Below are 129,701 nucleotides of genomic sequence, written 5' to 3'. Positions count from 1 at the left end.
CCACAGGTGAGGGGGGTGTTCTTGCAGAGGGGGTAAGGGAGGGGGGGGGGGGGGGGGGGCGGCTGGAGACGCCAAATTTGATGACTTATTATTGGGCAGCAAACATCGCAATGGTGAGGAAATGGGTGGTGCAGTAGGGGTCAGTGTGGGGGCGGTGACGTGTAGGGGGCGAGTTTGAGGGCACTGTGGTTGGCACCCCTTCCGTTGTCGCCGGTCAGGTACCCCATGAGGCCAGTAGTGGCTTTGGCGTTACGAGAGTGAAGCCAATGTAGGCAGCATTTCGGGTCGGAGGGCATGTCGTTGTGGGCGCCGTTATGTGATAATCAGAGGTTTGTGCCTGCATGGCTGGATGTGAGGTTCTGGGGTTGGTGGCTGGTGGGGTAGAGTACTTCAGGAACTTGTTTGTGGGAGAGTTGATCAGGCTTGGCTGGTGACAAACATTCTGATAGTAGCTCAGAGTGGGTCTTCCTCTTCAACAATTGGTCCTAAGTTGTCACTCCAGAGGTTACAACGAACAAAGAAAGGTACAGCACAGGTACAGGCCCTTCGGCCCTCCAAGCCTGCCCATCTAACCAAAACCTTCTACACTTCCGGGGTGCGTATCCCTCTATTCCCATCCTATTCATGTATTTGTCAAGAAGCCCCTTAGACGTCACTATCGTCCCTGCTTCCACCACCTCCTCCGGCAGCGAGTTCCAGGCACCCACTACCCTCTGTGTAAAAAAACTTCCCTCGCACATGTCCTCTAAACTTTGCCCTTTGCACCTGAACCCTATGCCCCCTAGTAATTGACTCCTTTACCCTGGGAAAAAGCTTCTGACTATCCCTCTGCCCATGCCCCTCGTAATTGTATAGACTTCTATCAGGTCACCCCTCAACCTCTGTCATTCCAGTGAGAACAAATCGAGTTTATCCAACCTCCCCTCATAGCTAATGTCCTCCATACCAGGCAACATCCTTGTAAACCTCTTCTGCACCCTTTCCAAAGTCTCCACATCATCTGGTAGTGTGGTGACCAAAATTAAACACTATATTGCAAGTGTGGCCTAACTAAGGTCCTATACAGCTGCATCATGGCTTGCCAATTTTTATACCCAATGCCCAAGTCCGATGAAGGCAAGCATGCCGTATGCCTTCTTGGGGGCAGCACGGTAGCATTGTGGATAGCACAATTGCTTCACAGCTCCAGGGTCCCAGGTTCGATTCCAGCTTGGGTCACTGTCTGTGCGGAGTCTGCACATCCTCCCCGTGTGTGCGTCGGTTTCCTCCGGGTGCTCCGGTTTCCTCCCACAATCCAAAAGATGTGCGGGTTAGGTGGATTGGCCATGATAAATTGCCCTTAGTGTCCAAAATTGCCCTTAATGTTGGGTTACTGGGTTATGGGGATAGGGTGGAAGTGTTGAGCTTGGGTAGGGTGCTCTTTCCAAGAGCTGGTGCAGACCCGATGGGCCGAATGGCCTCCTTCTGCACTGTAAATTTTATGATTGACTACCTTCTCCACCTGCGTTGCGCCTTTCAGTGACCTGTACACCTAGATCCCTTTGCCTCTCAATACTCTTAAGAGTTCTGCCATGAACTATATTCCCTACCTGCATTAGACCTTCCAAAATGCATTACCTGACATTTGTCTGAATTAAACTCTATCTGCCATTTCTCCGCCCAAGTTTCCAACCGATCTATATCCTGCTGTATCCTCTGACAGTCCTCATCACTATCTGCAATTCCACCAACCTTTGTGTCATCCGTAAACTTACTAATCAGACCAGTTATATTTACCTCCAAATCATTTATATATACTATGCTCACAATATCCCTCATTTTCCAAGGTTACGAACCTCTTCCCTTCTTGTATAGGAGTTCGTCCATTTTCAGAATGTTCTCAGTTACTGTTGCTCAAGACCCTCATGACTTGGGGCTTGACATTGTTAATTCAGTGAGCATCATAAGGAGGACACGGTTGCTCAATTGTTGTTCTTATCAGGTCTTTGATTAAGTAATCTGGCTGATTACATCTGTTCCACATTAAGTAACTGGTCATAAGGTGTTTTGCTCCTCTCGGATGATCCTGCAACACTGCAGGCACAGCCCTTCGAAGGTCAATCCTCAAGTCAGCTGCAGAATTGTCCATTCTCCCAAGAGGCTGTGGGACTGAGAGCTTAGTACTAGGGCGTACCGCTACGCTATCTCCATTTAAAAAATATTCAGTCTTCCACCACCTTCTGAGGGAGAGTTCCAAACTTGCCCAAGTCGCAAAAAGGAAATACTTCTCATCTCGGTCCTATAAGGGTGACCCCTAATTTTAAAGCAAGCCTCCCCGCCCCGCCATCCTGGACTCACCCACAAGAGGAAAACATCCTTCCTACGTCCACCTATAGAATTTACAGTGCCATTCGGCCCAAAGAGTCTGCACTGGCCCTTGGAAAGAGTACCTTACTTAGGCCCATGCCTCCACCCTATCCCCGTAACCCAATCTACCCTTTTGGGCACTAAGGGGTCATTTATCGTGGCCAGTCCACCTAACCTGCACATCTTTGGACTGTGGGAGGAAACCGGAGCACCCGGAGGAAACCCACGCAGACACGGGGAGAACGTGCAAACTCCACACAGTCACCCAAGACCGGAATTGAACCTTGGTGCTGTGAGGCAGCAGTGCTAACCACTGTGCCAACGTGCCGCCCACCTTGTCAAGACCGTTCAGGATCTCACATACTTCAAATTATCCCTCACTTTTTCCAATTCCCGTGGCAACGAGACCAACCAGTCAGTCCAACCTTCCATCCGGAGACAACCCACTCATTCCAGGTTGTCTGGTAAATCTAGTAAACCTCCCCTGAACCGTCCCCATTGAATTTGCACCCTTCCTTAAATAAGGAGACCAAAACAGTGCTGAAGATGTGGCCTCACCAATACCCCATATAACTGAAGCATAAAATCCTTTCTTTTATGTTCAATTTCTCAGGTAATAAGGACAGCATTCCATTAGCCTTAATGACTTGTATCTGCTCACTAACTTTGTGACTTACGCACTACAACACCTCGGTCCCTCATGACATCCTGGTGCTCAAGAATCCTACTGAAGTTCATGGCAGTGTTTGTACAAACTATTGCTGAGACTTGGGGAAGAACATATGAAGAGAGGGGATCTTTTATTATTTTGCCGGAGGGATTACAGTGACACAGTGGTTAGTACTGCTGCCTCACAGCGCCAGGGACCAGAGTTAGATCCCGAACTCGGGTGACTGTCTGTGTGGAGTTTGCACTTTCTCTCCCGTGTCCGCGTGGGATTCCTCCCACAGTCCACAGATGTGTAGGTTAGGTGGATTGGCCACTCTTTTGAGGTCCACCAACAAAATAGAAGAAACAACAAACTTAGGGACAAAGCAAGAAAGGGCCACTCCTGTTAGGGACACTGCCCGGACGTAACAAAGCTCAACAGAAACTTAAAAAACATCAGAGTGCAATTAAAGGGGTCAATAAAGCACCCCAACCCCTGCGGTGCCCACTGGGCATGGAAGGCTAGGTGGATTGGCCATACTAAACTGCCCCTTAATGTCCAAAGGTTAGGCTGAGTTGCCAGGATAGGGCTGGGGAGTGGGCCTGCGTAGGGTGCTCTTTCAGAGTGTCCATGAAAACTCAACGGGCCGAATGGCCTCCTTCTGCACCGTGGGAATTTTATGGTTCTATGGAAATGATGGTCACTTTGTTGAATGAACTGGAAAGTGGAATGAGCATGTTGGGCTGGAGGGTGAGTTTCTGCATGGCGAATACTGTATCCAGTACACACTGTACCCGAAAATACTCAGTCCCCAACACCGAGGAGCCAAAAAATAAACACATTGGAGATAGACACTGGTCCTAATTTTATTTTCCATGATTCAACTCAAACAACTCGTTTCTTTAAGATTCCATAATTACAGTGAGCAGAACGATCTGGAATTCAGCAGCAGTTCAGTGATACTTCCTCCAACGCTGGTGCTCTGTGGGGGTGGGGGCAGGAAGAGAAAGACAAAATGATCAAAGGAAAGTTGGCAACAGCCGACTACTATTAGCTACCAACCGATATGAAGTGTGCATCAGTTCCTCATCCTGCAAAAGCGTTTCAATGGCAACTTTCACAACGCAGGGAATCATTTCAAAATATTTTACAGCCAATTCAGTACTTCTCATTTGAAGCTAGATGTTGGGAATTTGAACTCAAGCTCCGAACAACAGCACTGATAACAACCAGATCATGTTTTTATTGATGATAGTGAAGGAGGGATAAATATTGACCCACACTCTGGGAGAACTCCCCCCGCAAACTTGCCATAAACAGGTCCAGGCAACAGGCGACCCGAGGGGGGTCCAACACGACTGTCTGTCCCTTTGCTGCGGCTATATTCGCAGCCGGGTGTCCCTCGAGTGGGAGCACAGTCTGTGTGGAGTCTGCATGTTCTCCCCGTGTCTGCATGGGTTTCCTTCGGCTGCTCCGGTTTCCTCCCACAAGTCCCGAAAGACATGCTGTTAGGTGAATTGGACATTCTGAATTCCCCCTCTGTGCACCCAACAGGCGCCGGAATGTGGCGACGAGGTTTTTTTCCACAATAACTTCATTGCAGTGTTTATGTCAGCCTACTTGTGACAATAAAGATTATGATGATTACAACTCCTGGGCACCTTAGGCTGGCGGCCCATGTGAATGGGAGTGAATTCAGATTAACTCGGGGTCCTTCGCAAGGTGGATCTCAGATCACCAGTCACCACTGTGACTTTCGCAAGTCTTATAATATTCACCTCGCCAAAAGAGGGGGAGCTGCTCCAAGGATGTCGGTAAGGAAACATTCCCCAGCTCCGACGGCCAGAGTTGTGGGAGTGGGGTCTTCAGTGAGCCCGTGATGGTGCCTAATCCAATGCTGGAGTTCGCGCTTCACCGCGGCAAGGCCAGAATCTATTTGCCAGTTCGTCAGTCGCCCCCTTGAGAAAGTGGTGACGAGCCATCTCCTTGCGCCACTGCAGCCCCGGGGGTAACTGACCCATTGCCCTGTCATGGTGAAGGTGCTCCCTCCCGGTGTAGTTTTACTGGACAATGATTTTCTGAACGTTTCTCAGGCGGCGATCGACAAGGAAATACTTTTTCAGAATGTGGACATCATTGGCAAGACAATTAATTGCTCATTCCCTAGTTGCCTGGATAACCACCTGGTGAGCCATTCAAGCCAACAATCTGAATTAATACCACGCCCCACTACCGGCAGACTCCACTTACTTAGATGATCGTACTCCCAGATGTAACTGATAAGAACGTAACCAGCCAGCATCATAGCAACACCACCGATCCCACCTCGCCTCACGTTGATGTACTTGTTGTAATACCGGTTATGGCCTACAGAGGGAACGGGGGGAGGCAAGGTAAAACAGCATGGGCACAAGTTAAAATGCAGTCATTACCAACTCGTCCATAGAGGAGCCTGGCTTTACACAATTTAAATCAGTGAAAATCCCAGGGCTGTTACGCATTATTTGAGTCGGTGAAAAGCTGCACCTAGCAATTAAATTCTCATACAAGTAGCTTCTAACACACCCCATCTTTCTCCCAAAGACTCGTCATTCCGGGGATAACTGACCCATTCTCCTCTCGAGTGTCTATTCAACCTTGAGAGGCATCAAAATGAACCAGAGCCACATGGGCGCTTCCTTTTTTTAAAATTAAGTTTAGAGTACCCAATTCTTTTTACCAATTAAGTGGCAATTTAGCGTGCCCAATCCACCTAGCCTGCACATCTTTGGGTTGTGGGGGCGAAATCCACGCAAACACGGGGAGCATGTATAAACTCCTCACGGACAGTGACCCAGGGCTGAGATCGAACCTGGGACCTCGGTGCCGTGAGGCAGCAGCGCTAACCACTGCGCCACCGTGCTGAACATGGGCGCTTTCATTTCGGGGTCAGTGGACAATGAAGGGCAGAAATATTTACTGTTTTGCATAGCTCCCCATACGTTTACTTCACCCTCCTTAATCCAGGACCACTGACTCCACCCCCACCCCCACCCCCACCCCCCCATCCCCACCCCCACCCCCCCATCCTCCTATAGCTTGCCTTCAGCACAGGCCATTGACACACGAGCACACCTACACAGGCACATGCATTCACTGGAGAAGCATCTTGTTCGTGCCTCCAACAATCTGCACTCTGAATGAGTTAAAATTAGTACTAAAAGTGAGTTAGAATCGACCCCCATTTTGTTGCGATGTTCTACATTTCCTTTGTGATTCCATTTGCATTGATGCAGCGCCCCTTTAAGGGGCGGCCTTTGAATTTATCCCTCAATTTGTTGATTTTAGTTCAATATTTGGTTAACCAAAAGAATCACAACTGGCCCCAATTCAATCACGTGGACGAGTCAAACAATGTGCTGTCCAGGGAAAAGGGGCAAGGGACACAAAGAAAGCAACAAGAATGCCTGTTTCCCCACGACAATTTGGGGCACAATTGTCCGCGGGGAGGGGGTTATCACACTTACCTCGGCGTAAAGACGCTAGAATGCCGTTGGGAGTGAAATCTCGCCCAGTGATCCATCGGGACAGCTCCCCCAGCTTCACGTCCATTAGACGCTTCTCCACGATTGGAACTGCGGCCATGGAAACAAAAGGTCAAACGGGGTCAACGGGGGGGGGGGGGGAGAAAGAGAGATCATCAGACAATAATTGGTTACAGTAGGCGAAATGCAAAGATCAGCCTGGTTCGGTTGGGTGGCCGGATCATGAAGATTTCTGGGTATAAGTCCGGCTCCACAGACCGCAGCAGATGTAAGGTACTTTTTAAAATTTACCCCGTCCACAACCACACACAAACCCCTTCCATAACCAGTCCAAAATCTCTGCCCCATCCAGAACCATTTAACATCCCCTGAAGAATTAATCTCCATAGAATCCCTACAGTGCAGAAGGAGGTTATTTATCCCATCCAGCTTGCACCGACCCTCTGAAAGAGCGACCCTACCTAGACCCACTCCCCTGCCCTATCCCCAGAACCCCACCTAACCTAACCTTTTGGACACTGAGGGGTAATTCAAGCCTGGCCAATCCACCTAACCTGCACATCTTTGGGCTGTGGGAGGAAGCCGGAGCACCCGGAGGAAACCCACGCAGACAACGGGGAGGATGTGCAGACTCCGCAACGTCACCCGACACCCGAATCGAACCCGGGTCCCCACAGTGATGCAGCAGTGCTAACCATCGTGCCATCCCCCACATCAGTTTTATTTAGTCTTCTCCTAAACATATTAACCCTCTCAGCACCAATTCCTGATGCAAAGATTTGAGTGCCCACTTAGAACTTTGGAATCTTTTTCATTTGAACTTTGCCACCAAGGCAATGATTTTCACAGTAACTTCACTGCTGTGTTAATGCAAGCTTACTGGTGACAATAATAAAGATTATAAACACCATGCCCACAATTACCCACAAATCAACTCCTTTTCCTCATTGATAACATAGGAGCACAAATGTTGTGTCTTCTTCTGCCTGGTGAAGATTCTGCCAACACACTCGAATCCCTAACAGGGCAGTGGCTCACACCTCCATTTGGCAAGTTAGGCTACACCCTGGCCCACCTCCCACTGGATCAGCCCAGTCCCTGGCTCTCTCGCTCTGGGATAGGCTGCATCCTGACTCTGGCCCTCACAGACTGGCTCACAGCCCCTCCGCTCCGAGGTCGATTCTTCCCCAGATTGACTCTGAACCAGGAAAGGAATACCAGCTCTCAACCCATCGCTCTCCAGCTTAGATTGCCCTGGCACACTCAGAACTCTAACAGACAAATTCCCCTTCTACCTAGAACACTGCCCGCACCAGCAGTGTCGGGGGTCGGGGGGGGGGGGGGGGGGTCGGTTAGCCAGCTGGCTAGGCAGCTGGTTCGTGATGCAGAGCAACGGCAACAGCGAGAGTCCAACTCCCGTACCGGCTGAGCTGGGTACCTAGCTGGGCCTTCTCAACCAGGCCCCTCTTCTGAGGTGTGGTGACCCTCAGGATAAATCACCAGCAGTCAGCTCTTTCTCTCTCAGGAGAGAGCAGCCTGTGGTCCTCGGAGACCGTGGAGACTTTCACACCAGGAGTCTTGGCTGATTCTCCGAAAGATTATCTCCAGTTCCCAACACCCCTCTCTGATAGGCACCCTCCTCAGTCCCCAGCCCAGTCACCAGCTGCTCCATCTTATGCTCCCCACCCTCCCCCCCCACCACCGTTCAGTTAACTCCACCTCAGTCCTTTCCTCTCTCAGGTACATCCCACCCCAGTTTGGTTCACACTGTCCCAGCGCCCCCCGCCCCGTCACTCTGGGGTCATGTCCACTCCCCCTCGATGGGGTCATGCCCACCACCCCTCTCTGGGGTCATGCCCCCCCCCCCTCTCTCTGGGGTCATGCCCCCCCCCCTCTCTCTGGGGTCATGACCCCCCCCCCTCTCTCTGGGGTCATGCCCCCCCCCTCTCTCTGGGGTCATGCCGCCCCCCCCCCTCTCTCTGGGGTCATGCCGCCCCCCCTCTCTCTGGGGTCATGCCGCCCCCCCCCCCTCTCTGGGGTCATGCCGACCCCCCCCCTCTCTCTGGGGTCATGCCGCCCCCCCCCCCTCTCTCTGGGGTCATGCCGCCCCCCCCTCTCTCTGGGATCATGCCTATCCCCAAGCCCACCCCGGGTCATGCATACCCCCGACCCCCCCCCCCCAGATCATGCCTACCCCCAGAACCCCCCCGGGCCATGCCTACCCCCGCGCACCACCCCCCAGGTCACGCCTAACCCCGACCCCCAGGTCACGCCTAACCCCGACCCCCAGGTCACGCCTAACCCCGACCCCCAGGTCATGCCCACCCCCAACCCCCCCGGGTCATGCCTAGCCCCAACCCCCCCCCCGGGTCATGCCTACCCCCAACCCCAAACCCCCCCGGGTCATGCCTACCCCCGACCCCAACCCCCCCCCCCGGTCATGCCTAACCCATCCCCCCTCCGGGTCATGCCTAACCCCGACCACCACCCCCATCCCGGGTCATGCCTACCCCCGACCACAACCCCCCCCCCCCGGGTCATGCCTACCCCCGACCCCAAACCCCCCCCGGGTTATGCCTACCCCCGACCCCCCCGGGTCATGCCTACCCCCGACCCCAACCCCCCCCCCGGGTTATGCCTACCCCCGACCCCAAACCCCCCCGGGTCATGCCTACCCCCGACCCCAACCCCCCCCCCCCCCCCCCCCGGTCATGCCTAACCCATCCCCCCTCCGGGTCATGCCTACCCCCGACCACAACCCCCCCCCCCCCGGGTCATGCCTACCCCCGACCCCAAACCCCCCCGGGTCATGCCTACCCCCGACCCCAAACCCCCCCGGGTCATGCCTACCCCCGACCCCAAACCCCCCCGGGTCATGCCTACCCCCGACCCCCGGGTCATGCCTACCCCCGACCCCAAACACCCCCCCCCCGGGTCATGCCTAACCCATCCCCCCCTCCGGGTCATGCCTAACCCCGACCACCACCCCCATCCCGGGTCATGCCTACCCCCAACCCCCCCCCCCGGGTCATGCCTACCCCCAACCCCCCCCCCCCCGGGTCATGCCTACCCCCAACCCCCCCCCCCCCGGGTCATGCCTACCCCCGACCCCAACCCCCCCCCCGGGTTATGCCTACCCCCGACCCCAAACCCCCCCGGGTCATGCCTACCCCCGGCCCCAAACACCCCCCCTCCCCAGGTCATGCCTACCCCCGACCCCAACCCCCCCCCCGGGTCATGCCTAACCCATCCCCCCTCCGGGTCATGCCTAACCCCGACCACCACCCCCATCCCGGGTCATGCCTACCCCCGACCACAACCCCCCCCCCCCCCCGGGTCATGCCTACCCCCGACCCCAAACCCCCCCGGGTCATGCCTACCCCCGACCCCAAAGCCCCCCGGGTCATGCCTACCCCCGACCCCAAACCCCCCCGGGTCATGCCTACCCCCGACCCCAAGCACCCCCCCTCCCCAGGTCATGCCTACCCCCGACCCCAACCCCCCCCCCCGGGTCATGCCTAACCCATCCCCCCCTCCGGGTCATGCCTAACCCCGACCACCACCCCCATCCCGGGTCATGCCTACCCCCGACCACAACCCCACCCCCCCCCCCCGGGTCATGCCTACCCCCGACCCCAAACCCCCCCGGGTCATGCCTACCCCCGACCCCAAACCCCCCCGGGTCATGCATACCCCCGACCCCCCCCCCCCCAGATCATGCCTACCCCCAGAACCCCCCCGGGCCACGCCTACCCCCGCGCACCACCCCCCAGGTCACGCCTAACCCCGACCCCCAGGTCACGCCTAACCCCGACCCCCAGGTCACGCCTAACCCCGACCCCCGGGTCATGCCCACCCCCAACCCCCCCGGGTCATGCCTACCCCCAACCCCCCCCCCCGGGTCATGCCTACCCCCAACCCCCCCCCCCGGGTCATGCCTACCCCCAACCCCCCCCCCGGGTCATGCCTACCCCCGACCCCAAACCCCCCCCGGGTTATGCCTACCCCCGACCCCCCCCCGGGTCATGCCTACCCCCGACCCCAACCCCCCCCCGGGTTATGCCTACCCCCGACCCCAAACCCCCCCCGGGTCATGCCTACCCCCGACCCCAACCCCCCCCCCACCCCGGTCATGCCTAACCCATCCCCCCTCCGGGTCATGCCTAACCCCGACCACCACCCCCATCCCGGGTCATGCCTACCCCCGACCACAACCCCCCCCCCCCGGGTCATGCCTACCACCGACCCCAAACCCTTCCGGGTCATGCCTACCCCCGACCCCAAACCCCCCCGGGTCATGCCTACCCCCGACCCCAAACCCCCCCGGGTCATGCCTACCCCCGACCCCCGGGTCATGCCTACCCCCGACCCCAAACACCCCCCCTCCCCAGGTCATGCCTAACCCCGACCCCAACCCCCCCCCCCCGGGTCATGCCTAACCCATCCCCCCCTCCGGGTCATGCCTAACCCCGACCACCACCCCCATCCCGGGTCATGCCTAACCCCGACCACAACCCCACCCCCCCCCCCCGGGTCATGCCTACCCCCGACCCCAAACCCCCCCGGGTCATGCCTACCCCCGACCCCAAACCCCCCCGGGTCATGCCTACCCCCGACCCCAAACCCCCCCGGGTCATGCCTACCCCCGACCCCCACCCCCGGGTCATGCCTACCCCCGACCCCAAACACCCCCCTCCCCAGGTCATGCCTACCCCCGACCCCAACCCCCCCCCCCCGGGTCATGCCTAACCCATCCCCCCTCCGGGTCATGCCTAACCCCGACCACCACCCCCATCCCGGGTCATGCCTACCCCCGACCCCAAACCCCCCTCTCTCTGGGGTCATGCCGCCCCCCCCCTCTCTCTGGGATCATGCCTATCCCCAAGCCCCCCCCCGGGTCATGCATACCCCCGACCCCCCCCCCAGATCATGCCTACCCCCAGAACCCCCCCGGGCCACGCCTACCCCCGCGCACCACCCCCCAGGTCACGCCTAACCCCGGCCCCCAGGTCACGCCTAACCCCGACCCCCAGGTCACGCCTAACCCCGACCCCCGGGTCATGCCCACCCCCAACACCCCCGGGTCATGCCTACCCCCAACCCCCCCCCCGGGTCATGCCTACCCCCAACCCCCCCCCCCGGGTCATGCCTACCCCCAACCCCCCCCCCCCCCCGGGTCATGCCTACCCCCGACCCCAACCCCGGGTTATGCCTACCCCCGACCCCAAACCCCCCCGGGTCATGCCTACCCGCGGCCCCAAACACCCCCCCTCCCCAGGTCATGCCTACCCCCGACCCCAACCCCCCCCCCCCGGGTCATGCCTAACCCATCCCCCCTCCGGGTCATGCCTAACCCCGACCACCACCCCCATCCCGGGTCATGCCTACCCCCGACCACAACCCCCCCCCCCCCCCCCCGGGTCATGCCTACCCCCGACCCCAAACCCCCCCGGGTCATGCCTACCCCCGACCCCAAACCCCCCCGGGTCATGCCTACCCCCGACCCCAAACCCCCCCGGGTCATGCCTACCCCCGACCCCAAGCACCCCCCCTCCCCAGGTCATGCCTACCCCCGACCCCAACCCCCCCCCCCCCCCCCCGGGTCATGCCTAACCCATCCCCCCCTCCGGGTCATGCCTACCCCCGACCCCAACCCCCCCCGGGTCATGCCTACCCCCGACCCCAAACCCCCCCGGGTCATGCCTACCCCCGACCCCAAACCCCCCCGGGTCATGCCTACCCCCGACCCCCGGGTCATGCCTACACGCGACCCCCCCCCCGTCTCCCGCCCTCCCAGAGTGAGCTCTATCCGGCTCAGGGTGACCTTGCCCTGAGGGAGCCTCCATCTCGCTGAGCCTGTCCCCAGTCTCGTTTCCTGGATACACTGTATCCCCGCACTGCCTACATTGTATTCCCCGCGCACTGGCTACACTGTATCTCAGCGCTGGTTACACTCTCTGGATAGTGTATCCCGGCACTGCCTCCTCACCCGGCCTGTCCGCCATCTTCAGCAGCGCCTGCGTCAGCTGATTGACAGCCCGCTCCTCCAATAGCAGGTCAGTCTTTAGGGAGGCGGGCGCTATAGCTGACCAATAAGCAGCCAGGCTCACCCTCCTGCAGGCCCTGGCCAGGTTTCCCCTCAGAGGCAGTTCCTGCAGCTGCTGCTGGTTGGTTGGTGTTGTTGTTGTTGGTGGTGGTGGTTTTTCCAGTTTTATTTTAATTTTTCTCTAATGGCCAGGATCTCAGAAAGGCTAATTTCCTCAGTTAAAGCAGCTCACAAAAAGGGCAAATACATGCATTGCAATAGCGCCTTTCACAGCCTCAGGCCTGTGCAGCCAGTTGGATAGATTTTGAATTGTAACACAGCAAGATCCCAGAAACAGGGACCCGACAACCTGTTGTTAGATGGACGATGATTGGCCCAGGACACCCACTCTTCCTCTAAATAGTAGCCCAGGGATATTTTGCACAATTCACGCCCAGCCAAGAACGCAGGAAATCCTGGCTTCGATATGCGGAAGCGGGAGGTCGGTGATCAGTGAAGCAACGCAGAGGCGAATTGAGGCAGCAAGCGAGGTTTTTGAGGCGCGTAATGAAGATATCTTCAAACCATAGAATCCTTACAGTGCAGAAGGAGGTCACTCGGCCCATCGAGTGCGCCGACCCTGTGAAAGAGCACCCTAACCTAGGCCCTCTCCCCTGCCCTATCCTAACCTGCACATCTTTGGACTGTGGGAGGAAACTGGAGCACCCGGAGCAAACCCACGCAGACACGGGGAGGATGTGCAGACTCCGCACAGTCACCCGAGGTCGGAACTGAACCCGGGTCCTTGGCGCTGTGAGGCAGCAGTGCTAACCACCCTGTAACCCCCCTTCCCCCACAAGTCCAATGAAGAGAGACGCTGCTTTAATCTGACGGCACAATGGAACTATGCTGACCAAGGTCGGGAAGAGGCCAATGGAATTTCTTGGGGATGTAATAAATAATCTGGACGGGATTCTCCAGCCTCCCAGCCACGTACCTCCCGGTGGAAGCCCGCGCGCCTCCGCTGGCGGAGGGACTTTCTGCTGCTACTGCTGTCCACGGGAATTCCCATTGAAGCCACCTAACATCGCCGGGAAACCCGCAGGCGGGGATGGAATGCCGGCTCAACCAGAGAATCCCGCTGCCAGCGAACAGCCGGTGGATTCCGGCCCAGATTTAGAAAGCCTTGACGCTGATGGCAAAAATTGGCAGTAAAAGCGATCAAGGTAGACAAAGACCGACCTTTATAAATGGCCTCACAAACTGAACCGAATGTATCGCCTCCAGAGCATGATCAACATGAAATTTCATGGTCGCTAACACCCTCACCATTCAGAGAGCAAGCTATTCAGTATTATGTAACGAAGAAGAGTTGATAAATAGTCTTGTCGTTAAGGATCCTCTTGGAAGGAGTGATCACAACATGCTAGAATTTCAAATTCAGTTGAGCGAGAAAAGACCGAGTGCCGTACTAGAGTTTTAGCATTGGGCAGAGGTAATTATACAGGCCTGGGGAAAGAGTTGACCTAAGTAGACTAGGCACATATAATTGAGGGTAGAACGGATGAGGAACAATGGCAGATGTTCAGGGAGATATTAAAGTATATTCCTGAGAGGAAGATTAATTGCAAAAGGGAGAAAAATGTCCCATGGCTAAACAAGGAAGTCAAAGAGGCCATAAAGGCAAAAATTAGGACATACCATACTGCAAATGCTAACGGTAAACTGGAGGATTGGGAGAACTTTGAGATTCAGCAAAAGGCTACTAAAGATAAAATCAAAAGAGCTAAGATTAATTACGAAAGGAAACTAGCAGAAAACATAAACACTGATACCAAAAGCTTCTATCAGTATATAAAGAGGAAGAGAACAGCTAAAGTAAGTGTTGACCCTTTAGAGGACGTTACTGGCGAGGTAATAATGGGGAACACAGAGATGGCCGAGGCACTGAACCAATATTTTGCCTCTGTCTTCACGGTAGAAGATAATAAAACATTTCCAAAAACTACTATTAATTCAAAGAAACTTGGTGTATGTTATGGGCCAGGGTTTAGAGAACCCCAAAGTGTATCATGGAGTTCAAACCCACAACTTTTAATAGATTGTGGTTATGGGGAGCACACGGCCCACTCTACAGGTGTGGGACAGCAGAAATGGAAAAGTATTTTTTAAAGCAAAACAATGTTTATTCTATGAACTCAAGTTAACCTTTTTAAAACATAGTGAACATCTTAGCAACCATTAATTCAAATAGAACCCGCAAAGACTGCAACACTAAGTAATCCTTTAAGCTTTCCTTTTAACATCTATACGACTTAAAACATCTTTTACCAGAAGCCCATCAGGTTAAAGTCACTACTGTTGTTAGTTTTAAATCACCAGGGTCTGGAGGCGGCATAGGGGGGAAGTTAGGGCCTCGGCGTGGACCCCATTACGGGGGAACCACCGGTTCACCCCAGGAAGAACAGGTGGAGGGTTTTTGGGGTGGCACAGGGCAGGGATACGAAAGTTGGGGGACCTGTTTGTGGACGGGAAGTTCGCGAGCTTGGGTGAGCTGGAGGAGAAGTACGGGCTCCCCCCCGGGGAACACCTTCAGGTACTTACAGGTAAGGGCGTTTGCCAGACGGCAGGTGGTGGATTTCCCACGGCTACTGCCACACACAGTACAGGACAGGGTGCTCTCAGGGGGGTGGGTGGGAGTGGGGAAGATCTTGGAAACTTACCAGGTGATGCAGGAGGAGGAGGAGGCCTCGGTGGTGGAGTTGAAAGGTAAGTGGGAGGAGGAGTTGGGAAAGGAGATCGAAGAGGGGATGTGGGCAGATGCCCTAGGGAGGGTGAACTCTTCCTCTTCGTGCGCGAGGCTCAGCCTCATACAGTTTAAGGTGCTGCACAGGGCACACATGACCGGGACAAGGATGAGCAGGTTCTTTGGGGGTGAGGACAGGTGTGTTAGGTGCTCAGGGAGCCCAGCACATCACACCCATATGTTCTGGGCATGCCCAGCGCTGGAGGAATTTTGGAAGGGCGTAGCGAGGCCGGTGTCGAGAGTGGTCGGATCCAGGGTCAAACCGGGCTGGGGGCTCGCAATATTTGGGGTGGCAGAGGAACCGGGAGTGCAGGAGGCGAAAGAGGCTGGAATTCTGGCCTTTGCGTCCCTGGTAGCCCGGCGAAGGATTCTCCTTCAGTGGAAAGATACGAGGCCCCCAAGCGTGGAATCCTGGATCAGCGATATGGCAGGGTTCATTAAATTGGAGAGGGTGAAATTCGCCTTGAGAGGGTCGGTACAAGGGTTCTTTAGGCGGTGGCAACCGTTCTTAGACTTCATGGCAGAACGCTAGACATTGGTCAATGGCAGCAGCAGCTCGGGAGGTGGGGGGGGTTTACTTTATTTTTGTTTATGTTATTTACACTGGAAGGGTCTGAGGGGGTGTATACACCTGTTGTCTTAAGTCGGGGTGTTAATGTTAATTTATTATTTAGGCACGGGGGAGAGGGGTTTGGGGGGTTGCTTTTTTAGATTGTGTTTTGTACTTAACCCTGTTGGGTTCTTTTTTCTTTCTCATTTTGTTATTGATATTTTATGAAAACCTTTAATAAAAATTATTTTAAATCACCAAGGTCGATTTACAGTCTTTAGATTACAGAGAGAGATTCATACGCCTTCTGGCTGTGACTGCAGCTATCCAGCTCTGAAAATGAAACTAAAACACACCCTGCAACAAACGGCCTAAAATGAAAGTAAAAAGCTGACAGACAGCCCAGCTCCACCCACTTCTGACATCACTGCTAATACCCATTTTTTATAGGTACATTTCTTAAACACCCATTTTATAAACACCCATTTCTTAAAGGTACTCTCACATGACAATGCAATAGCCATCACGAGGGAGATGGTATTGAATAAACTGATAGGATTAAAGGCAGATAGGTCTCCGGGACCCGATGGCTTGCACCCTAGGTTATTAAGGGAGGCGGCGGCAGAGATAGCGGATGCATTGGTTATGATATTTCAGAATTACCTCGATTCTGGAAAGGTCCCAGTGAATTCGAAACAAGCTAATGTGATGCCTCTATTCAAAAAGGGAGAGAGGCAAAAAGTAGGAAACTATAGACCGGTCAGCTTGATCTCTGTGGTGGGGAAGTTGCTGGAATCACTCATAAAGGAGGAGATGACTGAACATTTGGAAAGACAAAGTTCAGTCCACCATTGTCAGCATGGTTTTATGAAGGGTAAGCCATGCTTGACAAAGTTGCTTGAGTTCCTTGGGGACGTAACCAGCAAGGTGGATAAGGGGAACCTGTGGATGTGGTATGTCTAGACTTCCAGAAGGTGTGTGAAAAGGTGCCGCATAAAAGACTGATCCAGAAGGTGGAGTCGCAGGGGATTGGGGGTAGAGTACTAGATTGGATTGAGGATTGACTGACTGACAGAAAGCAAAGGGTCGAGTTAAATGGGTCCTTCTCTAGCTGGTGAACTGTAACGAGCGGGGTGCCGTAGGGTCAGTCCTCGGACCTCACTGTTTACAATCTATATAAATGGTCCGCAAGCAGGGACAGAGTGTGACATAGTAAAATTTGCGGATGATACTAACATAGGTGGGAAAGCAGGCAGTGAAGAGGAGATAAAGATTTTACAGACAGATATAGACGGGCTAGGAGATTAGGCCAAAATTTGGAAGATGGAGTTTAATGTGGATAAGTGTGGAATTTTGGCCAAAAAAATAGTAAGGCGAATTATTATCGAAATGGAAAACAGATTCAAGATGCATCTGGGCAGAGGGATCTGGGAGTCTTTGTTCATGAATCGCAGAAAGTCGGTATGCAGGTACAGCATGTAATTAAAATGGAAAATGGAATGTTAGCTTTTATTGCAAAAGGACTGGAGTATAAATGTAGAGAAGTGTTGTTGCAATTGTATAGGGTGTTGGTAAGACCACATCTGGAGTATTGTGTCCAGTTTTGGTCTCCTTATTTGAGGAAGGATGTGGTGGCACCGGAGATGTTCAGAGGAGGTTCACCAGATTGATTCCGGGGATGAAAGGGTTGACTTGGAGGAGAGATTAAACAGTTTGGGCTCATACTCGCTGGAGTTTAGAAGGTTGAGAGGGGATCTGATCGAGGTGTATAAAATACTAAAAGCGATTGATAAAGGAAACAAAGACCAAATGTTCCTCCTTGTGGTGCAATCTAGACCGAGAGGTCACAGATATAGGTTGCGAGGTGGTCGATTTAGAACTGAGATGAGGAGGAACTACTTCTCGCAGAGGGTGGTGTATTTGTGGGACTCGCTGCCCCCACAGTGCGGTGGAATCGGAGTCATTAAATGCTTTCAAGAAGGAGATAGATATATTTCTGATTTTAAAAATGGGTTAAAGGGATATGGGGAACAGACAGGGAGGTGGATTTGAGACCAGGAAGAGATCAGCCATGATCTGGTTGGATGGCGGAACAAGCTCGAAGGGCTGAATTGCCGACTTCTGCTCCTAATTCCTGTGTTCTTGTGCTACGGGGCTACGGGGATAGGGTGGAGGTTTGGGACTAGCTAGGTAGAATGCTCTTTCAGAGACTCGACGGGGCCAAATGGCCTCCTTAGACCATAAGACATAGGAGCAGAATTAGGCCACTCGGCCCATCGAGACTGCTCCACCATTCAATCATGGCTGATATTTTTCTCATTCCCATTCTCCTGCCTTCTCCCCATAACCCCGGATCCCCTTTTTAATCAAGAACCTATCTATCTCTGTCTTAAAGCAACTCAGTGATTTGGCCTCCACAGCCTTCTGCGGCAAAGAGTGCCACAGATTCACCACCCTCTGGCTGAAGAAATTCCTCCTCATCTCTGTTTTAAAGGACAGTCCCTTTAGTCTGAGATTGTGTCCTCTGGTTCTAGTTTTTCCTACAAGTGGAAACATCCTCACCACGTCCACTCTACTCAGGCCTCGCAGTATCCTGTAAGTTTCAATAAGACTGCCCTCATCCTTCTAAACTCCCTTTAGTGTGAGATGGTGTCCTCTGGTTATAGTTTTTTGCACTGTAGGGATTCTATGCTTCAGGCCCAGTGACATTATCGCTCATCACCATCTCCCCACAAAGAGATTTCACAGTTGAGATTGCCTAAAGTTGCCCCACATTTTGCATCTTGAAATCACACACAGCCACGAGAGATTGGACCCATACTGAAATATTTTGCAGCACTAATATTCCAGCTGACTGTAGCTTCCTGACTGAATGGCCATAGGAACTCAGGAGTAGGCCATTCGGCCCATCTAGCCTGCTCCGCCTCTATAAAAGCTCAGGAGAACCAGGACGGTGAATCCAAGCGGCAATTTGTTTTCGATCAAAAGAAAAGTTCCCAACCAGGACTACCGATCATGCCAATCCCAATTCGGGACAGCCTTTAAGAACCCCAACTGATGGGCCTCTGCCCATGAGCCAGGGAGTTTGTATAGCACACGTCCCACAAGGAAATCTATTGGGTTGTCCCCGTGGGTCTCGTGAGGGTTATTACAGCTAGATCATGGATGATATCCTTCTCTGCGCTGTATTATTGCTCCCACGTCCCTTAATATCATTGGGATCTAGCAATCTCTTCATGAGGAGCTAGACCTGGAAACACAGTGATGCACTAAGCGTCAAGAACCACAAAGGCATGTGAGACTTTAACTAAGGCTTTAATACCCTACATAGGAAGCTTACCCGACACAGACGACCCCAGACAAAATGGGTCCAGTCTCAGAAGTTGGGTCTTATACTTAACTCCCGATGGAGTGGCTAAGGCGGAGCTCTCCGTGGCCAGGTCAGGTTACATACAGGTGACCGAACCTCTACAGAGCTACAGTACAATACACAGGATTACAGGGCCACGTTACACACAACTATTATATAACTATGTACAATGGTAGGGAAGTACAGTGGTGTATCACCACACACAGTGGGCTTCGAATTTGGGTAGCGCTACCTTCGCATCACCACCTTGTCTGCTGGATTCCTTTGTTCTGTAAAGAAGGAGTAAACAATTTGCATTTATACAGCACCTTTATTGTAGCAAAATGCCCCAAGGTGCTTCGCTCTGAGCGTAATCAGATAAAACCTGACACCGAACAGGCAACTTGTTCAGAGGCACAGATTGCAAGGAGTAAGGGTTGAAAAAGTTTAGGGACGGAGCTCCAGCGCTTAAGGCCTGATGTAGCAATCATTAAAAAAATCTATGAAGCCAGAAATTGCGAGAAAGGCCCCAGCATTCCACGTTATACAGACTGAAGTTAACAGGCCCGGTGAGTATTTCCAGCACTGCAACTAGTGAACAGACGGTGGCGTTGTCAGACTGGGAATGAAACTTCCAACCTGAGCGAAATATTCCGAATGAAATCCGACCAGCAGGGGGTGTGACTGCATTGAATGAGGGTTCAGAGTTCAGAGGCAGCGACGAGGGCATCGCCAGGCTCTAGTTCATCAGCAACGCCAATCCATTCTGGACCTCAAACCCATCCTCTGGCATCCGTAAACCTCAGCTCACCCAAAGACCTGCTCCCTGTACCCCATTGAGAGCCAAGTCCTTGTCCTCTCCACCGCCTCCCCTTCCCTCCACAAACCCACCATCCCCCTTCAGATTCCCGGGTTACCCGAGGCGTTGGGATCTATCCCCTTCGGCTCGGAGACCTCGGGCGAGCACCGTTCAGCACTGGTCCCCAGAAACAGGGACCAGGCGGAACAGCACTCGTGGGGGTCTCCCGGGGGGTGGGAAGCCCCCAGCTGCATGCCCACCGGGCAGGATGGCACCCTGGCACTGCCAGCTTTGCAGGGGCTCTGCCAAGATGCCACGCTGGCATTTTGTATGCGTTGGCGATCCGGCCAGGGCGTCCTGTGTGGGTGTTGGGGGGGGGTGGCGGGGACCATCCCATAGTGTGTTGGGGGGGAAGGGGTCTGGGATTTCAGCAGGGGCCTCGGAGATGAGGGCGCCATTTAAAAATGGCCTCCCGTTCTCCCGCTACACTGAGGAGTTTCGGCGAGTGGGGCTGAGTGCAGCCTCGGCCGCGCGTTCCCACCTGAAACCCCGCGAGTGGCGTTTTATAGCCCTGGGTTTCCCAGCACTGCGAGCGCCAGGAAACACACGGCTAAACGCACTCGCTATGGGACTTTGCTCCCAGTTAGTAAAACCGCGTCCATAGACGATCAGTGGCAGGTGGAATTTGACCCTGAAAAGTACGAGGTGCTGCATTTTGCAAGGAGTAACATGGTAAGGGAGCAGTCAGTGAATGGCAAGATACTAGGAAGCTCAGAGGAACAGAGGGATCTTGGGTGCTTGTCCACAGATCCCTGAAGGTGGCAGGACAGGTTATTAGGGTCACTGAGAAAGTATATGGAACACTTGCCTTTATCGGTCGTGGCGTAGAATATCGGTCGTGGCAAAGAGGTTATGTTGGAGCTGTACAGAACGTTGGTGAGGCCACGTTCTGGAGTACTGTGTGCAGTTCTGGTCTCCTCACTGTAGGGAGGATGTGATTCCACGAGAGGGGAGTGCAGAGGAGATTCACCAGGATGTTACCCTGGGCTGGAGCAGTTGAGCTTATGAAGAAAGGCTGGATAAGCTCGGGTTGTTTTCCTTGGAGCAGAGAAGGCTGAGGGGGTCCTGATTGAGGTGTAGACGATTGTGAGGGTGGATAGGAAGCAGCTGTTCCCCTTAGTTAAAGAATCAATAACGAGGGGGAGGGGGGCATAATTTTAAGGAGGGGGGGCAGGAGGTTTAGAGGGGATTTGAGGAAAAGCGTTTTCACGCAGAGGGCGGTGGGATCTGGATGGCACTGTCCGGGAGGGGGGCAGTGGCTGTAAATCTCTCACTGCCCGGGAGGGGGGCAGTGGCCAGAAATCACACAACCTTCAGCACTTGAAATGTCACAACATTCAAGCAAGTGCTGAGAAGTGGGATTAGTGTAGATTTAGTGCAGTTTTGTCAGTGCCGAGTCAATGGGCTGAAGGGTCTCTTACGTACTGTGTAATTCTTCTGAAACAATTTATCTAAATATCAACTGAAACATTCTCGGGAGGAACTTGCGCTCATAAACACCAAAATCGATTCTCATGCTTTGCAACTCCTCGGAGCGTGTAACAGTTTGTAACAGAGTCCCAGACTGAACCTGGGTAGACTCCAATAGAGCTGGGAAGGAAATATGAAGACGTTTTCCGATTGAACCAAGATTCTAGGGGCCTTGCTGATTGTTTTATTTTCAATGCCAGCAGCATCGATGAAGAAAATATCGCAAAGGGTGTAAAACACGGCTCCCGCGCAGGTTCGCAGCGGACTGGCCCCACTCTCGTCACACTTTCTTTTTCAACACTCGGCCTCGATGTTGAAAATAAACCAAGCAGCGACGAGCGCGAAAATGGAGAAGCCCGCCACGCTGCAACCCCTGCTCGCCGAAGAGCAGAAAATAAACTTCCTCTTTTGCAGCAATGCGACTGAACACACTTTGTCCCTACAGCAGCCAAGTAACTTCCTGTGGTTTCAAAGAGGAAATTTGCAGCTTTGGGTTAGCCCATGGCTCCTTGCCGTTTACTTACGAAGCACTCATTGCAACACTGTGCAGCGGCAAAGCGAACTGCTTCGACGTGCCAAGAAGTCTCCCCGGCAAAGGCAACTGGCATTTGTGTAGCGCCTTTGACTCGGTTCAAAGCACCCCAAAAACTTCGGGCGGGATTCTCCAATCCCGCGGCAGAGTGTCCACGCCGTTGTAAACGCCGTCGCATTTTACGGCGGCATGAACGGGCCACTCCCAGTATTAATTCTGGCCCCTACAGGGGGCCAGCACGGCGCTGGAGCGGTTCGCGCCGCTCCAGCTGCCAATCCCGGCACGAACTGTGCGCCGTGGGAGCTGCGCAAGCGCAGTGGAGCCAGCGCCAACGCGCACATGCGCAATGGCCTCCTTCAACATGCCAGCCCCGATGCAACATGGGGCGGGACTACAGGGGCTGCGCGTAGGAAAGGAGGCCCCCAGACACAGAGGCCAGCCCGCCGATCGGTGGGCCCCGATCGTGGGCCAGGCCACATTGGAGGCCCCCGCCGGGGTCGAACCCCCCCCCCCCCCCCACCCCAACAGGCCGCCACCCGACCCCTCCACGCCAAGGTCCCACCGGCCCAGAGCAGGCTAGAACGGCGCCGGCGGGACTCGGCTCTTTACTTATGGCCGCTCGGCCCATCCGGGCTGGGGAATCGGCAGACCGGCCGCGTTGGGCGGCCCCCGACCAGCGCTGCGCCACCCACGCCGGTGCCAATGGCGCCGATTCTCCGCTCTGCATAGAATCGCATCGGGGCGGCGTGGCCCGTTCGCTGGGATTCTCCGGCCCGGCCCAGGGCTGGGAGAATCGCGCCCTTCATGTGAGAAATTGCCAAACAAAATTTGACGTCAATAAGGAGATATTGGGGCGGGTGAGAGAGGGTTTAAGAGTGAGGTTTTTTTTAAATTTAGAGTACCCAATTCTTTCCTTTCCAATTAAGGGGCAATTTAGCGTGGCCAATTCACCTACCCTGCACATCTTTGGGTTGTGGGGATGAGACCCACGCAGCCGCGAGGAGAATGTGCAAACTCCACACGGACAGTGACCCGGAGCCGGGATCGAACCCGGGTCCTCGGCGCCGTGAGGCAGCAGTGCTAACCACTGCGCCACCGTGCCGCCCTTTTGAAGACTGAGTTAAAGGCTGAGAGGTTTAGGGAGGGAATTTCAGAGCTTAGGGTCCAGGTAGCTGAAACCCGCAGACACCAGAGAGAGGAGGGAGGAGGGCAGGGGGTAGAGGGACGAATAATGGAAATCAGGATGCACCAGAGACCAGAGTCAGGAAGCACAGAGATCTCAGAGCGTCGAGGGGCTGGAGGTGGTTACAGGCATAGGGAGGGCCGAGGGACGAGAAGGCTTCCGATATTGAGCCCCAAGCCATTTTCTTCACCAGCGTGATACTGGGGCTGAAAACTCAAATAGTAGGATGTACGACCTCAAGATGAGAGAGAGGCCATTCGCACAAAGAGCACTGAGAACCTGGCTCTCTCTCCACCAAAGAGATGTTCGTGTTGGGGGTCAACTTTCAAGAATCAAGCGGATGTATTTTTGCAGAGTAAGGATGTTGAGGGATATAGAACAAAGTGTGTGTGGGGGGGGGGGAAGGTAAATGAAATTAATACAGGTCAGTCACGATCAATTTGGGGCAGCAAGGCGGCGCAGTGGTTAGCACTGCTGCCTCACGCCGCCAAGGACCCGGGTTCGATCCGGGTCACTGTCCGTGTGGAGTTTGCACATTCTCCCCGTGTCTGCGCGGGTCTCACCTCCACAACCCAAAGATGTGCAGGGTAGGTGGATTGGCCACGCTAAATTGCCCCTTAATTAAAAAAAAAGACATGATCAATTTGATGGGTGCGGCATGTCCGAGGCGCTGAATGGCCTCCTCTTGTTCCTATGTTAACACAATCCGATGTGGTACGTGTGGTGAGCGTATTGCACTAACCATTCACCACTGTACTACATTGTATCATGCTGTTGCCCATGTGTGCTCCACCTATGGACCATTGTACGATATTGCACAGAATGTATCATGTTGGTGCTCTTGTGGGCTCCGCCCCCTTGAGGGGAGGTATAAAGAGCAGCTGCCCTGTAGGCGGCTCTCACTAGCAGAGCAGTCGCAGGCAGGCACTGTTCTAGTCGATTAAAGCCACTGTTCACTTCAACTCTCTGTCTCGTGTGAATTGATGGTCGCATCAGTGGGCAAGTGTCAGAATAAAAAATTAATTGAAACCTGTCATTGGCTTCAAACCCATGGGTCCCCTCATCAGGATTAAAGAGATTGCTGGGGAGAGGGGAACAGTCTATTAATATTGGCGCATGAAATGGCAGCGGAGTAGAACGGGAAACTTCATCAGGCTGAGTCCCAGAGAGAAACCGCCTGCCAGGCGTGGGTCTAAATCAGAAAAAGAAGGGAAGTTGCTTCAGAAAAGGGATGCCCAGAATTTATTTGAATGTTTAATGTAACAGTATGGAGAAAGCTCTGCTCCGTGTCTACCCTCAAAGCTACACCTACCCTGGGAAGAGCTTAGGGGTAGGCCACTTGGTCCCGTGAGAATGCTCCACCATCTAACTAGATCATACCTGATCTTCAACCTCAATTCAAACCCCAAGCATTACCCCCGAATCCCTTAATGTCACTGGTATCCTGAAATTTATCAGCCTCTGCTTTGAACATCCTCAATGACTGAGTCTCCGCAGGCCTCTGGGATAGAGAATTCCAAAGATTCAGCACCCTCTGACTGAAGGAATTCCCCCTCCTCTCGGTCCTATACGGCCGACCTCTTATTCTGAGACTGTGCCCCCTGGTTCTAGACCCCAAGCCCATGCAAGGGAAAGATCCATCCTGCATCCTCCCTGCCGAGCTCTGGAAGAACTTTGTACACATCATAAAGATCACCTCTTATTCTTCAACATTCGAGAGAATACAGGACCAATCTCTTCAATTTTTCTCATAGGACAATCCTGCCATCCCAAAGATCAGTCTAGTGAACCTCCATTGCACTCCCTTGGTGGTCAGCATCTCATCATAGAATTTACAGTGCAGAAGAAGGCCATTCGGCCCATCGAGTCTGCACCGGCCCTTTGAAAGAGCACCCCACCCAAGCCCACACCTCCACCCAATCCTTGTAACCCTGTGAACCCATTAAGGGACAATTTTAGCATGGCCAATCGTTGGGCTGTGGGAGGAAACCAGAGCACCCGGAGGAAACCCACGCAGACACGGGAAGAACGTGCAGACTCCACACAGACAGTGACCCGAGGTCGGAATCGAACCCGGGGTACCTGGAACTGCGAAGCATCAGTGCTAACCACTGTGCCACCCCTTGCTGTATCTGTCCTGGGAGTGTTTGATGGGGACAGTGTAGAGGGGGCTTTACTTTGTACCTGTCCTGGGAGTGTTTGATGGGGACAGTGTAGAGGAAGCTTTACTCTGTATCTAACTCCGTGCTGTACCTGTCCTGGGAGTGTTTGATGGGGACAGTGTAGAGGGAGCTTTACTCTGTATCTAACTCCGTGCTGTACCTGTCCTGGGAGTGTTTGATGGGGACAGTGTAGAGGGAGCTTTACTCTGTATCTACCCCTGTGCTATACATGTCCTGGGAGTGTTTGATGGGAACAGTGTAGAGGGAGCTTTACTTTGTATCTAACCCCATGCTGTACCTGTCCTGGGAGTGTTTGATGGGGACAGTGTAGAGGGAGCTTTACTCTGTATCTAACCCCGTGCTGTACCTGTCCTGGGAGTGTTTGATGGGGACAGTGTAGAGGGAGCTTTACTCTGTATCGAACCCCGTACTGTACCTGTCCTGAGAATGCTTGATGAGGACAGTGTAGAGGGAGCTTTACTCTGTATCTAACACCGTGCTGTACCTGTCCTGGGAGTGTTTGATGGGGACAGTGTAGAGGGAGCTTTACTCTGTGTCTAACCCTGTGCTGTACCTGTCCTGGGAATGTTTGATGAGGACAGTGTAGAGGGAGCTTTACTCTGTATCTAATCCTGTGCTGTACCTGTCCTGGGAGTGTTTGATGGGGACAGTGTAGAGGGAGCTTTACTCTGTATCTAGCCCTGTGCTGTACCTGTCCTGGGAGTGTTTGATGGGGACAGTGTAGAGGGAGCTTTACTCTGTATCTAACCCCGTGCTGTACAGTCCTGGGAGTGTTTGATGGGGACAGTGTCGAGGGAGCTTTACTCTGTATCTAACCCCGTGCTGTACCTGTCCTGGGAGTGTTTGATGGGGACAGTGTAGAGGGAGCTTTACTCTGTATCTAACCCCGTGCTGTACCTGTCCTGGGAGTGTTTGATGGGGACAGTGTAGAGGGAGCTTTACTCTATATCTAACCCCGTGCTGTACCTGTCCTGGGAGTGTTTGATGGGGACAGTGTAGAGGGAGCCTTACTCTGTATCTAACCTCACCCTCTATCTGATAACTGAAGGGCAGTTTGACAAGAGAAGTCACTTTACTGGGATGATACCCCATGTCAACCACTGTCAATAAGACAAGCTCCAAGAGAGCTCCTGTTGAAGGTGGGAGTTACATCCCCCCTGGTCCTGAAAACTCTGTTTGGGAGCGAGTTAACAGCAGGAAGCGAAATGGGGAAACTTCTGTTCGAACATAGCCACCAAAAAGAAATTGATCACGTGCCTCCATCGTCAGTTCAGTTCATTGCCCACATTTCAACAAAGTAGAGATTAGGTCATTGGAGGAAGGATGAGGTGCATCCTGATATCTGCAATGTTTAACCCATTATTCTCATACCGAGCCATCCGATATGGATTATTGAAAGCCGTTGCTATGCTGAAAGCCGATTCAGATCTGTTGCGCAGGGTTGTTTTTGCTGGAAGGGAAAACAGGAAGTCACAATGCCACAGGAAGTATTTTTATAATCAGGCTGGACAGACTTACCCACAAACCCCCGCCATCTGGGACAGGCGAAGGTCTCCTGTTTTGGACGGGAGACGAGTTGTGAGTTCCTACCCTCCGTACACTGACATAGTGGGACGTTCGTGGAATTCCGAGCTTCAGTGCAGATGCATTCTCCATTCCCCAGGAATGAATGATCCCAGAAAGAAGGAAGGAAACTACTCCTTGGAATCTCCCCTGTATCACCCATTGGCAGTCAATACAACCTGTCCTCCACGTTTAACCTTATTAGCCCCAGTGTCATTCTGGAGAATCTGCATTGTGTACCCCCCTCAAAGGCCAATATAATAATAATCGCTTATTGTCACAAGTAGGCTTCAGTGAAATTACTGTGAAAAGCCCCTAGTCGCCATATGCCGGTGCCTGTTCGGGGAGGCCAGTACAGGAATTGAACCCGCACTGCTGGCCTTGTTCTGCATCACAAGCCAGCTGTTTAGCCCATTGTGCTAAACCAGCCCCATATAAGCTTTGGCAACAGAGACGTTATGATCTTTGCGAAGTTCAATATCAACCAGCAAAGGTGAGGAAGAGAGAGAGAGAAATTCAGTGCTAATTTCTAATCCCCAACCGCAGTCCTTCTTGACAGCTGAATTCTGGCTTCGCGAAACGCTGAATGTCGCGTTGCAGAACGTGGGTGGCTACACTACGCAAACTCTTTCTGCAAAGCTGCGATTCCGCACCGAGAGGCGATCGTTCCACTCACACATTCTTGCAGAACCGACTTCCTGAATGATAGAAGGAAATAACATAAAAAGCAATTATAACAACCCCCCCTCCCAACCCCACTTCTGTCAGCATACCTCCCAGCTCCCTTCGCCCACTGGAGCTATTCATATAGAGAAACAGACATAGAAAATAGAAGCAGGAGGAGGCCATTCGGCCCTTCCAGCCTCCTCCGCCATTCATAATGATCATGGCTGATCATCAAGTTCAATGCCCTGATCCCACCTTCCCCCCATCCCCAATTTCCCTTGATCCCTTTAGCCCCAAGAGCTATCTCTAATTCCTTCTTGAAATTACACAACGTTTTGACCTCAACTACCCTTTTTGAAATATTTTTATTAAAGGCATTTTGCACATGTACATAAAAGTCTCAGAAGACCAAATATCACCACGAACAGACGATCCAGGCCCCCAAGATCCTCCGATACCAACACCCCAATGCACCCCACCTTCCTAATTCCCCCCTTATCTACACCCCCCCCCCCCCACCCCCACCTCACTGGACCCCTCAATCCACCTTGAAGAAATCAATGAACAGTTCCCACCTCCGGGCAAACCCTCGAGAGTATTGATAGGCAGAGAGACGAGGTGTACAGGTCCACAGGTCACTGAAAGGGGCAACACAGGTGGAGAAGGTAGTCAAGAATGCATACGGCATGCTTGCCTTCATTGGCCGGGGCATTGAGTATAAAAATTGACAAGTCATGTTGCAGCTGTATAGAACCTTAGTTAGGCCACACTTGGAGTATAGTTTTCAATTCTGGTCGCCGCACTACCAGAAGGATGTGGAGGCTTTCGAGAGGGTGCAGAAGAGATTTACCAGGATGTTGCCTGGCATGGAGGGCATTAGCTATGAGGAGAGGTTGAATAAACTTGGTTCATTCTCACTGGAACGACGGAGGTTGAGGGGCGACCTGATAGAGGTCTACAAAATTATAAGGGGCATAGACCGAGTGGATAGTCAGAGACTTTTTCCCAGGGTAGAGGGGTCAATTACTAGGGGACGTAGGTTTAAGGTGCGAGGGGCAAGGTTTAGAGGAGATGTACGAGGCAAGTTTTTTACACAGAGGGTAGTGGGTGCCTGGAACTCGCTGCCGGAGGAGGTGGTGGAAGCAGGGACGATAGTGACATTTAAGGGGCATCTTGACAAATACATGAATCGGATGGGAATAGAGGGATACGGACCCAGGAAGTGTAGAAGAGTGTAGTTTAGACGGGCAACATGGTCGGCGCAGGCTTGGAGGGCCAAAGAGCCTGTTCTTGTGCTGTACTTTTCTTTGTTCTTTTGTTCTTTGTTCTTCCTCCCATCCCCGCAAGGCGGAAGTGACCTTCTCCAGATGCAGCAATTCTGCCAAGTCACTCACCCACACCCCTGCTTTCGGCAGCTCCGAGTCCCACCAGCACAATAAGGTCCGTCTCCGGACTATCAGGGAGGCAAAGGCCAAAATATCGGATTCCCTCTCCCCATCTGGACTCCCGGATCTTCCGACACGCCGAATATCGCCACCTCTGGATTCGGGGCTACCCCCACACCCAGAATCTTGGCTATTTGAGAATCTTCGCCAGAGCTCCCTCCACCTTGGACAAGCCCAAAAGATGCGCCACACCGTCCACACCTATCCTCCACCCCTGCAAAGAACCGACTCATCCTCGCTACCGTCACGTGGACCCCTGTGCATCACCTTAACCTCGCACAGGCCCAGGACGGCGTCACCCTCCACAGGGCCTCTTTCCACCTTCTCCTCAACTGCTTTCTGTGGTAGCGAATTCCACAGGTTCCCCACTCTCTCTGGGTGAAGAAATATCTCCTCCCCTCAGTCCTAAAAGATTTCCACCATGGGGAGGGCACCAAGGTCCCAACCCAGCACTGCCCCCACCCCCACCGCTCCGTGGGGCACTTTCCCTAATCCTGACCACTAGGTAGTGACCTGGAGTTGGTGGTTCTGACAGATGTCTTGTCCTCGTTGGTGCGTCCACCTTCCCTGGCCTTCGCCTCCACACCGCGGCCTCGCTGTCTCAGGAATGCCCGAGACGACAGAATCCTGCGCAGAACCGAGGATTAAATTTGAGGCCATTTCCTTTTTTGAAAAAAATATTTTTTATTCTCCTCCTTTTTCACATTTTCTCCCAAATTTACACCCAACAATAAACAATAATCAGTAACGAATGTCATGTCAATCCCCATATCAATAACAACGATCTCATCCTCCCACCAAACCCCCAAACATTAGCCCGCATGTTCACATAAACAAATGACAAAAAAGAATCAGGAATCACCCACAGTCACCATTAACACATACAGTCCCCCTCGCCCAACCCCCAACCCCCCTAATGTTCGATGTTATCCAGTTCTCGAAAGTGCATAATGAATAATGTCCATGAATTGTAGAATCCCTCCATCCTTCCCCTCAGTTCAAATTTGACCTTTTCAAGTGCTAAGAATTCCAGCAGGCCCCCCCGCCACGCCAGGGCACAGGGTGGAGAGGTTGCTCTCCACCCTAACAGGATCCGCCTTCGGGCGTGTGGTGAATGTATTCACCATAGTATAAACAGTCTGTTTAGTACTGTGGCCTATGAACAGAAAATAGTAATACGATCTACCACCATGTATTGTACAGGAGCCCCGGTGGGCTCCGCCTCTGGCTCCGCCCCCCGGGGGCTGTATATAGACATGGCCACCTGTGGGCGGCACTCATTGTTACTGAACTCACAGGCAGGCAAGTTCTCGATAAATAAAGCCTCTGTTCACTCGTTATAATCGTCTTGCTGTGAATTGATGGTACAACAGGGCGATCAACGAGGCAAAGGCTACAACATCTGCCTCCGCACCCGTTTCCAACCCCGGCTGGTCCGACACCCCGAATATGGCCTCCCGGGGGCCCGGGTCCAGTTTCACGTGCACCTCTTTAGAGATTACCCTAAAAACCTCCTTCCAGTAATCCTCCAGCTTTGGACAGGACCAAAACATATGAACGTGATTAGCGCCCCCCCCCCCCCCCCCCAACAACGTTCACACACATCTTCTACCCCCTCAAAGAGCCGGCTCATCCTCGACCTCGTGAGGCGCGCTCTGTAAACCACCTTCAGCTGTATCAGCCCCAACCTCGCACACGAGGTGGAGGCGTTCACCCTCCGGAGCTCCTCCATACCATCTCCCAACTCTTCCTCCCACTTTGTCTTGATATTTGACGCCCTTTCCTGACCCTTGTGGCACTAGTACCTCATTAGTTGGTTGTTTCTTTCAGCAAGTTCTGCTTGCTACCTGGTTTCAAAAAAGTACAGAACGAAACATTTATTCGGAAACTTTGGCTTGTCCATATTGTGTAGAATATTTTGCCGGCCCAATTGCACTATGGAATTGAAGGGCCATGAACCGCAGTCTCAATGATGACACAGTAGCATGGGGGTTATTACAGACGAGTAATCAGGCTGCACCGATGATCTGGAGGCATGAGTTCAAATCCCACCTGGGGATTTGGAGAGTTTAAATTCAATTAATTAAATAATTCCAGAATTTAAAAAATGGAACGACGGCCCCAAAATCACTGACTGTATTGTTCTAAAAACCCAGTCGACTCACTAATGCCCTTAGAGAAAGAAATCTCCGCCTGGTCTACACGTGACTCCAATCCCATAGCAAAGTGGTTGACCGTCAGATGGCCTAGTGAATCACTCAGTGTCACAAGTGGAATCATTGAATTTACAGTGCAGAAGGAGGCCATTCGGCCCATTGAGCCTGCACCGGCCCCTGGAAAGAGCACCGTACTTAAGCCCACGCCTCCACCCTATCCCCGTAACCCCACCTAAGCTTGTTTTGAACACTACGGGGCAATTTATCATGGCCAATCCACCTAACCTGCACATCTTTAGACTGTGGGAGGAAACCGGAGCAGCCGGAGGAAACCCACGCAGACACGGGGAGGACGTGCAGACTCCACACAGACAGTGACCCAAGCCAGGAATTGAAACCTGGGTCCCTGGAGCTGTGAAGCATCAGAGCTGACCACTGTGCTACCGTGCCGCCTTGAGCAGTAGGCTTACTGCGCTTACACTAACACTGCAGTGAAGTTACATGCTTGAAGGTGGCTCACCGTCACCTTCTGAAGGGTGATTTAGGAAACGACAATAAATGCTGGCCTTGCCAGCGACAGCCAGGTCCCTTAAAGACACAGTTCACTGAGCGTAACGCCATTGAAAGAAGTTCAACTCAAAATCACTGCTCCCAAGATGACTTGCTCCCACATGAAACAGGAACCACCCGCCAGCAGATTTAGCGGAATTTCCCCTTACACGGCCCTTGGAATGGTGTGGCGGTTCACATGATTGGACTTCCTCTTCAGCACGATTATCTCACCAGACTTGCTGCGATGGTGCACAAAAGAATGCCTGAAAAAAACAATAAAGGGACAGTTCTGCTTCCTTGGAGCAGAGAGGTGGAGCATCAGTCGTGACCAAAGGGAGTGAAGGGTTATCACCAGCATGGACCACTTTGGCCGAATGGCCTCTTTCTGTAGCATCTATGCTGTACAATTCTTTGTCGCGCTCTTTATTTGCATCAATACCCAGCGACTAGCCCGTCCAGTGAGAATTTCATTGGGATTGGCCGCGTGCCGACCCCCAAAGTTTTCAGAGCTGACCAATGTGCATAAATAAAGATGGCTGACACTCTGTGGAACCGTGGGCGGGATTCTCTCAGCCCACGCCGGGTCAGAAAATCGCCGGGCCGACGCTGGTCCGCCGATTCTCCGGTGAGCGGAGGTATATGAGAATGAGATGAGAACAGTACTTCAACAGCAACTGTTCGATTGCTTGTGGAGCATTTGAGAGGAGGGCGCAGGGAGTTGTGACAGAAGTGGGAGATGCCGCTTAAAAACGGAAACGTACAGAGTTTGGGGGGGGGGGGGGGGCGGTGGGGGGGTGCGATCGCTGTTACCAGAAAAAAAAACGCTGGGGAAAGGGTTTCTCGTCACATTTTGCAATTTCCTCGCAAGGTGACTCACGAGCGTTGGTGCAGCTTTTAAGGCGAGCTTCGGCCTCAGCGCCGGGGTGGGAGGAGACAGAAATGCTGAGTTCACGCCCACCGACTTGCCCGGGCAGTCGGAGCAGGAACTGCAAGGGCAACTTGAACTGAAGCAAACACACAGAGGCAGCGTATTGCAGAAAAGAAACAAACAGTTTTTTAAAACAAGATGATGAAGAAACAGCTCAATCGCATGCTACAGTTGGCAAACCCCAATGCGGCCAGGTGAGATCAAACCAGGAGATTACAGTCAGTGTCAAACATTTTTCAAATGCATTCGCCTGTTGGTTTTGCAATACTCAAACTAGGAAGTAACTGTCTCACCGATACGTTTAACTCAAATGGAGCCCTTTGGCTGATCTTAAAATAAAGGCTTATTCACTCCTGTCGGGCAGTAATAGCTGTAATGGTAAATCTCTCGTGTGACTGTAGAGCTGGAAGGGATTGGACAACGGGTCTGAACCCTCCGTGGCTTTTGTTTTTGTCACGGTAGGGATGTGTTTGTGTTTTCGGTATGCACAAATCTACTCCCCCCCCCGCCCCCCCTCCCCGACACCAGCTCTGTGCCGTCTTTAATAAACAGATGTTCCCGGGGTTGAAGTAACAGTGCGGATTCAGCAAGGTTTGTGCGGAGTGAGCGTGTGTGTGTGTGGTGACGGGATCGGCCGAACATCCCCCCTCCTCGGGACTGGCCATTGGGTCAGAGCAGTCAACATTCAGGCAGAAGAGTTAGCAATGCCTGATTGGATCAGGGAGGGACAATCTCCACTCCACACACACCCCCCCCGCCCCCCCCCCACACCCCCGATTCCTTCAACCGGCGTCACAGATACGGGAAGCTATCGCCTTCCAGGAGCATGTTTGCTAGCGTGGGCGCGAGGGGCTGGCTAGTCGCCCTCTCTGCCGCCAACCTTTCTGAGTTTCTATGGGACCCTCGCCCTGTATGTGCCGTACGGGGCAAAAGTTGCGAAAGCCCCTTCCACCTAAATGACCGTACTATCCCTTTCAATTTACAACAGCTTTGTTTGGAAAACGAACAAATTAAGGAGCTACAATGGAATGGTGCATTCGTTTGGAATATTGTGATCCCAATCCCTTTGGAATCCAGCTTGAGGGGAATAGTACAGCACATCCATGTTACTTGATTTTTAAAAAATTGTTGAAGGTATATTGCATTCCTCGAGCAACCTTGGGCCCAAGATTGATGGGGCAGGAGCTTTGTCAGACGGCGGGCTTCAGGTGTCCTTTGCGACGTCTCAATCCAGGTGCAGGGAATACAAGGATGTCGGATGAGACCTTGAATGCAAGGCCCTGTCTGCCCTCCCACGGGTGGGTGTAAAATAGGGTCACCAACTCCCCCTGGGCATATCCCGCCGGAAGGTCAGTCGGCATGACAACACAGAACCCCAGTGACGTGACGCGAGTGGGTGAGCCCATCCCGAGCGGGACTGGGGGGGGGGGGGGGGGGGGGGGGGGGCGGGGGTGTCAAAATCCAAAGCTCCAGACACAAGGTGGAGGGACTGAGGTTTTATTTGACGCACAGAAGTACTTTGTAAAAGCAAATGATTGCGGATGCTGGAATCTGGAACAAAAACCAGAAAGTGCTGGATAATCTCAGCAGGTTTGACAGCGTCTGTGGGGTGAGGAGGGAGCTAACGTTTCGTGTCTGGATGACTCTTTTTTAAAAATGTATTTTATTACAAACATGTATCAAAAGAGGTTATAGAAAATAAACACCCCGGGGGACATGCTTCCCAACAATCAACTATACAGTTTGTACAACTGTTTCCCCTTTTTCACCTCCTCCCCCCTACCGCCCCCCCCCCTCACTCCCCCTCCCTCCTGCGACGAACAGCTCCTCAAACACGGTCACAAATATCCCCCACCTTTTCACGAACCCACCTGCTGAGCCCCTTAACTCATACTTTATCTTCTCTAACCGCAGGAAGTCATACATGTCACCCAACCAAGCTGCTACCCCCGGTGGCGATGCCGACCGCCACTCCAGCAAAATTCATCGCCGTGCTATCAGAGAGACGAAGGCCAAGATATCGGCCTTCCTCGTCTCCATGAGCTCCGGCTTCCCTGAAACCCCAAATATCGCCACCAAAGAGTCCGGGTCCACTCCCTCCTCCACTGTCCTGGCTAAGACCGCGAACACTCCCGCCCAGAATCTCTCCAATTTTTCACAACCCCAGAACATGTGCCCGTGATTCGCTGGCCCCCGCCCACACCTCTCACACTCATCTGCCGCCCCCTGGAAGAACCCACTCATTGTCTGGAGGACTCTTTGTCAGAGTTGGTCAAGGTGCTTTGTTTCCTTGTTTAGAATTCTGTAATTCAGGCACGGCTGCACCTGGAGTCCGCTGGAACGGCGAGAAGGCACCATTGAAACAACCGCTGCTAAACCCTTGCTCCCTCTGGTCCAGGCCCCCGTCTTCTCATTTGCCCCTCAAACACAGACCCCGGGGGGGTGTCCCTAAAGGACCAACCCGCAAGCAGGCACCAGCAAGGAGCCTCCTCAGGCTCCGACCCCCGGCCAGCTGTGGTCCTGACCTGCTCCCTCCTAATGGTTACATTAGCAGACTCGCTCGCTCCATGCCTCGGATCATACGGGCTCGCGCTCGCCTGCTAAATAATAATAATCACTTATTGTCACAAGTAGGCTTCAATGAAGTTACTGTGAAAAGCCCCTGGTCGCCATCCTGTGATAATGCTTCCTGCGGAAGTGTCCAGGAAAAACATTTAGCACAGGGCTAAATCGCTGGCTTTGAAAGCAGACCAAGGCAGGCCAGCAGCACGGTTCAATTCCCGTACCAGCCTCCCCGAACAGGTGCCGGAATGTGGCGACTAGGGGCTTTTCACAGTAACTTCATTTGAAGCCTACTTGTGACAATAAGCGATTTACATTACATTCCTCTGCCAGTTCACCCCGCACTCACCTCAGCGATGGTGGAAAAGGAGGCAGCCAGATCATAGAATCATAGAATTTACAGTGCAGAAGAAGGCCATTCGGCCCATAGAGTCTGCACTGGCCCTTGGAAAGAGCACCCCACCCAAGGCCACACCTCCAGTGTATCCCCGTAATCCAGTAACCCCACCCAACCTTTTTAGACACTAAGGGGCAATTTAGCGTGGCCAATCCACCTAACCCGCACATCTTTGGACTGCGGGGGAAACCAGAGCACCCGGAGGGAACCCACGTAGACACGGGGAGAACGTGCAGACTCCGCACAGACAGTGACCCAGCGGGGAATCGAACCTGGGACCTTGGAGCTGTGAAGCAACAGTGCTAACCACTGTGCTACAAGCAGTGACATTCATGAGCTCAGTGAATGTGCGCGGAGGCGAGGGTAATGACATCACGCTGATCATGCTTGGGTGGGAGTGCTGTCTGTAAAATACCAGTCAGCGAAATGGACTCTGTGTACTGGGGTGGGATTTGATCGATTGAAGGTGAATCCTATAATTTCAAAGCCTCCTGGACTCATAATAGCCGCTGGGAGAGTAGGGCGATTCCGGGAATCTCCCGGCTGCTCCAGAAGGGTTAGCAGCCTAATGTAAAAGGTTCCACTGTCATTATTTCAGAGAAAGTCTGGGGAGTTCTCCCCTCTGCCCTGGACAATAATAAAGGAAAATTGCCACAGTCCCAGATGACCACAGGGTGCTTTCCCCTTTGAGAGGGGGAGAGCTGACTGGTGGTGATTTAACCTGAGGGTCACCACACCTCAGGCGAGGGGCAAGGTTGAGAGGGCGGGGCCTTCATGGATAACCTCAGCCGGTACGGGGAATTGAACCCGCGCTGCTGGCCTTGCCCTGCATCATGGACCAGCCGCCCAGCCAACTGAGCGAAACTGGCCTCATAATTATCCCTCAACCAACAGCCCTCATCGCTATTTGTGAAATCTTACTGTGCACAGATTGGCTGCACCCTCTTTCCTACATTACAGCCGCGACTACGCCTCAAAAAATACATCCGCTTTATTAGCAGTGAAACACTGGTTGTGGTTGTGGAGGATGCTATAGAAATGCAAGTTTCTTCTTTTCAAGTTCTTTCATTTTACTGCAGCCCCAAGTTGCTTCTCTCGGCATTGAGGAGGCCACAGGATGTCAGCTGTGTAAAGAAGTAGAACAATGCCTCCTCGGTGCTTTCGGGCTGCCCCTACTGAACAGGTGGAATTATCCATCATGCTCTGCTTTGTGAGCCCCCACCCTGTTGAAGGCACCAGACCGTGGAATCACTCTGCCGCCTCTTAGTCTGGCATGGTGGGCGGGCAGCTTGCGTCCAGTCATACTGGGCTGGAAGTGCGTCACCTGCCATATTGGTTACAGCTCCTGTGTAGGGATCTGGTCGTTTTCAGAGCAATGGGTCTAGTCTACGGCAGATTCCCGTGTTACCAAGGTGTGATAACCCTCACCGGGACACTCCAATTGATCTCCCCCGTGTGAATGGTGGAATAGGAGCTCCCCCGCTAGTGGGGGGCTTGTAGAAATCGCCTCATAAAGGTCATCCCGGATTGGGACCGGCGTAAACGATAGTCCCGCTTGGGACCTTGGAGCTGTGAGCCGCATCGTGGCCTTAAATTCTTCCGGATTTACCTTCTTTGGCCTCCTCGATTTTCAAACAAGGTCTTGAATTCTTCACCCTCAGAATATCCCACAGCGAGAAGCTCTTGTTAATTTTCCTGCCATTGCTTCCAGCACATGTGAGTTGTAAACAGTGAGAGAGAAAAGCTCCATTCCCTTCTGCCTGGCAAACCTGGCGATGTTATTGTGTAAAAGCGACGAATAGTTGAAATCAAAGTTGACGTATTTCCGGTTGAACGCTCTCCCTCGCTCCCCTAATTCAACCTCAGCACAAATGGAGGTCATTCAGGTCATCATACCTCTGCTGGAGATCTCTGCCCCTCTGAATCAATGAATTTACCGCGCAGAAGGAGGCCATTCGGCCCATCGAGTCCACACCGGCTCCCAGAAAGAGCACCCTACCCAAACACCCTACCTGAGCCCATTCCTCCACCCTATCCCCACACCTCCACCCAATCCCAGTAACCCTACCTAACGTTTTTTGGACACGAAGGGCAATTTATCACGGCCAAACCACCTAACCTGCACGTCTTTGGACTGTGGAAGGAAACCGGAGCACCCGGAGGAAACCCACGCACACACGGGGAGGATGTGTAGTTGGGGGTTAAGGTAAATCCAAACTCTGGGACACAGGCAGTGGAAAGGCTGCAATAGTTCCCAAGCTTATAAGGCCTGTGACAATTCAATGGGACCGGATTCCTTGAAACCTCAGCAATATATATCTGTTGAGTCAATCCCAGTGTTGATTGTGTGTTCTTTTTTCTTTTGCAGAAGTGAGAATTCGGAACTTCTGAGTGAAGATCTCTTCCAGGTACAGATCCCAGTCCGGCAGCCCCCACCGTGTAATGTGAACCAGACTGTCTGGAAACAAGCAGACTTTGTCAGGAAGTCAGTGAGGGATGGAGTGCGACCAGCCGACAGCCAGTGTGTTCGAGCGCCCTTCCTTTCAGCGCTCCATCAAATAACACGGGCTTATAACCCCCCCCCCCCGGGTCCATCCACCCGTCACACTGGCTGCTCTCAACTGAGTGAACATCCACACATCTGGGTCACTAAAATAGACCGCAAACAAGGCCTTACTGACAGCCATCCCATAAACTGCACTCATGCCATACTGGGCTATAACTGGTAGCACTTGCTCCTCCGAACCAGAAGTAAATATCAGGGAGCACTGACACTCCAATGCAGTACTGAGTGTTGATAGTCTTGTGTAGAATTGAGTGAGCATTAATTCTCTGGTGTAATACTGAGGCACAATTGATGCTTTTGTGGAGTACTCAGTGAGCATTGATGCTCTGGTGTAATACTAAGGCACTGTTGATGCTTTTATGCAGTACTGAGTGAGCAATGATGCTCTGGTGTAATACTGAGGCACTTTTGATGCTCTGGTGTAGTACTGAGTGAGCGTTGATGCTCTGGTGTAATACTGATGGACTATTGATGTTCTGGTGTAGTACTGAGTGAGCATTGATGCTCTGGTGTAATACTGATGGACTATTGATGTTCTGGTGTAGTACTGAGTGAGCATTGATGCTCTGGTGTAATATTGATGGGCTATTGATGCTTTAATGTAGTACAAAGTAAGCATTGATGCTCTGGTGTAATATTGAGGCACTATTGGTGCGTTTTTGTAGTACTGAGTGAGCGCTGAGGCTCTGGGGTAATACTGATGGACTATTGATGCTCTAGTGTAGTACTGAGTGCGTGTTGATGCTCTGGTGTAATACTGAGGCACTATTGATGTTCTGGTGTAATACTGAGGCACTATTGATGCTCTGGTGTAGTACTGAGTGAGCATTGATGCTCTGGTGCAATACTGATGGACGATTGATGTTCTGGTGTAGTACTGAGTGAGCGTTGATGCTCTGGTGTAATACTGAGGCACTATTGATGCTCTGGTGTAATACTGAGGTACTATTGATGCTTTGGTGAAGTACTGAGTGAGCATTGATGCTCTGGTGTAATATTGATGGGCTATTGATGCTTTTATGAAGTACTAAGTGAGCATTGATGCTCTGGTGTAATATTGAGGCACTATTGATGCGTTTTTGTAGTACTGAGTGAGCGCTGATGCTCTGGTGTAATACTGATGGACTATTGATGCTCTGGTGTAGTACTGAGTGTGCGTTGATGCTCTGGTGTAATTCTGAGGCACTATTGATGCTTTTGTGTAGTACTGAGTGAGCGTTGATGCTCTGGTGCAATACTGATGGACAAGTGATGCTCTGGTGTAGTACTGAGTGAGCGTTGATGCTCTGGTGTAATACTGAGGCACTGTTGATGCTTTTATGCAGTACTGAGTGAGGAATGATGCTCTGGTGTAGTACTGAGTGAGCATTAATGCTCTGGTGTAATACTGATGGACTATTGGTGCTCTGGTGTAGTACTGAGTGTGCATTGATGCTCTGGTGTAATACTGAGGCACTATTGATGTTCTGGTGTAGTACTGAGTGAGCATTGATGCTCTGGTGTAATATCGATGGACTATTGATGCTTTTGTGTAGTACTGGGTGTGCGTTGATGCTCTGGTGTAATACTGAGGCACTGTTGAGGCTTTGGTGTAATACTGACGGACTATTGATGCTCTGCTGTAGTACTGAGTGAGCATTGATGCTCTGGTGTAATACTGAGGTACTATTGATGCTTTGGTGTAGTACTGAGTGAGGGTTGGTGCTCTGGTGTAATATTGATGGATTATTGATGCTCTGGTGTAGGACTGAGTGTGTGTTGATGCTCTGGTGTAATACTGAGGCACTATTGATGCTTTTGTGTAGTACTGAGTGCGTGTTGATGCTCTGGTGTAGTACTTAGTGAGCATTGATGCTCTGGTGCAATACTGATGGACTATTGATGCTCTGGTGTAGCACTGAGTGAGCAGTGATGCCCTGGTGTAATACTGAGGCACTATTGCTGCTTTTATGTAGTACTGAGTGAGCGTTGATGCTCTGGTGTAATATTGATGGGCTATTGATGCTTTTATGTAGTACTGAGTGAGCATTGATGCTCTGGTGTAACACTGAGGCACTGTTGATGCTTTGGTGTAGTACTGAGTGAGCGTTGATGCTCTGGTGTAATACTTAGATTATCATAGAATTTACACTACAGAAGGAGACCATTCGGCCCATCGAGTCTGCACCGGCCCTTGGAAAGAGCACCCTATCCAAGGTCAACACCTCCACCCTATCCCCATAACCCAGTAGCCCCACCCAACACTAAGGGCAATTTTGGACACTAAGGGGCAATTTATCATGGCCAATCCACCTAACCTGCACATCTTTGGACTGTGGAAGGAAACCGGAGCACCCGGAGGAAACCCACGCACACACGGGGAGGATGTATAGACTCCGCACAGACAGTGACCCAAGCCGGAATCGAACCTGGGACCCTGGAGCTGTGAAGCGATTGTGCTAGCCACAATGCTACCATGCTGCACCAAGTACTGAGTGAGTGTTGATGCTCTGGTGTAATACTGAGTGAGTGTTGATGCTCTGGTGTAATACTGATGGACTATTGATTCTCCGGTGTAGTACTGAGGGACTATTGATGCTCTGCTGAAGTACTGATCAAGTGTTGATCTTCTGATGTTGTCCTGAGTGAGTGTTGATGCTCTTGTGTAGTACTGAGTAAGTGCTCATGCTCTGGTGTAGGAGTGAGTGAGCGTTGATGCTCTGAGGTAATACTGAGAGAGTGTTATTGATCCTGAGTAGTATTTAGGGAGTTTTGATCCTCTGCTGTGGTACTGAGTGAGTGTTAATGCTCCTGAGTAGTATTGAGGGAGTGCTGATACGCTGGTGTAGTGCTGAATAGTATTGATGCTCTGGTGTATTACTGAATAGTGTTGATGCTCTGGTATAGTAATGCATAGTGTTGATGCTCTGGTGTAGTATGAATAGTGTTGATGCTCTGGTGTAGTACTGAATAGTGTTGATGCTCTGGTGTAGTACTGAATAGTGTTGATGCTCTGGTGTAGTACTGGACAGTGTTGATGCTCTGGTGTGCGACTGAATAGTGTTGATGCTCTGGTGTCGTACTGAATAGTGTTGATGCTTTTTCTAGTACTGAATAGTGCTGATGCTCTGGTGTAGTACTGAATAGTGTTGATGCTCTGGTGTATTACTGAAGAGTGTTGATGCTATGGTGTAGTACTGAATAGTGTTGATGCTCTGGTGTAGTACTGAATAGTGTTGATGCTCTGGTGTGGTACTGAATTGTTTTGACGCTCTGGTGTAGTACTGAATAGTGTTGATGCTCTGGTGTAGTACTGAATAGTGTTGATGCTCTGGTGTGGTACTGAATTGTTTTGACGCTCTGGTGTCGTACTGAATAGTGTTGATGCTCTGGCACAGTACTGAATAGTGTTGATGCTCTGGTGTGATACTGAATAGTGTTGACGCTCTGGTGTAGTACTGAATAGTGTTGACGCTCTGGTGTAGTACTGAATAGTGTTGATGCTCTGGTGTGGCACTGAATAGTGTTGATGCTCTGGTGTCGTACTGAATAGTGTTGATGCTCTGGCAGAGTACTGAATAGCGTTGATGCTCTTTTCTAGTACTGAATAGTGTTGATGCTCTGGTGTATTACTGAATAGTGTTGATGCTCTGGTGTATTACTGAATAGTGTTGATGCTCTCGTGTGTGACTGAATAGTGTTGATGTTCTGGTGTAGTACTGAATAGTGTTGATGCTCTGGTATAGTACTGAATAGTGTTGATGCTCTGGTGTAGTACTGAATAGTTTTGATGCTCTTGTGCAGTACTGAAATGTGTTGATGCTCTGGTGTAGTACTGAATGCTGTTGATGTTCTGGTGTAGTACTGAATCGTGTTGATGCTATTTTCTATTACTGAATAGTGTTGATGCTCTGGCAGAGTACTGAATAGCGTTGATGCTCTTTTCTAGTACTGAATAGTGTTGATGCTCTGGTGTATTACTGAATACTGTTGATGCTCTCGTGTGTGACTGAATAGTGTTGATGCTCTGGTGTATTACTGAATAGTGGTGTTGCTCTGTTGTAGTACTGAATAGCGTTGATGCTCTGGTGTATTACTGAATTGTGTTGATGCTCTGGTGTAATACTGAATAGTGTTGATGCTCTGATGTAGGACTGAATAGTGTTGATGCTTTGGTGTAGTGCTGAATAGTGTTGATGCTCTGGTGTATTACTGAATAGTGTTGATGCTCTGGTGTAGTACTGAATAGTGTTGATGCTCTGGTGTAGTACTGAATAGTGTTGATGCTCTCGTGTAGTACTGAATAGTGTTGATGCTCTGATGTAGGACTGAATAGTGTTGATGCATTGGTGTAGTACTGAATAGTGTTGATGCTCTAGTGTAGTACTGAATAGTGTTGATGCTCTGGTGTGGTACTGAATAGTGTTGATGCTCTGGTGTAGTACTGAATAGTGTTGATGCTGTGGTATAGTACTGAATGCTATTGATGTTCTGGTGTAGTACTGAATAATGTTGATGCTCTCGTGCAGTACTGAATAGTGTTGATGCTCTGGTGTAGTACTGAATAGTGTTGATGCTCTGGTGTGGTACTGAATAGTGTTGATGCTCTGGTGTAGTACTGAATAGTGTTGATGCTGTGGTGTAGTACTGAATGCTGTTGATGTTCTGGTGTAGTACTGAATAGTGTTGATGCTGTGGTGTAGTACTGAATAACGTTGATGCTCTTTTCTAGTACTGAATAGTGTTGATGCTCTGGTGTATTACTGAATAGTGGTGTTGCTCTGTTGTAGTACTGAATAGCGTTGATGCTCTGGTGTATCACTGAATAGTGTTGATGCTCTGGTGTAGTCCTGAATAGTGTTGATGCACTGATGTAGGAATGAATAGTGTTGATGCTTTGGTGTAGTGCTGAATAATGTTGATGCTCTGGTGTATTACTGAATAGTGTTGATGCTCTGGTGTAGTACTGAATAGTGTTGATGCTCTGATGTAGTACTGAATAGCGTTGATGCTCTAGTGTAGTACTGAATAGTGTTGATGCTCTGATGTAGTACAGAATAGTGTTGATGCTGTGGTGTAGTACTGAATGCTGTTGATGTTCTGGTGTAGTACTGAATAGTGTTGATGCTCTGGTGTAGTACTGAATAGCGTTGATGCTCTAGTGTAGTACTGAATAGTGTTGATGCTCTGATGTAGCACTGAATAGTGTTGGTGCTCTGGTGTATTACTGAATAGTGTTGATCCTCTGGTGTAGTACTGAATAGTGTTGATGCTCTGATGTAGGACTGAATAGTGTTGATGCTTTGGTGTAGTGCTGAATAATGTTGATGCTCTGGTGTAGTGCTGAATAGTGTTGATGCTCTGGTGTATTACTGAATAGTGGTGATGCTCTGGTGTATTACTGAATAGCGTTGATGCTCTAGTGTAGGACTGAATAGTGTTGATGCTCTCGTGTATTACTGAATAGTGTTGATGGGCTGGTGTAGTGCTGAATAGTGTTGATGCCCTGGTGTAGTACTGAATAGTGTTGATGCTCTGGTGTGTGACTGAATAGTGTTGATGCTCTGGTGTGCGACTGATTAGTGTTGATGCTCTGGTGTAGTACTGAATAGTGTTGATGCTCTGGTGTGCGACTGAATAGTGTTGATGCTCTGGTGTGCGACTGAATTGTGTTGATGCTCTGGTGTTGTACTGAATAGTGTTGATGCTCTGGTGTATTACTGAATAGTGGTGATGCTCTGGTGTAGTACTGAATAGTGTTGATGCTCTGATGTAGGAATGAATAGTGTTGATGCTCTGGTGTATTACTGAATAGTGTTGATGCTCTGGTGTAGTACTGAATAGTGTTGACGCTCTGGTGTATTACTGAATAGTGTTGATGCTCTGGTGTGCGACTGAAAAGTGTTGATGCTCCGGTGTCGTATGAATAGTGTTGATGCTCTGGCATAGTACTGAATAGTGTTGATGCTCTGGTGTTGTACTGAATAGTGTTGATGCTCTGGTGTATTACTGAATAGTGTTGATGCTCTGGTGTATTACTGAATAGTGTTGATGTTATGATGAAGTACTGAATAGTGTTGATGTTGTGGTGTAGAACTGAATGCTGTTGATGTTGTGGTGTAGTGCTGAATAGTGATGATGCTCTGGTGTAGTACTGAATAGTGTTGATGCTCTGGTGAAGTACTGAATAGCGTTGATGCTCTTTTCTAGTACTGAAGAGTGTTGATGCTCTGGTGTATTACTGAATAGTGGTGTTGCTCTGTTGTAGTACTGAATAGCGTTGATGCTCTGGTGTATCACTGAATAGTGTTGATGCTCTGGTGTAGTACTGAATAGTGTTGATGCTCTGGTGTGGTACTGAATAGTGTTGATGCTTTGGTGTAGTGCTGAATAGTGTTGATGCTCTGGTGTAGTGCTGAATAGTGTTCATGCTCTGGTGTATTACTGAATAGTGGTGATGCTCTGGTGTGGTACTGAATAGTGTTGATGCTTTGGTGTAGTGCTGAATAGTGTTGATGCACTCGTGTATTACTGAAAAGTGTTGATGGTCTGGTGTAGTGATGAATAGTGTTGATGCTCTGGTGTATTACTGAATAGTGTTGATGCTCTGGTGTAGTGCTGAATAGTGTTGATGCACTCGTGTATTACAGAAAAGTGTTGATGGTCTGGTGTAGTGCTGAATAGTGTTGATGCTCTGGTGTATTACTGAATAGTGTTGATGCTCTGGTGTATTACTGAATAGTGTTGATGCTCTGGTGTAGTACTGAATAGCGTTGATGCTCTGGTCTGCGACTGAATAGTGTTGATGCTCTGGTGTAGTGCTGAATAGTGATGATGCTCTGGTGTATTACTGAATAGTGTTGAGGCTCTGGTGTATTACTGAATAGTGTTGATGCTCTGGTGTACTACTGAATAGTGTTGATGCTCTGGTCTGCGACTGAATAGTGTTGATGCTCTGGCAGAGTACTGAATAGCGTTGATGCTCTTTTCTAGTACTGAATAGTGTTGATGCTCTGGTGTATTACTGAATAGTGTTGATGCTCTCATGTGTGACTGAATAGTGTTGTTGATCTGGTGTAGTACTGAATAGTGTTGGTGCTCTGCTGTAGTACTGAATAGTGTTGATGCTCTGGTGTCGTACTGAATAGTTTTGATGCTCTGGTGTTGTACTGAACAGTGTTGATGCTGTGGTGTAGTACTGAATCCTGTTCAGGTTCTGGTGTAGTACTTAATAGTGTTGATGCTATTTTCTAGTACTGAATAGTGTTGATGCTCTGGTGTATTACTGAATAGTGTTGATGCTCTGGTGTATTACTGAATAGTGTTGATGCTCTCGTGTGTGACTGAATAGCATTGATGCTCTGGTTTAGTACTGAACAGTGTTGATGCTCTGGTGTAGTACTGAATAGTGTTGATGCTCTGGCGTAGTACTGAATAGTGTTGATGCTCTGGTGTGCGACTGAATAGTGTTGATGCTCTGGTGTGCGACTGAATAGTGTTGATGCTCTGGTGTAGTACTGAATAGTGTTGATGCTCTGGTGTGGTACTGAATAGTGTTGATGCTTTGGTGTAGTGCTGAATAGTGTTGATGCTCTGGTGTAGTGCTGAATAGTGTTCATGCTCTGGTGTATTACTGAATAGTGGTGATGCTCTGGTGTGGTACTGAATAGTGTTGATGCTTTGGTGTAGTGCTGAATAGTGTTGATGCACTCGTGTATTACTGAAAAGTGTTGATGGTCTGGTGTAGTGATGAATAGTGTTGATGCTCTGGTGTGTGACTGAATAGTGTTGATGTTCTGGTGTAGTACTGAATAGTGTTGATGCTCTGGTGTCATACTGAATAGTGTTGATGCTCTGGCAGAGTACTGAATAGTGTTGATGCTCTGGTGTATTACTGAATAGTGTTGATGCTCTGGTGTCGTACTGAATAGTGTTGATGCTCTGGTGTAGTACTGAATAGTGTTGATGCTCTGGTGTATTACTGAATAGTGTTGATGCTCTGGTGTATTACTGAATAGTGTTGATGCTCTCGTGTGTGACTGAATAGTGTTGATGTTCTGGTGTAGTACTGAATAGTGTTGATGCTCTGGTGTAGTACTGAATAGTGTTGATGCTCTGGTGTAGTACTGAATAGTGTTGATGCTCTGGTGTAGTACTGAATAGTTTTGATGCTCTGGTGTAGTACTGAATGCTGTTGATGTTCTGGTGTAGTACTGAATCGTGTTGATGCTATTTTCTATTACTGAATAGTGTTGATGCTCTGGTGTCGTACTGAATAGTGTTGATGCTCTGGCAGAGTACTGAATAGCGTTGATGCTCTTTTCTAGTACTGAATAGTGTTGATGCTCTGGTGTATTACTGAATAGTGTTGATGCTCTGGTGTATTACTGAATACTGTTGATGCTCTCGTGTGTGACTGAATAGTGTTGATGCTCTGGTGTATTACTGAATAGTGGTGTTGCTCTGTTGTAGTACTGAATAGCGTTGATGCTCTGGTGTATTACTGAATTGTGTTGATGCTCTGGAGTAATACTGAATAGTGTTGATGCTCTGATGTAGGACTGAATAGTGTTGATGCTTTGGTGTAGTGCTGAATAGTCTTGATGCACTCGTGTATTACTGAATAGTGTTGATGGTCTGGTGTAGTGCTGAATAGTGTTGATGCTCTGGTGTAGTCCTGAATAGTGTTGATGCTCTGGTGTATTACTGAATAGTGTTGATGCTCTGGTGTAGTACTGAATAGTGTTGATGCTCTGGTGTAGTACTGAATAGTGTTGAAGCTCTCGTGTAGTACTGAATATTGTTGATAGCTCTGATGTAGGACTGAATAGTGTTGATGCATTGGTGTAGTACTGAATAGTGTTGATGCTCTAGTGTAGTACTGAATAGTGTTGATGCTCTGGTGTGGTACTGAATAGTGTTGATGCTCTGGTGTAGTACTGAATAGTGTTGATGCTGTGGTATAGTACTGAATCCTATTGATGTTCTGGTGTAGTACTGAATAATGTTGATGCTCTCGTGCAGTACTGAATAGTGTTGATGCTCTGGTGTAGTACTGAATAGTGTTGATGCTCTGGTGTGGTACTGAATAGTGTTGATGCTCTGGTGTAGTACTGAATAGTGTTGATGCTGTGGTGTAGTACTGAATGCTGTTGATGTTCTGGTGTAGTACTGAATAGTGTTGATGCTGTGGTGTAGTACTGAATAACGTTGATGCTCTTTTCTACTACTGAATAGTGTTGATGCTCTGGTGTATTACTGAATAGTGGTGTTGCTCTGTTGTAGTACTGAATAGCGTTGATGCTCTGGTGTATCACTGAATAGTGTTGATGCTCTGGTGTAGTCCTGAATAGTGTTGATGCACTGATGTAGGAATGAATAGTGTTGATGCTTTGGTGTAGTGCTGAATAATGTTGATGCTCTGGTGTATTACTGAATAGTGTTGATGCTCTGGTGTAGTACTGAATAGTGGTGATGCCCTGATGTAGTACTGAATAGCGTTGATGCTCTAGGGTAGTACTGAATAGTGTTGATGCTCTGATGTAGTACTGAATAGCGTTGATGCTCTAGTGTAGTACTGAATAGTGTTGATGCTCTGATGTAGTACAGAATAGTGTTGATGCTGTGGTGTAGTACTGAATGCTGTTGATGTTCTGGTGTAGTACTGAATAGTGTTGATGCTCTGGTGTAGTACTGAATAGCGTTGATGCTCTAGTGTAGTACTGAATAGTGTTGATGCTCTGATGTAGCACTGAATAGTGTTGGTGCTCTGGTGTATTACTGAATAGTGTTGATCCTCTGGTGTAGTACTGAATAGCGTTGATGCTCTGATGTAGGACTGAATAGTGTTGATGCTTTGGTGTAGTGCTGAATAATGTTGATGCTCTGGTGTAGTGCTGAATAGTGTTGATGCTCTGGTGTATTACTGAATAGTGGTGATGCTCTGGTGTATTACTGAATAGCGTTGATGCTCTAGTGTAGGACTGAATAGTGTTGATGCTCTCATGTATTACTGAATAGTGTTGATGGGCTGGTGTAGTGCTGAATAGTGTTGATGCTCTGGTGTAGTACTGAATAGTGTTGATGCTCTGGTGTGCGACTGAATAGTGTTGATGTTCTGGTGTGCGACTGAATAGTGTTGATGCTCTGTTGTAGTACTGAATAGCGTTGATGCTCTGGTGTATTACTGAATTGTGTTGATGCTCTGGTGTAATACTGAATAGTGTTGATGCTCTGATGTAGGACTGAATAGTGTTGATGCTTTGGTGTAGTGCTGAATAGTCTTGATGCACTCGTGTATTACTAAATAGTGTTGATGGTCTGGTGTAGTGCTGAATAGTGTTGATGCTCTGGTGTAGTCCTGAATAGTGTTGATGCTCTGGTGTATTACTGAATAGTGTTGATGCTCTGGTGTAGTACTGAATAGTGTTGATGCTCTGGTGTAGTACTGAATAGTGTTGATGCTCTGGTGTAGTACTGAATAGTGTTGATGCTCTGATGTAGGACTGAATAGTGTTGATGCATTGGTGTAGAACTGAATAGTGTTGATGCTCTAGTGTAGTACTGAATAGTGTTGATGCTCTGGTGTGGTACTGAATAGTGTTGATGCTCTGGTGTAGTACTGAATAGTGTTGATGCTGTGGTATAGTACTGAATGCTATTGATGTTCTGGTGTAGTACTGAATAATGTTGATGCTCTCGTGCAGTACTGAATAGTGTTGATGCTCTGGTGTAGTACTGAATAGTGTTGATGCTCTGGTGTGGTACTGAATAGTGTTGATGCTCTGGTGTAGTACTGAATAGTGTTGATGCTCTGGTGTATTACTGAATAGTGGTGTTGCTCTGTTGTAGTACTGAATAGCGTTGATGCTCTGGTGTATAACTGAATAGTGTTGATGCTCTGGTGTAGTCCTGAATAGTGTTGATGCACTGATGTAGGAATGAATAGTGTTGATGCTCTGGTGTAGTACTGAATAGTGTTGATGCTGTGGTGTAGTACTGAATAACGGTGATGCTCTTTTCTAGTACTGAATAGTGTTGATGCTCTGGTGTATTACTGAATAGTGGTGTTGCTCTGTTGTAGTACTGAATAGCGTTGATGCTCTGGTGTATAACTGAATAGTGTTGATGCTCTGGTGTAGTACTGAATAGTGTTGATGCTCTGGTGTAGTACTGAATAACGGTGATGCTCTTTTCTAGTACTGAATAGTGTTGATGCTCTGGTGTATTACTGAATAGTGGTGTTGCTCTGTTGTAGTACTGAATAGCGTTGATGCTCTGGTGTATTACTGAATAGTGTTGATGCTCTGGAGTAGTACTGAATAACGTTGATGCTCTGGTGTGGTACTGAATAGTGTTGATGCTCTGGTGTGGTACTGAATAGTGTTGATGCTCTGGTGTAGTACTGAATAGTGTTGATGCTGTGGTATAGTACTGAATCCTATTGATGTTCTGGTGTAGTACTGAATAATGTTGATGCTCTCGTGCAGTACTGAATAGTGTTGATGCTCTGGTGTAGTACTGAATAGTGTTGATGCTCTGGTGTGGTACTGAATAGTGTTGATGCTCTGGTGTAGTACTGAATAGTGTTGATGCTGTGGTGTAGTACTGAATGCTGTTGATGTTCTGGTGTAGTACTGAATAGTGTTGATGCTCTGGTGTAGTACTGAATAACGTTGATGCTCTTTTCTAGTACTGAATAGTGTTGATGCTCTGGTGTATTACTGAATAGTGGTGTTGCTCTGTTGTAGTACTGAATAGCGTTGATGCTCTGGTGTATAACTGAATAGTGTTGATGCTCTGGTGTAGTCCTGAATAGTGTTGATGCACTGATGTAGGAATGAATAGTGTTGATGCTTTGGTGTAGTGCTGAATAATGTTGATGCTCTGGTGTATTACTGAATAGTGTTGATGCTCTGGTGTAGTACTGAATAGTGGTGATGCTCTGATGTAGTACTGAATAGCGTTGATGCTCTAGGGTAGTACTGAATAGTGTTGATGCTCTGATGTAGTACTGAATAGCGTTGATGCTCTAGTGTAGTACTGAATAGTGTTGATGCTCTGATGTAGTACAGAATAGTGTTGATGCTGTGGTGTAGTACTGAATGCTGTTGATGTTCTGGTGTAGTACTGAATAGTGTTGATGCTCTGGTGTAGTACTGAATAGCGTTGATGCTCTAGTGTATTACTGAATAGTGTTGATGCTCTGATGTAGCACTGAATAGTGTTGGTGCTCTGGTGTATTACTGAATAGTGTTGATCCTCTGGTGTAGTACTGAATAGCGTTGATGCTCTGATGTAGGACTGAATAGTGTTGATGCTTTGGTGTAGTGCTGAATAATGTTGATGCTCTGGTGTAGTGCTGAATAGTGTTGATGCTCTGGTGTATTACTGAATAGTGGTGATGCTCTGGTGTATTACTGAATAGCGTTGATGCTCTAGTGTAGGACTGAATAGTGTTGATGCTCTCATGTATTACTGAATAGTGTTGATGGGCTGGTGTAGTGCTGAATAGTGTTGATGCTCTGGTGTAGTACTGAATAGTGTTGATGCTCTGGTGTGCGACTGAATAGTGTTGATGTTCTGGTGTGCGACTGAATAGTGTTGATGCTCTGTTGTAGTACTGAATAGCGTTGATGCTCTGGTGTATTACTGAATTGTGTTGATGCTCTGGTGTAATACTGAATAGTGTTGATGCTCTGATGTAGTACTGAATAGTGTTGATGCTTTGGTGTAGTGCTGAATAGTCTTGATGCACTCGTGTATTACTGAATAGTGTTGATGGTCTGGTGTAGTGCTGAATAGTGTTGATGCTCTGGTGTAGTCCTGAATAGTGTTGATGCTCTGGTGTATTACTGAATAGTGTTGATGCTCTGGTGTAGTACTGAATAGTGTTGATGCTCTGGTGTAGTACTGAATAGTGTTGATGCTCTCGTGTAGTACTGAATAGTGTTGATGCTCTGATGTAGGACTGAATAGTGTTGATGCATTGGTGTAGAACTTAATAGTGTTGATGCTCTAGTGTAGTACTGAATAGTGTTGATGCTCTGGTGTGGTACTGAATAGTGTTGATGCTCTGGTGTAGTACTGAATAGTGTTGATGCTGTGGTATAGTACTGAATGCTATTGATGTTCTGGTGTAGTACTGAATAATGTTGATGCTCTCGTGCAGTACTGAATAGTGTTGATGCTCTGGTGTAGTACTGAATAGTGTTGATGCTCTGGTGTGGTACTGAATAGTGTTGATGCTCTGGTGTAGTACTGAATGCTGTTGATGTTCTGGTGTAGTACTGAATAGTGTTGATGCTCTGGTGTAGTACTGAATAGCGTTGATGCTCTTTTCTAGTACTGAATAGTGTTGATGCTCTGGTGTATTACTGAATAGTGGTGTTGCTCTGTTGTAGTACTGAATAGCGTTGATGCTCTGGTGTATAACTGAATAGTGTTGATGCTCTGGTGTATTACTGAATAGTGTTGATGCTCTGGTGTAGTACTGAATAACGGTGATGCTCTTTTCTAGTACTGAATAGTGTTGATGCTCTGGTGTATTACTGAATAGTGGTGTTGCTCTGTTGTAGTACTGAATAGCGTTGATGCTCTGGTGTATAACTGAATAGTGTTGATGCTCTGGTGTAGTCCTGAATAGTGTTGATGCACTGATGTAGGAATGAATAGTGTTGATGCTTTGGTGTAGTGCTGAATAATGTTGATGCTCTGGTGTATTACTGAATAGTGTTGATGCTCTGGTGTAGTACTGAATAGTGGTGATGCTCTGATGTAGTACTGAATAGCGTTGATGCTCTAGTGTAGTACTGAATAGTGTTGATGCTCTGATGTAGTACTGAATAGCGTTGATGCTCTAGTGTAATACTGAATAGTGTTGATGCTCTGATGTAGTACAGAATAGTGTTGATGCTGTGGTGTAGTACTGAATGCTGTTGATGTTCTGGTGTAGTACTGAATAGTGTTGATGCTCTGGTGTAGTACTGAATAGCGTTGATGCTCTAGTGTAGTACTGAATAGTGTTGATGCTCTGATGTAGCACTGAATAGTGTTGGTGCTCTGGTGTATTACTGAATAGTGTTGATCCTCTGGTGTAGTACTGAATAGTGTTGATGCTCTGATGTAGGACTGAATAGTGTTGATGCTTTGGTGTAGTGCTGAATAATGTTGATGCTCTGGTGTAGTGCTGAATAGTGTTGATGCTCTGGTGTATTACTGAATAGTGGTGATGCTCTGGTGTATTACTGAATAGCGTTGATGCTCTAGTGTAGGACTGAATAGTGTTGATGCTCTCATGTATTACTGAATAGTGTTGATGGGCTGGTGTAGTGCTGAATAGTGTTGATGCTCTGGTGTAGTACTGAATAGTGTTGATGCTCTGGTGTGCGACTGAATAGTGTTGATGTTCTGGTGTGCGACTGATTAGTGTTGATGCTCTGGTGTAGTACTGAATGGTGTTGATGCTCTGGTGTGCGACTGAATAGTGTTGATGCTCTGGTGTGCGACTGAATAGTGTTGATGCTCTGGTGTTGTACTGAATAGTGTTGATGCTCTGGCATAGAACGGATTAGCGTTGATGCTCTGGTGTATTACTGAATAGTGTTGATGCTCTGATGTAGTACTGAATAGTGTTGACGCTCTGATGTAGGACTGAATAGTGTTGATGCTCTGGTGTATTACTGAATAGTGTTGATGCTCTGGTGTAGTACTGAATAGTGTTGACGCTCTGGTGTATTACTGAATAGTGTTGATGCTCTGGTGTGCGACTGAAAAGTGTTGATGCTCCGGTGTCGTATGAATAGTGTTGATGCTCTCGCATAGTACTGAATAGTCTTGATGCTCTGGTGTTGTACTGAATAGTGTTGATGCTCTGGTGTATTACTGAATAGTGTTGATGCTCTGGTGTATTACTGAATAGTGTTGATGTTATGATGAAGTACTGAATAGTGTTGATGCTCTGGTGTAGTACTGAATAGTGTTGATGCTCTGGTGTAGGACTGAATAGTGTTGATGCTCTGGTGTGCTACTGAATAGTTTTGATGCTCTGGTGTAGTACTGAATGGTGTTGATGCTCTGATGTAGGACTGAATACTGTTGATGCTCTGGTGTATTACTGAATAGTGTTCATGCTCTGGTGTAGTACTGAATAGTGTTGATGCTCTGGTGTAGTACTGAATAGTGTTGATGCTCTGATGTAGGACTGAATAGTGTTGATGCATTGGTGTAGCACTGAATAGTGTTGATGCTCTGGTGTAGCACGGAATAGTGTTGATGCTCTGGTGTGGTACTGAATAGTGTTCATGCTCTGGTGTAGTACTGAATAGTGTAGATGCTGTGGTGTAGTACTGAATGCTGTTGATTTTCTGGTGTAGTACTGAATAGTGTTGATGCTCTGGTGTAGTACTGAATAGCGTTGATGCTCTTTTCTAGTACTGAATAGTATTGATGCTCTGGTGTATTGCTGAATAGTGGTGTTGCTCTGTTGTAGTACTGAATAGCGGAGATGCTCTGTTGTATTACTGAATAGTATTGATGCTCTGGTGTAGTACTGAATAGTGTTGATGCTCTGGTGTATTACTGAATAGTGGTGATGCTCTGGTGTCGTACTGAATAGTGTTGATGCTCCGATGTAGGACTGAATAGTGTTGATGCTCTGGTGTATTACTGAATAGTGTTGATGCTCTGGTGTAGTACTGAATAGTGTTGACGCTCTGGTGTATTACTGAATAGTGTTGATGCTCTGGTGTGCAACGGAATAGTGTTGATGCTCTGGTGTAGTATGAATAGTGTTGATGCTCTGGCATAGTACTGAGTAGTGTTGATGCTCTGGTGTAGTACTGAATAGTGTTGATGCTCTGGTGTATTACTGAATTGTGTGGATGTTATGATGAAGTACTGAATAGTGTTGATGCTCTTTTCTAGTACTGAATAGTGTTGATGCTCTGGTGTATTACTGAATAGTGGTGTTGCTCTGTTGTAGTACTGAATAGCGTTGATGCTCTGCTGTCGTACTGAATAGTGTTGATGCTCTGATGTAGGACTGAATAGTGTTGATGCTTTGGTGTAGTGCTGAATAGTGTTGATGCTCTGGTGTAGTGCTGAATAGTGTTCATGCTCTGGTGTATTACTGAACAGTGGTGATGCTCTGGTGTATTACTGAATAGCGTTGATGCTCTAGTGTAGTACTTAATAGTGTTGATGCACTCGTGTATTACTGAATAGTGTTGATGGTCTGGTGTAGTGCTGAATAGTGTTGATGCTCTGATGTATTACTGAATAGTGTTGATGCTCTGGTGTATTACTGAATAGTGTTGATGCTCTGGTGCATTACTAAATAGTGTTGATGCTCTCGTGTGTGACTGAATAGTGTTGATGTTCTGGTATAGTACTGAATAGTGTTGATGCTCTGTTGTATTACTGAATAGTGTTGATGCTCTGGTGTAGTACTGAATAGTGTTGATGCTCTGGTGTAGTACTGAATAGTTTTGATGCTCTGGTGTAGTACTGAACAGTGTTGATGCTGTGGTGTAGTACTGAATGCTGTTGATGTTCTGGTGTAGTACTGAATAGTGTTGATGCTATTTTCTAGTACTGAATAGTGTTGATGCTCTGGTGTATTACTGAATAGTGTTGATGCACTGGTGTATTACTGAATAGTGTTGATGCTCTCGTGTGTGACTGAATAGTGTTGATGCTCTGGTGTAGTACTGAATAGTGGTGATGTTATGGTGTATTACTGAATAGTGTTGATGCTCTCGTGTATTACTGAATAGTGTTGATGCTCTCGTGTGTGACTGAATAGTGTTGATGCTCTGGTGTAGTACTGAATAGTGTTGATGTTGTGGTGTAGTACTGAATGCTGTTGATGTTGTGGTGTAGTGCTGAATAGTGATGATGCTCTGGTGTAGTACTGAATAGCGTTGATGCTCTTTTCTAGTACTGAATAGTGTTGATGCTCTGGTGTATTACTGAATAGTGGTGTTGCTCTGTTGCAGTACTGAATAGCGTTGATGCTCTGGTGTATCACCGAATAGTGTTGATGCTCTGGTGTAGGACTGAATATTGTTGATGCTCTGGTGTGGTACTGAATAGTGTTGATGCTTTGGTGTAGTGCTGAATAGTGTTCATGCTCTGGTGTATTACTGAATAGTGGTGATGCTCTGGTGTGGTACTGAATAGTGTTGATGCTTTGGTGTAGTGCTGAATAGTGTTGATGCACTCGTGTATTACTGAAAAGTGTTGATGGTCTGGTGTAGTGCTGAATAGTGTTGATGCCCTGGTGTATTACTGAATAGTGTTGATGCTCTGGTGTAGTGCTGAATAGTGTTGATGCACTCGTGTATTACAGAAAAGTGTTGATGGTCTGGTGTAGTGCTGAATAGTGTTGATGCTCTGGTGTAGTGCTGAATAGTGCTGATGCTCTGGTGTATTACTGAATAGTGTTGATGCTCTGGTGTATTACTGAATAGTGTTGATGCTCTGGTGTACTACTGAATAGTGTTGATGCTCTGGTCTGCGACTGAATAGTGTTGATGCTCAGGTGGCGTACTGAATAGTGTTGATGCTCTGGCAGAGTACTGAATAGCGTTGATGCTCTTTTCTAGTACTGAATAGTGTTGATGCTCTGGTGTATTACTGAATAGTGTTGATGCTCTGGTGTATTACTGAATAGTGTTGATGCTCTCATGTGTGACTGAATAGTGTTGTTGATCTGGTGTCGTACTGAATAGTGTTGATGCTCTGGTGTAGTACTGAATAGTGTTGATGCTCTGGTGTAGTACTGAATAGTTTTGATGCTCTGGTGTAGTACTGAACAGTATTGATGCTGTGGTGTAGTACTGAATCCTGTTGAGGTTCTGGTGTAGTACTAAATAGTGTTGATGCTATTTTCTAGTACTGAATAGTGTTGATGCTCTGGTGTATTACTGAATAGTGTTGATGCTCTGGTGTATTACTGAATAGTGTTGATGCTCTTGTGTGTGACTGAATAGTGTTGATGCTCTGGTGTAGTACTGAATAGTGGTGATGTTATGGTGTATTACTGAATAGTGTTGATGCTCTGGTGTATTACTGAATAGTGTTGATGCTCTCGTGTGTGACTGAATAGTGTTGATACTCTGGTGTAGTACTGAATAGTGGTGATGTTATGGTGTATTACTGAAGAGTGTTGATGCTCACTAATTACTGAATAGTGTTGATGCTCTGTTGTAGTACTGAAGAGCGTTGATGCACTGGTGTATTACTCAATAGTGTTGATGCTCTGGTGTAGTCCTGAATAGTATTGATGCTCTGATGTAGGACTGAATAGTGTTGATGCTCTGGTGTGGTACTGAATAGTGTTGATGCTCTGGTGTAGTACTGAATAGTGGTGATCTTATGGTGTATTACTGAATAGTGTTGATGTTATGGTGTAGTACAGAATAGTGTTGATGCTCTGGTGTAGTACTGAATAGTGTTGATGCTCTGGTGTAGTACTGAATAGCGTTGAAGCTCTAGTGTAGTACTGAAAAGTGTTGATGCTCTCGTGTATTACTGAATAGTGTTGATGCTCTGGTGTAGTACTGAATAGCGTTGATGCTCTGGTGTAGTACTGAATAGTGTTGATGCTCTCGTGTACTACTGAATAGTGTTGATGGTCTGGTGTAGTACTGAATAGCGTTGACGCTCTGGTGTAGTGCTGAATAGTGTTGATGCTCTAATGTAGGACTGAATAGTGTTGATGCATTGGTGTAGTACTGAATAGTGTTGGTGCTCTGGTGTATTACTGAATAGTGTTGATGCACTGGTGTAGTACTGAATAGTGTTGATGCTCTGGTGTATTACTGAATATTGGTGATGCTGTGGTGTATTACTGAATAGTGTTGATGCTCTGGTGTAGCACTGAATAGTGTTGATGCTCTGCTGTTGTACTGAATAGTGTTGATGCTCTGATGTAGGACTGAATAGTGTTGATGCTTTGGTGTAGTGCTGAATAGTGTTGATGCTCTGGTGTAGTGCTGAATAGTGTTCATGCTCTGGTGTATTACTGAACAGTGGTGATGCTCTGGTGTATTACTGAATAGCGTTGATGCTCTAGTGTAGTACTTAATAGTGTTGATGCACTCGTGTATTACTGAATAGTGTTGATGGTCTGGTGTAGTGCTGAATAGTGTTGATGCTCTGATGTATTACTGAATAGTGTTGATGCTCTGGTGTATTACTGAATAGTGTTGATGCTCTGGTGCATTACTAAATAGTGTTGATGCTCTCGTGTGTGACTGATTAGTGTTGATGTTCTGGTATAGTACTGAATAGTGTTGATGCTCTGTTGTATTACTGAATAGTGTTGATGCTCTGGTGTAGTACTGAATAGTGTTGATGCTCTGGTGTAATACTGAATAGTTTTGATGCTCTGGTGTAGTACTGAACAGTGTTGATGCTGTGGTGTAGTACTGAATGCTGTTGATGTTCTGGTGTAGTACTGAATAGCGTTGATGCTCTTTTCTAGTACTGAATAGTGTTGATGCTCTGGTGTATTACTGAATAGTGTTGATGCTCTGGTGTATTACTGAATAGTGTTGATGCTCTCATGTGTGACTGAATAGTGTTGTTGATCTGGTGTAGTACTGAATAGTGTTGATGCTCTGGTGTAGTACTGAATAGTGTTGATGCTCTGGTGTAGTACTGAATAGTTTTGATGCTCTGGTGTAGTACTGAACAGTATTGATGCTGTGGTGTAGTACTGAATCCTGTTGAGGTTCTGGTGTAGTACTAAATAGTGTTGATGCTATTTTCAAGTACTGAATAGTGTTGATGCTCTGGTGTATTACTGAATAGTGTTGATGCTCTGGTGTATTACTGAATAGTGTTGATGCTCTTGTGTGTGACTGAATAGTGTTGATGCTCTGGTGTAGTACTGAATAGTGGTGATGTTATGGTGTATTACTGAATAGTGTTGATGCTCTGGTGTATTACTGAATAGTGTTGATGCTCTCGTGTGTGACTGAATAGTGTTGATGCTCTGGTGTAGTACTGAATAGTGGTGATGTTATGGTGTATTACTGAAGAGTGTTGATGCTCACTAATTACTGAATAGTGTTGATGCTCTGTTGTAGTACTGAAGAGCGTTGATGCACTGGTGTATTACTGAATAGTGTTGATGCTCTGGTGTAGTACTGAATAGTATTGATGCTCTGATGTAGGACTGAATAGTGTTGATGCTCTGGTGTGGTACTGAATAGTGTTGATGCTCTGGTGTAGTACTGAATAGTGGTGATCTTATGGTGTATTACTGAATAGTGTTGATGTTATGGTGTAGTACAGAATAGTGTTGATGCTCTGGTGTAGTACTGAATAGTGTTGATGCTCTGGTGTAGTACTGAATAGCGTTGAAGCTCTAGTGTAGTACTGAAAAGTGTTGATGCTCTCGTGTATTACTGAATAGTGTTGATGCTCTGGTGTAGTACTGAATAGCGTTGATGCTCTGGTGTAGTACTGAATAGTGTTGATGCTCTCGTGTACTACTGAATAGTGTTGATGGTCTGGTGTAGTACTGAATAGCGTTGACGCTCTGGTGTAGTGCTGAATAGTGTTGATGCTCTAATGTAGGACTGAATAGTGTTGATGCATTGGTGTAGTACTGAATAGTGTTGGTGCTCTGGTGTATTACTGAATAGTGTTGATGCACTGGTGTAGTACTGAATAGTGTTGATGCTCTGGTGTATTACTGAATATTGGTGATGCTGTGGTGTATTACTGAATAGTGTTGATGCTCTGGTGTAGCACTGAATAGTGTTGATGCTCTGCTGTTGTACTGAATAGTGTTGATGCTCTGATGTAGGACTGAATAGTGTTGATGCTTTGGTGTAGTGCTGAATAGTGTTGATGCTCTGGTGTAGTGCTGAATAGTGTTCATGCTCTGGTGTATTACTGAACAGTGGTGATGCTCTGGTGTATTACTGAATAGCGTTGATGCTCTAGTGTAGTACTTAATAGTGTTGATGCACTCGTGTATTACTGAATAGTGTTGATGGTCTGGTGTAGTGCTGAATAGTGTTGATGCTCTGATGTATTACTGAATAGTGTTGATGCTCTGGTGTATTACTGAATAGTGTTGATGCTCTGGTGCATTACTAAATAGTGTTGATGCTCTCGTGTGTGACTGATTAGTGTTGATGTTCTGGTATAGTACTGAATAGTGTTGATGCTCTGTTGTATTACTGAATAGTGTTGATGCTCTGGTGTAGTACTGAATAGTGTTGATGCTCTGGTGTAATACTGAATAGTTTTGATGCTCTGGTGTAGTACTGAACAGTGTTGATGCTGTGGTGTAGTACTGAATGCTGTTGATGTTCTGGTGTAGTACTGAATAGCGTTGATGCTCTTTTCTAGTACTGAATAGTGTTGATGCTCTGGTGTATTACTGAATAGTGTTGATGCTCTGGTGTATTACTGAATAGTGTTGATGCTCTCATGTGTGACTGAATAGTGTTGTTGATCTGGTGTAGTACTGAATAGTGTTGATGCTCTGGTGTAGTACTGAATAGTGTTGATGCTCTGGTGTAGTACTGAATAGTTTTGATGCTCTGGTGTAGTACTGAACAGTATTGATGCTGTGGTGTAGTACTGAATCCTGTTGAGGTTCTGGTGTAGTACTAAATAGTGTTGATGCTATTTTCAAGTACTGAATAGTGTTGATGCTCTGGTGTATTACTGAATAGTGTTGATGCTCTGGTGTATTACTGAATAGTGTTGATGCTCTTGTGTGTGACTGAATAGTGTTGATGCTCTGGTGTAGTACTGAATAGTGGTGATGTTATGGTGTATTACTGAATAGTGTTGATGCTCTGGTGTATTACTGAATAGTGTTGATGCTCTCGTGTGTGACTGAATAGTGTTGATGCTCTGGTGTAGTACTGAATAGTGGTGATGTTATGGTGTATTACTGAAGAGTGTTGATGCTCACTAATTACTGAATAGTGTTGATGCTCTGTTGTAGTACTGAAGAGCGTTGATGCACTGGTGTATTACTGAATAGTGTTGATGCTCTGGTGTAGTACTGAATAGTATTGATGCTCTGATGTAGGACTGAATAGTGTTGATGCTCTGGTGTGGTACTGAATAGTGTTGATGCTCTGGTGTAGTACTGAATAGTGGTGATCTTATGGTGTATTACTGAATAGTGTTGATGTTATGGTGTAGTACAGAATAGTGTTGATGCTCTGGTGTATTACTGAACAGTGGTGATGCTCTGGTGTATTACTGAATAGCGTTGATGCTCTAGTGTAGTACTTAATAGTGTTGATGCACTCGTGTATTACTGAATAGTGTTGATGGTCTGGTGTAGTGCTGAATAGTGTTGATGCTCTGATGTATTACTGAATAGTGTTGATGCTCTGGTGTATTACTGAATAGTGTTGATGCTCTGGTGCATTACTAAATAGTGTTGATGCTCTCGTGTGTGACTGATTAGTGTTGATGTTCTGGTATAGTACTGAATAGTGTTGATGCTCTGTTGTATTACTGAATAGTGTTGATGCTCTGGTGTAGTACTGAATAGTGTTGATGCTCTGGTGTAATACTGAATAGTTTTGATGCTCTGGTGTAGTACTGAACAGTGTTGATGCTGTGGTGTAGTACTGAATGCTGTTGATGTTCTGGTGTAGTACTGAATAGCGTTGATGCTCTTTTCTAGTACTGAATAGTGTTGATGCTCTGGTGTATTACTGAATAGTGTTGATGCTCTGGTGTATTACTGAATAGTGTTGATGCTCTCATGTGTGACTGAATAGTGTTGTTGATCTGGTGTAGTACTGAATAGTGTTGATGCTCTGGTGTAGTACTGAATAGTGTTGATGCTCTGGTGTAGTACTGAATAGTTTTGATGCTCTGGTGTAGTACTGAACAGTATTGATGCTGTGGTGTAGTACTGAATCCTGTTGAGGTTCTGGTGTAGTACTAAATAGTGTTGATGCTATTTTCAAGTACTGAATAGTGTTGATGCTCTGGTGTATTACTGAATAGTGTTGATGCTCTGGTGTATTACTGAATAGTGTTGATGCTCTTGTGTGTGACTGAATAGTGTTGATGCTCTGGTGTAGTACTGAATAGTGGTGATGTTATGGTGTATTACTGAATAGTGTTGATGCTCTGGTGTATTACTGAATAGTGTTGATGCTCTCGTGTGTGACTGAATAGTGTTGATGCTCTGGTGTAGGACTGAATAGTGTTGATGTTGTGGTGTAGTACTGAATGCTGTTGATGTTGTGGTGTAGTGCTGAATAGTGATGATGCTCTGGTGTAGTACTGAATAGCGTTGATGCTCTTTTCTAGTACTGAATAGTGTTGATGCTCTGGTGTATTACTGAATAGTGGTGTTGCTCTGTTGCAGTACTGAATAGCGTTGATGCTCTGGTGTATCACCGAATAGTGTTGATGCTCTGGTGTAGGACTGAATAATGTTGATGCTCTGGTGTGGTACTGAATAGTGTTGATGCTTTGGTGTAGTGCTGAATAGTGTTGATGCTCTGGTGTAGTACTGAATAGTGTTCATGCTCTGGTGTATTACTGAATAGTGGTGATGCTCTGGTGTGGTACTGAATAGTGTTGATGCTTTGGTGTAGTGCTGAATAGTGTTGATGCACTCGTGTATTACTGAAAAGTGTTGATGGTCTGGTGTAGTGCTGAATAGTGTTGATGCTCTGGTGTATTACTGAATAGTGTTGATGCTCTGGTGTAGTGCTGAATAGTGTTGATGCACTCGTGTATTACAGAAAAGTGTTGATGGTCTGGTGTAGTGCTGAATAGTGTTGATGCTCTGGTGTAGTGCTGAATAGTGCTGATGCTCTGGTGTATTACTGAATAGTGTTGATGCTCTGGTGTATTACTGAATAGTGTTGATGCTCTGGTGTACTACTGAATAGTGTTGATGCTCTGGTCTGCGACTAAATAGTGTTGATGCTCAGGTGGCGTACTGAATAGTGTTGATGCTCTGGCAGAGTACTGAATAGCGTTGATGCTCTTTTCTAGTACTGAATAGTGTTGATGCTCTGGTGTATTACGGAATAGTGTTGATGCTCTGGTGTAGTACTGAATAGTTTTGATGCTCTGGTGTAGTACTGAATAGTGTTGATGCTCTGGTGTAGTACTGAATAGTTTTGATGCTCTGGTGTAGTACTGAACAGTATTGATGCTGTGGTGTAGTACTGAATCCTGTTGAGGTTCTGGTGTAGTACTAAATAGTGTTGATGCTATTTTCTAGTACTGAATAGTGTTGATGCTCTGGTGTATTACTGAATAGTGTTGATGCTCTGGTGTATTACTGAATAGTGTTGATGCTCTTGTGTGTGACTGAATAGTGTTGATGCTCTGGTGTAGTACTGAATAGTGGTGATGTTATGGTGTATTACTGAATAGTGTTGATGCTCTGGTGTATTACTGAATAGTGTTGATGCTCTCGTGTGTGACTGAATAGTGTTGATGCTCTGGTGTAGTACTGAATAGTGGTGATGTTATGGTGTATTACTGAAGAGTGTTGATGCTCACTAATTACTGAATAGTGTTGATGCTCTGTTGTAGTACTGAAGAGCGTTGATGCACTGGTGTATTACTGAATAGTGTTGATGCTCTGGTATAGTACTGAATAGTATTGATGCTCTGATGTAGGACTGAATAGTGTTGATGCTCTGGTGTGGAACTGAATAGTGTTGATGCTCTGGTGTAGTACTGAATAGTGGTGATCTTATGGTGTATTACTGAATAGTGTTGATGTTATGGTGTAGTACAGAATAGTGTTGATGCTCTCGTGTATTACTGAATAGTGTTGATGGTCTGGTGTAGTACTGAATAGCGTTGATGCTCTGGTGTAGTACTGAATAGTGTTGATGCTCTCGTGTACTACTGAATAGTGTTGATGGTCTGGTGTAGTACTGAATAGCGTTGACGCTCTGGTGTAGTGCTGAATAGTGTTGATGCTCTAATGTAGGACTGAATAGTGTTGATGCATTGGTGTAGCACTGAATAGTGTTGATGCTCTGGTGTATTACTGAATAGTGTTGATGCACTGGTGTAGTACTGAATAGTGTTGATGCTCTGGTGTAATACTGAATATTGGTGATGCTGTGGTGTATTACTGAATAGTGTTGATGCTCTGGTGTAGCACTGAATAGTGTTGATGCTCTGGTGTGCGACTGAATAGTGTTGATGCTCTGGTGTCGTACTGAATAGTGTTGATGCGCTGGTGTATTACTGAATAGTGTTGATGCTCTCGTGTGTGGCTGAATAGTGTTGATGTTCTGGTGTAGAACTGAATAGTGTTGATGCTCTGGTGTACTACTGAATAGTGTTGATGCTCTGCTGTAGTACTGAATAGTGTTGATGCTGTGGTGTAGTACTGAATTCTGTTGATGTTCTGGCAGAGTACTGAATAGCGTTGATGCTCTTTTCTGGTACTGAATAGTGTTAATGCTCTGGTGTATTACTGAATAGTGTTGATGCTCTGATGCATTACTGAATAGTGTTGATGCTCTCGTGTGTGACTGAATAGTGTTGATGCTCTGTTGTATTACTGAATAGTGTTGATGCTCTGGTGTAGTACTGAATAGTGTTGATGCTCTGGTATAGTACTGAATAGTTTTGATGCTCTGGTGTAGTACTGAACAGTGTTGATGCTGTGGTGTAGTACTGAATGCTGTTGATGTTCTGGTGTAGTACTGAATAGTGTTGATGCTATTTTCTCGTACTGAATAGTGTTGATGCTCTGGTGTATTACTGAATAGTGTTGATGCTCTGGTGTAGTACTGAATAGTGTTGATGCTCTCGTGTGTGACTGAATAGTGTTGATGCTCTGGTGTAGTACTGAATAGTGGTGATGTTATGGTTTATTACTGAAAAGTGTTGATGCTCTGGTGTATTACTGAATAGTGCTAATGCTCTCGTGTGTGACTGAATAGTGTTGATGCTCTGGTGTAGTACTGAATAGTGTTGATGTTGTGGTGTAGTACTGAATGCTGTTGATGTTCTGGTGTAGTACTGAATAGTGTTGATGCTCTGGTGTAGTACTGAATAGCGTTGATGCTCTTTTCTAGTACTGAATAGTGTTGATGCTCTGGTGTATTACTGAATAGTGGTGTTGCTCTGTTGTAGTACTGAATAGCGTTGATGCTCTGGTGTATTACTGAATAGTGTTGAAGCTCTGGTGTATTACTGAACAGTGTTTATGCTGTGGTGTAGTACTGAATGCTGTTGATGTTCTGGTGTAGTACTGAATAGTGTTGATGCTATTTTCTAGTACTGAATAGTGTTGATGCTCTGGTGTATTACTGAATAGTGTTGATGCTGTGGTGTAGTACTGAATGCTGTTGATGTTCTGGTGTAGTACTGAATAGTGTTGATGCTATTTTCTAGTACTGAATAGTGTTGATGCTCTGGTGTAGTACTGAATAGTGTTGATGCTCTGGTGCATTACTGAATAGTGTTGATGCTCTCGTGTGTGACTGAATAGTGTTGATGCTCTGGTGTTGTACTGAATAGTGTTGATGTTATGGTGTATTACTGAATAGTGTTGATGTTCTGGTGTAGTACTGAATAGTGTTGATGCTCTGGTGTAGTACTGAATAGTGTTGATGCTCTGCTGTAGTACTGAATAGTGTTGATGCTCTGGTGTAGTACTGAATAGTGTTGATGCTCTGGTGTAGTACTGAATAGTGTTGATGCTCTGGTGTATTACTGAATAGTGTTGATGCTCTGGTGTAGTACTGAATAGTGTTGATGTTATGGTGTATTACTGAATAGTGTTGATGTTATGGTGTAGTACTGAATAGTGTTGATGCTCTGGTGTAGTACTGAATAGTGTTGATGCTCGGGTGTAGTACTGAATAGCGTTGATGCTCTAGTGTAGTACTGAATAGTGTTGATGCTCTCGTGTATTACTGAATAGTGTTGATGGTCTGGTGTAGTACTGAATAGCGTTGATGCTCTGGTGTAGTGCTGCATAGTGTTGATGCTCTGATGTAGGACTGAATAGTGTTGATGCTCTGGTGTATTACTGAATAGTGGTGATGCTGTGGTGTATTACTGAATAGTGTTCATGCTCTGGTGTAGTACTGAATAGTGTTGATGCTCTGGTGTGCGACTGAATAGTGTTGATGCTCTGGTGTCGTACTGAATAGTGTTGATGCTCTGGTGTATTACTGAATAGTGTTGATGCTCTGGTGTAGTACTGAATAGTGTTGATGCTCTGGTGTAGTACTGAATAGTGTTGATACTTTGATGAAGTACTGAATTGTGTTGATGCTCTGGTGTAGTACTGAATAGTGTTGATGCTCTGGTGTAGTACTGAATATTGTTGGTGCTCTGGTGTGGTACTGAATAGTGTTGATGCTCTGGTGTAGTACTGAATAATGTTGATACTTTGATGAAGTACTGAATTGTGTTGATGCTCTGGTGTGGTACTGAATAGTGTCGATGCTCTGGTGTATTCCTGAATAGTGTTGATGCTATGGTGTGGTACTGAATAAGCGAAGAAGACCATAAGAATCTGGTTTGGTACTGAATAGTGCTGAAGCTCTTGTGTATTACTGAATAGTGTTGAAGCCCTGGTGTAGTACTGAATAGTGTTGATGCTCTGGTGTAGTACGGAATAGTGTTGAACAGAGGGCTGGTTTAGCTCACTGGGCTAAATTGATGTATTTTAAAGCAGACCAAGGCAGGCCAGCAGCACGGTTCAATTCCCGTACCAACCTCCCCGAACAGGCGCCGGAATGTGGCAACTAGAGGCTTTCACAGTAACTTCATTGAAGCCTACTCGTAACAATAAGCGATTTTCATTCATTTTTCATTTTCATTTCATTTCATGCTCTGGTGTAGTACTGAACAGTGTTGATGCTGTGGTGTAGTACTGAATGCTGTTGATGTTCTGGTGTAGTACTGAATAGTGTTGATGCTATTTTCTAGTACTGAATAGTGTTGATGCTCTGGTGTATTACTGAATAGTGTTGATGCTCTGGTGTAGTACTGAATAGTGTTGATGCTCAAGTGCCTTACTGAATAGTGTTGATGCTCTCGTATGTGACTGAATAGCGTTGATGCTCTGGTGTAGTACTGAATAGTGTTGATGCTCTGATGTAGGACTGAATAGTGTTGATGCTCTGGTGTATTACTGAATAGTGGTGATGCTGAGGTGTATTACTGAATAGTGTTCATGCTCTGGTGTAGTACTGAATAGTGTTGATGCTCTGGTGTGCGACTGAATAGTGTTGATGCTCTGGTGTCGTACTGAATAGTGTTGATGCTCTGGTGTATTACTGAATAGTGTTGATGCTCTGGTGTAGTACTGAATAGTGTTGATGCTCTGGTGTAGTACTGAATAGTGTTGATACTTTGATGAAGTACTGAATTGTGTTGATGCTCTGGTGTAGTACTGAATAGTGTTGATGCTCTCGTGTATTACTGAATAGTGTTGATGCTCTGGTGTAGTACTGAATAGTGTTCATGCTCTGGTGTAGTACTGAATAGTGTTGATGCTCTGGTGTAGTACTGAATAGTGTTGATGCTCTGGTGTAGTACTGAATAGTGTTGATGCTCTGGTGTAGTACTGAATAATGTTGATACTTTGATGAAGTACTGAATTGTGTTGATGCTATGGTGTAGTACTGAATTGTGTTGATGCTCTGGTGTAGTACTGAATAGTGTTGATGCTCTCGTGTATTACTGAATAGTGTTGATGCTCTGGTGTAGTACTGAATAGTGTTGATGCTCTGGTGTAGTACTGAATAATGTTGATACTTTGATGAAGTACTGAATTGTGTTGATGCTCTGGTGTGGTACTGAATAGTGTCGATGCTCTGGTGTATTCCTGAATAGTGTTGATGCTATGGTGTGGTACTGAATAAGCGAATAAGACCATAAGAATCTGGTTTGGTACTGAATAGTGCTGAAGCTCTTGTGTATTACTGAATAGTGTTGATGCCCTGGTGTGGTACTGAATAGTGTTGATGCTCTGGTGTAGTACAGAATAGTGTTGAACAGAGGGCTGGTTTAGCTCACTGGGCTAAATTGCAGTATTTTAAAGCAGACCAAGGCAGGCAAGCAGCACGGTTCAATTCCCGTACCAACCTCCCCGAACAGGCGCCGGAATGTGGCAACTAGAGGCTTTCACAGTAACTTCATTGAAGCCTACTCGTAACAATAAGCGATTTTCATTCATTTTTCATTTTCATTTCATTTCATGCTCTGGTGTAGTACTGAACAGTGTTGATGCTGTGGTGTAGTACTGAATGCTGTTGATGTTCTGGTGTAGTACTGAATAGTGTTGATGCTATTTTCTAGTACTGAATAGTGTTGATGCTCTGGTGTATTACTGAATAGTGTTGATGCTCTGGTGTAGTACTGAATAGTGTTGATGCTCTGGTGCATTACTGAATAGTGTTGATGCTCTCGTGTGTGACTGAATAGTGTTGATGCTCTGGTGTAGTACTGAATAGTGTTGATGTTATGGTGTATTACTGATAGTGTTGATGTTCTGGTGTAGTACTGAATAGTGTTGATGCTCTGGTGTAGTACTGAATAGTGTTGATGCTCTGCTGTAATACTGAATAGTGTTGATGCTCTGGTGTAGTACTGAATAGTGTTGATGCTCTGGTGTAGTACTGAATAGTGTTGATGCTCTGGTGTATTACTGAATAGTGTTGATGCTCTGGTGTAGTACTGAATAGTGTTGATGTTATGGTGTATTACTGAATAGTGTTGATGTTATGGTGTAGTACTGGATAGTGTTGATGCTCTCGTGTATTACTGAATAGTGTTGATGCTCTGGTGTAGTACTGAATAGCGTTGATGCTCTTTTCTAGTACTGAATAGTGTTGATGCTCTGGTGTATTACTGAATAGTGGTGTTGCTCTGTTGTAGTACTGAATAGCGTTGATGCTCTGGTGTATTACTGAATAGTGTTGATGCTCTGGTGTATTACTGAACAGTGTTTATGCTGTGGTGTAGTACTGAATGCTGTTGATGTTCTGGTGTAGTACTGAATAGTGTTGATGCTATTTTCTAGTACTGAATAGTGTTGATGCTCTGGTGTATTACTGAATAGTGTTGATGCTCTGGTGTAGTACTGAATAGTGTTGATGCTCTGGTGCATTACTGAATAGTGTTGATGCTCTCGTGTGTGACTGAATAGTGTTGATGCTCTGGTGTTGTACTGAATAGTGTTGATGTTATGGTGTAGTACTGAATAGTGTTGATGTTCTGGTGTAGTACTGAATAGTGTTGATGCTCTGGTGTAGTACTGAATAGTGTTGATGCTCTGCTGTAGTACTGAATATTGTTGGTGCTCTGGTGTGGTACTGAATAGTGTTGATGCTCTGGTGTAGTACTGAATAATGTTGATACTTTGATGAAGTACTGAATTGTGTTGATGCTCTGGTGTGGTACTGAATAGTGTCGATGCTCTGGTGTATTCCTGAATAGTGTTGATGCTATGGTGTGGTACTGAATAAGCGAATAAGACCATAAGAATCTGGTTTGGTACTGAATAGTGCTGAAGCTCTTGTGTATTACTGAATAGTGTTGATGCCCTGGTGTAGTACTGAATAGTGTTGATGCTCTGGTGTAGTACAGAATAGTGTTGAACAGAGGGCTGGTTTAGCTCACTGGGCTAAATTGCAGTATTTTAAAGCAGACCAAGGCAGGCAAGCACCACGGTTCAATTCCCGTACCAACCTCCCCGAACAGGCGCCGGAATGTGGCAACTAGAGGCTTTCACAGTAACTTCATTGAAGCCTACTCGTAACAATAAGCGATTTTCATTCATTTTTCATTTTCATTTCATTTCATGCTCTGGTGTAGTACTGAACAGTGTTGATGCTGTGGTGTAGTACTGAATGCTGTTGATGTTCTGGTGTAGTACTGAATAGTGTTGATGCTATTTTCTAGTACTGAATAGTGTTGATGCTCTGGTGTATTACTGAATAGTGTTGATGCTCTGGTGTAGTACTGAATAGTGTTGATGCTCTGGTGCATTACTGAATAGTGTTGATGCTCTCGTGTGTGACTGAATAGTGTTGATGCTCTGGTGTAGTACTGAATAGTGTTGATGTTATGGTGTATTACTGATAGTGTTGATGTTCTGGTGTAGTACTGAATAGTGTTGATGCTCTGGTGTAGTACTGAATAGTGTTGATGCTCTGCTGTAGTACTGAATAGTGTTGATGCTCTGGTGTAGTACTGAATAGTGTTGATGCTCTGGTGTAGTACTGAATAGTGTTGATGCTCTGGTGTATTACTGAATAGTGTTGATGCTCTGGTGTAGTACTGAATAGTGTTGATGTTATGGTGTATTACTGAATAGTGTTGATGTTATGGTGTAGTACTGGATAGTGTTGATGCTCTGGTGTAGTACTGAATAGTGTTGATGCTCGGGTGTAGTACTGAATAGCGTTGATGCTCTAGTGTAGTACTGAATAGTGTTGATGCTCTCGTGTATTACTGAATAGTGTTGATGCTCTGGTGTAGTACTGAATAGCGTTGATGCTCTTTTCTAGTACTGAATAGTGTTGATGCTCTGGTGTATTACTGAATAGTGGTGTTGCTCTGTTGTAGTACTGAATAGCGTTGATGCTCTGGTGTATTACTGAATAGTGTTGATGCTCTGGTGTATTACTGAACAGTGTTTATGCTGTGGTGTAGTACTGAATGCTGTTGATGTTCTGGTGTAGTACTGAATAGTGTTGATGCTATTTTCTAGTACTGAATAGTGTTGATGCTCTGGTGTATTACTGAATAGTGTTGATGCTCTGGTGTAGTACTGAATAGTGTTGATGCTCTGGTGCATTACTGAATAGTGTTGATGCTCTCGTGTGTGACTGAATAGTGTTGATGCTCTGGTGTTGTACTGAATAGTGTTGATGTTATGGTGTATTACTGAATAGTGTTGATGTTCTGGTGTAGTACTGAATAGTGTTGATGCTCTGGTGTAGTACTGAATAGTGTTGATGCTCTGCTGTAGTACTGAATAGTGTTGATGCTCTGGTGTAGTACTGAATAGTGTTGATGCTCTGGTGTAGTACTGAATAGTGTTGATGCTCTGGTGTATTACTGAATAGTGTTGATGCTCTGGTGTAGTACTGAATAGTGTTGATGTTATGGTGTATTACTGAATAGTGTTGATGTTATGGTGTAGTACTGAATAGTGTTGATGCTCTGGTGTAGTACTGAATAGTGTTGATGCTCGGGTGTAGTACTGAATAGCGTTGATGCTCTAGTGTAGTACTGAATAGTGTTGATGCTCTCGTGTATTACTGAATAGTGTTGATGGTCTGGTGTAGTACTGAGTAGCGTTGATGCTCTGGTGTAGTGCTGAATAGTGTTGATGCTCTGATGTAGGACTGAATAGTGTTGATGCTCTGGTGTATTACTGAATAGTGGTGATGCTGTGGTGTATTACTGAATCGTGTTCATGCTCTGGTGTAGTACTGAATAGTGTTGATGCTCTGGTGTGCGACTGAATACTGTTGATGCTCTGGTGTCGTACTGAATAGTGTTGATGCTCTGGTGTATTACTGAATAGTGTTGATGCTCTGGTGTAGTACTGAATAGTGTTGATGCTCTGGTGTAGTACTGAATAGTGTTGATACTTTGATGAAGTACTGAATTGTGTTGATGCTCTGGTGTAGTACTGAATAGTGTTGATGCTCTGGTGTAGTACTGAATATTGTTGGTGCTCTGGTGTGGTACTGAATAGTGTTGATGCTCTGGTGTAGTACTGAATAATGTTGATACTTTGATGAAGTACTGAATTGTGTTGATGCTCTGGTGTGGTACTGAATAGTGTCGATGCTCTGGTGTATTCCTGAATAGTGTTGATGCTATGGTGTGGTACTGAATAAGCGAATAAGACCATAAGAATCTGGTTTGGTACTGAATAGTGCTGAAGCTCTTGTGTATTACTGAATAGTGTTGATGCCCTGGTGTAGTACTGAATAGTGTTGATGCTCTGGTGTAGTACGGAATAGTGTTGAACAGAGGGCTGGTTTAGCTCACTGGGCTAAATTGCTGTATTTTAAAGCAGACCAAGGCAGGCCAGCAGCACGGTTCAATTCCCGTACCAACCTCCCCGAACAGGCGCCGGAATGTGGCAACTAGAGGCTTTCACAGTAACTTCATTGAAGCCTACTCGTAACAATAAGCGATTTTCATTCATTTTTCATTTTCATTTCATTTCATGCTCTGGTGTAGTACTGAACAGTGTTGATGCTGTGGTGTAGTACTGAATGCTGTTGATGTTCTGGTGTAGTACTGAATAGTGTTGATGCTATTTTCTAGTACTGAATAGTGTTGATGCTCTGGTGTATTACTGAATAGTGTTGATGCTCAAGTGCATTACTGAATAGTGTTGATGCTCTCGTGTGTGACTGAATAGCGTTGATGCTCTGGTGTAGTACTGAATAGTGTTGATGTTATGGTGTATTACTGAATAGTGTTGATGTTCTGGTGTAGTACTGAATAGTGTTGATGCTCTCGTGTATTACTGAATAGTGTTGATGGTCTGGTGTAGTACTGAATAGCGTTGATGCTCTGGTGTAGTGCTGAATAGTGTTGATGCTCTGATGTAGGACTGAATAGTGTTGATGCTCTGGTGTATTACTGAATAGTGGTGATGCTGTGGTGTATTACTGAATAGTGTTCATGCTCTGGTGTAGTACTGAATAGTGTTGATGCTCTGGTGTGCGACTGAATAGTGTTGATGCTCTGGTGTCGTACTGAATAGTGTTGATGCTCTGGTGTATTACTGAATAGTGTTGATGCTCTGGTGTAGTACTGAATAGTGTTGATGCTCTGGTGTAGTACTGAATAGTGTTGATACTTTGATGAAGTACTGAATTGTGTTGATGCTCTGGTGTAGTACTGAATAGTGTTGATGCTCTGGTGTAGTACTGAATATTGTTGGTGCTCTGGTGTGGTACTGAATAGTGTTGATGCTCTGGTGTAGTACTGAATAATGTTGATACTTTGATGAAGTACTGAATTGTGTTGATGCTCTGGTGTGGTACTGAATAGTGTCGATGCTCTGGTGTATTCCTGAATAGTGTTGATGCTATGGTGTGGTACTGAATAAGCGAATAAGACCATAAGAATCTGGTTTGGTACTGAATAGTGCTGAAGCTCTTGTGTATTACTGAATAGTGTTGATGCCCTGGTGTAGTACTGAATAGTGTTGATGCTCTGGTGTAGTACAGAATAGTGTTGAACAGAGGGCTGGTTTAGCTCACTGGGCTAAATTGCAGTATTTTAAAGCAGACCAAGGCAGGCCAGCAGCACGGTTCAATTCCCGTACCAACCTCCCCGAACAGGCGCCGGAATGTGGCAACTAGAGGCTTTCACAGTAACTTCATTGAAGCCTACTCGTAACAATAAGCGATTTTCATTCATTTTTCATTTTCATTTCATTTCATGCTCTGGTGTAGTACTGAACAGTGTTGATGCTGTGGTGTAGTACTGAATGCTGTTGATGTTCTGGTGTAGTACTGAATAGTGTTGATGCTATTTTCTAGTACTGAATAGTGTTGATGCTCTGGTGTATTACTGAATAGTGTTGATGCTCTGGTGTAGTACTGAATAGTGTTGATGCTCTGGTGCATTACTGAATAGTGTTGATGCTCTCGTGTGTGACTGAATAGTGTTGATGCTCTGGTGTAGTACTGAATAGTGTTGATGTTATGGTGTATTACTGATAGTGTTGATGTTCTAGTGTAGTACTGAATAGTGTTGATGCTCTGGTGTAGTACTGAATAGTGTTGATGCTCTGCTGTAGTACTGAATAGTGTTGATGCTCTGGTGTAGTACTGAATAGTGTTGATGCTCTGGTGTAGTACTGAATAGTGTTGATGCTCTGGTGTATTACTGAATAGTGTTGATGCTCTGGTGTAGTACTGAATAGTGTTGATGTTATGGTGTATTACTGAATAGTGTTGATGTTATGGTGTAGTACTGAATATTGTTGATGCTCTGGTGTAGTACTGATTAGTGTTGATGCTCGGGTGTAGTACTGAATAGCGTTGATGCTCTAGTGTAGTACTGAATAGTGTTGATGCTCTCGTGTATTACTGAATAGTGTTGATGGTCTGGTGTAGTACTGAATATCGTTGATGCTCTGGTGTAGTGCTGAATAGTGTTGATGCTCTGGTGTAGAACTGAATAGTGTTGATGCTCTGGTGTAGGACTGAATAGTGTTGATGCTCTGGTGTAGTACTGAATAGTGTTGATGCTCTGGTGTATTACTGAATAGTGGTGATGCTGTGGTGTATTACTGAATAGTGTTGATGCTCTGGTGTCGTACTGAATAGTGTTGATGCTCTGGTGTATTACTGAATAGTGTTGATGCTCTGGTGTCGTACTGAATAGTGTTGATGCTCTGGTGTATTACTGAATAGTGTTGATGCTCTGGTGTAGTACTGAATAGTGTTGATGCTCTGGTGTATTCCTGAATAGTGTTGATGCTCTGGTGTAGTACTGAATAGTGTTGATACTTTGATGAAGTACTGAATAGTGTTGATGCTCTGGTGTAGTACTGAATAGTGTTGATGCTCTGGTGTAGTACTGAATAGTGTTGATGCTCTGGTGTATTAATGAATAGTGTTGATGCTCTGGTGTATTCCTGAATAGTGTTGATGCTATGGTGTGGTACTGAATAAGTGAATAAGACCATAAGAATCTGGTTTGGTACTGAATAGTGCTGAAGCTCTTGTGTATTACTGAATAGTGTTGATGCCCTGGTGTAGTACTGAATAGTGTTGATGCTGTGGTGTAGTACAGAATAGTGTTGAACAGAGGGCTGGTTCAGCTCACTGGGCTAAATTGCTGTATTTTAAAGCAGACCAAGGCAGGCCAGCAGCACGGTTCAATTCCCGTACCAACCTCCCCGAACAGGCGCCGGAATGTGGCAACTAGGGGCTTTCACAGTAACTTCATTGAAGCCTACTCGTAACAATAAGCGATTTTCATTCATTTTTCATTTTCATTTCATTTCATGCCCTGGTGTAGTTCTGAATAGTTTTGATGCTCTGGTTTATTACTGAATAGTGTTGACACTCTGGTGTATTACTGAATCGTGTTGATGCTCTGGTGTATTACTGAATAGTATTGATGCTCTGGTGTATTACTGAATAGTGTTGACGCTCTGGTGTATTACTGAATAGTGTTGATGCTCTGGTGTATTACTGAATCGTGTTGATGCTCTGGTGTAGTACTGCATAATGTTGATTCTCTTGTGTAGTACTGAATAGTGTTGATGCTCTGTTGTGGTACTGAATAGTGTTGATGCTCTGGTGTAGTACTGAATAGCGTTGATGCTCTGGTGTGTTACTGAATAGTGTTGTTGCTCTGGTGTAGTACTGAATAGTGTTGATGCTCTGGTGTAGTACTGAATAGTGTTGATGTTCTGGTGTAGTGATGAATAGTGTTGATACTCTGGTGTGGTACTGAATAGTGTTAATGCTCTGGTGTGGTACCAAATAGTATTGATGCTCTGGTGTCGTACTGAATAGTGTTGATGCTCTGGATAGTACTGAGGGAGAGTTGATTATCTGGGTATTACTGAGTGAGTGCTGATGCTCTGGGTAGTACTGATCGATTGTTGGTGCTCTGGGTAGTACTGAGGGAGCGTTGAAGCTCTGTGTGGTACCGAGGGAGAGTTGATGCTCTGGGTAGTACTGAGGGAGAGTTGATGCTCTGGGTATTACTGAGTTAATGTTGATGTTCTGGGGAGTACTGAGTGAGTGTTGATGCTCAGGGTAGTACTGAGTGAGTGTTGATGCTCTGTGTCGTACTGCGGGAGAGTTGATGCTCTGGGTAGGACTGAGGGAGAGTCGATGCTCTGGGTAGTACTGAGGGAGAGTTGATGCTCTGGGGAGTACTGAGTTAATGTTGATGTTCTGGGGAGTACTGAGGGAGAGTTGATGCTCTGGGTAGTACTGAGTTAATGTTGATGTTCTGGGGAGTACTGAGGGAGAGTTGATGCTCTGGGGAGTACTGAGGGAGAGTCGATGCTCTGGGTAGTACTGAGGGAGAGTCGATGCTCTGGGTAGTACTGAGGGAGAGTTGATGTTCACGGTAGTACTGAGGGAGAGTTGATGCTCTGGGTAGTACTGAGCGAGTGTTGCTGCTCTGGGTAGTACTGAGGGAGAGTTGATGCTCTGGGTAGTACTGAGGGAGAGTTGGTGCTCTGGGTAGTACTGAGGGAGAGTTGATGTTCACGGTAGTACTGAGGGAGAGTTGATGCTCTGGGTAGTACTGAGGGAGAGTTGATGCTCTGGGTAGTACTGGGTGATAGTCGATGCTCTGGGTAGTACTGAGGGAGAGTTGGTGCTCTGGGTAGTACTGAGTGTGTGTTGGTGCTCTGGGTAGTACTGAGTGTGTGTTGGTGCTCTGGGTAGTACTGAGTGTGTGTTGGTGCTCTGGGTAGTACTGAGGGAGAGTTGGTGCTCTGGGTAGTACTGAGTGTGTGTTGTTGCTCTGGGTTGTACTGAGGGAGAGTTGATGCTCTGGGGAGTACTGAGTGTGTGTTGGTGCTCTGGGTAGTACTGAGGGAGAGTTGGTGCTCTGGGTAGTACTGAGTGTGTGTTGTTGCTCTGGGTTGTACTGAGTGTGTGTTGTTGCTCTGGGTTGTACTGAGTGTGTGTTGGTGCTCTGGGTAGTACTGAGTGTGTGTTGGTGCTCTGGGTAGTACTGAGTGTGTGTTGGTGCTCTGGGTAGTACTGAGGGAGAGTTGGTGCTCTGGGTAGTACTGAGTGTGTGTTGGTGCTCTGGGTAGTACTGAGTGTGTGTTGGTGCTCTGGGTAGTACTGAGGGAGAGTTGGTGCTCTGGGTAGTACTGAGTGTGTGTTGGTGCTCTGGGTAGTACTGAGTGTGTGTTGGTGCTCTGGGTAGTACTGAGGGAGAGTTGATGCTCTGGGTAGTACTGAGTGTGTGTTGTTGCTCTGGGTTGTACTGAGTGTGTGTTGTTGCTCTGGGTTGTACTGAGTGTGTGTTGGTGCTCTGGGTAGTACTGAGTGTGTGTTGGTGCTCTGGGTAGTACTGAGTGTGTGTTGGTGCTCTGGGTAGTACTGAGGGAGAGTTGGTGCTCTGGGTAGTACTGAGTGTGTGTTGGTGCTCTGGGTAGTACTGAGTGTGTGTTGGTGCTCTGGGTAGTACTGAGGGAGAGTTGGTGCTCTGGGTAGTACTGAGTGTGTGTTGGTGCTCTGGGTAGTACTGAGTGTGTGTTGGTGCTCTGGGTAGTACTGAGGGAGAGTTGGTGCTCTGGGTAGTACTGAGTGTGTGTTGGTGCTCTGGGTAGTACTGAGTGTGTGTTGGTGCTCTGGGTAGTACTGAGGGAGAGTTGGTGCTCTGGGTAGTACTGAGTGTGTGTTGATGCTCTGGGTAGTACTGAGGGAGAGTTGGTGCTCTGGGTAGTACTGAGTGTGTGTTGGTGCTCTGGGTAGTACTGAGGGAGAGTTGGTGCTCTGGGTAGTACTGAGGGAGAGTTGGTGCTCTGGGTAGTACTGAGTGTGTGTTGATGCTCTGGGTAGTACTGAGGGAGTGTTGTTGCTCTGGGTTGTACTGAGGGGGAGATGATGCTCTGGGTAGTACTGAGGGAGAGTTGATGCTCTGGGTAGTACTGAGTGTGTGTTGATGCTCTGGGTAGTACTGAGGGAGAGTTGATGCTCTGGGGAGTACTGAGTGAGTGTTGATGCTCTGGGTAGTACTGAGGGAGAGTTGATGCTCTGGGGAGTACTGAGGGAGAGTAGATGCTCAGGTGTACCAGTGAGTGGTTACTGATGCCCTGACCCAGCCCTGATGAAGCCCTGTATTGCGTGACGTGCCTCTCTTTGACTCTGCCGCTAAGCTGAAGTTTCTTCCCTCATTAATCTACACGGGGAAGGGTAGGTTTGCTTTCCCAGAAGGCTGAGAAGCAATGTGTCAAAGGCCGTGGGCTGGATCCTCGGAGTTGCAGAGTAAGCGCTGACGCCGGGGTGGGGGCAATGGTGTTTTACCTCAGAAAAAATGTCGCAACGACTGCACCCATCGTCCGTCTGGTGAGGGGGGGGGGGGGGGGGCGGGGCGCGGCCCCCGGCTTGATCTGCAGATACAGCTGGAGAATTGCCGGGTGCACGACCGCGTATGCGCACGGCTTGACCGCTCTGTGCAACATGGCGCTGGCCACGAGCAGACTCGCCCCGCCAAATAATGTCCCCCAGTAACCCCCCTCGCCACGCCCGGACCACCCCAATTCCGGCGCGAACGTGGATTCTCCGGCCGAACGCCGAGCGCGATGCTGGCGTCGCCGACTGGAGAATCCCACCGCACACGTCTCCTCCAGGCTTCGGCCTCCACACGGCTGCATGCCCGTTAATTTAGCCAGCTGACCTTTGCCTTCTTTTGTCTCCACTTTTGTCCAGTTTGAAAACCGGATTGAACCCACTCGCCGGGCAACCTCCGTCACACACAAGAGGCTGTTGGCCTGTCTTCAGGGTCAACCTGGGTGTGAGATTCAGAAGCGAGTGGTGAGTAACGAAACGCTGTCCGTCTGATAGCGGTCAGGTCACAATTGGTGGGCGAACACCCACTCGTGCGCGTGTGATCGAGGAAGCCTTCTGTAACTGAGATTAATCTGGGATATCCTGCTGACCTTATCTGAGGCGCTCTGAGGAGCTGACTGGCCACGTGATGAGTTCACCCCTGGCTGCCCATCCCAGAACCAGGGGGCATCATCTCCAGGGTAAGGGGTTTACCATTCCAGACCAAGTTGAGGGGAGATTTCTTCACCCAGAGATTTGCGAATCTTTGGAGGCCGTCGTTGAAGAGAGCGGTGATTGTTCAGCTGTTGATTCTATTCAAAGCTCACTCAGATCAATATATTTTTGAGCAGAATTGATCTGGAGATCACGGGAGCGTTAGATTATTTTCATGAATGGTGAGACAGCTTTGAGGGGCCGATTGGCTCCCCGCTACTTCTCTTTCTTCTCTTTCTTTCTTTTTAATAAACATTTTATTGAGGTATTTTCGGTACAGTAACAACAACAAAATAAACAATATACATGAAACCATAAACATAGTGCAACAGCCATTTACCTTTTGTACAGGTCCCACCCTTATTAACCCCCTACTCTAACCTAAACTATTCCCCCCACCCCCGTCTGCTGGTGATTAATTTTCCGCGAAGAAGTCGACGAACGGTTGCCACCTCCGGGCGAACCCAAACAGTGACCCTCTCGAGGCGAACTCGATTTTCTCCAAACAGAGAAAGCTAGCCAGGTCCGATAGCCAGGTCTCCGAATTCGGGGGCTTTGAGTCCCTCCAAGCTAATAGTATCCGTCTCCGGGTTACCGGGGAAGCAAAGGCCAGAACATCTGTCTCTTTCTCCTCCTGGATTCCCGGGTCCTGCGACACCCCGAAAATCGCCACCTCTGGACTCGGTGCCACCCTTGTTTTTAACACCGTGGACATGACATCTGCAAACCCCTGCCAAAATCCCCTAAGCTTCGGACATGTCCAGAACATGTGGATATGGTTCGCTGGTCCTCCCGCACATTTTGCACACCTGTCTTCAACCCCAAAGAATCTGCTCATCCGGGCCACTGTCAGGTGAGCCCGATGAACAACCTTAAATTGTATCAGGCTGAGCCTGGCACATGTTGCGGACACGTTGACTCTACTCAACGCGTCTCTTTCTTACCTTTCTATATTACTTGGTCCCTACCTCTTCTATAATGTGAGATACCTACCACCACCCCCATCCCCCCCTCACTCAGTCAAACCGCTATTTGACTACGTTTCTTTTAGGTGTATGGGAGCCATCAGTGTAGCTGAGATACTTTGAACCTGTGGCTCCCCTTTCAATGTGAGAAGAAGCTGTATTCCACAGAATCCCTACAGTGCAGGAGGAGGCCATTTGGACCATCGAATCTGCACCGACCCTCCGAAAGAGCACTTTCCCCAGACACACCCTCCCGCCCTATCCCCAAAACCCCACCTAACCTGCACATCTTTGGGTCCTAAGGTGCAATTTATCACGGCCAATCCACCTAACCTGCACATCTTTGGACCGTGGGAGGAAACCGGACCAGCCGGAGGAAACCCACGCACACACGGGGAGAAAGTGCAAACTCCACCCAGACAGTCTCCCGAGGCCGGAATTGAACCCGCGTCCCTGGCGCTGTGAGGCAGCAGTGCTAACCACTGTGCTATCTATGCCGCCCGGTGTGTTGGTACACACTCTTTCCCTCTGGCCTCGCACTGGGTCTGTAATGTTACATGACGAATCGGCAATGTGAAAGATCTGCTTTGGGTCCCTTTCCATCTTTCGGGATAGAGATTTGGGCCCATAGTTTAGAGCTGGTTCTATATGAGGAGATTTCAGGGCCACAGAGGAGGCTGGTGGGACGTCAAATTCGAGTTTCAAAAGATTCGGCTGAAAGGGGGTTGATTGAAGAATGCTGACTTTGGTGAGGACTTGCACAAAGTTGTATGCTAAACGTGGGGACTGAAATTGGGGCGACAGAGGGTCATGGGAACAAAATATTAGACGGCCCCCCAAAGCCGGCATTGGCCGATTCCAACATTTTGGGGGTTGGAATGTACTTGACCTTTCCTGCTCCATGGGCTCAGTCGCTTCTGAGCGTCTTGCTGCTTTTGGGGCAAAACTACCCACGTCCTTCCTGCTGAACACTCATCTTGCCCTCACCCCCACACTCTCACGTCCAATGACAACCTCCACCTTAACCATTTCTTCTTTGTTTCACAGAAAAAGATGCCCCTAATGTCCCTGTCACAGAGCATGTTGGAGAGCTGTAGAGAACTGGACATCGAATCCCCCATTAGGTAGGTAAGAAGCCAGTGATTAACATTGTAGGCCGAGACAAGACCAGAGTAACGGCCAATGTGTAACAATGTTGCACAAGTGTGAACGGGGATCAGGAAAAGAGGGACAACTAAATCCCGAGGCTCGATTCATTTGAGTTGCAGACAGCCCCAAATTCAGCGCAAGACCATAAGGTTCTGTCACTGAGCAGCGACATTACTACTCTATGGGAGGGTTGTGGAAGCAAGCTTGCTCTTGACTAAGTTCCTTTGCCAGAACCTCTGTGTGTGTGTGTGTGTGTGTGTGTGTGTGTGTGTATAGATGCCAGGCGACGCCCCCACCCTAACCCCATAAACCTGTAATCTAAGACCAGAAGACATAGGAGCGGAATTAGGCCACTCGGCCCATCGAGTCTGCTCCGCCATTCAATCATGGCTGATATGTTTCTCGGGGCGGCACGTGGCGCAGTGGTTAGCACTGCTGCCTCACGGCGCTGAGGACCCGGGTTCAAAACCCGGCCCTGGGTCACTGTCCGTGGGGTGTTTGCACATTCTCCCCGTGTCTGCGTGGGTTTCGCCCCCACAACCCAAAGATGTGCAGGGTAGGTGGATTGGCCGCGCTAAATTGCCCCTTAATTGGAAAAAAAAATAATTGGGTACTCTAAATTTTAATACAAAAATTAAAAAAATAACTGATATGTTTCTCATCCCCATTCTCCTGCCTTCTCCCCATAACCCCTGACCCCCTTATTGATCAAGAACCTATCTATCTCTGTATTAAAGACACTCAGTGATTTGGCCTCCACAGCCTTCTGCGGCAAAGAGTTCCACAGATTCACCACCTTCTGGCTGAAGAAATTCTCCTCATCTCTGTTTTAAAGGATCGTCCCTTTAGTCTGAGATTCAATCAAATCTCAGGGACCCTCTGGTTCTAGTTTTTCCCGCAAGTGGAAACATCCTCTCCACGTCCACTCTATCCAGGCCTCGCAGTATCCTGTAAGTTTCAATAAGATCCCCCCTCATCCTTCTAAACTCCAACGAGTACAGACCCAGAGTCCTCAACCGTTCCTCATACATTCCTGCGTGTCCCTGGATACTAAGTGTCAATCCACCTAACCTGCACATCTTTGGACTGTGGGAGGAAACCGGAGCACCCGGAGGAAACCCACGCACACACGGGGAGAACGTGCAGACTCCGCACAGTCAGCGACCCAAGCTGGAATCGAACCTGGGACCCTGGAGCTGTGAGGCGAACCACTGAGTCACTGTGCAGCCATTTGTGTAGGCTTATATGGCATTGCTCAAAGTTAGGCAGGGCTGTGAGACGCAGTTTGGACATTTAGCTTCTTGATTGACTTGTCCCTTTAAGGGGTATTGTAGCCTCCTTAGGGAGAAGTATTCAACACCAACATATCAGACCGGTTGACTGCTGCCCAATTGCTCAGGGAGAGGCTGGCTTTTGTAGACTGGCAGGTGTCAATAAATTCATTGCCCCTGAATAGCCTCGCTCAGGTCCTTGGGTGGGATTTTGTGGCCCCGCGACGGCGTGATTGGGAAATCTCAGCCGTTGTTCTTTTCCCCCACCGGAGAAAATTGTTCCTTTCCATCCAACCCATCGAATTAAACGCCTCAATTTGATCGAACCTCTGAACTCAAGGGGAGTTTACCCGACCTGGCCTGATGACCTAACCTCGATGCCAGCGCAGAAATCCTCTTACCACCCAGTTACCCCCCTCGTCAGAAAAAGGCGCGAAGCATTTCCGTTTGGGCCAGGGGCTTGCGGAGTAATGAAATGACCTCGCGAGGCCCAACGCATCGCTCGGACCCTCCTCCCGACCAAGTCAAATCGCTCTTTTGATGATCTTAAGAATTCTTAAGAAGGGGCTGGTTTAGCACACTGGGCTAAATCGCTGGCTTTGAAAGCAGACCAAGGCAGGCCAGCAGCACGGTTCGATTCCTGTACCAGCCTCCCCGAACAGGCGCCGGAATGTGGCGACTAGGGGCTTTTCACAGTAACTTCATTTGAAGCCTACTTGTGACAATAAGCGATTTTCATTTGGGGCTGGTTTAGCACACTGGGCTAAATCGCTGGCTTTGAAAGCAGGCCAGCAGCACGGTTCAATTCCCGTACCAGCCTCCCCGAACAGGCGCCGGAATGTGGCGACTAGGGGCTTTTCACAGTAACTTCATTTGAAGCCTACTTGTGACAATAAGCGATTTTCATTTTCATTTTCATTTCCTCCCACAGGAAAATCATGGAACTTTGCTCCTCGGTGGAAAATGGTTTAGCGACGGCCTTACTCGAGCACGAAATTCAGCTGGAGAAAGAGGTCCTGGACCCACTTTTCAAACTATCTGAGGTGAGGAAAGTGAATGAAATGCAGCATATGAAAGGTTCTATGTGTGTGGGCAAGTGTCCGGTATAACCAGCATGGAACTTGCACAGAAAGACAGGGTCGTGCGTGGCTTCTGTATGGTTTAGTGTTCGCCGCAAGCTTCTATTTACATTGGGCCTGCTTGCCTTCACATTCTGGAACTATTTTAGTTCCTCTTCCTGTTGATAAAGCTGTAAGTTTGTGCAGTTTAAATTTAAGGGGGGAAAATGGAATCTATACGGGCCGGATTATCGCGTTCCCCCTGCTGCGTGTTTCCCGGCGTGTACCGTTCACCGGCAGCGGGATTCTCTCTTCCCGCCGTGTCAATGGGATTTCCCTTTGAAGCCACCCCGCGCCGACGGGAACACCGGGAATCTCAATGGCCGGTGAATTCCAGCCTCCATCTTCCGAAACTCAATTGGCCTGAGGCTGCCGCGTTAAATCCCTGTCATTATGGAGTCGGAAGTACGGTGTGCGGTCACTTCATGCCAGGTTGAGGGTGGGTGTGGGCGGGCGGGGAGGAGGGTTTCTAGTGCTCACTCCGTCGCCACTATTGATGGCCACAGATCACGGTAGGAACCCGCCGCGCACACTAAACATGGACGGCGAGGCGTGGTGGGCGGTTACAAATGGGGTGAGTTTGTGGTGGGAAAGACAAGAGGGTTTACCCGCATGCAACTCCCTGGAGGCAAGGTGTGATGGCGGCCGGTGGTGGTGTCACTGGACTAACAATCCAGAGGCTTATACACTGGGGGAGTCACGGGTTCAATCCCCGTCACGGCAGCCGGTGGAATTTAAATCCAATTAATAAAATCAGTAACGACACCCCCCCCCCCCTCCTCCCCCCCCCCCCCCCCCCCCCCCCCTCGAAGTGTTCAGTTCAAGAAAAGTAGGGATGGGCGACAAATGCCGGCCTTGCCCAGTCAGGCCCATATCCCATGAACAAAGGCAGCTTCCTGTTCAGGTAGAAGTGTTGTCGCAATAGGGCTGAGAAGTGGGTTGGTTTGGTCGTGTCAGTATGTGGTCAGGCAGCGTGGGTGAGACTATGCTGCTAGTGTGACTGCGCACAGGCGCCGCCCAGAGTGGACAGCATTCTTTTAAAAGCCTCACCTCAAACGTCTTAAGGCAGTTCACAGGACGTGAGAAAAGATTGACACCGAGACGCTGAAGGAGGTATTTGGACAATTGACAAAAAAACTTGGCCCAAGGGCTCCTAAGGAGGCCGAGAGGAATTTAGGAATGGAATTCCCGAGCTGAGGGCCCGTGCAGCTGGAGGCATGCCCGGCATTGGTGGAACAGGATTTTGAACATGTAGGCAGCAGAATCAAGCTTGACCATCACACCCATTGAGGCACGATCAATTTGGCTGGAGATGAAGTTGAATCCAAACTGAGGCTTTATTAGTATCTGAAGTGGGGCCTCCCACAGCAGCTGACAAAATGGCTGCGAGCTGGAGGCCACGCATATTTATAACCCGGCTCCTGGGCGGAGCGAGCATGCAGGGGCCCAGGTGAACCTGTAGTGCAGGTTCTACCGTACAACCCTTAATATAGGAACGCAGTGGTTTACCACGCACTTTTGGGTGAAGGCCTGGGAATGTTCAACGGTGAATTCCCAGTAGGCACCTCCCACCAACCCAAATATCACCTCTTACAGTTCTCTCTGTTCTCACTCTCCAGTGGATGCAGCAAGAAGGATTCCCGTGGAAATTCCTCTCCTCACGGTCTATATTCATGTTGGGTGCAGGGGGGGGAGGGGTGGATGCCTGATACTTGGCGACCAGATCCCCGGTCAGAGTTGTAATTGTTACCGAGGCAGAGGAACAAAACATTTTTTTTTTATTCTTCGTAAACAGGAAGAACTTCCAAATACTCTCAAGCACAAGAAACAGTTGGCCAAACTGACACTGGACTGGACAGCTGCCAAAAATCGGTAAAAAAATACAACAGTTACAAACTCAGCACACATTTAGTCAGCCCACCATGCACAGGGACTGAGAGACAGGTTAGCTACAGTTATACTACACACACACACAAAAACACAGAGTGCAAAGGGAGCAGTAATTTTCGGATCACTGGCTTGAAGCTTTATTCATATCAAGATGTAACCTGTCATAATATCCACTCATGTATATAATGAGATGCAGACAGGCAGTGATTGACACACAGGATAACCAATGAACACGCACGGCACAGAACAACCAATCACCAGACAGGACACCACCACTATAAAACACACAAGGCATTAAGACTCTCCCTCTGCTCACAGGATACAGCTACAGAGATAGTTAGAGTGCACAAGGCAGTGAGCACCGTCTCCATGTGACAGAGAGCTAGTCTGGTCAAGCCAGTAGGAGGTTATCAGTTTAGATTAATAGAGTGTCAACCCACAGCAGATTGTGTACAGCAACCAGCAGGTTCAATAAAACAGTGTTGGACCATCTCCTGTGTCGGAAGCCTGTTTCTAGTCTCACTGCATCCAGTTGCAGTCAACGTTGAGCCAACTCAGATAACACATCATAAACGAGCCTGGGTGAGGGCCCCTCTCAGACCAAGGCCCAAGCCTGAAGGCTGCCTCCTCGCACAGCCTCACCGTCACGTCTTCTCTTCTAGGCTAAGCCAAGCAACAAAGTCAGGCAACGCGGGAGCTGCCGTTCAATCCACGACGACTAAAGTTGACGTTCTCAAGGAGGAGGTGGAAGAGGTCTGGAGACGAGTGGAGCAATCCAAGGTACATGAGGAAGATGGCGAGGGTTTTGAGCGAACAATGTCCTTTTAGCTAAAAATCCAGAAAATGCTGGATAAACTCAGCAGGTCTGGCAGCGTCTGTGGAGAGAGGAACAGAGGGCGCGATCTAACGGCCTCGTCCGGGACGCGGCATGGCCTGTAAATCTCGCGAGAAGCCTCTGGTGAGATTTACGACGCTCGTTACGCCTCGTGAGGTCTAACGAGATTTCGTGATTTGGACAGGACCCAGATTTGCATATTTAAGTATGCGTTTAAGCTCTCTTAAATATGTTCGCGCCTCAGAGACCCCGAACGGGTGCTGTTTAGCACTGGTCTCCACAAACGTGGACCAAGTGTACCGGCATTTGGCGGGGGGGGGGTGTCGCCCAGGCAATCGGGGGCCCCGGGTGACTGGATTCTGGGTAGGGTACTCCCGATGCCACCTGAGCAACGTGGCACAATCGGCCTGGCACTCTGGCAGGGCCGAGGGGCCCAGGTGGCATCTTGCCCGTGCTGAGAATCGGGCTCGAGGTGCCTGCCCTTATGAAGTGGGGCGCAGGGGGGACTTGAGGACCCCCTCATTGGTAAGTTGGGCCATTGTGGGACGGGGGGGGGGGGTTCCCCCCCCACAGAGGGTGTCCAGAGATCGGGGTGCAGGAAATGAGCCTTAGCGTGGCCACGGGTGCATTCCTCGCCGAAAATGAAGCAGAGACCCGTTTAATGGCAGGGTCGTTCTTGGCGCTGCAATCAACAGGAAACACCCTGCGAAACCCGCCCGAAACAGCACATTTCAAACCCGGATGACTCGTCAGAAGAGAGATGAGTAGGGCAGCACGGTGGCGCAGTGGTTAGCACTGCTGCCTCACGGCGCCGAGGTCCCAGGTTCGATCCCGGCTCTGGGTCACTGTCCGTGTGGCGTTTGCCCCTTCATAGAATCATAGAATCATAGAAGTTTACAGCATGGAAACAGGCCCTTCGGCCCAACCAGTCCATGCCGCCCAGTTTTTTACCATTAAGCTAGTCCCAGTTGCCCGCACTTGGCCCATAACCCTCTATACCCATCTTACCCATGTAACCATCTAAATGCTTTTTGAAAGACACAATTGTACCCGCCTCTACTACTACCTCTGGCAGCCCATTCCAGACACTCACTACCCTCTGAGTGAAGAAATTGCCCCTCTGGGCCCTTCTGAATCTCTCCCCTCTCACCTTAAACCTATGCCCTCTAGTTTTAGACTCCCCTACCTTTGGGAAAATATGTTGACTATCTACCTTATCTATGCCCCTCATTATTTTATAGACCTCTATAAGATCACCCCTAAGCCTCCTACGCTCCAGGGAAAAAAGTCCCAGTCTATCCAGCCTCTCCTTATAACTCAAACCATCAAGTCCCGGCAACATCCTAGTAAATCTTTTCTGCACTCTTTCTAGTTTAATAATATCCTTTCTATAATAGGGTGACCAGAACTGCACACAGTATTCCAAGTGTGGCCGTACCAATGTCTTGTACAACTTCAACAAGACGTCCCAACTCCTATATTCAATGTTCTGACCAATGAAACCAAGCATGCCGAATGCCTTCTTCACCACCCTGTCCACCTGCGACTCCACCTTCAAGGAGCTATGAACCTGTACTCCTAGATCTCTTTGTTCTATAACTCTCCCCAACGCCATACCATTAACTGAGTAGGTCCTGGCCTGATTCGATCTGCCAAAATGCATCACCTCACATTTATCTAAATTAAACTCCATCTGCCATTCGTCGGCCCACTGGCCTAATTGATCAAGATCCCGTTGCAATCCTAGATAACCTTCTTCACTATCCACTGTGCCACCAATCTTGGTGTCATCTGCAAACTTACTAACCATGCCTCCTAAATTCTCATCCAAATCATTAATATAAATCACAAATAACAGTGGACCCAGCACCGATCCCTGAGGCACACCACTGGTCACAGGCCTCCAGTTTGAAAAACAACCCTCCCAGCCAATTTTGAATCCAATTGGCAACCTCACCCTGGATCCCGTGAGCTTTAACCTTCTGCAACAACCTACCATGCGGTACCTTGTCAAAGGCTTTGCTAAAGTCCATGTAGACAACGTCTACTGCACTACCCTCATCTACCTTCTTGGTCACTCCCTCAAAAAACTCAATCAAATTTGTGAGACATGATTTTCCACGCACAAAGCCATGCTGACTGCCCCGAATCAGTCCTTGCCTCTCTAAATGCTTGTAGATCCTGTCTCTCAGAATACCTTCTAGCAACTTACCTACTACAGACGTTAGGCTCACCGGTCTGTAGTTCCCAGGCTTTTCCCTGCTGCCCTTCTTAAACAAGGGCACAACATTCGCCACTCTCCAATCTTCAGGCACCTCACCTGTGGCTGCCGATGATTCAAATATCTCGGTTAGGGGACCCGCAATTTCCTCCCTAGCCTCCCACAACATCCTGGGATACATTTCATCAGGTCCCGGGGATTTATCTACCTTGATGCGCTTTAAGACTTCCAGCACCTCCTCCTCTGTAATATGCACACTTCTCAAGACATCACTATTTATTTCCCTTAGTTTCCTAACATCCATGCCTTTCTCCACCATGAATACCGATGAGAAATATTCATTCAGGATCTCACCCAACTCTTGTGGCTCTGCACATAGATGCCCTTGTTGATCCTTAAGAGGCCCTACTCTGTCCCTAGTTACTCTTTTCCCCTTTATGTATCTGTAGAATCTCTTTGGATTCTCCCTTGCATTATTTGCCAAAGCAATTTCATGTCCCCTTTTTGCCCTCCTGATTTCCCTCTTAACTCTCAACCCAAAGATGTGCAGGGTAGGTGGATTGGCCACGCTAAATTGCCCCTGAATTGGAAAACTGAATTGGACATTCTAAATTTATATTAAAAAAAAGAAGAGAGATGAGCCACCCGGACTCGAGTCGCTAACTCTGCTTCACTCTCTGCAGACGCTGCCAAACCTGCTGAGTCTGCCCAGCATTTCCTGTTTTTATTTCAGATTCCCAGCACCCACAGAATTTTGCTTTTGTTTTAACCTTCTTTTAGAGTTGCCTCCTATCCGGACCAGATTTTCCCCCCCTCGGTCAATGTTTAAACGCAAAGGAATACAAACTAAGTCTGACCTCTTAATTTAAACTTTTGTGCCTTGGTACCAAAAGGTGAATCTGTCTGCACCCCCCTCAAGGCCAACAGACCATTCCCAGGATGGGGGGGGGGACGGGACCATGAAATGGGATTTTCCATGTCCCTATACAATTGTACGATCGCTTCCTCCCCCTTTTAAATCCTCCTTGTGATAAGGGATATCGGATTTTCTGATGATCCTGTGCACCAGAATTCCGTTGCTTCTCCCTCGCCCCTGGCCCTCTCGCTGTTCAGGAAATATTCTGATCTTTCTCAGATCCAGAATGGCTGACCTCGAGTTGAACATAATCCGTCTGTCTAAAGGAAAACTGCACCTCGCCATGCTGCTTCCATCTTACACCGAACAAGGACAAAAATTAAGTAAAATAAAACGGGGACGAAACTTTCTTTAGGATTTATGGTTTATTGAGGAAGAATCTAACAGCCATTAATTTTATTGCAGGATGAATATGCAGCAGATCTCTATCACTTTGCCAGCAAAGAAGAGGAATACTCCAATTACTTCTGCTTAGTAAGTAACTCCGTTTCAGCGCATCTTCACATCGTGGAGGGAAGTGGACGCGGGAGTGGCGGAAGGATGTCCCTGCTGATTATCGGCTTGTTGAACCACATTGAATGTTCCTTCCCTGGCCAAATAATCCTGGCACTTGAACCCGGAGATTGTGGCCCAGCAGTTGGGACGCCAGCCACTGTGTCACAAGACCTCCTGGTTATCCATAGCCACAGAATCCCTACATTCGGCCCATCGAGTCTGCACCGACCCTCTGAAAGGGCACTCCACCTAGGCCCGCTCCCCCGCCCCATCCCCGTAACACCACCTAACCTGCACATCTTTGGACACTAAGGAGCAATTTCACATGGCCAACCCACCTAACCTGCACACCTGAGGACTGTGGGAGGAAACCCGCACAGACATGGGGAGAACATGCAAACTCCACACAGTCACCTGAGGTCGGAATTGAACCCCGGATCCCTGGCGCTGTGGGGCAGCAGTGCTAACCACGGTGCCACCATGCCATCCTAGTTATTTAGTTATTAATAATAATCCTTATTAGTGGCACAAGTCGGCTTACATTAACACAGCAATGAAGTTACTGTGAAGAGCCCCTAGTCGCCACATTCCGGCACCTGTTCGGGCACACTGAGGGAGAATTCAGAATGTCCAATTCACCTAACAAGCACGTCTTTCGAGACTTGTGGGAGGAAACCGGAGCACCCGGAGGAAACCCACGCAGACACGGGGAGAACGTGCAGACTCCGCACAGACAGTGACCCAAGCCGGGAATCGAATTTGGGTCCCTGGCGCTGTGAAGCAACAGTGCTAACCACTGTGCCACCGTATTAGTTACTTAGCAAGTAACTAAAACTCATTGACATGATGGGGGAATCTTTGCCTTATCACCTTGAGAAAGAAGCTAAAGGAAAGGTGTGAATAGAATAATATAAAACAATCAATGGTAAACCTGGAACATGACTATAAGGTTAACTGTGAATGCAGAACAAGCAAGAACCAAGATCGGGAGGGGCAGGGAATTTAGGACAAATGTTCGGAAGTTCTTCACCTGAAGAGAGGGCCATCCTTGAAGGTGACTTTGGATCGAGTGGGAAAGTTGGAGAGTTTAGAATCACCAGCTGGGTGTTTGCTTGGATGGATTTGGATGTTGAAGCCAAGGTGGGTCAAATGGCATTAATCCCATGGGTAGGAATTGAACATTTTTACACCAGGATCTTGGATCAATTGTAGTTTGTGTATCAATGGCATTTGTAGACACAATCAATTAGTGTCACTCACTAATTCACGGCCATGGTTTGAGCCAAACCTTTATCTGAGATCCGCCCCCAGAAATGGTAAAGCATAGATTGGCAATCTGTGTCCGGTGGTCTGGTTGTCAAACCTTTAACAACCACTTGGTCAAAGAAAAGACCCGGGGCGGGATTCTCTGCTCCTGAGGCTAAGTGTTTGATGCCGTCGAAAACACCGTCGTGTTTCTCGCGGCCTCAGGGTCAGCAATTCTGGCCCCTACAGGGGGCCAGCGCAACACTGGAGCGGTTCACGCTGCTCCAGCTGCTGATCCCGGCGCCAACTGGGCGCCGCGGGATCCGCGCATGCGCAGTGGCACCGGCGCAAACGCGCGCATGTGCAGTGGCCTCCTTCAACGCAACATGGCGCAGGGCTACAGGGGCCGGAAGAAAGGAGGGCCAGGCCACATCGGAGGCCCCTCCCGGGGTCGGACCGCCCCCCCCCCCCCCCCCCCACACAGGCCACCCCCGGACCCTTCAACACCGGCTGAGAGCAGGTATGGACGGTGCCGGCAGCCGCTCAGCCCATCCCGGACCGAGAATCGCCGCGCCAACCACGCTGGCACCGATGGCCAAGTGTATAGCTCCTAACCCTGCCCACCACCCCAGTGTCAGTAAGATTCTTATTACAAGTGATGAAATATGAATGTTTATCTTTACCCTTAACTTATACAATTGAACATGGGTTTGGCCACACCTTGAAGTGCAGTGTACAGGTCTAGTCACTGAAGCATCAGGCAGGTTTACAAGGACTGGAGTCATTGCAGAGTGAGCCAGGAGACTGATTGTCTGCTTCAATGGTCTACGTTATTAGGGGACAATTGCGCTTGAAGACGAGGTGCTGGAGAAGCGATCATCTTCAGGGGCATAAAACAGTTAAGGGAAGAGTCATTCTAGATGCTAGAGGTTTTGCAGTGCAGTGCATAGCGACCCTATCTGCCCCCGCCCCAGGACTTGACGTAAGGTGTATTCATAACCTTGAATATCAACCTGCAAATCCTCCCAACATACCCATGGCAAATAAGGCAGTCAGAACCTGGAAATGGCAATGTCAAACCACGGCAGTACCTTACCAAACACAACCATGGATCAACACATTGGAGTCAATGTTCACCATTGCCCTCTTTTGTTTAGTGCCTGAGAAGAGGAATTCTAGAAGGTGGGGTAGAAACCGGGCTAGTTTGCTGACCCACAAACCAATTTCAAGGGGTGAGATATTTTGCCCTGTGATTGGAGGTCGTGCCTTCAGCTGCCTGGGCCCTCAGCTCTGGGATTGCTTCCGTAAACCTCTCTGTCGCTCCCTCTCTACCCCTTCAAAATGTTCCTTAAATACGACCGCTTTGGCCAAGCTTCTAGTTTTGTGTCTTGATACCTTGATGGGCGGCAAAAGTGGCACAGTGGTTAGCACTGTTGCTTCACAGCGCCTGGGACACTGGTTCGATTCCCGGCTTGGGTCACTGTCTGTGCGGAGTCTGTGCGTTCTCCCCGTGTCCGCGTGGGTTTCCTCCGGGGGCTCCGGTTTCCTCCCACAAGTCCCGAAAGACGTGCTTGTTAGGTGAATTGGACATTCTGAATTCTCCCTCCGTGTACCCGAACAGGCGGCGGAATGTGGAGACTAGGGGCTTTTCACAGTAACTTCATTGCAGTGTTAATGTAAGCCTACTTGTGACACAAATAAAGATTATTATTATATATCATTATGTGTCTTGGTGTCAACTTTTGTCAAATAATGCGAAGAACTTTGGAGTATTTTAACCACGTTAAAGGTGCTATTCAAATTCAATTTGTCATCATGCTCCAGAGAATATAATGGCCGGGATTCTCCGACCGAGAATCCCCGGGAGGGGCGTGAGAATCGCGCCCTGCTGCCCCGATGCTGGCTTCCCCATTTTCCGGCGCCGTTTTCCGGGCGCCGGCGGGATCACCGCCATGCCGGTCGGGGGCCATTGACAGCGCCCCCCCCCCGCGCGGCGATTCTCCAGGCACCGATGGGCCGAGTGGCCGACGGGTTTTGCCGAGTCCCGCCGGCGTGGATTACTCACCTCCCACCCGGCGGGACCTGGAAGGTGAGTGTGCAGGGGGCCGCCCTGGAGGGGGGGGGGGGATCCGAGCCCAGGGGGGGGCCACGGTGGCCTGGCCCACGGTCGGGGCCTACTGATCGGCGGGCGAGCTGGTTCCGTGGGGACCTACTTTACTCCGCGCCGGGCCCCTGTAGGGCTCAGGGGCCATACTGCCCGGGGTCCGGCGCAGAGAAGGGAACCCCCGCTCATGCGTGGAAATACGCCGGCCGTTTCACGCATGCGGGGACTCGCGCGGGTCGTTCCGCGTCGGCTGGAGCTGCGGGGATCACTCCGGCATTGACCTAGCCCCAAAGAAAGGGGAGAATTCCTCACTTTCGGGGGCCGTTGACGCCGGAGTCGTTGGCGCCGGTTTTCACGCCGGCGTGGGGCATAGCCCCATTATCAGAGAATCCCGCCCAATGTGCCCAGAAATATAATTTAATTTTCTTTGTTTTCGAAGTTATTGGAAGCACAAGCTGATTATCACAGAAAATCGCTAAAAGCGTTAGATGGCCTACTACCAATGCTGAGGAACAGCAGCAACACATCAGGTAAGCAGCTGAACCCGCAGCAAAATCCGGTTAGCAACCCAGATCAGTGAGAAACTCAGACAATTCCCTTTCTCATCTTCTCCGTTTCTCTCACACTCACACTCACACACTCACACTCACACACACTCACACTCACACACTCACACTCACACACACTCACACTCACACACTCACACACACACACTCACACACACACTCACACTCACACTCACACACTCACACTCACACACTCACACTCACACACACACACTCACACTCACACTCACACACTCACACACACACACACACACTCACACTCACACACTCACACACACACACTAACACACACACACTCACACTCACACACTCACACTCACACACTCACACACTCACTCACACACTCACACACACACTCACACTCACACTCACACACTCACACACACTCATACACACACTCACACACTCACACACACACTCACCCACACACTCACACACACACTCACACACTCACACTCACACACTCACACTCACACACTCACACACACACACTCACACTCACACACTCACACTCATACACACACACTCACACACACACACTCACACACACACACTCACCCACACACTCTCACACACACACACTCACACTCACACTCACACACTCACACACACACACTCACATACACACACTCACACACACACACTCACACACTCACACTCACACTCACACTCACACACTCACTCACACACTCACACTCACACACTCACACACACACACTCACACACACACACTCACACTCACACTCACACACTCACACACACACACACTCACACACACTCACGCTCACACACTCATACACACACTCACACTCACACACACACACACACTCACACTCATACACACTCACACACACCTCACACTCACACTCACACACACACACACTCACCCACACACTCACACACACACACTCACACTCACACACACACTCACACACACACTCACACACACACACTCACACACTCACACACACACTCACACTCACACACACTCACACTCACACACACTCACACACACATACTCACACACACACACACACACACACTCATACTCACACACTCACACACACACACACTCTCACATACACTCACACACACTCACACACACAGACTCACACACACTCACACACACTCACACACACACACTCACACACACTCACACACACTCACACACAAACACACACCCGCACAAACCCTCTCACACACACCCACACAAACCCTCTCACACACACCCACACACACACCCTCTCACACACACCCACACAAACCCTCTCACACCCCCCACACACACCCTCTCACACACACCCATACAAACCCTCTCAAACACACCCACACATACCCTCTCACACACACCCACACAAACCCTCTCACACACACCCACACACACCCTCTCACACACACCCATACAAACCCTCTCACACATACCTACACACACCCTCTCACACACACACACCCTCTCACACACACCCTCTCACACCCACCCACACAAACCCTCTCACACAAACCCACAGACACACTCTCACACACGTCCACACAAGCCCTCTCACACACACCCACACAAACCCTCTCACACACACCCACAGAAACCCTCTCACACACCCACACAAACCCTCTCACACACACCCGCACAAACCCTCTCACACACACCCACACAACCCCTCTCACACACACCCACACAAATCCTCTCACACACACCCACACAAGCCCTCTCTCACACACCCACACAAACCCTCTCACACACACCCGCACAAACCCTCTCACACACACCCACACACACCCTCTCACACACACCCACACAAACCCTCTCACACACACCCACACAAACCCTCTCTCACACACCCACACAAACCCTCTCACACACACCCACACAAACCCTCTCACACACACCCACACAAAGCCTCTCACACACATCCACACAAACCCTCTCACGCACACGCACACAATCCTTCTCACACACACACCCACACAAACCCTCTCACACACACCCGGACAAACCCACTCACACACACCCGCACAAACCCTCTCACACACACCCACACAAACCCTCTCACACACCCCCACACAAATCCTCTCACACACACCCACACAAACTCTCTCACACACCCACACAAACCCTCTCACACACACCCGCACAAACCCTCTCACACACACCCACACAACCCCTCTCACACACACCCACACAAACCCTTTCACACACCCCCACACAAACCCTCTCTCACACACCCACATAAACACTCTCACACACACCAGCACAAACCCTCTCACACACACCCACACACACCCTCTCACACACACCCACACAAACCCTCTCACACACACCCACACAAACCCTCTCTCACACACCCACACACACCCTCTCACACACACCCACACAAACCCTCTCACACACACCCACACAAAGCCTCTCACACACACCCGCACAAACCCTCTCACGCACACACACACAAACCTTCTCACACACACACACACACAAACCCTCTCACACACACCCGGACAAACCCTCTCACACACACCCGCACAAACCCTCTCACACACAAACGCCCTCTCACGCACACACACCCACACTCTCACACACACACCCACACAAACCCTCTCACGCACACACACACAAACCCTCTCACGCACACCCACACAAGCCCTCTCTCACACACCCACACAAACCCTCTCACACACACCCGCACAAGCCCTCTCACACACACCCACACAAACCCTCTCACACACACCCACACAAACCCTCTCTCACACACCCACACAAACCCTCTCACACACACCCACACAAACCCTCTCACACACACCCACACAAAGCCTCTCGCACACATCCACACAAACCCTCTCACGCACACGCACACAATCCTTCTCACACACACACCCACACAAACTCTCTCACACACACCCGGACAAACCCACTCACACACACCCGCACAAACCCTCTCACACACACCCACACAAACCCTCTCACACACCCCCACACAAATCCTCTCACACACACCCACATAAACCCTCTCACACACACCAGCACAAACCCTCTAACACACACCCGCACACACCCTCTCACACACACCCACACAAACCCTCTCACACACACCCACACAAACCCTCTCTCACACACCCACACAAACCCTCTCACACACACCCACACAAACCCTCTCACACACACCCACACAAACCCTCTCACGCACACACACACAAACCTTCTCACACACACACCCACACAAACCCTCTCACACACACCCGGACAAACCCTCTCACACACACCCGCACAAACCCTCTCACACACAAACGCACAAGCCCTCTCACGCACACATACCCGCACTCTCACGCACACACCCACACAAACCCTCTCACACACACCCACACAAAGCCTCTCGCACACATCCACACAAACCCTCTCACGCACACGCACACAATCCTTCTCACACACACACCCACACAAACTCTCTCACACACACCCGGACAAACCCACTCACACACACCCGCACAAACCCTCTCACACACACCCACACAAACCCTCTCACACACCCCCACACAAATCCTCTCACACACACCCACATAAACCCTCTCACACACACCAGCACAAACCCTCTAACACACACCCGCACACACCCTCTCACACACACCCACACAAACCCTCTCACACACACCCACACAAACCCTCTCTCACACACCCACACAAACCCTCTCACACACACCCACACAAACCCTCTCACACACACCCACACAAACCCTCTCACGCACACACACACAAACCTTCTCACACACACACCCACACAAACCCTCTCACACACACCCGGACAAACCCTCTCACACACACCCGCACAAACCCTCTCACACACAAACGCACAAGCCCTCTCACGCACACATACCCGCACTCTCACGCACACACCCACACAAACCCTCTCACGCACACACACACAAACCCTCTCACACACACCCACACAAACCCTCTCACACACACACACACACACACACAAACCCTCTCACACACACCCGCACAAACCCTCTCATACACACTCACACACACCTTCTCACACACACACCCACACACCCTCTCACACACACCCGGACAAACCCTCTCACACACACCTGCACAAACGCTCTCACGCACACCCACACAAACCCTCTCACACACACCCACACACACCCTCTCACACACACACACACAAACCTTCTCAAACACACCCACACACACCCTCTCACACACACACACACAAACCCTCTCACACACACCCACACACACCCTCTCACACACAACCACACAAACCCTCTCTCACACACCCACACACACCCTCTCACACACACCCACACAAACCCTCTCACACATACCTACACACACCCTCTCACACACACACACACTCTCACACACCCCCTCTCACACCCACCCACACATACCCTCTCACACACACCCGGACAAACCCTCTCACACACACCCACAGACACACTCTCACACACGCCCACACAAGCCCTCTCACACACCCCCACACAAACCCTCTCACACACACCCACAGAAACCCTCTCAATCACCCACACAAACCCTCTCACACACACCCGCACAAACCCTCTCACACACACCCACACAACCCCTCTCACACACACCCACACAAACCCTCTCACACACACCCACACAAGCCCTCTCTCACACACCCACACAAACCCTCTCACACACACCCGCACAAACCCTCTCTCACACACCCATACAAACACTCTCACACACACCAGCACAAACCCTCTCACACACACCCACCCTCTCACACACACCCACACAAACCCTCTCTCACACACCCACACAAACCCTCTCACACACACCCACACAAAGCTCTCACACACACCTACACAAACCCTCTCATGCACACACACACAAACCTTCTCACACACACACCCACACAAACCCTCTCACACATACCCGGACAAACCCTCCCACACACACCCGCACAAACCCTCTCACACACAAACGCACAAGCCCTCTCACGCACACACACCCGCACTCACACACACACACCCACACAAACCCTCTCACGCACACACACACAAACCCTCTCACACACACCCACACAAACCCTCTCACGCACACACACACACAAACCCTCTCACACACACCCGCACAAACCCTCTCACACACACCCACACACACCCTCTCACACACACACCCACACACCATCTCACACACACCCGGACAAACCCTCTCACACACACCTGCACAAACGCTCTCACGCACACCCACACAAACCCTCTCACACACACACGCACTCTCACACACACCGGCACTCTCTCACACACACCCACACACACCTGCACTCTCTCACACACACCCACACACACCTGCACTCTCTGACACACACCCACACACACCCGCACTCTCCCACACACACCCACACACACCCACACACACCCGCACTCTCCCACACACACCCACACACACCCGCACTCTCTCACACACACCCGCACTCTCTCACACACACCCGCACTCTCCCACACACACCCACACACACCCGCACTCTCCTACACACACCCACACACACCCACACACACCCGCACTCTCCCACACATACCCACACACACCCGCACTCTCCTAAACACACCCACACACACCCGCACTCTCCCGCACACCCACACACACCCACACACACCCGCACTCTCCCACACACACCCACACACACCCGCACTCTCTCACACACACCTGCACTGTCTCACACACACCCACACACACCCGCACTCTCTCACACACACCTGCACTGTCTCACACACACCCACACACACATGCACTCTCTCACACACACCTGCACTGTCTCACACACACCCACACACACCTGCACTCTCTCACACACACCCACACACACCCGCACTCTCTCACACACACTGACACACACCCGCACTCTCCCACACACACCCACACACACCCGCACTCTCTCACACACACCCACACACACCCGCACTCTCCCACACACACCCACACACACCCGCACTCTCTCACACACACCTGCACTCTCCCACACACACCCGCACTCTCCCACACACATCCACACACACCCGCACTCTCTCACACACACCTGCACTCTCCCACACACACCCGCACTCTCCCACACACACCCACACACACCCGCACTCTCCCACACACACCCACACACACCCACACTCTCTCTCACACACCTGCACTGTCTCACACACACCCACACACACACGCACTCTCCCACACACACCTGCACTCTCTCACACACACCCACACACACCTGCACTCTCTCACACACACCCACACACACCCGCACTCTCTCACACACACTGACACACACCCGCACTCTCCCACACACACCCACACACCTGCACTCTCTCACACACACTGACACACACCCGCACACTCCCACACACACCCGCACTCTCCCACACACACCCACACACACCCGCACTCTCTCACACACACTGACACACACCCGCACTCTCTCACACACACCCACACACACCCGCACTCTCCCACACACACCCACACACACCCGCACTCTCTCACACACACTGACACACACCTGCACTCTCTCACACACACCCACACACACCCGCACTCTCTCACACACACTGACACACACCTGCACTCTCTCACACACACACACCTGCACTCTCCCACACACACCCACACACACCCGCACTCTCCCACACACACCCACACACACCCGCACTCTCTCACACACACTGACACACACCCGCACTCTCCCACACACACCCAGACACACCCGCACTCTCCCACACACACCCGCACTCTCTCACACACACTGACACACACCCGCACTCTCTCACACACACCTGCACTCTCTCACACACACCCACACACACCTACACTCTCTCACACACACCCACACACACCTGCACTCTCTCACACACACACACACCCACACTCTCTCACACACACTGACACACACCCGCACTCTCCCACACACACCCACACACCTGCACTCTCTCACACACACTGACACACACCCGCACACTCCCACACACACCCGCACTCTCCCACACACACCCACACACACCCGCACTCTCTCACACACACTGACACACACCCGCACTCTCTCACACACACCCACACACACCCGCACTCTCCCACACACACCCACACACACCCGCACTCTCTCACACACACTGACACACACCTGCACTCTCTCACACACACCCACACACACCCGCACTCTCTCACACACACTGACACACACCTGCACTCTCTCACACACACACACCTGCACTCTCCCACACACACCCACACACACCCGCACTCTCCCACACACACCCACACACACCCGCACTCTCTCACACACACTGACACACACCCGCACTCTCCCACACACACCCAGACACACCCGCACTCTCCCACACACACCCGCACTCTCTCACACACACTGACACACACCCGCACTCTCTCACACACACCTGCACTCTCTCACACACACCCACACACACCTACACTCTCTCACACACACCCACACACACCTGCACTCTCTCACACACACACACACCCACACTCTCTCACACAGTGCCTGCCGTTGGTTTACATCGGTCTCTCCCAGTCTCTCCCTGGCCATTCTCACTCTGCCCATTCTCTGTGTGGAAAGGTGACATTCCGGAGAATCCTGCCTTTGGACAACCTCTGGAGGAGCACCTGAAATGCTGCGGGCGGGAAATTGCCCTGCCCATTGAGGCGTGCGTCATGATGTTGCTGGATAAAGGCATGAAGGAGGAGGTAAGGTCTATGTGTGAACTGAGAGAGAGAGTGAGAGAGAGGAGAGTGAGAAAGGGGGTGTGCAGGACCATCCTCACTTCTCCAAGGGCTAAGTGGGGCTAAAAGCTCCACCTGATTTTCCCCTGATCTGCACAGACTGGGAACTGAGATGTTTTGGGGGTTTTATCCCAGTTAGTATGTTATCCATTAGGGAAAAAGTTGGGAATTGGATCCTGGCGTCACCCCTGCGGGTCACTGAGGGGGAACTTGACTGGATTCCAGCTCTTAAACATCACAAAAGGTGGCTAATGCTGGAAAGATTGTCGGTGTGGATCTATGTCAGGACATAACCTGGAACAACTTGTGCAGGAACTTTCATAGTGGTTTGTATGGGCGGCACTGTAGCACAGTGGTCAGCACTGTTGCTTCACAGCGCCAGAGTCCTAGGTTCGATTCCTGGCTTGGGTCACTGTCCGTGTGGAGTCTGCACGTTCTCCCCGTCTGCGTGGGTTTCCTCCGGGTGCTCCGGTTTCCTCCCACAAGTCCCGAAAGACATGCTGTTAGTTGAACTGGACATTCTGAATTCTCCCTCAGTGTCCCCGAACAGGTGCCGGAGTGTGGCGAATAGGGGCTTTTCACAGTGACATAATTGCAGTGTTAATATAAGCTTGCTTGTGACAGTAAGGATTATTATTAAATTCGGTATTTCCTCTCACGTTGGCTTTTATTAGGATAGTATCGAAATAATTTTACTCTGTATTTAACCCCGTGCTGTACCTGTCCTGGGAGTGTTTGATGGGGACAGTGTAGAGGGAGCTTTACTCTGTATCTAACCCCGTGCTGTACCTGTCCTGGGAGTGTTGATGGGGATGGTGTAGAGGGAGCTTTACTCTGTATCTAGCCCCGTGCGGGACCTGTCCTGGGAGTGTTTGATGGGGACAGTGTGGAGGGAGCTTGGCTCTGTATCTAACCCCGTGCTGTACCTGTCCTGGGAGTGTTTGATGGGGACAGTGTAGAGGGAGCTTTACTCTGTATCTAACCCCGTGCTGTACCTGTCCTGGGAGTGTTGATGGGGGACAGTGTAGAGGGAGCTTTACTCTGTATCTAACCCCGTGCTGTACCTGTCCTGGGAGTGTTTGATGGGGACAGTGTAGAGGGAGCTTTACTCTGTATCTAACCCCATGCTGTACCTATCCTGGGAGTGTTTGATGGGGACAGTGTAGAGGGAGCTTTACTCTGTATCTAACCCCGTGCTGTACCTGTCCTGGAACAGTGGAACGGCAGGCTTTGAGTTGAGTGGAGTGATCCTATCTAGCTATTTCATCTGGTAGGAGGTTATGAATCAACAAATCTGACAACCTAAAAAGGCTTCAATATGCAACACCCCGGAGTGTGACCTGAGAAGCAGGGAAAGGAATCAATTCCCTTTCAGTGTTTGCAGGAGAACAGAATATAACAGTCTGCTTAAAATGTAGGATTGCTTTAGAGTAGTGTCCTCGGTCCTACCGCCTTCAGCTACTTCATCAATGACGTTCCCTCCACCGTGAGGTCAGAATTTGGATGTCCCTGGATGATTCCATGGTTTTCAACACCATTTGCAGCTCCTCAGATACTGAATTGATCTGTGCCCTATGCAGCAAGTCTGAGATAGTGTCCCCTGGTTCTAGTTTTTCCTACTAGTGGAAACGTCCTCTCCACGTCCACTCTATCCAGGCCTCGCAGTACCCTGTAAGTTTCAATAAGATCCCCCCTCATCCTTCTAAACTCCAACGAGTACAGACCCGAGTCCTCAACCGTTCCTCATACGACAAGCTCTTCATTCCAGGGATCATTCTTGTGAACCTTCTCTGGACGCTTCCCAAGGCCAGCACATCCTTGCTTAGATACGCTCACCGTGTCTCCCTAACAACACTGAGGGTGCAATGTTTAAAACACTAACTCAGCAGCACCTTCTCAATGAGATGGACAAGAAATGCTGGTCAGCCACACCCTGTGAATGATTAAGGTAAAAAGAGCTCTGGCTCATTTATGGGAATGTGACAGAACCGGAGATTTAAAGCACACTGCCCGGGCGATAGGCACTTGATTTTCTAAGGGGAGGTCACATTTGCATGGGGTGCTCCCTGTAAGCAGTGCAATTGAGAACTGGAAATTCCATCCATTTTTAAATCTTTGTTGAACTAATCGATTTGCCACCTCTCTCAGGGACTGTTCAGGTTAGCAGCTGCTGCTTCAGTACTGAAACGGTTAAAATCCGCTCTGGATAGAGGATCCTTTGACCCTCAGGAGTTCAACTCAGACTCACACGCTGTGGCAGGTAAGAGTTTCCAGCACAGATTCTGCGAGTCATTTCTTCAATGCATAGAGAATCTCTAACAAATTAATGCCTCTGTGCTGTACCTGTCCTGGGAGTGTTTAATGGGACAGTGTAGAGGGAGCTTTACTCTGTATCTAACCCCGTGCGGTACCTGTCCTGGGAGTGTTTAATGGGACAGTGTAGAGGGAGCTTTACTCTGTATCTAACCCCGTGCTGTACCTGTCCTGGGAGTGTTTGACGGGGACAGTGTAGAGGGAGCTTTACTCTGTATCTAACCCCGTGCTGTACCTGTCCTGGGAGTGTTTAATGGGACAGTGTAGAGAGAGCTTTACTCTGTATCTAACCCCGTGCTGTACCTGTCCTGGGAGTGATTGATGGGGACAGTGCAGAGGGAGCTTTACTCTGTATCTAACCCCGTGCTGTACCTGTCCTGGGAGTGTTTGATGGGGACAGTGTAGAGGGAGCTTTACTCTGTATCTAACCCCTTGTTGTACCTGGCCTGGGAGTGTTTGATGGGGACCATGTAGAGGGAGCTTTACTCTGTATCTAACCCCACGCTGTACCTGTCCTGGGAGTGTTTGATGGGGACAGTGTAGAGGAAGCTTTACTCTGTATCTAACCCCGTGCTGTACCTGTCCTGGGAGTGTTTGATGGGGACAGTGTAGAGGGAGCTTTACTCTGTATCTAACCCCGTGCTGTACCTGTCCTGGGAGTGTTTGATGGGGACAGTGTAGAGGGAGCTTTACTCTGTATCTAACCCCGTGCTGTACCTGTCCTGGGAGTGTTTGATGGGGACAATGATGAGTGAGCTTTACTCTGTAGCTAACCCCGTGCTGTACCTGTCCTGGGAGTGATTGATGGGGACAGTGTAGAGGGAGCTTTACTCTGTATCTAAACCCGTGCTGTCCCTGTCCTGGGAGTGTTTGATGGGGACAGTGTAGAGGGAGCTTTACTCTGTATCTAACCTCGTGCTGTACCTGCCCTGGGAGTATTTAATGGGGACGGTGTAGAGGGAGCTTTACTCTGTATCTAACCCCGTGCTGTATCTGTCCTGGGAGTGTTTGATGGGGACAGTGTAGAGGGAGCTTTACTCTGTATCTAACCCCGTGCTGCACCTGTCCTGGGAGTGTTTGATGGGGACAGTGTAGAGGGAGCTCTACTCTGTATCTAACCGTGTGCTGTACCTGTCCTGGGAGTGTTTGATGGGGACAGTGTAGAGGGAGCTTTACTCTGTATCTAACCCCGTGCTGTACCTGTCCTGGGAGTGTTTGATGGGGACAGTGTAGAGGGAGCTTTACTCTGTATCTAACCCCGTGCTGTACCTGGCTTGGGAGTGTTTGATGGGGACAGTGTAGAGGGAGCTTTACTCTGTATCTAACCCCGTGCTGTACCTCTCCTGGGAGTGTTTGATGGGGACAGTGTAGAGGGAGCTTTACTCTGTATCTAACCCCGTGCTGTACCTGTCCTGGGAGTGTTTGATGGGGACAGTGTAGAGGGAGCTTTACTCTGTATCTAACTCCGTGCTGTATCTATCCTGGGAGTGTTTGATGGGGACAGTGTAGAGGGAGCTTTACTCTGTATCTAACCCAGTGCTGTACCTGTCCTGGGAGTGTTTGATGGAGACGGTGTAGAGGGAGCTTTACTCTGTATCTAACCCCGTGCTGTACCTGTCCTGGGAGTGTTTGATGGAGACGGTGTAGAGGGAGCTTTACTCTGTATCTAACTCCGTGCTGTACCTGTCCTGGGAGTGTTTGATGGGGACAGTGTAGAGGGAGCTGTACTCTGTATCTAACCCCGTGCTGTATCTATCCTGGGAGTGTTTGATGGGGACAGTGTAGAGGGAGCTTTACTCTGTATCTAACCCCGTGCTGTACCTGTCCTGGGAGTGTTTGATGGAGACGGTGTAGAGGGAGCTTTACTCTGTATCTAACCCCGTGCTGTACCTGTCCTGGGAGTGTTTGATGGGGACAGTGTAGAGGGAGCTTTACTCTGTATCTAACCCTGTGCTGTACCTGTCCTGGGAGTGTTTGATTGGCACAGTGTAGAGGGAGCTTTACTCTGTATCTAACCCCGTGCTGTACCTGTCCTGGGAGTGTTTGATGGGGACAGTGTAGAGGGAGCTTTACTCTGTATCTAACCCTGTGCTGTACCTGTCCTGGGAGTGTTTGATTGGGACAGTGTAGAGGGAGCTTTACTCTGTATCTAACCCCGTGCTGTCCCTGTACAACACCTGTGGTGATGTCGCCTATACTTTCCTGTTCAGCACATCATGGGCTAAATCAAGGTACTAACCCCTGATACACTCTACATTCTGCAGGACAAATATCTCTGAATTTTATTAGTGGGAGAAACTCTTTTAAAAATATGGATTATCAACAAATGTTGCGAGAAACGCTTTTAAATTAAATACTGCCTTCATTTCATTCGTACAGCACCTGCTCAGTGACCTTGCTTTAATTGGTTGTTGCTGAAGGTAATATGGACTACCGCAGAAATAATTGTCCCCTTTCTCTCCCTTTCCCTGTAATAGGTGCATTAAAGTCCTACCTCCGTGAATTACCTCAACCCCTCATGACATTTGACCTTTATGAAGAGTGGTTCCAAGCTGCCAGGTGTGTGTTGGCTTCTTGGTTCGTTTTGTTCGCCTTTTCGCCATGGGGTTTTTGGAGTTATTCTCGTTTTGTTATGCTCTTGTCGTACCATAAGCTGCTTCCTTGATGTGCCCTCTGACAAAGGAAGGTTCAGACTGGGAGATAGCTTTAACACGTTTATTAAACTGTTAACAATTCTCCAACTTGGATTCGACTCTCCTGTTAATTCTGCTATAGCTACTCAGACTGACTAACCAGTCTGCTACAATCCATGTGGTGGGTGTGATGTGTTTCAATTAACCCTGTCTGTACTCACTGAGTGTCTCCACTGGAAAGAGAAAGATCATGGGTGCTGTGTCCTTTTATATGGGTAGCCCCCTTGTGGTAGTGTCACCTCTGTATCTGTCTTGACTGCCCATTGGTCGTGTCCTATCTTACTGATCTATTGGTTGAATGTCTGTGTGTCATGATGTCTCTGGTGCTCCCTCTGGTGTTTACTTAGTCGTAGTGTATTTACATTAACCCCTTGTGTATTTACAGTGATGCATATCACCACAATTCTCACTCCCTTCCCCAGTCCAAACCAAGTGGCCCAGGCCTGGAGGCCAGACCAGTGCCCTGCAGCCTGCCACTGTTGTCGGTCACAGGAGGTACTTGCGGCTGAGTGCTGGGTAGCACACCCTCGGCTTACCTCTCTGCCCACTCGGTGATTTGCCCGTGTGCTGCTTGTAGGTCATCCAAGGGGGGGCGCTGCTAAGGCATCTCACCTCAGAACCCAACCTAATGAGGAGCTGGGAGGTCCTGCAGAGCTGCCGATGATAGCCGGCAGCCCCACGGGACAGGTGGGCACTGCCAAGGAAGGTGGCGACGCCAGAGGCACCTCCACATGGTTGCCCCCACACCCCCTCCCCATGGAAATCATCAACTAAAGCGGCCTGAAGCCAAAGGTGACCAACTCACAGAGAGAAAGAATTCAGAGCCATGGGGGGTCCGTTAGAGCTGGGCGGCACGGTGGTTAGCACTGCTGCCTCACAGCGCCAGGGACCGGGTTCAATTCCAGCCTCGGGTGACTGTGTAGAGTTTGCACGTCCTCCCCGTGTCTGCGTGGGTTTCCTCCGGGTGCCTCTTCCAAAGATGTGCAGGTTCAGTGGATTGGCCACGCTAAATTGCCCGTTAGTATCCAACGGTTAGGTGGGGTTACTGGGTTACGGGGATAGGGTGGAGGTGTGGGCTTGGGTAGGGTGCTCTTTCCAAGGGGCCGGTGCAGACTCGATGGGCGGAATGGCCTCCTTCTGCACTGTAAATTCTATGGGTCTGTGAGGGGTGTGGGGGAGGTGCGGCTGGCAGGGCTGTGAGAGCTGCGGGGGAAAGGTTACTGCCAGAGCTGTGGGAGTGGGTGGGGGAGACTGTTGGAGATTAAGACTGGGTGGGGTTTGCTGTTAGAGATAATGGGCGGGACTTTCCGTTCCCCGTTGACGTGTTCTGTGGTGGAGGAGGCTCCCCGCCATTGGCCCAGTGGTGGGGTCTTCCAGTCCTGCCACTGTCAAAGGGGTTTCCTGTTGTCCGCACTCTCTGTTGCCGGGGAACCCACAGCAGGGGACCGTGGTCAGCGGGACCAGCAGGCGGGAACGCCTGGAAAACCCCGCCCAATGAGTGGAAGCAGAGCGGGAACTTGCCAACGTAAAGGTCTGACTTATGGGAAAAAACAGCAACCTGGGGATCAGGACAGGGGGCTCAATTCCCGGACAATCCCATAAAATAACGGACGGTTGACCATCCTGGTCACTCGGGCCATCGGGATCAGCCGTGCTGGATGTGGCTGTGGCCTTTCATTGGGGCGTGAGGCCTCTGATTCCAACGGACGCTCCACCCGCCGCCTTCACCATGTCTCGATTGAACTGATCATGGCGGGACAATGGCCACCGGCACAAAGTGACCACTAGTTGGCTGCTTGCTTCTGTGGACTGTGCCACCAACCCCATTCCCAGAGAAAGGTCCCAGTATCTCCCACTTGGTCTATTTTTGGTATCATCCTTGTAAATCCATTTTGCTCTGTCTCCAGCCCTTCGATTTCTTTTTGGCAAGCAGAAGTTTCCACAGTACTCCAGGTGTGGTCTAACCAAGGTGTAATACAAGTTTAGCATAACTTTCTTCAACTCTATCCATGTGGAAATGAATGCTTGCGTTGCTATTTTATGGCTATCTTCACTCCTTGCCGAATGCGTCGATAGTCACTCAGGTTCCCAAGGGATATACTACCGTCATTCAGATAGAAGCCAGGAGGTCGGGCAATAGACATAGGTCGTTTCCCAAGAATGTTTCATTGTCCGAGGGGGAGCGGGGTCATTCTGTTTCTTCCCAAAGTTGGCGGGAAAAGTGCAGAACTGTTTGGAAAATCTCGTCCCCAGGTCCGCGAAGCTCACTGTTGACTCTGTTTTTATTTTATGCGCAGTGCGAAGGATTTATCCAAGAAAGTGGAGAGTCTGCGAGAGGTCTGTGCTAAACTGCCACCAGAATCCTACAATAACTTTCGGTAATGTCGGACACAAGAGACGGGACTGGGGGTGGGGGTTGGGGGGTGCAATTCCAACGGGCCCTGTTACAAATCTTGTCTGTGTGGATAATGTTAGGTCTCCAACACAAACCTTGGCTTGTGCACAAAGTCTGCAACAACAACTTGCATTAATTTAGCAACTTAATGCAGCCAAACATGGTGAGGCACCTTGTTGGACGTATTATCAAATAGATAGCTGTTGTATATTTGATTTTCCCCAGAGAAATTCGGAGAGGACATTAGTTTCCAACCTACAGGAACTTTATTTACAGCATTCTATATAATGCTTTAATATTTTTATAACATGCTTCTAACTCAGCTTCCAGTAGCTTCTATCTGTTTACTTCTCTCTGAGTCAACACCCAGGGCTAACCAATAAAGCACAGTGAACATAGATCGGTTACCAGATTCACATAATCAAACACATGACAATCAAACCATTGAACATCGCACTGAGATATTAGGACTGGTGACCAGAAGCTTGGTCGAAGAGGTAGGATTTAAGGAGTATCCTGAGGCGGAGAGGGCGACTTGTTCCCGGGGGATGGGTGAATGCCTTGGGCCAATCCCAAAATTGTAGCAGACATATTCCCTTGATGGTGGAGGGTGAGGAGCAGGATGGAGGGGTGGGCTGGAGAATCAGCACCCTTCCCCTGCCCCCTGACAGTGTAAAAGGGGTGGTGTCCTGACCCATGCTGGGGGGATCACTCTGGAGGGCTATTCAATAATTCCCTTTCAGTGCTTGCGTCGAGTGGGTACCAGCAGTGGGTACTTATATAGCATGATAACGCTCACTGCCGAGGGTCACATGTAGGGGTGACATGTGGCGAAAGCCCCTCATTGGAAGAAAAGGAAAGTAAATCTTTTGTTTCTTTTTAAAACCAGGTATCTCATTAAATTCTTGGCAAAGTTGGCGGATTATCAGCAAGTGAACAAAATGAGTCCCAGTAACATCGCCATCGTGCTGGGCCCAAACCTCCTCTGGCCTAGGGATGAAGGGTAGGTCAACGGCCAGGTGAAAGGTCACTGAATTTTGTCTTTGCATTTGGCCAATTATTGCCGGAGGCCCAATAGAGAGGCGGCCATTTTCTCCTTCTTCCCCGGGCCTGCATTCAGGAAGTCACTCCATGTCACTTCCTGCCTGAAGGTGGAAGGGGGCTCCCCTGACCTCTTTCTGCTTCCTTTTTGAAAAATGATTATTTATGACAGGAATTGCTCTCGAGAATTTGCCACCAAATGGAAACCCGCAATTGACGGCGCCACCTCGACCGTCCAGGTTCCACAGTCGTTTGACACCAGCCCACAGAAGCTCCTCTCCCTCGGGAGCTGAGGAATAAGATGCTGCCCGTGTCCGAGCTTCCCGTTCTTGCAACCCTAGGTGTGAGATCCAGATTCGCTCCAGCAAAATGGAGTACCACTGACCGTGATCCACTGGCAGCGCTCGTGCCTCTGGGTCACAAGGTGATCAAGTCTGCGTCTCACCCTAGAGATTTGAGCAGAAGATTCCAGATGAGACTCCCAGAGGGAGTGGGATGACATCACGCGGAAGGGGCGTAAATCTGATTACCTTTCCAGCTGGCTCTAAAAGATCATACGGAAGTGTTCTGAAGGAGAACTGGAAAGTTTTCCCTGTGTCATAGAGTCATAGATGTTTACAGCATGGAAACAGGCCCTTCGGCCCGGCTGGTCCATGCCACCCACTTTCTATCACTAAGCTAGTCCCACTTGCCCGCATTTGGCCCGTATCCCTCTATACCCACCCTGCCCATGTAACTGTCTAACTGCTTTATAAAGGAAACTATTGTACCCGCCTCTACCACTGCCTCTGGCAGCTCGTTCCAGACGCTCACCACTCTCTGTGTGAAGAAATTTCCCCTCTGGTCTTTTTTGTATCTCTCCCCTCTCACCTTAAACCCCTGCCCTCTAGTTCTAGACTCCTCTACCTTTGGGAAAAGATGTCGACTATCTACCTTATCTTTGCTCCTCATTATTTTATAGACCTCTGTAAGATCACCCCTAAGCCTCCTACGCTCCAGGGAAAAAAGTCCCAGCCTATCCAGCCTCTCCTTATAGCTCAGACCATCAAGTCCTGGTAGCATCCTCGTCAATCTCTTCCGCACTCTTTCTAGTTTAACAATGTCCTTCCTATAATAGGGTGAGCAGCACTGAACGCAGTATTCCATGTGTGGTCTTACCAATGTCTCCTGAGCCAATATTTATCCCTCAACCAGTAGTGGTAAAAAAAAACTTACCTAGCCATTATCAAATTTCTCTGTTTGGGATCTTCCTCTGCACGCATTGACTGCTGCATTTCCTGAATTGCAACAATAACTGCACTTCACAGTGACCGGCTGTGTTGGGGTGTCATGAAGGGTGCCTTTCTCTCCTTGTAGAAAAGGTGGGCGCGCTCCTGATTACAGGGGATAAAAAAGCCCCAATGAGCAAAACGTCCCGCGGCATATGGCGAACACCCACTTATCTTCCAAAAGGTGAGCCTTGATTTCATGTGTTGTTCCAGGAAAGTGTCGATGATGGACATGGCATCAGCATCGTCGGTGCAAGTGGTCTCGGTCATAGAACCCATCATTCAAAATGCAGACAGCATCTTCCCTGAAGGTGAGGCCTTCCCCTTAATCCCCACCGGTTGCCCTTGTTATTTACCCCCTCTCCTCTAACCCCGTGCTGTACCTGTCCTGGGAGTGTTTGATGGGGACTGTGAAGAGGGAGCTTTACTCTGTATCTAACCCCGTGCTGTACCTGTCCTGGGAGTGTTTGATGGGGACAGTGTAGAGGGAGCTTTACTCTGTATCTAACCCCGTGCTGTACCTGTCCTGGGAGTGTTTGATGGGGACAGTGTAGACGGAGCTTTACTCTGTTTTACAAAAGTCAGACCAAGGCAGGCCAGCAGCACGGTTCGATTCCCGTACCTGCCTCCCTGAACAGGCGGCGGAATGTGGTGACTAGGGGCTTTCCCCAGTAACTTCATCGAAGCCTACCCGTGACAATAAGCAATTTTCATTTTCATTTCACTCTGTCTCTAACCCCGTGCTGTACCTGTCCTGGGAGTGTTTGATGGGGCCAGTGTGGGACACCTGCAATATCCATTTAGATTCTCCTGACCGTTGCCCTTTATTTGGCCAAAACTGTGGAAAAACAATGAAATTCTGAGTTTCTTGTGTCAGTCAATCCAAGATCTTCATTCCATTCGTCCAGTCTGAACCAAATTTAGATTTTCTTTTCAGCCAGGAACAGTGAAGGTTTAATTCTATCCCACATTGCCACCTACTGCCTGCCTACAGACCAGTCACTGGGGTTTGGAGTTGATTTCTCACAGGCTAATTCTGTTGCCTTGAATCATGCACCCAGAACGGAATCTGATGTCATGCAAAACAGGCGTGTTCTGCTCTGGTCAGCTGGGGTAATCAGCCAGAATGCTTCCCAGGCACAGGGGACGTAATAATATCCCAGTGTGTCATTTATACACAGTTGGCCAATTTAATTTCACTGTTGTCACTCTCCCTTTACTCTGTGAAACGGGGATTGTGTCATTGTCTACCCAAGTGTGTCAATATTTACAGGGGGTCCCCGGGGAGTGTCTCAGTATTTAGAGGGGATCCCCAGGGAGTGTGTCAGTGTTTACAAGGGGTCCCCGGGGAGTGTGTCAGTAATTACAGGGGGTCCCGGGGAGTGTCTCAGTATTTAGAGGGGATCCCCAGGGAGTGTGTCAGTGTTTACAAGGGGTCCCCGGGGAGTGTGTCAGTAATTACAGGGGGTCCCGGGGAGTGTCTCAGTATTTACAGGGGATCCCCAGGGAGTGTGTCAGTGTTTACAAGGGGTCCCCGGGGAGTGTGTCAGTAATTACAGGGGATCCCAGAGAGTGTGTCAGTGTTTACAAGGGGTCCCCGGGGAGTGCGTCAGTAATTACAGGGGATCCCCAGGGAGTGTGTCAGCATTTACAGGGTGTCCCCAGGGGTATGTTAAAATTTAAACGGTGTCCCCAACACAGAAAAGTTTGCAAACTACTAGTTTAAGAGAGACTTTCTCAACACAGAGTAACGTTGATCTCCTGCCTGCAGTAATTGTTTAAACATGGTTTTGTCTTTACCCAGATTTAGATTTCAGTGTGTCAGGAATGTTCGGGCCGACTTGTCTGTCCTCGACCTCATCGCCAAAAAAAGAGAGCTGCTCGGTGGAACCGGCACACACCATCCCTCCCCCCACCGAAGAGATCGCTGTGCAGAAGGAAGAGTATGTTCTGGTTTTTTGAGAGTTAATTTGACTTGTGCACCCCTAGGTTTCATCACTCCATCTTTGGTGGCTTTGCGTTGAATTGTCTTGCCCCCAGGTACTGGATTAGTCTTCTTCGATTGTCACTGAAAAGAAGCAGTTTGGACAGCAAATGGTACGTTGGCCGTCATTGCGAGAGGACTCGAGCACGGGAACAAGGATGTCTTACTGCAGCTGGACAGGGCCTTGCTGAGACCACATCTGGAGTATTGTGCACTGTTTTGGGCTCCTTATCTAAGAAAGGATATACTTGCCTTAAAGGGGTGCAGCGACTGATTCCAGGGACGGCAGGATTGTCGTATGAGGAGAGATTGAGTCAACTGTATTCACTGGAATTTAGAAGGTTGAGAGGGGATCACATTGCATCGTACAAAAATCTGAGAGGGCTGGACTGTCTGGATGATGTTGCCTCTGGCTGGGGGTAGGGTCTAGAACATGGGGTCAAGGTCTCAGAATGCGGGCTAGGCCATTTATTTTATTTGATTTGATTTATTATTGTCACATGTATTAGTATACAGAGAGAAGTATTGTTTCTTGCTTGCTGTACAGACAACGCACACTGTACATAGGGAAGGAAGGAGAGACTGCAGAATGTAATGTTACAGTCATAGCTCGGGTGTAGAGAAAAGACCAACTTAATACGAGGTAGGTCCATTCAAAAGTCTGGTGGCAGTAGGGAAGAATCTATTCTTGAGTCGGTTGGTACGTTACCTCAAACCTTTGTATCTTTTTCCTGACGGAAGAAGTTGGAAGAGAGTATGTCCGGGGTGCGTGGGGTCCTTAATTATGCTGGCTGCCTTTCCGAAGCAGCGGGAATGGTAGATAGAGCCAATGGATGGGAGGCTGGTTTGCGTGATGGACTGGGCTACATTCACGTCCTTTTGTAGTTTCCTGCGGTCTTGGGCAGAGCAGGCTCCATACCAAGCTGTGATACAACCAGAAAGAATGCTTTCTATGGTGCATCTGTAGAAGTTGGTGAGGGTCGTAGCTGACATGCCAAATTTCCTTAGTCTTCTGAGAAAGTAGAGTCGTTGATGGGCTTTCTTAACTATAGTGTGGGCATGGGGGGACCAGGACAGGCTGTTGGTGATCTGGACACCTAAAAACCTGAAGCTCTCGACCCTTTCTACTTTGTTCCCATTGACGTAGACTGGGGCATGTTCTCCACTACGCTTCCTGAAGTCGATGACAATCTCCTTCGTTTTGTTGGCATTGAGGGAGAGATTATTGTCGAAGGACTGAGATGAGGAGAAACCTCGTCGGTCAGAGGATGGTGGACCTATGGAATTCTCTCCCGCAGAAGGTGTGGAGGTGAAGTTTCCTTAAGAGGGAAATGGATTTCTAGACTCTAAGGGTGTCAATGGTTGTGGGGAGAGCTCGGGAGTATGATGTGATAGAGGAGCAGCCATAATCCTATTGAATGGGCGGACAGGCTCGATGGGACGATTGGCCTCCTCCTGCTCCTATTTTCTATGTCTCAATCTCTCTGCCACTTTCCTCCTTCAAGACATTCCTTAAAATTTGCCTATTTGATCAGGTTTTTGGTCACCCACCCTAATGTGTCCACCTTGGGCTCTTTGTGAATTTCTGACTTATTTACCCTCCTGATGAAGCAGCTTCAAATGCTTTATTTGTCAAAGGTTATATGTAAATGCAGGTTCTTGATATTGGCTCAGGGAAGGGAATAGAGTCAAATAATAATAATCTTCATTAGTGTCACGAGTAGGCTTGCATTAACACTGTTACTGTGAAAATCCCCTAGTCCCCACACTCAGGCGCCTGTTCGGGTACACAGAGGGAGAATTCAGAATGTCCAATTCACCTAACAAGCACGTCTTTCGGGACTTGTGGGAGGAAACCGGAGCACCCGGAGGAAACCCACGCAGACACGGGGAGAACTTGCAGACTCCGCACAGACAGTGACCCAAGCTGGGAATCGAACCCGGGACCCTGGCGCTATGAAGCAACAGTGCTAACCACTGTGCTACCGCGCCGCCCATAGTGAAGGGAAAGCGTAGAAAATTGCAATGCCTCAATAAAACCAAGTTCGAAGGGATTACCAGGCGGTCATGTTACCCGTTGGGGTTTTCTGGTCTCACCCCCCCCCCCCCCCCCCCCCCCCCGAAGTCAATGGATATTTGAAAGGCGCACCTCAGTTTCCTGCCTCGCCCGACCGCAGAGTTCCTCCCCCACCGTGCCGAATCGTGATCCGTGTGCCTTTTGTGGCGCCTGTAACTGTGGCAACAACCGAGCTATCGATCTGACCAAGCGGAATCTTTCCCGACAGGTTGACCAACACCCATCCCGCACCCCTGGCCGGAGAGGCGTACAGCGAGAGCCCCTCGATTCCTCTATCGTCATCACCGCCTCCCATCTCCAGTCCAGTGGAGCTCCGGCCTGCTGAGATTGGATTCAACGTGACCCTCTCCACCATCGGCCAGACATCCAGGTTCTCAGTGAAGAAAGGTAGGACGGAAAGGGACTGGAACTGTGGTTCAGCAAAATCATTCGGTCAGCTCAGGAGGTGGGGAGTAGGCCAGGGAGGATGGGGGCTCTCTCTCCGACGTAACATGCAGCGGGACTAGTTGGATGGCTTCAAAGTCAAATTGCAGAGTGATTGTGTTTGTTCAGTGTGTTTTTGTGTGGAAGCATCGCATGTGTCTGCGTGTGTGAAGCATTGCGTGTGTCTGCGTGTGTGAAGCATCGCGTGTGTCTGCGTGTGTGAAGCATTGCGTGTGTCTGCGTGTGTGAAGCATCGCGTGTGTCTGCGTGTGTGAAGCATCACGTGTGTCTGTGTGTGTGAAGCATCGCGTGTGTCTGCGTGTGTGAAGCATCACGTGTGTCTGCGTGTGTGAAGCATCGCGTGTGTCTGCGTGTGTGAAGCATTGAGTGTGTCCGCGTGTGTGAAGCATTGCGTGTGTCTGCGTGTGTGAAGCATCGCGTGTGTCTGCGTGTGTGAAGCATTGAGTGTGTCTGCATGTGTGAAGCATTGCGTGTGGCTGCGTGTGTGAAGCATTGCGTGTGTCTGCGTGTGTGAAGCATTGCGTGTGCCTGCGTGTGTGAAGCATTGCATGTGTGAAGCATTGAGTGTGTCTGCGTGTGTGAAGCATCGCGTGTGTCTGCGTGTGTGAAGCATTGAGTGTGTCTGCGTGTGTGAAGCATCGCGTATGTCTGCGTATGTGAAGCATTGCGTGTGTCTGCGTGTGTGAAGCATCGCGTATGTCTGCGTATGTGAAGCATTGAGTGTGTCTGCGTGTGTGAAGCATCGCGTATGTCTGCGTATGTGAAGCATTGAGTGTGTCTGCGTGTGTGAAGCATTGAGTGTGTCTGCGTGTGTGAAGCATCGCGTATGTCTGCGTGTGTGAAGCATTGCATGTGTGAAGCATTGAGTGTGTCTGCGTGTGTGAAGCATCGCGTGTGTCTGCGTGTGTGAAGCATTGAGTGTGTCTGCGTGTGTGAAGCATCGCGTATGTCTGCGTATGTGAAGCATTGCGTGTGTCTGCGTGTGTGAAGCATCGCGTATGTCTGCGTATGTGAAGCATTGAGTGTGTCTGCGTGTGTGAAGCATCGCGTATGTCTGCGTATGTGAAGCATTGAGTGTGTCTGCGTGTGTGAAGCATTGAGTGTGTCTGCGTGTGTGAAGCATCGCGTATGTCTGCGTATGTGAAGCATTGAGTGTGTCTGCGTATGTGAAGCATTGAGTGTGTCTGCGTGTGTGAAGCATCGCGTATGTCTGCGTATGTGAAGCATTGTGTGTGTCTGCGTGTGTGAAGCATTGCGTGTGTCTGCATGTGTGAAGCATTGCATGTGTGAAGCATTGAGTGTGTCTGCGTGTGTGAAGCATCGCGTGTGTGAAGCATCGCGTATGTCTGCGTATGTGAAGCATTGTGTGTGTCTGCATGTGTGAAGCATTGTGTGTGTCTGCGTGTGTGAAGCATTGCGTGTGTCTGCGTGTGTAAAGCATCACGTGTGTCTGTGTGTGTGAAGCATTGCGTGTGCCTGCGTGTGTGAAGCATTGCATGTGTGAAGCATTGAGTGTGTCTGCGTGTGTGAAGCATCGCGTGTATCTGCGTGTGTGAAGCATCGCGTATGTCTGCGTATGTGAAGCATTGAGTGTGTCTGCGTGTGTGAAGCATCGCGTATGTCTGCGTATGTGAAGCATTGCGTGTGTCTGCGTGTGTGAAGCATCGCGTGTGTCTGCGTGTGTGAAGCATTGAGTGTGTCTGCATGTGTGAAGCATTGCGTGTGTCTGCGTGTGTGAAGCATTGAGTGTGTCTGCGTGTGTGAAGCATCGCGTATGTCTGCGTATGTGAAGCATTGCGTGTGTCTGCGTGTGTGAAGCATCGCGTGTGTCTGCGTGTGTGAAGCATTGAGTGTGTCTGCATGTGTGAAGCATTGCGTGTGGCTGCGTGTGTGAAGCATTGCGTGTGTCTGCGTGTGTGAAGCATTGCGTGTGCCTGCGTGTGTGAAGCATTGCATGTGTGAAGCATTGAGTGTGTCTGCGTGTGTGAAGCATCGCGTGTGTCTGCGTGTGTGAAGCATTGAGTGTGTCTGCGTGTGTGAAGCATTGAGTGTGTCTGCGTGTGTGAAGCATCGCATGTGTCTGCGTGTGTAAAGCATCACGTGTGTCTGTGTGTGTGAAGCATTGCGTGTGTCTGCGTGTGTGAAGCATTGCGTGTGTCTGCGTGTGTGAAGCATTGCGGGTGTCTGCGTGTGTGAAGCATTGCGTGTGTCTGTGTGTGTGAAGCATTGCGTGTGTGAAGCATTGCGTGTGTCTGTGTGTGTGAAGCATTGCGTGTGTGAAGCATTGCGTGTGTCTGCGTGTGTGAAGCATTGCGTGTGTCTGTGTGTGTGAAGCATTGCGTGTGTCTGCGTGTGTGAAGCATTGCGTGTGTGAAGCATTGCGTGTGTCTGCGTGTGTGAAGCATTGCGTGTGTGAAGCATTGCGTGTGTCTGAGTGTGTAAAGCATTGCGTGTGTCTGCGTGTGTAAAGCATCACGTGTGTCTGTGTGTGTGAAGCATTGCGTGTGTCTGCGTGTGTGAAGCATTGCGTGTGTCTGCGTGTGTGAAGCATTGCGGGTGTCTGCGTGTGTGAAGCATTGCGTGTGTCTGTGTGTGTGAAGCATTGCGTGTGTGAAGCATTGCGTGTGTCTGTGTGTGTGAAGCATTGCGTGTGTGAAGCATTGCGTGTGTCTGCGTGTGTGAAGCATTGCGTGTGTCTGTGTGTGTGAAGCATTGCGTGTGTCTGCGTGTGTGAAGCATTGCGTGTGTGAAGCATTGCGTGTGTCTGCGTGTGTGAAGCATTGCGTGTGTGAAGCATTGCGTGTGTCTGAGTGTGTGAAGCATCGCGTGTATCTGCGTGTGTGAAGCATTGCGTGTGTCTGCATGTGTGAAGCATTGCATGTGTGAAGCATTGAGTGTGTCTGCGTGTGTGAAGCATCGCGTGTGTCTGCGTGTGTGAAGCGTTGCGTATGTCTGCGTGTGGGAAGCATTGCGTGTGTCTGCGTGTGTGAAACATTGCGTGTGTCTGCGTGTGTGAAGCATTGCGTGTGTCTGCGTGTGTGAAGCATTGCGTGTGTCTGCGTGTGTGAAGCATTGCATGTGTCTGCATGTGTGAAGCATGGCGTGTGTCTGCGTGTGTGAAGCATTGCGTGTGTCTGCGTGTGTGAAGCATTGCGTGTGTCTGCGTGTGTGTGAAGCATTGCGTGTGTCTGCGTGTGTGAAGCATTGCGTATGTCTGCGTGTGTGAAGCATTGCGTGTGTCTGCGTGTGTGAAGCATTTCGTGTGTCTGCATGTGTGAAGCATTGCGTGTGACTGCATGTGTGAAGCATTGCGTGTGTCTGCGTGTGTGAAGCATTGCGTGTGTCTGCGTGTGTGAAGCATCGTGTGTGGCTGCATGTGTGAAGCATTGCGTGTGTCTGCGTGTGTGAAGCATTGCGTGTGTGAAGCATTGCATGTGTCTGCGTGTGTGAAGCATTGCGTGTGTCTGCGTGTGTGAAGCATCGTGTGTGGCTGCATGTGTGAAGCATTGCGTGTGTCTGCGTGTGTGAAGCATTGCGTGTGTGAAGCATTGCATGTGTCTGCGTGTGTGAAGCATTGCGTGTGTCTGCGTGTGTGAAGCATTGCGTGTGTCTGTGTGTGTGAAGCATTGCGTGTGTCTGTGTGTGTGAAGCATTGCGTGTGCCTGCGTGTGTGAAGCATCGCGTGTATCTGTGTGTGTGAAGCATGGCGTGTGTCTGCGTGTGTGAAGCATCGCGTGTATCTGCGTGTGTGAAGCATTGCGTGTGTCTGCGTGTGTGAAGCATTGCGTGTGTCTGCGTGTGTGAAGCTTTGCGTGTGTCTGCGTGTGTGAAGCATTGCGTGTGTCTGCATGTGTGAAGCATTGAGTGATGTACATATGTGTACTGTGGGGACAGAGTGTAGGGAACCTCACTCCAGTGAGCATGAACACCTTCAGGAGAGGAGGCTTCAATTAAAATTAATCATGATTTTATTTCTATTTCAGTAAAGAAACCAGCCCCGACAAGACCAACCTTCCCTCCACCCCAGCAACCAAAAGCCAGCCTGCCCTGGACCTCTAACCCAGTGTGCGCGTCCCTAACCCTCCCAGCGGACGAAAAGGGCGGCATCACTCGAAGAATTAGCGCTGCCCCAGCATGCGGGGCGCCCATTATCCCTCCCCCTGCTGCTTCCCTCGCCCTCCCAGCGGACGAAAAGGGCATCATCACTCGAAGAGCCACCGCATGTGGCATCCGGGCACCGGCCATGGCCCCTCCCCCTGTTCCAGCCCCTCGCGCACATCAACGAGCTGCCAGCCTGGATTCACCCTTTCCCGAAGAGGTGCCCCCCCAGGGAAAGCCCGAGCCCTCGGCCAGGAGCCCGCAGAGAGGCGCCGCTGAAGTGCTGCCCTACCAGCCTCGCTGCTGCCAGGTTGGGTGGAACCAGCAGCCCCTGCCAGCTCTGAGAAGTCGGGTTTCTTCCACCAGTCAAGCAGCGGTGCCAAGCAGGAATTCGGAAGTGAATGGATCTTCCTCCGGGGAACAGTGTGGTACGTAAGGAAACTGATAACTGTTAATGTCTTGTCAAATTGCATTGTTATGGTACAGAGAAACACATGATGGGTATAAATTGACTTTGAGCACATATAAATAGGGGACAACTGGGAGCGCGAGGAGTTCTGGGAGACTGAGCAAGTCAATAAACGCTCTCAAGGCAGCACGATGGCGCAGTGGTTTGCACCGCTGCCTCACGGCGCCGAGGACCTGGTTTCGATCCCGGCCCCGGGTCACTGTCCGTGTGGAGTTTGCACATTCTCCCCGTGTCTGCGTGGGTCTCACCCCCACAATCCAAAGATGTGCAGGTTAGGTAGGTTGGCCGCGCTAAATTGCCCCTTAATTGGAAAAAATTAAATAAATAAACCCTCTCAGTAAGGAAAAGCTCTGTGTCTTTGTTTTGGCTTCACCAAACACCTTGGGCGGGATTCTCTCAGCCCGGGGCCGGGCCGGAGAATCCTCACGACCGGCGCGAATCACGCCCCAACACCGGCACGCGGTTCTCTGCAGAGTGGAGAATCGGTGCCATTGCCGCCGGCGTGAACCGCTCCAGCGCCGTGCTGGCCCCCTGTAGGGGCCAGGATCGCTGACCCGGAGGCCGCGTTGACGCCGTCGAGAAACGCGACGGTGTTTCCGACGCCGTCAACACTTAGCCTCAGGATCAGAGAATCCCGCCCCTTGAATCCTCTTAACAAAATGAGGAGCAGCGTGGTGGGGTGAGGGGTGGGGGGGGGGGGGGGGGGCGAGGTGATGGTGAAGGGGAATGGTAGGGGATGCCTTCCATAACCTGTTGCCGATTTACGTCTGCATTGCTTTAACCAGGAACCCGAGATTTACAACTGTAGCGATTGCGGTGCCTGTCTCCTTAAGACGGCACAGCAGAATAGCGTCACCTGGCTTGAGGAACCAATGAGAACTGAGAGTGGGTGATCACCCAGAAGTTGGAGCCCCTTCTCGGGCAGAATAGACCTGGGGACATGTAGAAAGAGTGTAAGGACTGGGGCAGTTGGGGGGGGTTGCAAACGCCTATATTTAGTTTCATTTTATCATTAAATACATTTTGATCCTCGCAACGCCTGAAGTGTCGTGACGACGCCTAAAGTGACACCGCGCAACATAGCATTCCCCCAGTGCCTCTGATCAAACAGCAACCAAACCCTGGAATACCCTCCCTCAACCCGTCCGCCATTCTCACATCCGTTAAGACCATTCCTAAAAAACAAACTCCATCCGTTGCCCTTTGAAACATCTGTCCCAAAGTCTCCTCCTTTGCTTCTTTGTCAATTTTGCCTGATGGTGCTTTTGTCAAGGTGTGGAGACACCGGCGTTGGACTGGGGTGGGCACAGTAAGAAGCCTTACAACACCAGCTTAAAGTCCAACAGGTTTGTTTGGAATCACTAGCTTTCGAAGAGCAGCTCCTTCATCAGGTGAGTCAACCTGGTGTTGTAAGACTTGTTTCTGTCAAGCTTGCGTGATGTCCCTCTACATTAGTGCCATTATTATATAGGTATGATGCTGTCAGTGATGCATTTATATTCCGTGGGGTGACATCAATTTATTACAAAAACAGGCCATTCGGCCTAACTAGTAAATGCTAGTGTTTATGCTCCACCCCAGTCTCCCCCCCACCCTCCTTTATCGCGCCCCCGTCTAAACATCTATTTATTTCTCCCTCATATATAAATCCATCAACGCGATTCGCCTCAACCACTCCTTGCGATAGCGCACTCCACATTCCCGCCATTCAGGTTTCTCCCGAATTCCCGACCGGATTTATTTAAGTCACCCCACAACCTATCTTTTCTGGGATGCTGTGAATTATGGTGACCAGGACTGTTTGGAATACCCCGAATGTGTCCTGAGAATGTATCCCTGCATGTTTCACATTTCTGCGCCGTATGTGCATGAGTTTTTTTCAATTGTGAACTCTCGCCTGCAAAAAGGCCACTGAGTATCAATTATACAGACACTGAGGACGGGATTCTCCGCCAGCGGGATTCTCCGTTTGGCCGGCAGCCCGGGGGATTCCCGACGGCGTGGGGCTCCCCCCACAATGGGAAACCCATTGACCAGCCGGCGGGGCGGAGAATCCCGCTCTGAGTGTCTCGGGTGGCATGGTGGCACAGCGGTTAGCACAGAGTGACTGTGCGGTGTCTGCGCGTTCTCCCCGTGTCTGCGTGGGTTTCCTCCGGGTTGGGTGGATTGGCCATGCTAAATTGCCCCTTCGTGACCATAATGGTCAGGTGGGGTGACTGGGTTACGGGGATAGGGTGGAGGTGTGGACTTAAATAGGGTGCTCTTTCTAAGGGCCGGTGCAGACTCGATGGGCCGAATGGCCTCCTTCTGCTCTGTAAATTCTATGAATTAGCAATCTCAAATCTGAGAGGGACCTTTGGGATGTCGATGGGGTTCAGCGACACATCTAACTCAACAGCGGAACAGGCTGGAGGGGCTGAATGGCCTCTTCCTGTTCCTATTTTGCGAATAGGGAAGTAATGTTTATTTCTTTGGTTTCCCCCTGTAGGATCCCAGGAGCAGTTGCCACCAGCGGCCACAGAGGGCGTGAAGGAGCAATCGTGATTCTAAAACTGAGTGCGGGATTGGATAGCGCCAAAGGCCGAGTCCCAGGCGTTTCATTGGCCAGGACTTTGTTCGATACCATCCGATGAGCTGATTTCAAATTTTGGAGCTGCCTTTTCGATTGGCCGGTTTGCTTCCAATAAGCGTCCAATTGGGGGAGGTGGATCCTGCTGGTACAGGCTATAGGGGAGGGGCGAGGTGGGGGGAATAAAAGTGCTACCGTTGGGGATAACATCTGGAGAGGACGCACAGATCCGACAATAGCTATGCCAAGAGTGAGCTGGAGAATTCTCGCATTGATCAAGAGGTGGACATTGCAGGCCTCGACTGCCACTCACTCCAACTCAAAGTGATTCCCGCGTTGCAATGCAGATTGCGAAGTTAGCCGCTCTCACTCAGAGACGGGCAGAAAAGGAAGATCCTTCTACAGCATCCATCACAGCCCGGGGACATCTCCAAGGTGCGTCACAATACGGACGTCTCGAAATCACGCAGCAGCCAAATCGTGCACAGTCTCATCCCATACACAGCAACGAGGTCATCTGTATATCTGTGATGTTTGGTTGCGGGATAAATAACGGACAGGACACCATTCTGGCTGCTCTTCCTGAATGGTCATGGGATCCCGGACTGTGGGCTGGATGAGTGTCACAGGGCCTTGGTTTAAGGTCTCGCCTGAACGACAGCACCTCCCAACAGTGCAGCACTCCCTCACCGTGAGTGTCAGCCAGGATTAGGTGCTGAAACCTGCAGAGGGGGGTCTTGAACCAACAAGCTTCTAATTCAGAGGTCAGAGTGCTACCCACTGAGACATGTTGGACTCTACCATTGGTGGGAGCATCCTGTTTAGCAGAACAGAAAAAGCGGCCACAATTCCTGCTCTGGATTGCTATCCCGCTCCCTTGGCTGGGAGGTTAATGGGCTCCCGATGGGTATTGGCCCAGGCCCCTCCCTTGATGCCACCCCTCCCCCCTCACTCAGTCCTCACTTCAAATACTGCTACCTGTCCCTTCTTGGATATCAAATTACAGAGGGTCTCCCCCCCGCCCCCTCCTCCGACTATCATCTTCAATTTTGTACAGGTCCCCATTTTATCCATGTGTAAATATTATTTGAAGAGTGTAAATTAAATGCCCAATAAAATTAAATGATTCTCCAAGAGGACAGTTTTCACACTGGCCGCTTGTATTGACTGTTTTTTATAAATGTATTTCTTGGGATGTGATTTTCTCTGTCTGGGCCAGCATTTATTGCCCATTCCTAATTGTGCTTGAGAAGGTCGGGGTAGATGTTGGTGTAGTGACAATCCAGAGGCCCAGACTAATGTCCTGGGGACGAGGGTTCAAATCTCAGTGGTGAAATTTAAACTGATTTGAGGATGTTCCTTGGGGCGGCAGGGTAGTTAGCACTGCTGCCTCATAGTGCCAGGGACCCGGGTTCAATTCCAGCCTGGGCCACTGTCCATGTGGAGTTTGCACATTCTCCCCGTGTCTGCGTGGATCGCACCCCCACTACCCAAAAATGTACAGGGTGGGTGAATTGGCCATGCTAAATTGCCCCTTAATTGGAAAACGTAATTGGGCACTCTAAATTTTTAAAATACAGCCCCACTTGATTGGCACCCCATCCACCCACTCACCCCATCCACCCACTCACCCCATCCACCCACTCACCCCATCCACCCACTCACCCCATCCACCCACTCACCCCATCCACCCACTCACCCCATCCACCAATGCACAGTGCCAGCCGTGTGTACCATCTAATATTAATAATAATCTTTATTTTTCTCACAGGTAGGCTTTCTTAACACTGCAATAAGTTGCGGTAAAAAGCCACTAGTCGCCACATTCCGGCACCTGTTTGGGGGCACAGAGGGAGAATTCAGAATGTCCAATTCACCTAACAAGCACATCTTTCGGGACTGTGGGAGGAAACCGGAGCACCCGGAGGAAACCCACGCACACACGGGGAAAACATGCAGACTCCGCACAGACAGTGACCCAAGTCAGGTATCGCACCCGGGCCCCTGGCACTGTGAAGCCACAGTGCCATCCACTGTGCTATCGTGCTGTCATGACGCTACGAGATGCTTCACCAAGGCTCCTTCAAAAGTACCTTCCAATCCCACAGCCTCAACCACTTAGAAGGACGAGAGCAGCAGATACCTGGGGACACCATCACCTGGAGGTTCCCCTCCGAGTCACTCACCCACCAGACTTGAAATATATCGGCCGCTCCTTCAATGTTGTTGGGACAAAATTCTGGAACACCCTCCCTAACAGCACTGTAGGTGTTCCTACATCACATGGACTGCAGCGGTTCAAGAAGGCAGCTCACCACCACCTTTGCAAGGGGCAATTAGGGATGGGCAATAAATGCTGGCCTAACCAGCGACGCCCACATCCCGTGAAATAATTTTTTTGAAAAGCTTTTGCTGTAAGGGGGGAGGAGCAGATGATCAAAACAGAAGGCAAGGGATAGGCTAGAGGGCAGGACATAAGAACTAGGAGCAGGAGTAGGCCATCTGGCCCCTCGAGCCTGCTCCACCATTCAATGAGATCATGGCTGATCTTTGTGGACTCAGCTCCACTTTCCGGCCCAAACACCATAACCCTTAATCCCTTTATTCTTCAAAAAACTATCTATCTTTATCTTAAAAACATTTAATGAAGGAGCCTCTACTGCTTCAATGGGCAAGGAATTCCATAGATTCACAACCCTTTGGGTGAAGAAGTTCCTCCTAAACTCAGTCCTAAATCTACTTCCCCTTATTTTGAGGCTATGCCCCCTAGTTCTGCTTTCACCCGCCAGTGGAAACAACCTGCCCGCATCTATCTTATCTATTCCCTTCATAATTTTATATGTTTCTATAAGATCCCCCCCCCCCCATATCCTTCTAAATTCCAACGAGTACAGTCCCAGTCTACTCAACCTCTCCTCGTAATCCAACCCCTTCAGCTCTGGGATTAACCTAGTGAATCTTCTCTGCACACCCTCCAGTGCCAGTACGTCCTTTCTCAAGTAAGGAGACCAAAACTGAACACAATACCCCAGGTGTGGCCTCACTAACACCTTATACAATTGCAGCATAACCTCCCTAGTCTTTAACGCCATCCCTCTAGCAATGAAGGACAAAATTCCATTCACCTTCTTAATCACCTGTTGCACCTGTAAACCAACTTTTTGCGACTCATGCACTAGCACACCCAGGTCTCTCTGCACAGCAGCATGTTTTAATATTTTATCATTTAAATAATAATCCCTTTTGCTGTTATTCCTACCAAAATGGATAACCTCGCATTTGTCAACATTGTATTCCATCTGCCAGACCCTAGCCCATTCACTTAGCCTATCCAAATCCCTCTGCAGACTTCCAGTATCCTCTGCACTTTTTGCACTTTTTGCTTTACCACTCATCTTAGTGTCGTCTGCAAACTTGGACACATTGCCCTTGGTCCCCAACTCCAAATCATCTATGTAAACTGTGAACAATTGTGGGCCCAACACTGATCCCTGAGGGACACCACTAGCTACTGATTGCCAACCAGAGAAACACCCATTAATCCCCACTCTTTGCTTTCTATTAATTAACCAATCCTCTATCCATGCTACTACTTTCCCCTTAATGCCATGCATCTTTATCTTATGCAGGAGAGATCAAATAACCACGGTGTCAAGGAACACATGTCAGAGGTGATAACAAACTTGACACCAGTGAGTGCTCAGCACAAATCAACAAGTCAAACAGAGTTGTTGATCTGTAAGCCACTAACCAGCAGAGTTGAGGGTTCACATCACAATCCATGCCCAAGGTTTTACCCTTGCCCAATGCGAGAACACACAGGGCCTTCACTCACATGCTCATCTTCTGAATCAGAAAGAACTCGCATTTGAATCACCGGAGTAGAAAGAAGCCATTCTGCCCATCGAGTCCGCACCAGCCTTCGCAAAGAGCACATTACCCAGGTCCACTCCCCCACCCACTAATCCCACATTCCTGGACACTAAGGGGCAATTTAGCACGGTCAACCACCTAACCTTCACATCTTTGGACTGTGGGAGGAAACCGGAGCTCCCGGAGGAAACCCACGCACACACACGGGGAGAAAGTGCAAACAAAGCGAAGGCCAGAATTGAACCCAGGTCCCTGAAGGTGTGAGACAGCTGTGCTAACCACTGTGCTACTGTACCCTGCATTTCTGTAGCACCTTTTACATGCTCAGGATGTCCCAAACCACTTTACAGTGAATCAAGTATTTTATGAAGTGTGGGGCTCGATCTACTGGCCGTGTCCCGCCAGAACCGAGGAGCAACGCAGCTGGTATCGTCGGAGAGGTCTCCCTGAGATTCCCGATGGCCGTTACGCCTAGCACGATCTAACCAGATCTGGGTCCCGCCCACAATGGGCTAAATGAGTTTAAGAACTCAGCCTCGCTGCCGCCGGATCGAATGGCCACCTGACATCTACCGGCCTCGCTGGGGGGGATGCCAGCTGGGCGGCGTTCAGTGCTGGTCCCTGTAAACGGAGATCAGGCGGGAAGGGTACCTGGGGCGGTCTCCCAGGCAGGGTGGCAATGCTGGTGGCACATGGGCACCTTGGCCCTGGCACCCTGTTGGTGCCACCCTGGCAGTGCCACCCATGTAACAGCCTGGCACTGCCAGGGTGCCAGGTCAGCAGTGCCAAGGTGCCAGGTTGGTATTTTGCCCGGGCTGGGATCAGGCCTGGGGGTGCCCTGTCCGTGTGAGCTGGGGTTGGATGGGGGGGGGGGGGCGGTCAAGAAATCGGGACATCGTCTAAAATGGCAACCCGATCTCTTTCCGCACTGAGGAGCTCCGCTTGCCCCTAGCCCATGATGCAATGTGGGAAATGTAGCAGCCAATTTACTCACAGCAAGGTCAGCAACGGTAATGGCCAGACTATCCGTCTGGGCGATGTTGATTCAGGGATAAATATTTGACAGGATTCTTGGAAGAATTAACTCCCCTGCTCCTCACCCTTCAGTGAAGAAGAAGGCGAGAATACCAGCTCGTTTTCCACAGCCAGTTCCCTGGTGACCTTTCACCCTAACTCCTGCTGAGAATTGTGTGTCTACGGAGTGAACTGTGGATCCCGTGGAGACCAGGTTGGGGATTCGCAGCTGCAGGTTTACATTCACCAGCAGGAACGTGACGGGTTGTGCTGGTTGCTGGTTTTTCTTGCCGTCCTCTCTGACCTTGAGCAAGTTGTTCCTGCTTGGCGACATCTATTGGGTACCATTTCAGAGCCACTTTTAAGTAGCTTGTTGGGAGCCGACACAAAATTGCTTCCCAGTTGTGAATCTGTCACAAAAGACCTTCTTCATTCAGGATTCCTTTATCAATCACGGCAACATAACCTGGCCATCAAGATAAATGTCAAACGCCGGGAATGGTAGCAGTGCGACGTAACTCGTGGCCTTGAGGAAAGAGTAGGGGAGTGGGACTGGATGAGTTGCTAAGAGCCAGCACAGACACGATGGACTGAATGGTGTTTTTCTCTGCTGTAACTATTCTATCATTCTGGTAGACTAAGTCTAATGCACTGGCGCATCTCACCACAGAGGTGGGTGGGGGGGGGGGGGGGGGGGGGGGAGAGAGAGAGGTGGAATTTACATGTGATTAATCAAATAAATAAATAAAAATAACTATGAGATTGTTGTTAAAACCTGTCTGGTTAAGTAAACCATCGTCCTTGCTCAGTCAAGTCTCATGGGCCATAGACACATAGAATTGGTACAGTGCAGAAGGAGGCTATTTGGCTCGTCGAGTCTGCACCGACCCTCTGAAAGAGCACCCTACCCAGGCCCACAACCCCCGACCTATCCCTGTAACCTAACCCCCTATCTCCCTGGTCAAAGGGGCAATTTAGAATGGCCAATCCGTCTAACCTGCACACCTTTGGACTGAGCAATGTCTAATAAAGATTATTATTATGATTGTTAACTGCCCTCTGAACGGCTCGGCTTAGCAAGCCACTCAAATGTGTGATGATAAGTAGACTGTCATCTATATTATCATCTGCATGTAAATGGTAATATATGTATAGCTGTTGTAGTTCCAGCATCCGATCACCAGGTGGTGTGATTATGCAGACATGTGACCCAGACACACCATGTGTTCCAGGAGAAGGTGTTGGCAAGGAGTTGATAGCAGTCGCATATTAGAGTAGCTCTGTAGTATCTTAGTGTAAGTTAGTGTTGGACCATTATTTCCAACTGAATTAATCTTAGACATTTTAGTAATTCGTTAGTGTAGCGTTGTAATAAATAACTTTGTTTATAAAACAAAGTTTAATGTTCTTTGTTCACACTAGAATATCAAGATTCAACATCGGCCCAATCAAAGAACGTTACAAAATGTTTCAAACGGCTGCAGAAAGAAATCAGATCACTGTGGGCATACCTACATCGTTTTATTATTTATTGCCATTTCTTCTAATCTTATTACCACACAGTCTGCAACGGTTCAAGAATTCAGCTCACCAACACCTCCTCATCGGCAATCAGGAACATTGGGCAGGATTTACCGGCTGTTCATGATGGCGGGAAATTCTGGTCTTGCGCTGGCGCACGGGCCTCCCGGGAACGAGGGGTGTTGACACTATGAAATCCCGTTGACGATAGTGGGTTTGGTAGATCCACTGGTGGGCTGCCTCCACGCCATAAAACATGCAGCGGGGCAGTCGGTAATAATAATCTTTATTATAATAATATTTATTATTCTCACAAGTCGGCTTACATTAACACAGCAATGAAGTTACTGTGAAAAGCCCCTCGTCGCCACACTCCGGCGCCTGTTCGGGTACACAGAGGGAGAATTCAGAATGTCCAATTCACCTAATAAGCACGTCTTTCGGGACTTGTGGGAGGAAACCGGAGCACCCGGAGGAAACCCACGCAGACACGGGGAGAACGTGCAGACTCCACACGGACAGTGACCAACCCTGTCGCTGTGAAACAACAGTGCTAACCATTGTGCTACCATGCCACCCAGAGTGCCTCCCAAATGCTGCCCATTAGTTACCCGGAGGGAGATTGAAGAACTCTGAGGTACAGAATGAACTATCCTGTTACATAAATCAGGAAAAGTTATTATTGAGGCACAGCAAATGATTAGCAAGGCAAATAGAATGTTGTTGTTTATTGCAACGGGGAACAGAATATAAAGTAGCGATGTTTTGGGACAGTCGTACAGGGTGTTGGTGTGATCACATCAAGGGTATTGTGCACAGTTTTGCTCTCCTCATTTAAGAAAGGATGTGAGTGCGTAAGAAGCAGTTCAGAGAAGGTTCACTTGACTGGTAACTGGGTAGGGGGTGGTTGTCTTGTGAGAAAAGGTTGGACAGGCTGGGCCTGTACCAGTTCAGAAGAATGAGAGGTGATCTTATTGAAACATGTAAAATCCTGAATGGACTTGTGCCATGTGAGAGTACCTTTAAGAACTGGGTGTTTATCAAATAGCTGTAGTGGATGTACCTTTAAGAAATGGGTGTTTATCAAATAGCGGCAGTGATGTCAGAGTGTGGGTGGAGCTGGGCTGGCTGGGCGGGATTCACCGAGCCCCGCGCCGGGCCGGAGAATCGTTGCAACTGCGCCACGCCGCCCCGACGCCGGCACGCGATTCTCCGAGGAGCGGAGAATCGGCGACATTTGCCCCGGCGCGTTTGGCGCTGCGCCGGTCGCGGGCCACTGTCCGCAGCCGGGCCGCCGATTCTCCAGCCTTGATGGGCCAAGCAGCCGTGCGGAAACGGCAGAGTCCCCCGGCGCCGTCCACACCTGCTCGCAGCCAGTGGGAACTCT

At 49.0% G+C, this 129,701-nt stretch overlaps 2 protein-coding genes across 2 annotated transcripts; one reads left to right on the top strand and one right to left on the bottom strand.

Annotated features, from left to right (window-relative positions):
* Positions 1-3,836: 3,836 nt before the first annotated feature.
* Positions 3,837-12,607, bottom strand: LOC140404051 (ATP synthase subunit f, mitochondrial-like). The gene is made up of 4 exons (XM_072492408.1): positions 12,509-12,607; positions 6,502-6,609; positions 5,246-5,362; positions 3,837-3,977 (listed from the first exon to the last, which is right to left on the bottom strand). Exons 1-4 carry the CDS (start codon positions 12,522-12,524, stop codon positions 3,949-3,951), a joined length of 270 nt encoding a protein of 89 aa, XP_072348509.1. The 5' UTR covers positions 12,525-12,607; the 3' UTR covers positions 3,837-3,948.
* Positions 12,608-32,845: 20,238 nt separating this feature from the next.
* On the top strand, positions 32,846-123,040 carry LOC140404050 (SH3 domain-binding protein 1-like). The gene is made up of 19 exons (XM_072492407.1): positions 32,846-32,980; positions 38,114-38,153; positions 77,701-77,805; positions 80,046-80,122; positions 82,350-82,461; positions 84,332-84,408; positions 85,089-85,206; positions 88,804-88,872; positions 92,682-92,772; positions 100,392-100,519; positions 102,704-102,815; positions 105,346-105,427; positions 107,859-107,939; positions 108,846-108,959; positions 110,479-110,576; positions 112,070-112,208; positions 114,535-114,713; positions 118,754-119,296; positions 121,826-123,040. The coding sequence occupies exons 1-19, from the start codon at positions 32,925-32,927 to the stop codon at positions 121,879-121,881; spliced, it is 2,277 nt and encodes a 758-aa protein (XP_072348508.1). The 5' UTR covers positions 32,846-32,924; the 3' UTR covers positions 121,882-123,040.
* Positions 123,041-129,701: the final 6,661 nt, after the last annotated feature.

The sequence above is a fragment of the Scyliorhinus torazame genome, chromosome 29 (genome assembly GCF_047496885.1).
Source record: "Scyliorhinus torazame isolate Kashiwa2021f chromosome 29, sScyTor2.1, whole genome shotgun sequence".
NCBI classification, from domain to species: Eukaryota; Metazoa; Chordata; class Chondrichthyes; order Carcharhiniformes; family Scyliorhinidae; genus Scyliorhinus; species Scyliorhinus torazame.
The sequence above is the reverse complement of the archived record's forward strand: the minus strand, read 5'-3'. Positions and strand labels throughout refer to the sequence as shown.

Bases quoted from the DNA above. Each gene is read 5' to 3' on its own strand.
- LOC140404051 (XM_072492408.1), bottom strand. The intron at 5,363-6,501 runs GTAAGTGTGATA...TTCCCTCTGTAG, and splicing joins TCTAGCGTCTTTACGCCGAG to GCCATAACCGGTATTACAAC. The intron at 3,978-5,245 runs GTAAGTGGAGTC...CCACCCCCACAG, and splicing joins CTGGGAGTACGATCATCTAA to AGCACCAGCGTTGGAGGAAG.
- LOC140404050 (XM_072492407.1), top strand. From the start codon at position 32,925: ATGATGAAGAAACAGCTCAATCGCATGCTACAGTTGGCAAACCCCAAT. The intron at 92,773-100,391 runs GTAAGCAGCTGA...CTGTGTGGAAAG, and splicing joins GAACAGCAGCAACACATCAG to GTGACATTCCGGAGAATCCT. The intron at 100,520-102,703 runs GTAAGGTCTATG...CACCTCTCTCAG, and splicing joins ATAAAGGCATGAAGGAGGAG to GGACTGTTCAGGTTAGCAGC.